The 143,122-nt window shown below is 44.0% G+C and overlaps 3 protein-coding genes across 5 annotated transcripts; 2 read left to right on the plus strand and 1 right to left on the minus strand.

The window, feature by feature from the left end:
* Nucleotides 1-8,056: 8,056 nt before the first annotated feature.
* EPCAM (epithelial cell adhesion molecule) lies at nucleotides 8,057-13,794 on the plus strand. Its single transcript, XM_059835525.1, has 9 exons — nucleotides 8,057-8,123; nucleotides 8,586-8,690; nucleotides 9,319-9,559; nucleotides 9,852-9,917; nucleotides 11,157-11,220; nucleotides 11,616-11,717; nucleotides 11,885-12,079; nucleotides 12,498-12,539; nucleotides 13,201-13,794. The coding sequence occupies exons 1-9, from the start codon at nucleotides 8,057-8,059 to the stop codon at nucleotides 13,240-13,242; spliced, it is 924 nt and encodes a 307-aa protein (XP_059691508.1). The 3' UTR covers nucleotides 13,243-13,794.
* A 6,706-nt stretch (nucleotides 13,795-20,500) lies between these two features.
* On the plus strand, nucleotides 20,501-76,526 carry MSH2 (mutS homolog 2). 3 transcript variants are annotated; one of them, XM_059835803.1, is made up of 16 exons: nucleotides 20,501-20,732; nucleotides 23,426-23,580; nucleotides 23,992-24,270; nucleotides 24,605-24,751; nucleotides 25,867-26,016; nucleotides 28,412-28,545; nucleotides 48,611-48,810; nucleotides 54,034-54,143; nucleotides 60,389-60,512; nucleotides 61,584-61,734; nucleotides 64,680-64,777; nucleotides 66,719-66,964; nucleotides 68,532-68,736; nucleotides 69,130-69,377; nucleotides 73,479-73,651; nucleotides 76,115-76,526. In XM_059835803.1, exons 1-16 carry the CDS (start codon nucleotides 20,513-20,515, stop codon nucleotides 76,283-76,285), a joined length of 2,811 nt encoding a protein of 936 aa, XP_059691786.1. In that variant the 5' UTR covers nucleotides 20,501-20,512; the 3' UTR covers nucleotides 76,286-76,526. The 3 variants fall into 3 exon arrangements, with proteins under 3 accessions (XP_059691786.1, XP_059691785.1, XP_059691787.1); XM_059835802.1 differs by lacking the exon at nucleotides 25,867-26,016 and having other exon boundaries at nucleotides 20,513-20,732; XM_059835804.1 differs by lacking the exons at nucleotides 64,680-64,777; nucleotides 68,532-68,736; nucleotides 69,130-69,377; nucleotides 73,479-73,651; nucleotides 76,115-76,526 and having other exon boundaries at nucleotides 20,513-20,732; nucleotides 66,719-66,792.
* A 32,146-nt stretch (nucleotides 76,527-108,672) lies between these two features.
* On the minus strand, nucleotides 108,673-127,241 carry KCNK12 (potassium two pore domain channel subfamily K member 12). Its single transcript, XM_059835761.1, has 2 exons — nucleotides 126,890-127,241; nucleotides 108,673-109,568 (listed from the first exon to the last, which is right to left on the minus strand). Exons 1-2 carry the CDS (start codon nucleotides 127,239-127,241, stop codon nucleotides 108,673-108,675), a joined length of 1,248 nt encoding a protein of 415 aa, XP_059691744.1.
* Between the last annotated feature and the right edge of the window lie 15,881 nt (nucleotides 127,242-143,122).

Consider the following 143,122-nt stretch of genomic DNA (forward strand, 5'->3'; position numbering starts at 1 on the left):
CTACTTCTTGCAGAGTGTGAAATAGAAAGAAAAAAAAAAAAGTCTCTCTTCCCAGTAGAGATGACTCCTGACCTTGTCGGGGGGAACCTTGCCTCTCAATCAAATATGTTCTGGATGAAATGCACGCAGGCTGAGAGCTCAATTCCTAAAGACCATAATGAAACTGAAGCATTCATCTAAAAAGCAAACTCTGGACATGTGGTTAACTCTTTCAGAATAAAGGGTGTAGCAAGTCACACAAGTTTCAGTAAATTAAAAAGGAACAGATAAACCACCTGAACCCAGAAACCTGAATGCCAGAAATCTGGTTTTTTATGTGGGAAGAGAGAGTAAGGATTCAGATAAGTTGTGTGAAACAAATCGTTACGGCATCATGGTGCCTGGGCTAGGACTAAGCATCGCAGACTGAATATGGCTTACCTGTTTGCTACTTGAGGTAGCAAGGAAGGGTACTGGAAAGGCGCCTTACAGCTAAACCCTTGCTTTTGACAAATTTTACAGTATGAGTAGAACTACAAATGGTGCAGTGCCGCTTAAGTATATGTCACTGACGGATGAATGGACAGCAAAATTGTTTTCAGGTTTGTTTACTTGAAAAGAACATCTAAGCATACAACAGGGTTTTCTAATATTTAAGTCCAAGAACAGCTGTAGTTATTCTCAGGTACTAAGAAATTACGAAACTGGAAGAAAAAAATAATTTGGAAATTACGTAGTGAACAAGTGTACTGACTAAACTAATACAGCAAATGGTAAAAGAATGTGAAGGCTGCCAGCAAACGCAGCACATGTTTCAACATGCTGCTTCTGCATGCTTCAAGACAGCCAAGTACTCTGCAGCAGAAAATCTACATAAAGTACTGGGGACATAAGTTTGAACTTGCTGTTCATTTCTACTGTAAATAGACTGATATATCCTGTATGAACTTAGCTAACTCAAAGCAGACAGTGGAAGCCTTTAAGATTTATTTTTAAGGATTGGCACTTCTGTGCTGCTGGTTGTAAATGAAGTGAAGTAGTCTTATCTGAAGAGTTCCAATTACTTTGTCAAAATAAATAGATGAGATAGACTACATTAGGTCTTCACATTCATGTCACAGAATGGCAAGTGATGAAAGATGTATCTCTCAACCTCAGTAACTCAAAAGTCTGAGTGCGTATTTTACATTAAAGGGAAAGGAGATTAACTGTACAGTACTCCTTTAAGTGTTTTTTTTACCTTCTGATGTCACCCACCATATTCTAACTTTTTAAAGCCACTGGAGATTGTATTTTGCGTTGGCAAATATTTAATAACCATGGTTATTTGTTACCCAGTTATGCCCATGGTGTTTCTTCATACTGTGTTGTGCAAAGAGCACTAATAAGCAGGACTCCTCTATTCCACCATGAGCCCGGAGCCATTTCTTCCAGCTGCCAAAAGCACCAGGCTTCCCGAGACGCAGGTGCAGGAGCAAGGAGCAGGTGTGTGTTGGCCGTGCCCGGGGCGCTGCCGGTGTACTGCGCGTGCGCGGAGTGACTGGGTCGCCTACGTTCGCATCGAAAAATGTGAACTCTTCAGCTTGTATTTTTCTCCTCTTTCATCTCAGAAACAACTAGGAAACCCTAGACTGCAGAAATCTTTGCAATGAAAATGTAGCTGGACCAATAAAGCTTCAAGAATTTTACTTAAGAAAACATTTTTATAAAATCACATTAGCTGAAAATATTCCATTCACAACTAGTGAATAACACACATAGTCTCACTGATGTAAGGTGTATGTACACATCAGTACACAAAACCATAAAAGACTAAGCAACTTACTATGCAGGACATACATCTATCTTTTTATCTAGGGAGATTAAAAGTAGAAAAACTTCAGTGCTTTCAAAATAATGTCCTAATTCTTTTCCTGAAGGCAAATTCAGCGTTTCTTAAACAATACCTGTTTGAGTGGATGAAGAATAGGTGGGAGCCTCCAAACTCTTAGCTAGCTGGCTTACGATTCTATAACTGGGCAAAATGGGTAAATTGCATCAAATCTTTCTCATCTCATTTTCCGACTCCAAAGTTTAGATTTACCTCTCAGTTTACTGGTCACGTAATTCAGATCACAAACTCTTTCAAACACAGGGTATCTATTTATTCTCTGTTCTTACACTGCTGAACACAATTGAATCTTTGTCCATGACCACAGCCCCTAGAATATGAAACAACAGTAGTAATTAAGACAGGACAATTTCTCTATTGTCAAGAGCCTTCTTTTGATGGCATGGCATTCAGAAGACTCACCCCATGAAAGGATTAATCAAGAGTAATGTAGTGGTAATTTCTGAAGTAAGGGAAAATTATTTTTGTATGCAAATAGTTTGGCTCCAGTCCCCTTATACTGTTGAGAAAGGACCGGCATCAAGCTCAATAGTGGGAAGGCAGAACTTCAAGGACAGCCCTTTGGAGACTAAAACCAGACAAGTTAAAATGTGAGCTGGAAAGAGCCTGGAATTCTCTTTTTTTTTTCCACTCTCACCCAATGGTCCAGGCTCCACACAGTTAAATTAGAGTTGCCGCAGTTTGTTAAACATTGAACGCCCCTCCCAAGAAGCAATGGGCTCTATAATTACTCCACAGCAGGTCAAAATGCTTTCTTGTTTCCCTGAGTTCAGTAATCACAAGTTGTAAAGTTCTCTCACTCAGAGGTTGAAGCAATAAAATGACTAGGACAAGGGCTGTAAATTAAAGTGCAAAGAGAAACAGATGAACTTTGGTAACAGTTATTGCTACCTGAAAAAATAAGGGAAACTCATGAACTAGGAAAGTAGTTACTACACTACTAAAAGCAATTTATTTCATCGAGAAAAAAAAAAAAGCATTCTGTGAGCCATAGAACACCTAGCTCTCTTAACCCCACTCTCTGCTGTCCGTTGCGTTATGCTAAATGGTGTTTGTGGGATGTGATTTTTCTGGGTGTATTTATTCACCTTTGCTTGGGGTATGACTACACAGACACATCAGAGTGAGGCAAGAGCGGGTGGAGATTTCCAGCACGTTAGCTGCTCCATGGAAACTGCCTGTGTGCATGCGGTGACCCTGTTTACGCTGAGGAATAAATAACCTTCTGCTTACTGCTGAGTACAGCTGTGCCTATAGGTTGTTACTGTGCGTTACCTGACATACTGTAAATCCACACCCTAGCTTGCCTTGTAGCGACCTGTATATATAGACAACTCCGACACAAGCAGATTTAATGGCAGACACATCCAGGTTGTGAGAAAAGTACTTCATGTGCCTTCTGATAACACCATACTGAGAGATGGGACAACTATCTGTCTCTATAACCATCTGCTTTGGTTCTGCCTACAGCGCAGAGATGTTGTCATGCGATAAAACATGTTAGAAACTATTTAGGACTCTCTCAAACAGTTTTTAACAAGTGTTTTGACAAAGTTCCATCTGTATCTTCTTTCACAGAGAATGGCTGAAAGGGCAAAAACACGTATCTTAGATGCCAGAATTGAAACAATTTTAGTATAAATGGAGCTTCTCTTACTACAGCTTGCGATCTCGTGTTTTCCTCTGAGCCCTTTCCAAACCGTACTAAACCAGTGAGCGTTCTGAGGGTTTGGGCACAGTATGAAATTAATATGCTTGCCTCCCTGCTACGAAGTAGTCTGGATGAAGAGTTACTAAGGTTTTTTTACGTCTAATGCTGTGCATTTTAAGCAGCTTTGTATGCTAACAATAGATATTCTGAAAAATGCTGTAGGTCTAAGAGCCATGGAGATGTATTTTCAGGTCAGTAAAGGATGACAAGCCTGTTGCTGACCCCACCCTCTGGAGTTAAGACTAAGGCCTGGCAGAGAGGTGAGGATGCCACAACGTATCAGCCAGGTTGGTTTCTATAATCCTCAAAGACACAAATAGAACATACATTAATTGCATGAGCATTTCTCTCCTGTGGCTACACCCTGTCTAGTTTTATGAACCTCTGAACCAACAGCCCTTTACCTCTTAGTAGATACTCTTACTTTCAGTCAAAGGTCTCCAGCCTGATAGAGAACCGAGCTGTGGGCTTCTGAAGCTGAGGACAGCTTTACGAGTGTTGCCCCTGCCTCAGAACTAATTTCCATCTCCAGCGTGCAGGGCAATTTCGGCAAAATACACAAACGTTTATAAACTATGTTATTATTCAAGGGGAAAGAAGTCATGATCTAGAAACAGGCCAAAAATAAACAAAATGTGTAAACCAGCTTTTTTACAGTGTTCAGAAGTAGTTAGACAGTCTAGCAGAAAGACACAATTCTCTAGGATCGAGACTTTTTTTATCTTGATAAGGGTACACCCAAAACCGATCAGGTTTGCAGCCTCTGAAGAATCTCAGAGCTAGATTGCCAAATACTCCAAGGGCACTGATCATACTCTCTCTGCTCATCTCATCTCTCTGATCTGCTGACCACACTGCATGTCACAGCCCCACCTTGCATCCCTTCCTGATACTTCAGGAGTGACTCATGCATCCTTGCAACTTTCCCTGAAAGCAGACTGTGTCTTTTTTCTGTGCCTGGGGAGTATCACAAGCCCACTGACCCCATTTCTAGGGAAGACTTGGGAATGACCCCGTGAAGACCTAGGCCAGATCCCAGTATCACACTAATTCTTACTGACTTCAGAAAGAGCTGGATTTATCTCCTCGGATCTGATGCACAGTTCACTGAAGTCAACAGAAAATCTCCCGCTGGCATCAGTGGCTCTTGAGTACTTCAGTGAACTGAACTTCATTCTCCAAACAGATCTGGAGCAGATGTAAATTACAGAGCAAAAGCTGAAAAATACGTAAGTTTTCCAAATGTAAGTTTACATATTCTCTAGGGCCTGGTGATCAAAACTTTTTTTTTTTCTTTTTGATATATGATAGAGCCAGTAAAGTGCTCGTAGCATTTAAATTATAATTCGTCTGAGCTGTAATTATACTTTAATAAGTGTAAACCACAACAACTAGCCTACACTGCACTGCCTAATCAGCATTCAGCTATTTGATAAGAGGAGGTATCTCCAACAGTTGATAAAATTATCCTGTTTATAACCAATAAGCAAGGCCTTACCTTTAGAGCTGTACACTGAGGAAAGTTAATACAGAACAGCCATTGAACAAGGTGACGCATTCCAGCCCAGAGAGTTACGTATTGCCACAAAAGGTACAAAAAAGACACTGCCTTCCAACCCCCTAGACACCAAGGTATCTGTGTAGTGAAGCTACTTTGATATTTGGGCCCTTTTATCTGTTTAACCATATGCCTGCTCCGCTGGCTTTGGTTCTACGGAGAAGCTTCCCTCAAAATAACCTGGAAAGAGGGTAAGATTAATGCTGTTGTGAATGGTCCCTCATTTCCATTGCTTTGCTGGAGAATGACATTGTGTAGAGCCACTCTCTCTGCTTCTAAAATACTGTGCAACTTTTAAACAAGAATTTCTTCAGATTTGAAAACCTGGGGAAATTATAGATAACAAGCTCTTTATTAGCTCCTGCAAATTGGAGCCAAATTAAATGCTATACTACAAAAAGCAACATGATGCACTTATCTTTGCACCGCAGTTATGGTACGGCTTTCAATGAGTGACAATTAACAATTCAGGGAAAGCATAACCTGTCATAGTAAAAAACCCAAACACACTGTAACAGGCTTCTTTCGTCCACACAAATACCCAAAGACCATTCAACCCTTAGACACTAAAGGTTATGGCTATTTTGTTATACTGACAGCAAAGACACGTCTGGTATTTGGAGGTCCTTGAGGAGACAGTGCTACTTCCAGTAGCAGCCACTGTTAAGGTTTCAAGACTGCAGACTAAAGCTTGGATTTTTAAAACGAGGCACAGTGGTTTACCTCCACAGAACAAGGGCCAGGAGAACAAGGAGGATTAGCATGTACCCAGCCTGCTCTGCTCTTCTACGTTTAGATATTTAAAAAAAAAAGGCAAAAGCCTATCATAAAATTTAGTTCCTTATTATCAAGGCTTATGTAGTTCAGCTTGGCGATTTGATAACAACAGGGTAACTCTTCTCATCTTGAACAAACCAGTACATTTACATAGAAAATGAGCTTCACAATAAGGCAGGCATTTCTGAGCCGATTGATCCTGCTCATCTTTCTGAAGAACGCCATCATTTGACAGCAGCAATGTGAGAAGGCCATACCTGAGACTTTAAAGACTTCCCAAGTTTTCATATTGCTAAGATCATGCTCTTGAGTCTTTGACAAATGTATCGGAAGAATATTAAGAAGCCACACAAAACCGCAGGAAGAACCAAGATAAATGCTGCAAAACTCTAATTCGGGCTGTACCAGAAGCAGACCCAAAAACCAGGCATTTAACTCAGACCCATCTGAGACAGCACCTACCTGGTATCAGCAGGGCACTGTAGACAACAGTAAATAGAAACCCAAAGATACAACACAAACGCAGCTGCGCACAGAGACAAAACCACAAAAATAGCTAACCTGCACCTACATTTCAGAACATGCAAGGGTTTCAAGCACTTTTATTAACTGAGGTCTGCGTATACAAAAGCAGCAACAAGTTTTTATGGTACAGTGAATGTGAACACTGGTCAGAGGAAGTTCCAAGTCTTTGGAATCGCTGTTGATTTCTCATAAATGCAGGAACAGACTTAGACGGATGTCATTTTGGTTTTCTCCTCTACTGAAATAACTTGTTTTTCTGGGACATGAATATATCTTTCAGAAAGATCTATGCATATTTTTTAAACTGAATTAATAAACGGAAAAAAAAGCTTCAGAAAGTATTTTCGGCGTACCATACCTATCTTTTGTCTTGCGTTTTGGCATTGCTTTTACACTTCGGAAAGCCATTTTAAAACCTGCAGCAGGCTTTCCTACGTTTCCTCCTCGGCAACCTCGCAGGGCTCTGGCGCTACCCACCATTTTGTAGGTTGACACACAGCTCTGCTGCTCAGGGACAAAGCACCGAAGACTTATGTTTTTCTGAACGAGGAAGTGTGGATACTGCCAACGACTCTCTTCAGAGCAGTCCTAAGGTAGAGCGACCTAGTGTGTATTTTAGAAAAGGAAACAAAAAACCAGCAGAAAGATCCTTAAGGAATAGTTTATTCTATACGGATAGGTGGTGTGCTTTTTCTTAACTGAGGGATTATCAGGGTTTATTTTAAACGCCAAGTCCTCACGGAGTAGTCCAAAGGGCACCACTGGATGCGAACAAAACTATAAAGCGTCAATATTAATTACAGGCTCTCAGCTTGCCGAGAGCGGACTGCAGGAGCGATCCGCGGCCGCTTGCCCGCAGAGCAGGGAGAAACCCCCCCCCCCCGCCTCCCTCCCCAGGGAAAGGAGCCGCAGGACCCGGCGGCCCCAAGGCCAGGGCAGAGACCTGGGGGCCGGCCACCGCCGGGGGAGGCCCTCCCGCGCTCCCGGCCCTCTGAAGGTCACCGGCGGGAGCGGGAAGCCCCGAGCCGGGAGAGAAACCGGCTTTGCTCCCCCCCGGTGCCCGTGTGTCACCGTGCGGGGCGGCCTCCCCGCCCCGCAAAGCAAACACGCCCGGCAGCCTCCCCCGGTGACTAAGAGTTTCTCCTCGGCGGCGGGGGCGGCCGTCCCCCCGCCTCCCCACGACGGCCCCGTCCCGCCGCCCCTCCAGCGCGGGCAGGGCGGTTTCACAGCCCCTGTACCGGGACCCACCGCACCGCCACCCGCCCCAGGCCGCGGCTCCCCCTCCCCGCTCCTGCGGGAGAGGCCGTACTTGGCCCGGGAGGGGAGCGGGGACCCGCCCTGCTCCGTCCAGTTTCGCTCAGGTGCGGGCGGGGCGGCGGCTTAACTGCGCCCCGGCTGGCCCGGGAGGAGGAGGAGGAGCCGCCGCCGCCGGCCTCCCCCCGCGCGTCCCAGGTGTAACCGGAGCCGGGAAGGCGCGGCGCGGCCACCACCACCTGCGGAACCTGTCGGGCGGCTCACATCGCTTCGCCGCCGCGCACGCACCGCTCCGTCTCCTCCGCCCGCGCCTCAGACGACTTTTCTCCGGCCTCTCCGCGCCCCGCCGCCGGCCTGAGCCATGAAGCCGCTCTGGGGGGCTGCGCTCCTGCTGCTGTTCTGCGCCGCCGCCAGCTCTCAGCACGCCCGTGAGTGCCCGCACCCCTCCGCCCGCCCTGCGCCCCGCTCTCCCAGCCGGGCTCCCCTCGCCCTCTGCCCCCCCGCCCGCGGCCCCTCTCGCCCGCCGCGTCGCCCCGAGGGGCGCCCCGCTCCGCGCGGCGCTACAAAATGGCGCCCCCCTCCTCCTCCGCCGGGGGCGCGGAGCCGCGGGCGGGTGGGGAGGTGAGGAGGGGCGCCCGGCCTCCGCCCCCCTTTGTCCCCGGCCGCAGGGGCCCGGCAGCCCGCGGGAAGGGCCCTCGGGGAGCCCGAGGGTCGCGGAGGAAGTCCTCGCCCTTCTGGAGGGAAGGGCGGGTGGCGAGGTGGGGAAGGGCCGTGGTACGGGTACCCCCCACCCGGCCGGTGAGGGGCGGCTTTGTCGCTCCCCCCCTGCCCGGGGTGCCCCGCTGCCTGCCCGGGGGCCCTCCGCGCCTATAGCCGTTCTTCTCTTCCAGCGTGCGTCTGCGAGAAGAACAAGCGTGTCACCAACTGCAGGGTGGCCAACGGCGTCTGCTGGTGCGACTCGGTCGGCTCCGGCCTGTCTGTGAACTGCGACACTCGTGAGTAAAGCACGCGGGTCGGCTGCGGCTTGGCTTGGGCGTGGGGCGGCAAGGAGGAGTGCCGGCTGGCCCCGGGGGGATAAGTCAAAATGACTTGAGCTCCCGGCAAATAATGGTAGCGAGGAAGGAAAGCTTCTTCCAGGTCAACTGGCGATGGAAGATAAGCGTTGAGGATTCCTCCCGCGTAACTTGCGTGGATGTGCGTGCGCTTGCACCGGTGCAGGCTCCCCCGTCCTCCTTGATATTCGGCCTCTAACGGCAAGGATTTCTCAAATACTGATTTTAACTTCCTTGTAAGCACGTATCGTGACTTTTCTACAAATCCAGAGGTGAAAGAGCCTTGTCTGGGGACCTCGCTCTTGGTTTGAGCTCGGCTAGGCTGTCAATGATCCTCTTGCTGGAAGAGATGGAAGGTGGCTGGATTTCTGGTGCCTTTGCCTTGGGAACCTGGCGTACCCCAGTTGCGTTGACTTTACGCGCCAGCTACATGTTAGACACCCGCTCTTCCTTGTAATGGCTTCAAATCTGGTTGCTTCTGATGTAATCTTGTGCTTTTACAGACTTAAGAGCTCTGTCTTGAACATGCATGGTCCGATGCTGCCTAACGTGACTTTCTGGTTATTTTTAGTGACTTCAAAATGCCTGTTGATGAAAGCAGAAATGACAGGCTCAAAATCAGGTCGTCGGGAGAAACCAAAAGATGCGTTTGAAGATACTGATGGCCTTTATGACCCCGAGTGTGAAAACACTGGTGTTTTCAAGGCGAAGCAGTGCAACGGAACCACCTGTTGGTGTGTGAATACAGCTGGTGTGAGAAGAACCGACAAACACGATGCAGACTTGAAGTGCAATCAATTAGTCAGAACGATGTAAGTCTTTCAAGAGGGTGTGCTGTGACATGAAAGGGTTCTCGTATTAGGTGCTGCCTTGTAGAGGATTTATCTGCATGAATGATGTGCTGGGGATGAAGGAAGATGAAGCAATAAATATTTGATTACTGCTTTTTTTCCTGAAGTAACAAGGAGACATTGAAGGGGTTTGGAGGGGGGGTTTCTTTGTTTTTCTCACTGCACTGTTTTTTTCCCTGGGGTTAGATTTTTAGTGTGTGTTGTTATATGCGCATGCTTTAAGCATATTCATTGTACTTGCCTATTACTTCAGCTGGATCATCATTGAAATGAAGCACGCTGAGAGAAACACTCCTCTGAACAGTGAATCTTTAAAGAAGTAAGTGATGATAGTAAGATGTCATGGCAATGTCTGCATGCACTACTAGATATCTAGTGTACTTCTAAACAGTAAAGCGTTTAAAAGCATTGGCAAACCTGTGAACTCTTTTGTAAGGCGTCTTAGAAGTGACCTACAGATCCTTCACAGAATTGCTTTAATTTTTATTGGAAATAAACTGCTGATAGGGTTCACTTCCATTTTAAAATTGATTGCCACTTTTTTTAATCAAGTTAATATACTGAAGGAAGTGGAAGGCAATAAGGTGAAACTGCCCAAAAAGTAAACTGACAAAGATGGCAGAGGGACTGCATAGAAGCATCAGGAGAAAACCAACAGTTTAGATATTTTTTTGGCTAAAATAAAGTCCTGCTTCTCGCTGTCAGAGGTCATATAGCAAGAAAAATGTGTTTGTAGCTATTAGATCCCCCTCCCCTGCAACAGAAGCTGCTACTCTCTAGCTCCTCTTCTGAACTTCCAAAACTGTTCGTACTCTTCTCTCAAATACTGTAGTGATGCATGTGGGTTTTTTTTCAGTAAGTGCATCTTCACTGTTAATTCCTAACAGAGCTCTAGTATAATTTAATGAGAGTGTACTGGGTTTGGTTGGGATGGAGTTAATTTTCTTGGTGGCAATCGGTACAGTGCTGTGTTTTAAACTGGTGACCAAAACACTTAATAAGTCACGGGCATTTTAGCTGTTGCTGAACAGTGCTTACATCGGGGCCGCCTCAGTCTCTCACTCTGCTGCCCCAGTGAGTCGGTTGGCCATGGGCAGGCAGTCGGGAGGGGACACAGCAGAGACAGCTGACCCAAATTGACCACAGAGATACCCCGTATTGTCTAACGTCATGCTCAGCAATAAATTGGGGGGGGGAAGTTTTTCCCAAGAGGCCATTGCTTGGAGATTGGCTGGGCTTCCATCTGCTAGTGGTGAGTGATTGCTTTTGCATCGCTTGGGTTTTTTTATTTCCCCCACCCAACCCTTTCACTTATTAGACTGTCTTTGTCTTGATCCATGAGGGGTTTTTTTCTTGCTTTTGCCGTTCTGATTCTTTTCCCGATCCTGCTAGGAGGAAGTGAGTGAGAGACTAGGTGAGGATTTAGCTGCCAATTGCCATCAACCCATCACAAGAGAGATTGCAGGAAAAAAACAATTATGCTAGTCTTCCCTGCTTCTGAAAATAGATGCATAAAATAGTATGGTTTTCAACAGCTATGGCTTTAATATCCTTACAGGTTCTTCACGGAAACAATTACCAATCGTTACATGCTGGATGGACGCTATATAAGTAGAGTTCTGGTAAGAGGCACATAATTTTTTAGTAAAGTATCAGAATTTTATTTTGCTGTGAATAACTTTGAAAGCTCTTATTTGACTCATGCCGTACCACATGAGTCTTATTAAAAGCTCTCAAAATAGTGTCATTTACTGAGCAGCTAGCAAATAGCTGTATCTGAACTGAAATACTGAGAAATTACATATTGCTGCCCTCAGTCTGCAGATGAATTCTTGCTTTGCTTCACTAAAAAAGTGGAATTCGAATCATAATGTAAACAGTTGCCTTGAGAACAGGTACCAGAAACTTGATTCAGGATGTGAGTTCACAAGTTGGATCGTAATATTTTGGTGTGTATTTGATAGTTGCATCTAAACTAGCCCCTTCTTAATTCAGTACTATATTATTTTTTTCCCAGTATGAAAAACCTTACATTACTATTGATTTGAAGCAAAATTCCTCGGACAAATCTTCTGGAGAAGTGGATATAGCTGATGTGGCCTACTATTTTGAAAAAGATGTAAGTGTGTCATGGGTAAAGTCCGCTGAAGACTAGATGTGTGCCTGGCATTGTATTTAGCAGTCTGGGACTGGCTAAAGCAAGATAAATTACTGCTATTGCAGTGCCTGGATGAATGCCTATTACAACGTGAACTAGCAAGTCTCTTTTTTCCTATCTATTCTTAGGTAAAAGGTGACTCCATCTTTCATGGTAACAAACTAAACATGAGCATTGATAATGAAATGTTGCGTTTTGAGAAGACTGTGGTTTACTACGTTGATGAAATAGCACCGGAGTTTTCCATGAAGTCGCTGACTCCTGGCCTCATTGCTGTCATTGTAGTAGTAATAGTAGCGATAGTTGCTGGCATTGTTGTTCTGGTAAGTGATAATAAAGCTGCCAAGCAGAATGAGAAACGGTGTAATTTAGGAAATAAAAGCATACTGGGGTAATTGGACTCGGATGGAAACAGTCTTCCTCTGTAAACTGGCTTTTTTTTGAGCCTTGGGAGGTGGGCAAGAGGTGATGGACATACTGACACTGTTCCATGTTACAACTGAAGGGTGTTGCTTGGAAAATGAAAGTATTAGGAAAAACTCACTGCGGTGAAGAAAGTACCTGTCTTGCCTCCTGGTTTAAAGTAGTGGAGAGCAACAGCCAGCCTCTCATGTACCCTGCTTGGGAAGGATGGGGAAGGGACAGCTTCAAGTTTGGAGTTTTAAAGTCACAACCAGATAAAGTTATGTGTAAGTCAAGACTTAAGGAAAACTTCACAATTATTCTGTCCTTCTCTTACAGGTCTTCACAAGGAGGAGGAAAGGGAAGTACGTGAAGGCAGAGGTAATTAATTTCTGTTGATGGTGTATGTGCGGGAAGGAGGTTGGCCAGAATCCAGAAACTCCTCAGTTTGCTGTAGGTTAAAAGCTTGCTTTGGGTGCTTCAGATACGTTCAAGGAGACTGAAAGTATTCAAATTCTGTAACTACTTTTCCTCTAGTTTGAAAGGCAACTGGTGATCTGCTGCGTTTCCCAGGGGTGGGGGGCGGTGCTGACAGCAAGTACTGGTTTTACATATCTATAGCAAGGGCTATACAATCCACAGGAAGTACTGATAGTCTTGTTCTGTCAGGAAAGGCCTTTACCTGAGGTATTTGCATGGACCTTGCAGTTTGTATTGAAGACCTACTTTCCAATGGAATACTAACAAATGGTACCTCGTGCACGGTGCTTCACCCCAAGGGTGGAGCCTTCTGTAAAAGAATGCAGAGGGTGTTGTAGCTCAATAGTCGAGTCGGCTCCCTACAGCACTGAAGAGTGCTGTGGGTTTTTTTAAAATAATAAAGCTGAAGCGTTACAGTGGTCTCCGGCATGTCTGATTCTGTTAGTGTTACACCGAATCCCTTTGCTAATTAAAATCTGGGTTGTTAAGTCCTATTGACTTCTTGAGTCTTATGTTGAGAAGTAGCACAAATGTTGATCTCCCTCTACCTCCTCCCCTCCAGGTAAAGGAAATGAATGAAATGCATAGAGGGCTGAACGCGTAATTAAATCGGCTGAGGACAGAGTAAGATTCAAAGAAGATGACAACAGAAACATTGGAGGCATGGATCTTAACTCTGAAGGTTCCTCCTGAAAGGGAGGCAATTACGCTCACTTAATGATTGTTAAAACTCTTAACAGCCAAGGCTGGTAACTGTGCTACTACTTTACTATTTGTTGAGAGTTAAACCTTAAATGCCCCACCTTACTCAAGTCAAACTTAACTATTGCTCCCTGATTTTATTTTTTTATGATGATGAAATGAGTTGACAACTGCTGTTACTAGGGTTTTGGAGCATACATGCTTAAATGGTTATTTTACCCTCATGGGAGGTTTATTAAAAATAATGATTTTTGTAGCCATGTTGTAAGGAGACTGTCTCCTGTATAACTGAACATGACGTTTTTATGGCTGTTTGTACATATTTGAAGTTGCTGTAACTTTTTTATGACTTGAATTAATAAAACTTTGAAACGGGCTTCTAATTCTTCCATGTTGAAATGATGATCTGCTAAGTTATTGTGCTTACAAATTCAGCAGTGTAATATTTCCTTAAAGCAAGCAACGTCAGCATAGGTGAAAATATTCTAGAACTCCAATTAACAAAGTTTGTATTAGCCATCTAATATCTCACTAGCGTGATGGTTTTTTTCTTCAAGCTGTGGAAAGTATGCTTTATCCTATTTTCCTCTCTTAATGTGCAACAGGAGTAAAATGATAAAATATGGATTGTTTGTATAAAAAAATAAACATGCTGTGAAGGTAGCAATTTCAGGAATGCATAGACTGCTCTTTCAAATGCTATGTTAAGTATTTATAATAAAACAAGCCTCCGATCTAGAACAGCGCTAGGGTAGGGTTGGGGGTGGGTAGCCTCGGCCTCTGACGCGGGAGCTGGGGAAGAGCTCTTGCAGCATGACCGTGATTTGCATAGCTCTCTGTTGTGGAGTTGTTGCACAGCTACAATCTATTTTTGCTGTTATTACTGTTCTCTGTCACGGAGGCTGACCACCTCCCAGAGCTTCAGATAAAAGAGCTTGCTGTGGCAGTCAGTAATCTCTGTAATGTATATTGGCTAGCAAGTAAACATGTATAGTCCAGCCAGCATATCTGATTTATAAAGGAAATGCTGTAACTCCTGTTGCCAGAGAAATAATGAGATACAAGATAAGGGACTGAATGACAAATCTTATTACTAATGCGATGTTTGTTTTGATCCCCCCTCCCTAAAACAGGAAAAGTAGGATAAATGACTGAGAGGGTATGTGTTCATAGAATTAAATGTGAAACACCCCATTAGAGAGCTTGTGTGCGTCTGCTAAATGCAACAGGGAAGTTACTGGACTGTGTTGAAGGTGCCTCTGATGTCCCAGGTCAGCAGTATAGCTCTGCCTTTGAACAAGGTGGTGGCCGACACGCATGTGTTACTGTGTTGGATGTTGAAATGTAGGCAGCGACTGTTCCCTTGGGTCTTCCAACATCTGGTGCTATGAACTTAGACGTGTGCGCTGAGCTGCTGCAGCCCCCAGGTTTTGCCAAATTAATCTTGAGACTGCAGTATGTTTTGGGAGGTGGAGATGTGTGCATCGGTTTGCTCTGTCAAGTTGCTGCTCCTGCTAAGCACAAAAATCCTGAAGCAGGGAACTGACCAGAGTGCTTTGCAGCTGTTTCGGGCGCTTTTTCAGTGACAACTTCTGTAGGGCAGTCTCTCCCTCTGCCAGTATGTGCCACTCCCTTTCTCCCCAGGTATGCACACAGTCTGCTGAGGTATGCTGAATTTCATACAATTTTGTAAGCTGTTAAACAAACGAAGCCTACTTTTCGGTAAGCTTGCCTTTTGCCGAGTCCCGCGTATTGCTGTCTTCCCAATTCTTCGCTCTCCAGAGCCTATACTTTCTTAAATGCCTGCAATATGGTATCCTTGCCATTCCTTTCTTCTCCCCAAGACAATAACGCTATTGTTTTCCCTCCTCCTCCTCTGCCTACCCTCCCTATCCCCATTTCATGCTTTGTTTTTGGCCTGTGGTATGGAAAGAGATGTCATGGGCTGTGGCTGGGCTGGAGCTACACATGTGCTGACTCGACTGGCTGGTGTGTACCTGCTGTGTGGCCTGGACCTTGGCCCAGTCGGTTTGTTTGAAAATTGTTTTCTCCCTCCTTTTCCCACAGTATAAGGCGGCATTTAGATACTTTTCAATTTTTCTACCTAATGGAGCTTTTCATGTTAGATACTTGCACAAGCTTAGTGTCTCTAATATGGTCCTCTTGTCAAATTTGACTGAAACCGCAGGGGTCAGGAAAACACCAGTTTACAGAAATCAATTCAAAAATAGAAGACAGTTTAACTAAATCCACAATTGAAGAGATTGTACTAGAGCTGTTTCTAAACTCAGTTACTACGGTACAAACATGCTGCTGCTCAGCTCTCAAAATAGTGGTCAGTAATTGGTTTTTCCCTGGTTTCCTTTTCTAAATAGTTTTATTGACCTTTATATTGGGTTTGGTTTTGTTCTGTTTTGTTTACTAAACACTGCACTTGTGCAACAGTCCAGCCGCAGAAAAGTGTGTATTTATGGGGAAATGGAAAAGGATGAGGAGGACAAGAGTTGAGAAACTAGTGTATCAGCATCCTGCAGCTTTATTGTGTTTTATAGTTTTTTACAGCTAGAGGAGACTAATGTGCTGAAATTAAAACAAAAAAAAGCTCCTATCAGATGGTGTCAACTCTCCACACATGGGTGTGATGTTTCTTCTCATATACAGAGCAGTTTTGAACTGCTGGCAAAAATGATTGCTGTTGAAAAATAAAACGGTATTAAATATCAAAATACTAAGTGTTCTCTATTTTAATACTTTGAAAGCATTCAGCAAAGTTAAAAAGCACGTTTCCTGTGAAAGAAACAAACCAACAGAACTTAGTAAGAGAGTATTGGTCACTGCATGAATTTTTGACAAGGTAAATATTTTAATGCTTCCATTTGCCTAATTCATTAACTTCCTTCTGTGAAGGAGCATGTTTTTTAAATCTGAAGTTCTACACAAAGCTGCGATACCACGTTCCCTCTCTTCTAATGTAATGTCAATTGTGATAAAGGATACGAAGGGCAGACTGAAGATTTATTACATAATTTGAGACTGAATAAAAGATCTTTTTTACAGAGGGGGATGGACACAAACTGTACAAGAAACCCTAGTAACAATATTCATCTTAGTGCCTATGTACAACGTGGGAAAATAGTGTTTGTACAGGCAAGTGCAAATCTATTCCTTCCTTATGAATTATTACACTAGCATATATATTAGTTATTATTACTGCTGAGCTAAATTAAATAAATGTTTATGCAAAGACAATGAGAGACTTTTTAGAAGAGGATATGTAAATAACGAGCATGACCAATAAAGTCTGTAAAACTTTTTTCCAAAGACCTAAGTAATCCCTAAGCATCGTTTCTACAACTACAAAATGAATGGTCGGAGTGTTGCGTACGTAGGGTCTGTTGACACTGGCATGCTCATTACGCTCCTGAACAATCATAGTAAGTTTGGTAAGAGAAATAACATTGTTTGCGAACCATGTTTGTTCATATCCTCACCCGCTGGACTTTGATTGCCAGAATATACAGTGACTTTGGATTACAGACTGCTTGAAATAGCCCAAAAAAATGTTCTAGGAAACTAAAAATACTTGCAGCTCTGCTGCCCCAACTTTACAACTGCTAGTTACTGAATTCTAGCAACTCCCAGGAGAGGCTGCAGTCCTGTATTAATTACAAAGGTCCGTGGCTGGGCATACGGGCAGGCAGGCACGCTGTAGGGATGGCTTGTATGTCGGGGATAGTTGGGCCCATCCCCACAGAGTTACACCAGCTTTGCTAAAAATCTTTGTCCTCCTTGTCTTAGCAGTGACATGCAGTGGCAAACGTATGCAAGGGAGAGGGTGGTAGATAAAAAGGATGTGGTGTGTAACGTTAGAAGCAACGCTTACCAGGTTAGAGCATGTAAAAACTTGATACAGGTAAGAAGTGGTTTTTTTCTCTCCTAACCCCTAAATGCACTGCAGAATCCTTGTGCGCTCAGGTGCCTACAAAGTAGAGCATGGCTGTGCCAAATTGATCTGAGCGAAAAAAGCGCGTACAAGAAAGTTAAAAGGCCCTTTACAAGGCAACAGCCACATTTTCTGTTTTCAAACTTACATTAAGTAAATATCCTTATCTTGTTAATATTATCTTAAGTCTCTGCTGCATTATACATACATACACACACACCAGTCTAACGCAAAATTTTGTGGTGGCATTCCCCAAAAGCATTAGAGCTGCCACTGATCACGCTTGAATACTAATTACACTTTGGTGAAAAAGGATTTTTTCTTTTTTTTCTGTAGAGTGGTTAAAGGACACACATTTTTCTTAACTGAAAAGCCATTGCAACTTTTGTGTGTATGCTAGTTATGCATAAGAAGACAACAGAATTAATTAAAGTCTTGATTAGCATCCATTTCCCGTCTGCCATGTGTGTAGCAATTACAGCCATCTTCTCGTTCCAGAAGGTAGAAAGCAGGAAGCACTCTGTTAGCAGCAGCACGGTGAAGCAACCAAGCCTGGCAAACAGGGAGACGGTCCCCACTCAGAGTTAGTCCTGTGCGGGTCTGCTGGCGCACCGAGCTGGCCCTGGAGGAATAGATGGGGTAAAGAGAACGGCAGAAGCTCAGAGGAAAGGCGATCGATCCGGTGGTATTTTGCACAAAAGATGTCACGACATAAGTGTTTTTCATGGACTGCGGTCACGACGCTGAGAGCGTTAGCGGTCGGTTTGGGTGGTGGCTTTCTGTAAATGGGAGCCTGCAGCTCAGCAGAACTGCCTGGAGCAAAGTGCTGCATGGAGAGGTGTAACCAGCCCAGAGGAGAGAGAAGGAAGCACTGCAACATGCAGCAATTCCAGCTTAGCAGACATTATTTTATCTCTTTTGAAGGTGTTAATGAGGTCCCCCCGGAGCCCACCTCCCCTCCAGCTGTTTGTACAGGACACTTTTTTCCTTCTTGTCCCATCTTCTGCCTTATCTTTAGTCATTGGTGTGTACAAAGACAAGCACTCCCAGCTATTCATAATGTGTATTTTGGGCTGAGCTGGTATTATCACCTCTTGGCAAGGTTGCCTGACATTATGAGTGCCTTCAGAAGGTTATGTATTTGCTAAATGACAATTATTTAGGCTGAGTTTTCCTACGTGAGTACTGCCGCAAGCAAACACTTTTGGCGGCGGGAAGTATCAGACCAGATAGTTTAGCCACTTCCGAAAATAAGGTTAGGAAAAGTGCACTTAGTTATACTGAAAATAAATCCAACTGCCCTGCCAGAGCGATGTCATTTTTACAACCGTTGTGGAGATAAGATTTGGGGCAGCTACAAAGCTGTCAAAGCTCTTTGCTTCTTCCTTCCTAAGTCAAATGAAGGCAGATTGGACTTTCTCTTCTCCACAAGAACCACCCGTGATCCTTCAGCGAGTGTGTTTGGAAAAGGGCTTTGAAGACCTTTTCTGGAAAAGCTGTGTTACCTCAGGGGTGCAGGACTGGGGTTTGGGTGGGGAAGGCTGAGATGGGGACAGGCAGCCCAGGGTGACACTGGGCAGGAACGGGGCAGAGGTGGGGACAACAAAGCCTTCCCTGTGGAGGGACAGCCAGCACATGGCAACACCTTCAAACTGAGGCATCAGGGTGGCCCCAGAGGGAAAAGGATAGTTTAGTGTGAAAACCTGACGTAGTCCTTATGTGGGCCTCTGAAGGCCTTTTGGAAAGCACCTATTGGCACCAAGAAATATTAAAGATCAGCACATTGATTCACCGAGTGGAAAGAAGAGAGAAGTCAGGTGAGAAATCTAGGGAAAGAGGTCCCAAAAGCTTTCCATAGCTGGGACCAGGGGCAGGCCGGGAGGAAGGAAGGGTGGGAGGTGAGGTTGGAGAAGCTGAGGCAACATACGGTAGAACGGAGAGAGAAAGCAATGGGACACAGACAAGGGGACGTTCTGAAGCATCAAGGTACACAAAACAGAAGGGTTAAGCATTTATGCAAGAAATGCTAAGGCGTGTAAAATCTAAGACATGTTTTATCTGTAGGTGATGGGGTGCAGACAGCTGAATTGGGGCACAAGACTCATGATTTAGAACTGACTCAAAAAAAGAAAAGTGACGTGAGACGAGGAGTTTCCATGAAGACTTGATTTAGCTGATGAAACCTGGGATTTCCCATTAAACAATAATCACTAAATGAAAGATTGTCAGCTATGCAGTTTCTATTTGTGTCTTTACAACAGACGGAAAAAGAAAAAAAAAAAAAATGCTTAGGACAGTGCAAGGAAAAGATAATGAAAAATCAAAAAACTGCAGCGCTCTGGGCACGGGGCCCACCCTGTAGCCAGGGCTCAGCATCCCTCCGAGCACCGCAGGCAATCAGCGCCCTTTCTGTCCTTGAGCTGGGTGACCCCAGTGTGTAAGTGGGGGTCAGGTTTTGGGGTTCTTTTTTGCCATGTCTTTCCTTGTGCTGCCTGGGAGGAGTGACCCCTCCCCTAAGGGGGGTGAGAGTCGCCTTCTCTTTGCCCGAGGGGGCATGTGGGGACACCATTCCCCCTGTAAGCAGAGGAAGGCCCATCACCCCCCAGCCTTCTGCCTCCCGGCCTGCATGCAGGCTGCCATTTGCCGTCTGGCAGCCCACGAAGCCCCTCAGCACGCTGAGCCCCACGGGCCTCCGCTCTCCCGGTCCGCAGGCCGCTCTCCTCCTCACGGAGTAAGCGGAGCCACCACCTCAGCACGGCTGCCCGGGGCTCCCCTCCTCTTCTGGGAAGAGCTTCGATGACGGCCTGCCTGCGCGAACGAGGCCCGCGTTCTTCGCCTTTGACGCGGAGTTGTACGCAAACACGCAACTCCTATCACCGCCTGGGCCTCGGCGCTGAGAGGAAGGCAGCACCCAGCCCTGGCGCCGCGCCCCCGGCCCTGCCCGCCTCACCGGCGACCACCGAGAGGGAGCGGCGGGCCCCGGCGGCAGCAGCCTGCGGCCTCTGCCCGCCCCCCGGCGTTGCCATGGCAGCGTACGGCGCGCGGGAAGGCCCAGCCCGCCCCGCCCCTGCAACGCAGGCGGCCGCCCGCCACGGCGCTCCGGGGCGCCCTATAGGGGCGGGGCGGGCGTGACGCGCAGCGCAGGCCCCGCAGCCATTGGGTGGCGCCGCTGGCGCGCGTGCGCGGCGGGTCGGTGCGCGCGCGGCGGCCCTTGGCGGGAGGCGGCAGCATGGCGGTGGAGCCGCCGCGGGAGGCGGTGTGGCCGGAGGGCGCGGGGGCCGAGGCGGGCTTCGTGCGCGCCGTGCTCTCGCTGCCCGAGAAGCCCGACACCACCGTGCGCTTCTTCGAGCGCGGCGACTACTACACGGCGCACGGCGCGGACGCGCGGCTGGCCGCCCGCGAGCTCTTCCGCACCCGCGCCGTCATCCGCCAGCTGGCGGGGGCACCGGGTGGGTCCGGGGGAGGCCGGGCCTGAGGGGCGGCGGGTTGGGCTCGGCCCCCCGGGGGCCTCCCTGCGGCGGGGCAGGCGCCGGCTGGCGGGAGGGGAGCGGGGGGGCCGCCCGCGGCGCGGCGGCGGCCCCCGGTAGGCGCTGAGGCAGCGGCGTGTTGTCAAGGGCAGGGCCTCGCGGCGGGACGCTGCCTCTTTCCGCCTTCAGCCCTGGTGTTTCGTGGCTGCCTTGGGCCTGAGCACCCCCGCGGCGCCGTTTTTCCCAGATGGGGACCTCGTCAGGGTGAGGGAGCGTGAGGTGCGGCTGGTGCCTTCCCGCCCTGGGCCCCGGCGGGGCCGCTGGCAGGCAGCGGGCTGCTGAGGCCTGCGGCACCCGGGCATGGCTGGGCCGTACGTGCTGTGGTTCTCTGCCCGGATAAACGTGGGGAGGGAGGTCTGAAGAGGCCTCCGGCTTTCCACGTCCCGCTCTGAGCCATTGTGGCTTGGAAGCGAGCGTAACTGAAGGCAAATCTTTCTTCTTCAGCCTCTCGCAGCTTTGAAATGGTTATTAGTAGCCCTTCCGAGGAGGACGCGTGTGACAGATGTCGGTGTACAAACGCAGGAGGGTATCCGCAGCAGAAAGCGCAGTTCTGAGTAGATGCTTCTCGTCGCATACGCTCATGCTGCAGGACTCTCGGATGTGGACAGTTAGTTGGACGCGACATGTTGCGTGGGCTCGCAGCAGTTAATAACGTTCTTCCAGCGTGTTGGTAGATGTCCGTTTGTGAAAATGATTGCGTGGTGTTTTCCGTGATAATTGAGGACGGGGCTCATGCGGTTCTGTGGTGCAGGTGATGGGTAAACAGTGGTAACGTCACGCTTGTGTAACGATGGCATGCAGAAGTAAATAACATTTAATTCTGTATCGTGTAAGATTTTCTCTTCCATCCACCCCCTGTTGCTTTTTATTTATCTTTTGGTATAAGATGGTGGAGCTTGCAGATGTCAGATGTCAAAGTGTCAAGATAAGTTATCTTGTCAGAAGAGGCAAACCTTAGTATTATCCTTAATCTCGAGGAACATAATGTTGCACAGTTATTGGCTCATACTTTGCAAAATAAACCCGTTTGTTATGAATAAATTTTTGTGTGTGTGCACGCAATGGCATTAAAAAGAGAGTGACATATGCTTTTCACTTTCTATTGCAAGTGATGAGCTAATATGTAAAAAAAAAAAACAAACAACCAAAAAAACCTCAAACTCTCTGCAAAACCACAAAAAAGCCCCTCACAAAAAAACCAACTTGTGGAGAAGTTGTAGAGCTTGATAGTTTCAAGCATAGAATTTGATATAACTTGCAGACTAGAAACACATGCATCAGTATTATTTTTGTATTCTGTTTAGAAGTGATCACTTCACAGATGTAAGCCTGTGACTGTCAGCTCCGGTTTTAAATCCTTTAAAGCCTTATCTAGCATATCCCACTAAAAGTCAGCATTAAACGACATTTTTTGCTCTCAGGGTGGTTTCAAAGCACACATCAGCTTCAGCTGCCCCCTGCTAGGGTATTACGTCCTCCCAGCCAAAAAAAAAAATTGTGTTTTGTTGGACAGTTCTGCACTGGGAAAGAGAACCTAATTATGTGGAATTAGTTTTTTACCTGCTTCCAAAAAAAAGTCGTACTAGAGATTTGAGGAAAGAAGAGGAGAAAATCATATTTAAAATAAACCCATAAGTTCTTATGGCCGGGGAAATTTGCTGTTTAACATCTTTCACGTAAAGGGAGGAAGAGCCTCAGATGTGATGAAGTCATGCTGCTGAAAAGAGGGATGTGATAATCCCTATCTCTTGCTTCTGCTTACTTTATACGTCCTCTAGCCCTCATGTATCTGACACCAGTCTGAGTTAATTCCGCTTGCCGATCTGGTGGAAAACTTAATATACGCCCCTGAAACCCCAATTTGTTTAGTAGTGGAAGTATCTTATTCTGTGATTAGGCTGGTGCCAGAGGTGGCACAGGAGGTGGGGAGGTAGAAGTGGTATCACTCCTCTTGGCAGCTGTATGGAATTAAATTTGACTGTATCATCTGCCTGTACTCTTATGAAGCAAGAAGTTTGTCAATTAGGCACTTTCTAAGTTAGGTTTTAATGTAAACTTTTAAGCTTTTCTGAGAATATGTTGTTTTTACAGTATATATTGCGATAAAAGGGAAATGTCTTGGCACGTGTGCTTTGCCATCTTCTGAGTGCAAATAGGGTGACAGTCTGTTCTGTCAACAGAAGTGGCTTATCCAGGGAAGAAAAGATGTTATCCAGAAGGAAAACCTGTAGCAGGCTTTTACTGCTCATTAGATTAAAATGTGTGAAACATTAATTAGAAAACCAAATCAAGAATATCGTAAAGAGAGGGGGAAGGGTGAGAGGAACAGATCTCTTTGTGTGTATATATATACACACACATATAGATTTAGTGAAATTTGGAAGTGAACATTGTTTTTATTTGGGTACAGAGTATGCTTTCTTCGTTCTTAATATTAACCGGTTGAATCACAACCAGTTGTGGTTTTGTGTTGTTTCATGGATTTTCCCTGTTTCCTTCTTTGATACTGGAATAGTGTCCTTCCTGAAGGTTGTTCTTGGGGATTTTGATTTCGGAAAATAAACTTTATGAACAAATTCAGGTATCTCATAACTTTCTTTTTTCCTTTTTTGTAGGAACTCAGAAGCTTGAGAGTGTTGTGCTTAGTAAAATGAACTTTGAGTCTTTTGTGAGAGATCTGCTTCTGGTTCGTCATTACAGAGTTGAAGTTTACAAGAACAAAGCAGGGAGTAAATCTATCAAAGAAAATGACTGGTATTTAGCATACAAGGTACAATTTTCAACCTTTCTTTATAATTGTGAGATGAAAGAAAAAAAAAGCCACCACCATAACTCCTTCCTGAGCCCCTCAGCTTGGAGTTCTGGGATTTTCAGGGGCCGACATTGGTGGTATGATAGTAAATCACATGGTCTTTTATATATCCCTGTATTTTCTAATGCTCTAAGGCTGGAAGAACTTGGTCTGTGTCTTTGCGATGGGTTGGGAAATAGAGGAAACATGAAGTAGTTCACTTTGTGTAGGTGATATGTAAATTTTTAACAGTTAAAAAACTAGAACAGCTGTATATTTTATATTAATGGACTGTTCAGCACTTAGTTTATCAGTTGTTGTCCTTTGCAAAGGAAAAAAAGTATGTGTGTATATACATGCTCTTTAAAAGTATATTTCTTTTCTAAATAGGGTTCTCCAGGAAATCTTGCCCAGTTTGAGGAAGTTCTCTTTGCCAACAATGATATGTCAACGGCCATTGGGGTTGTGGGGGTTAAGCTGTCTACTGCTGATGGACAAAGAGTGGTAGGAGTGGGGTATGTCGACACTACGCTGAGAAAATTGAGTGTCTGTGAGTTTCCAGATAACGATCAGTTCTCAAACCTTGAAGCTCTACTGGTTCAGCTAGGACCAAAGGAGTGTGTGCTTCCAGGAGGAGAGACTGCAGGAGAGATGGGAAAACTGCGACAAGTAAGGGAGCCATTGTGGCTTACAGTTAGACAAAACTTTATCTGAAAAGCTGTGTTCTAGCTTGTTAGCTAGGCTCCATGATTTATGGAAAAATGAAGGAGCAATATGTTAACTCGAAGTTTTGATTTACGCATCCAAAACGTATTGTTTGTAGTTTGGCTCGTTTGCATTTTAATCGGCAAAAGCTGTTCTAAGGGTAAAATGTTGTCTGTCATTCTGCTCTCTGCAACCTAGCAGTAAATAAATATCTCTTCAGAGTTTGCTTCTATGTGATGGACAACTGTCCCCTGAATATTGAAAGTGATTGATAGCTGTGTGTGTTTATGGACAACAGGTTGTTCAGAGGGGAGGAATCCTGATTACAGACAGGAAGAAGGCGGATTTCACAACAAAAGATATCGTTCAGGATCTCAATCGCTTGTTAAAATCAAAAAAAGACGAACAAATGAATAGTGCAGCTTTGCCAGAGATGGAAAAGCAGGTGAGCACAGAGCAATGTTTAAAGTGCTTCTGTTTTTTAGAAGCAGAGTGGTATGTGCACTTGTGAGCTGATCTCCTGTGTCCTCACTGGTCCTGTTTTATGCTGGATTCCTATACTTCTGGGAAAGTGTATTGTATAACCCATGGTATATTAAGCTATATTCTTGCTGAAGTGTTCAGCAGTTCTGCTGAGCTTGAGTCTGTGTCAAAGTTGGATGCCAGGGGTCCTGGAAAAAAATGAGAAAACCCTTCACTTACCTTTTTGAACTAGTAAACTCTGGTAAGCAAATAGACTGTGCACAAGAGGTGCTTCCTATTCATAATCTATCTGGCCTAAGGACTGACATGCAATACTTTGACTATTTTGCATGACAGGAAAATCGGTATTTGAAAACAAAGTAATGTTTATGATAGTATTTTTGTATTTTATATCATTTTGTGGCTCAAGCATTCGATCTAGCGCCTGCGTGTGAACTGAACGTGTTTGATCTTAGCTGCAAACAAGAGGTAATTTGCTTGAGATAAACATGTTTTAAAATGCCCTTCGCTGCTGATGCTCACTGCAGGTGTAAGGTACAGAGTTATTCTCCCTTAATGGGTGATTTCGTCACAGGTTAAAATTGCTTGAAGTGTGTTGCAGCTGAACAAGTCAGTCATGCTGGTGCCTCTCTTTTGTGCTGGCACTGGCGTTTGTAACGCCATGCAGTGAGTCAGATCAGATCCTTGTTCTGGTTGAAAACTAACCCTGAAACCATGTCCCAAGATGATCCGTGATATCTCTTTTATCTGCAATAACTTGTTTGTGTTCCTGAGACAGAAACATCCTGGTAACAGCTTTGGAAAGCTGGCAAGGCGTGCACTTCACATTTTGCATATCAGATTATGCAAATGTCTAGTTTGTTGTTCTTGCACCTACCTAGAAAGACGCTGCAGTGCCATAGAATGTCCCTATGAAAATGAAGGCTTGTCAAACAGGATGAGTCTCTCATAGCCCTGCTGGAATTGACATGGCTCAAAGGCTTCCCCGATTGTAATTCGCTAGGGGCATTTATCAAATACTCCCCGATTCAGCAGTGTTTTGTTTGTGGTGTGTTTTGTTTTGTTTTTAAACTTCAGGTTGCCGTTTCGTCTTTGTCGGCCATTATCAAGTTTTTAGAGTTGCTGTCAGATGAGTCTAATTTTGGACAATTTGAACTTACTACTTTTGATCTCAGTCAATATATGGTTCTAGATAATGCAGCTGTTCAAGCCCTCAACCTTTTTCAGGTAAGAAATGCACACTTGAATTGGTAAGTATTTTGCAATATACTTATTTAGTCACTTGATAAGTAGCCTGACTGCCCTGTTGCAACTCCCCAGACCCTGATTAATGGCAACTTCTACATTTTAGCTTTGTTTTCAGCTTTGTTTTCAGCTACTCTTGTAAGAGTGTGTACAGTTTTTTAAACACAGTTAGCCACTGTTACCACCTCTTTTGTTTTTGTTTTTTGTTAGTTTACATTGAATGTGGAAGAGAAGGTCATCAAGGAGGTAGGACGTTGCCACAAACAAGCATCTATGTAGAATGCAGATAAGGGAAGAGCCGTAGAAGTACCTCATGGTTGTAGGTGCTGAGGAGTCTGATTAAGGAGTGGGGGGAATGCTTTGTCTTTCCTTGGTTTTAGTCAGAGAAGTTCACATCTCCAGTGGCAGAGGCAGACTTGGGGTGTGGGAGGGGAGGAGAGTTCTGTAGTTTTGTGGTATGATAGGGAACTCCAATGCACAGTTGCTTTATACAGTAGTGCTGTTTTTGGGAAAGAGAATAGAAGCCTGAATTAGATATTATTAGGGGAACAGGAGGTATACGGCAGGAGCACTGCTGGTGGTGATGGAAAGGGAGGGCTGGCTGCAGCAGGCAGGGCAATGAACAGGACAGCGCTTAAGAACATTCTGCAAGCACCTTGGCATGCTAACTGGCAGTGTCAATTTTATTTTTACACACATCTTCTACAAATCCAAGCAGGTTACCAGTCTCCTCCATACTTCCCATCACGTCTGTTTTTCTGCTTTGCCTCTTTATTTTATAGTTGTAGGAAAATGTGGACTCAAAGCAGTATGTTGTATCAGCTTTTCTCTTTTGTTTTCATGTTAGTAAACCCTCCTTAGTGATCTTTCCTTGGAGCTAACCTGCTTGAGTTTCAGATTTCTAGGAAGAAATCATGTATATGGTCCCCTGATTACCTTAGAGGGGTTTCTGGATGAAAAAAGAGTGTATGTTCAGCACCTGAGCTGGCTGGCCCTGGAGAGATATGTTCTGAATTTTTTTTTTTTTGCTTTATTTCCTGATTCTGTGCCACTGTCTAGGGAATGAAGCAAAAATTATATCTCTTCTCAAGCTTTATGGAGGCGTTCTAAGAAGTTCAACACTGTCTTAGCCATATCCCTTTATAAGACCTTGTAGGTGTTATGTGTTTTATGATAGGAAATACACTACCATGTCGGTCTTTAGGGGCTGGTGTGAGCTTTGGAACAAGGGATTTGCCGTGTAACAGGAAGCTGCATTGTTGCCTGTGAGGCAGGATCTCTGTGGGGAGGTTTTTGGGCAGGCAAAACAAAGGCAAAATATTTTGTCATTTGAGTTGCTCTGTGAGGTATGTAAGTAAAGTTCTTGATTATGTGAAACTGTAGCCTTCCAACTTGGATGTGCTGAGGTAGGTTATTCTTGTATAATATACGTACTCTGGGACACTTTCTTGGATTCAGAAGTTTTTCATATGTAACGCTGTCCAGAACACTGAAAATAGGCGCATCCACTTCAGAGGTGAGATCTTCCAGGGGTTAAATGTGTCAGTCTGCCTTCTCACTGTTGTGGTGATGCTAGTTCTACATCCCAGCTGTTTATAGGCCTCCAGACCTGCTCCTGGTTGAATGCTTGCCTGCTGTTTTAATTGCAGGTGCTCTTGGGTAGAAAGGGTTGAGAGTTTAATTTCCAAGTTAGGAGTTGAAACAAGCTTGTTTACTGTTTTTCAATGTTAAACAAAATTTTTACTTCCTAGTTGTTTGTGCAAAAACCAAACTAAACCCCAAGAAAAATGCCCAAAAGGCTGTCTTGAGTCCAGTTTAATATTAAACTTAAATTATAGATATTAAACTATAATCTGAACAGAGTAAGTTTAGAGGTGTTTATAGTACTCCAAAGATGATCTGGGGAAGCTTGAGAGAATTTGAATAACTGTTCTGTCCCATTGCCTCATTCTGTGTCCCCGCCCCGGCACCCTCCAAAGATCTCCAAACAAAATCCTTGAACCCAAGTCCTGTTTCTTGCTGCTTTTTTTTTGATGGACAGGACCCCTATTTTTTGACCTTACAAAGGGCAAACTAGCAAATATCTAGGTATATTTCCACTTTTCCTATTCAAAGGGCAAACTGCCCAGAGACTAGATATGTTTCTAACTTTCCTGTTCAGTCAGGATTAGTTTCAAAATTGACAAATCTATTCCTTGCTTGCCATGTTCCAGGGACCAGAGTGTAAGTGCTTTAATGCCGTGCTGTTTTGTTTGCCTTTTTTGATGGGTGCCAACTTGAATACAAAAAAACCCACTGCTCTATTCCTAGGTAGCAAAGTTGAGTGCCATTCAGTGGGTGTCAATAAGCTTCACTAACACTTTTTTTTCCTTTCCAGAGTTCTGTGGAAAATGCTAATACTGCACAGTCTCTAGCTGGTTTACTAAATAAATGCAGAACCCCTCAAGGACAAAGACTAGTTAATCAGTGGATCAAACAACCCCTTATGGACAAGAATAGAATTGAAGAAAGGTAACTGTGCTATGTGTTTGATAGACTTACGCAAGTTAGTAACTATTTTACAGAAGGCTCTTTTTAAGCACAAAATACTACAACCAAGAAATAATGGTGGTGGAGGTTTTTGTGTGCTGTCCAGTAACACATTGTAGTTAGAGCAGAAAGCGTTTTTCCCTGAGATGAAAATTGACAGGTTACTGTTAGATTAAATGCTTTTTATGATTACGACATTTTAAAGAGGAGGTATGATATGATTAGAGGGTCAAATGATTCATGCTACAGGCTAAGGCAGTGTAGCAGCTACTAACTAACTATTATTCGTACTGCAAATGCTCAGTCTGTATAATAATATTTTGATGTTGCTTCTAGTTTACCAATTAAAAAAAATATAAACAAAACCCCAAACAATTAAGCAGTAGTGAGCTCTTCCTGTTTCCAGAAAAAACTACCTTTGGTTGCAGTGGGGCAGTCTTACCATGTCTTGCCTAGATATTGTGGCCCAAATACGGGTGGTCTTTTTCTTCCTTGCTCTTTCACACTGCTGCCTGTCACCATGCGTCTGCCCTACCAGTAGACAGCAGTATCAGTCAGTACGAGAGAATCTGGGAAATCTCTGCTGAGAATGTACAGATAATTCTCAGTCCTTCAGAAAGGAAGACGGCAAAGGCCATATTCCTACGCTGTGTGTGTGTTTCTCTTATGTTCACCATGCAAACAAAAGTTACACTTTTTTTAAACTCATGCTAAATACAGCTATATTCTTATCATCTTAAACCAAACTTCATGCAACTCAAGTGATCAGCAAGTTAATGCATTGCAAAATGTATGTTAATGTGTACCTTCACAAAGCAGGAGAGGCCAGAAGACTGAATTTAACTTTGATACCTTCTCTAAGGCTCGTATTTCAGATAAGGCATTACAGGTATGTCTGTATATGGTGTTGGGCTTTAGCACAGATCACTACTACCAAAAAAAGAAATTTAGGCTTGGTCACATTGATGTTTAAAGAAGTTATGCAAAGAGTAGTTTTCTCTATATATTTCTAGAGATGGAGTTATTCTGCTTCTCTTCAACAAATTTTTCTACTTTTTCTAATAATTTGCAGAGTGGTGCCTAGTAACTTCATCAGAGCACACCTAGAAATGTTGTCAATGTGACACTGAAATATTTGTCCCTGGATCTATTGACTGCTGTGTCTTACTCTGGCATGTGTTACAAGAGCTTTCATCATTAGTTCTTGATTGCGTACCCAGGATCTTCTGTCAGTTTTGGATTCTAACATCTGAGCCAACTTCAATTTTACAGTTATGTTGGTTTTAAGATTTTGAAAGATATTACTCCCATTTGTAGTTTTCTTAAACATTGGAAATTTTGACTTTTGTCTCAGACTTGTTTGCTCATTACTGTGCATCAGAAGTCCTGCAAGTTTGGAAGAGAGACGGTGTTTTCTTTATAAAAATGGGGGTAAATTATAGGCACAAAATGTAACTTGACCCGTTTTGTAGAGTTAGGATCATCTCTGCGTTTTGTGTTGCGATTCTGTATGGCTAATATTGACTGCATTTAGGAAAAGCTATAGTTAAAGGAGGAAGAGAGTAATTAAATGGAGTTAAGCTCCTCGTGAAGCTTGTAAAGGGTGGTGTATCCAAGTGTTACAAGGTTGAAAGAGGTCTATTGATAACCTCCTGTATCTTGCCCAGCCACAGAATCATCGGGGTTGTAATTTGTTGCAAGTAGTTTGTTTTAATCTGTGCTTATGGACACTGGGATACTATAGTCATACTTTTTCAGTTTATTGTGCAGCATAGCTAAGCCTGTCTGAATGAGTCTTGCTTTCACTTATTACTTTGAATTTAATTCTTTGGCTTTGGGATAAATGCAGTGTATTTTACTCACAAGCTGCTGGCGTGCCGTCCTCCCAATCTTAATGCTTTTCAAAGTGAGTAGGACTGTTCTTTTTTTAATCCAAAGGAACAAGCATAACAAAAGAAGCTGTTAGTGGGACCGATGAGATGTATTGACAGATTCAAATATCTTTTCAAAGACACGTAGTCGTCAGGTTGTTTTCTATATGCTTTACAGTATATTGTGGCTGTTTTAAGAATTACAAACTATAATTTAGAACATATAGGTGGTTTGAGAAGGAAATATCTGGACTGCTGTTCCTTTATGTTTCTTTGTAGTCAAGGGGAGTTACTGATTATTTCTTAGCTTGAAGTGTGCTGTGTTTAAGGACCCCATTTAACACTAACCAGTGCAAAACTCTTATTGAACTAGGCTGAACAAAAACTCTTATCAAACTAGGCTGAAGAAGAAGTTGGACTGATGTTAGATGACAATGTTTTGAAGTCAGCCTGTTGTTTTGCTTATACAGCAGGTATTTTGACTTAACTTTTATTCCAGTAGTGTAGAATTGCATGTCTGACTGTTTATTTAAAAAAACCTGTAAAAGTTAGACTCTTGTAACCTTCTGCTAAGACCTGTAGGTGGTGCAAGTCATCTTTTGGAGCTAAATAGATCAACTTCTTTCAGTAGTTTGTAACCTGCAACGTGTTGTTAACATTTATGGATAAATAGAGCACAATGTTATGTCCTAGTGTGTATTAACCATCGATACAGTAACAACACAAATTAATGTACATAGTGCACATGCTTCAGATAAAATAATGTTAATCTACTGGAAGAGCTCCTAATGAGAACTAAGAAAACAGGGGTTCCCGATACCTGCCAGTCTTGAAAGACTTGGGGTTCTGCCCGTGTCTGGCTGGTTTTCCATGATTAAAAAAATAATTATTAGTCGTAAGTATACAAGATACAGCCCCACTTCTCCCATGTGGTGTGTTCAGAAGGCAGGTACATGAGGTTCTTGCTCCTTGCTTTATAGTCAGCATATTTCTGAAATTAAAATGTAGTTGCAGAGACAGGAAGTGCAAATACATATATTAATTGTGTTACATGATTGACTGTAATACAGCGAGCAACTTCAGTATGTAATGTTTATTCTTCAGATACTGGAAAGTCTGAGAAATGTGGCACAATGTAAAATAATGCTTGTTCTGTTATGCCCCGAGAAGAGAGCTCGTGCTGATTATATTTAATTTTTTTCTATTTTTGGAGGGAAACACTATCTGATATTTATATACAGCTCAAATATATCATTCCAGCTCACCTTTTTAGTCCTCTGTACATACTGTGGCTGAACCTCTTATACGTCTGTGTCCTGATAGAAGAGATGCAGGGGTCTCAGTGGAGTTAAAGGCTGTACTCAAACATCACTTGTTCTGATTCAAGCCTGTTTTGAGCTTTTCTCCTGTGTTCCTAAATACCGTGCTGCATGGGGGCCACATTGTAGAAATGCATCCTATCTCTAGCAGAGCCAGAAAGTAATAGATTTGGGAAGATTGAGGTGAATAAATGGCTAGCAGGGTAAAATTTCCAAGTTTGTAGAACGTTCTCATGAATCAGTCTTGAATGACAATTAAAGTAGCAGCTTGTTTAAAAACAAAAAAACACCCCAACTTGTTGCTAGCTAGTGTAGGAAGGCTTGAATGCCTTTACAGTGCTTTATTTAGCAACAAGTTAACTAACATATGCTTTCTCTAGCAGATAACTGGAGGGACAGAGTGGGGTAGTGCATATGGGATAGCTCATGTGACTGGGGGCTCATCTCAGGTGCGCACGAACACACCGCACGGATGAGAAACGGCCAGCCGCAATGAGAAGTCTGCAAGCGTCGCAGGCCTGCGATCTCCCTCGGATCGCAGGAACGTGATCGTGCAACTGGAGCGCTGTAGTGCGTGTTCTTTACAAAGGCCGGGCAGGGTTGTGTTTCTGCGAAGGTATGGCTTGAATGTGCGGAGCTCTGCTGCAGAGGGGGCAGCGGGCTTGTCACGAGCTTATGGGTCAGGATTAGAGAGGGGACAGCAAGGTGGGGGACATTACAGGGAGCATCTGCAGCACATCTGCCCCATCAAAATGAGAAAGCGGACAAAGCCGCCTTGAGAGAACAAGAAGAAAGATGATCATAGGTCTTGGCTCCCTTGGAGGATCTGAGCCACCCAGGCACTGGATGGAGTGAAGCACGATCCTTGCATCTTTGCACGTGCTGGCAGCCAAGTCAGCTGAATGGGATTCGGCAGTGTGCCCTTGCAGCAGCGAAGGGTGACCACGCACTGGGCTCTGCTAGTGAGAGCAGGTTGAGGAACGTGGTTGTTCACGTCTGCCTGTGAGGCTGTATCTAGAGTACTGTACGCAGTGTCGGGCTTTTCAGTACAGGTAGATGGACAAAGAGGAACCGGTCCAGCGGAAAGCCACTGAGCAGGATCGTGGGTTGTGGCACGTGGTGTATGAGGAGAGGCTGGGGGAGCTGGGTTTGTAGCCTGGAGAAGAGACAGATGACTTAAGGGGCAGACCTAACTGCTGGTTTCAGCTGCCTGGTGGGTGGGAGTCGTAGGGAAGGTGAAGCCAGGTGCTTCTTGCAAGGGCACAGCAAAAGCACGAAGCGAAACAGACACCAACTTCACCAAAGGACCCTCCAGCTGCATATAAAGAAAAAAAAATCTTCCCCACGAGGATGGTCAGACTCTGGAATGTGTGCTCAGAGAGATGGAGGGATCTCTATTCTTGTTCAGTGTTCAACTGAAATTAGCCTTGTTTTGAGCAAGGGCTGGAACTAGAGGCCTTGAGTTCCCTTCCAACGTAAATTGTTCTGTGTTAGGTTTTCACTACTTTTGTGTTCTTTTCTAACCTGCAGTTGTCCCTGCAAAGCATTGCAGGTAGGCTTTGTTGCCTCTGTCATTGTGGTTAGCCTCTCTGTAAAGACCTTCAGTACTTTTCTGACTACAGGACAGTATTTCTCCACAGCAGCAGACTGATTTCAGGCAGGTAAATTAGTAGGTGGTGGCCTGTGTCCTCAGTAAGGGAGGGGACAATGTGACCAACTTGGAGGTTTGTCTAAATGGCTTAATTAAAATGCACTTTAAATGCTGGGAGTGCCCTTAATGCCTGTAAAGAAGCTTCTGAAATACAGGTTGAATCTGAACTTGTCGGAAGACAGAAATGTGATTTGTTATTGTCGTGCAGATCATGATGCAATAAATATTTTGCATGAAAGAAGTTGTCATTCCAGTGGCAGGAAAATGGTGTTGGCTTCCTAGTGTGCCTCTAGAAATGTTAGAAAAATGTCACCTTTGTCACTCCAGAAATTACCATCTGTAAGTCCCCTAGAGAAATGTTTGGAGCTTGAAGCGCTCAATGCTGCTTCTTTAACCCTCTCCCCTCCCTTCACCTATGTTTACTGTTTTCAAAACTACTAGATCACCTGTATTTTCATTTGGGTTTGCTTGTAAAACTGAGGTTGACAGTGAGTGCTGTCTAGAAGCATTAAACAAAAGCTCTACTAGTCAAGCACATGTCAGACAGGCCAAGTCTCTAGCAAGGAATTTCCATCAAAATCCCAGGCGCTTGAAACCTATTGAAAAGCTTAGATTCTTGTGTTGCCAGAGATTTATTTTTAGTTTTCTTGTTTGAGGAGGGAACAGGGGGATGTAAATAAGAGCTGAAAAAGGACTCCTTTCATGACACCTTTAGGTGTGGTAAAGATAATGTTGCTGTTTGAGCTGGAGAAGTGCCTAAAAGCTGTTTGTATTCGGGATGTTATCCAAATCATTTGTCTTCTAGGTCAAGGATCAGCAATCAGCGTTGCAAATCTGTAAATTATAGGTGGCATTCAGTGGTGCAGCACTGGAGCAGGTAGTCATAGATCTCCTTGTTGATACTTCCATCTTGCCCACTTCATCTTGACAAGTCCTCTCTTGGTGCAAAATAAATAGAAGGATTGAGCTTTTAGCCAGTTTTTTCTTTTGCATGTGAATTTTGAGGCTCAAGGGAAATGAAAATTAAACTCAAATATGGCTGAAATGTCAAATTGGTTTTCAGATTTTCAGGAAATAATCAAATTACTATTTATTTAGGGAAATGTGGATTTGTAGCTGCCATACTGTTCTTTTGCTCTCAGCCTGCCAAAAGGAGGTGGATGGTAATTACTGCAGTCGTTAAATTTTATTTAGAATCTGTGTTTAATTACTCAGGATTCTTTTTTTTTTTTTAAATCACAGCCATAAGTTAGTGAAGTTTCCGGTTAAAGAGTGTGACCATATGAAAACCTCTACTATGTACGGGTGCAAAGCTCTCTGGTTTGTCACAGTATCCTTGGTGGTCACTGTTTTGAAGATTGCGTACAGGAATATGGTATATTCTCCATGAAAGAACAGTGAACATATTATTGTTTCTGCTCTGTTTAATTTATATCCACAAACATTAGCAAGGTGGCATGTTAGGAAACTGCAGTGGAAGCTCTTGGCAAGATAATTTTGCCTTGACTTGTAATTTAATTTCATTTATCATGTATAAGGGCTGTAAAAGTCTTTAATGTTTTGTTTACATACACTTTTGAGTTTCTCCTCTGTACAGAATGAATGCAAATGAAGAAATATTTGTTTTTTAGGCAAAGAACTAGAACTTGTTCAGTATGCTTTTAGTGTGCACAAATTTAAGGAAATGCAGAGGTTAGCAATTTTAAAGAGTATTAGTGTTGATGGAGTAGCGTAATAAACTTAACCTCTCAATTTTAATAATGTATGGAACCTTGTAAGGAATAAAACACTTACAAAAAAATAATAATGGAGATACTTTTCCTCAGCTGTCTGTAGTCGTTGAAGACCGTGCAGTAATGTTGTTTTATCATTGAATCCCAGAATGCCGTATTTAATTAAAAAGGAAGAGTGGCACAAAAGCTCCGCAGTGTAAGGCATTATGGTGGGGAGCAGCCTTAGCTGCTTTCCATCTTCGGTTTCTCCGGAAGGTTTTGGGTGGGGCAGTTTCACTATATGGAGTTGATGAACTTGCCCGTGACTGTACGTACTTGATGAGTTCTTGCTCTGTCGTCTTCATTGTTCTTTGTTATCATATAAGAAATGGAGGTTTATTAGTAATTCTTAAAAGATGGGCATTTGTTTTCCAGAAGCCTAAATACTATGTTGATGGAATGGCAATGCTTAAAAAAAAAAATAATTGTGAAACTGGTTGTTCTTGTCTTTATTTAAATTCAGATATTTCTGCCTTCATGTCCTTGACACTTGTCACGCTAGCTGTTCTGTAGGTAGGATTCCTTGGTCTTCAGTGCTCAGAATTCAGTGTGAAGGTGTTTTGTTTGTTTTTGACTCTTACGCATCATCCAGCAACCTGTGACACGGAGCTGTTTAGTAGTTGGCTGACACTGTAACCACTTTAAATGGAAAGGTGTAGTCATGCTTCCCTGACTGTGGATTGTCACTAGTTCCCTTGTTATTGGCACTGGCGCTAGGATTCATGTAGCTGCTTGGTTCATCTTTTGATGGGGAATTTAGCACGCTAAAATAATCAAGGGTGTAATGTCATACAGCACCTAATCCGGTAAAACCAGGCAGTTGCCAAAAAGGGCAATCCCAGTTCCCCTTCCTGGCCTTCAGCTCCTGCTGCTCCCTTTTTTTGGTCTCATAGCTACAGAATAATTTGGTTTGGCTTGTTCACCTGATGAAAACTAATCCATGAAAAAGTGAGGAAAATTGTCATCTAAAATTAATCCTTTTGCTCCTCTGCATCTGGTCCATGACCTGCTGTCATCATAAACATGAGAAGATTAACAACTTCTGAAATGCAGATGAAGCAATACCAAAAGCCTGTTCTTCAGATTTAATAATCTGACTTGTAAGCATTTGCTTTCTCTTGGTATCTTGACTTTTTTAGAGCTTATGCTAATTAATTTATATTGTGAGTTGGATTACCAAACTTGCTACAGGAAGATAAATTGGATATCTGCCTATCCTTGAATTGGAAGAGTGTCTGAAGCTGTGGAATGGAGCTGTTCACTACTGTTCCTCAATAAACCTGCTGCCTGTCCGACAAATTCGCTATGGAGATGCTGCTTGAATATTTTTAGCTCCCACAGAAGACAGACTATGGAAATTTTATGAAAAATAATGTAGGCATGGAAATAAATTAATAAATCAAGTCTTTTACAACATTGGGAAGACAGAAGACATGTCTCTGAAGTGTGCGGGAGATACATAGAGAATCTTGTTTTATGAAATATCCTCTTATCACTTTTGTCTGTACGGTTCCTTGAGGGCTGTTCAGTCCAGCTAGATTGTGCTGGATTTTTCAGGTGGGAGAGGATTTGCTGTGTAAAACATCTTATATTCAAAATTCAACTTTGCTGATGGATCTTCTGTAGGTTTCTTTCCTTAATAAGCATGCATGTTTAAAAGTTGGGAACAGTGTTTATCATTGTGTGAAGTAGCAGGTCATCAGGTGAGAATTTTCCTTATTTATCTCAGCTCCTCTTCTGTGGAGCTGTTTAATTCGTTAAGGGTAATAATATTATTTCTTAGCTGAGAACGAGGAGGGGTGGTGAATCAAATCTAAATAGTGCTGTTACATAAAACTCTAGTCTGAATGGCTGTTCTTGATAATAATTAAAAAATATAAACTTTACTTTTATTTGGGAAACATAACTTTTGAGAAACATAAGTGAAACTTTATTTTCCTTTTCTACAACTTGGATAACTGACTGTTACTGTAAGTAATACAGCCAGGCTGTGGAATGGGAAATAAAAGACACTTGGTTTTGGTTTTAACTGTGACTGGGGTGATCATGTAGGTGTAGGTTGGATGCGCAGCTGTATGAAAGTTTCTTTAGAACATAGACAGGCATAATACTTTTTGCCTTAAGTGTTTTAATATTTTCAGGACCCAAGTCTTGTACAGCAGGTCTGCCTTGGGAGCGTGGAGTAGTCCCGACCGCAGAGTGAACCATCAGCGGGAGCTGGTGAGAGGGAGATGGTGGTGGGCCTCTTTGGGTCCCTGCTGCAGGGCTTAGGTGGCCTTCTGTCCTATTCGGAGAGAACCAGTGGGACCCTTGAGAAGGTCTGGTCGTCGCTGGCCTGTAGAAATGCTCTGAAGATCCCTCCTCTCCTTCTTGCTCTGAAACACAGCTTGCAGCCTGTGGCTCTGGGCCATGTGAAGAGATAGGTGTGTGATGGTACCATCAAGAGCCCTGCCAGCCTTGCCTTATAACTAAAGAAAAAATATTTCCTTTCTGCTTGTCTTAACTTTTCGGCATAGGGAATTTGTGGGCATGCTTCAGAACTGCTTCCTGCAGTTCTTTGCTTTGGCATGCTTTCTGGCTAGAAGAGGCAAAGTGAGCTCTGCCTATGTGCTGCTGCTTTATTTACGTATGCTTCAGAATGATGCCAGGCACTCCCTTCCCTCAAGGTCTAAAAATATTGTTGTTGCAGCAGTCTGCTTCAGTAGCAAGATCTTGCATCAAGTGCTACCTTGCTGGCAAGGATAAGACGCAAGATCTTTCTGTTTTGCTGAATTGTTTTCTCCTTTACCTTGCCGAATCTGCTGGAGCTGGAAAATGTTTTAACGCTTGTGCAAAAATAGCGAATTATTGGTAACCTATTACAGAATAAATAAGACTGCAGTAAGGATCTTTGGGGAGGAAAACATTGTATTGGAGTTAACGATGCTTTTTCCGAGAATCTTGTTTTGTTTTTTTTTATTCTGAGCTTATTAGGTTGCAGCCTCACAGTCAGTACATAACAGTTCCCAAAGCTTTGCTTGATTATTATATAAAATAGTTATTTTGTGCCCGGTACCCCTGATGTAATCTCAGGGCTTTAATTTACTATCCCTAGTCTTTGACATAATACTCAAATGGCATATGCAGGAATTCATGTAGGGTGGGAAAGAGTCTTTTGCTTTCCTGATACATACTAATTTTATGTTATATAAATGTAACTGATGTAGAGGAGTGAACTCTGATTATTGGGAAGAATGAATGCCTTTATTGAATTAAAATATTTATCTGTAAGTGGACTGTTCTGAGGTTGCAAATATCTAGTATTGTTTCCATGGTAGGATGGTTTGGAGACTAATTAGGAAAACTAGAAAAGGCAGGAGACTGATGTTTGGATGTGGCTTTCTCTTCCATTGCTTAACCTTTCAGGTTAAACAGCAGGGAGCCTGGTGTGGAGCACTTTGTCCGGCTTCTTAGTAGCACACTTTGTGTACCCAGTGCTCTGGAAGCGTGTGCAGTGTGATTTCCGTGGCTCTCCTAGGGTCTAACGCTGCCTTTCAAACCCTGGACTCTGCGTTACAAGGGACCAGGGAGGTGATCGTGCCCCTGTACTCAGCGCTGGTGAGGCCGCATCTGGAATGCTGTGTTCAGTTTTGGGCCCCTCACTCCAAGAAGGACATTGAGGTGCTGGAGCGTGTCCAGAGAAGGGCGACGAAGCTGGTGAGGGGTCTGGAGCACAAGTCTGATGAGGAGCGGCTGAGGGAGCTGGGGTTGTTCAGTCTGGAGAAGAGGAGGCTGAGGGGAGACCTCATCGCTCTCTCCAACTACCTGAAAGGGGGTTGTGGTGAGGTGGGTGTTGGTCTCTTCTCCCAAGTGACGAGTGACAGGACAAGAGGAAATGGCCTCAAGTTGCACCAGGGGAGGTTCAGGCTGGATGTTAGGAGAAATGTCTTTCCTGAGAGAGTGGTGAGACACTGGAATAAGCTGCCCAGGGAGGTGGTGGAGTCACCATCCCTGGAGGTGTTAAGGAACGTGTGGATGTGGCACTGTGGGACATGGTTTAATGGGTATGGTGGGGTTGGGGTGATGGTTGGGCTTGATGATCTTACAGGTCTTTTCCAACCGTAGTGATTCTGTGATTCTGTGTGACCGCTTCAATAGAGCGGTAAGAAATACGTATTCATGATTGCTTCAAGTTACACATTTGAGATTCAAAGGCAGTACGAGCGAGTCCAATCCAAAGACCTGCCCTGTAATAGTGGAATGAAGGCCAATTTCTAGTACTAAATATATCCTGAGGGCATCAGGTACTTGCCTGGAGATTACTTGATTGAGTTCACTTCTGACTTGAGGGACAGAGTATGGCAGGGTGGAGAAGAGCAATACTACCTCACACTTTTTGTGGTGGCAGTGCTGGTTTCTGCCAGCTTAGAAGTGTTTGTGGGACTTGTGGCTTGAGGCCATCATTTCCTGGCCAGCTTAAGCCAACGTCAAGGTACAACTGGGCTTGTCCACAGCTGGCAGAGCCACCCCAGAGCGAGGTGGTTCAGGGGAGCCTTGCCGGTGAAAGGCTACCGCAGCCACAGCAGACAAAGATGTGTGTTTAAGGAGGGGACTGCTGCTGGGAGCGTTGCCTTCAGTGTTAACCTGGGGTGCCTGCAGCTTCCTTTGCCAGACTACCAGTTTTATTTCCTCCATGCTATGTGTTTTGCCTGTGTTAAAGAGCAGGACAGCTTTCAAGCCATGCCACTGAGCTGGGTCATGCTTGGTCTCTATGACTTTTTTGTTCTCGCAGAGGAAAAGTTTTGAAACTCTCTGTTTGGGTCTAGAACTGGGAGTCATTGCAAAACCTTCTAAGAAGCTAGGAAGGTCATCAGAGTACAAGGATCGCTATAATTTTACTAGGATGACAGCATTGTCTTTAAGAATGCAGACATTACAGGTAAGATGCATCACTGTGAGGCTGTTTGTTCCTGGTGTGCTGTTTCTGTTAATCTACCCTAATATACAATATCTCCTCATAGCTGGAAGCCTGTAATTTCACATCCTGCACATAAAACAGTAATGTACTTTAAATTCTGAATTAAGGATGAATATGCAGTGTTGTACTCCTTCGCTGTCGTCTTGAAAGTTTTGCTATTTAGGCAAGCTGTACCTTTTAGTTTAGCTCTTTTTTTTTTTTAGGTTGTAACAGTGGTTTTTTTGGGGGGAAGCTGTGAAGTCATTCGATATTGCAGAAGCATTTATAGCACGTTCTTAACTGAGGAAACAAAACCAACTTTGTGCTAGCATGCTAAGAAGAAACGATGACGGTTTGGGCAAGAGCAGGTGGGAAACAGAAAAAGAACTTGAGCTAAAGCATGGAGGGGAATACACGTGAAGGTGCAGGCTGCTTTTTTGGCAGACTGAGTAGGAAGAAGCCTTGCTTACCTGGGCGCCAGCCTCGCACAGGCCTGTTGGAATTGGCTGAGTTGTCTGTTTTCTGAACTGCAGGCCCTTGGGCATGCACGCGTGTTTGGGAGAGCTGAAAGAGGGCTGACACAGATGAACAACTTGTGGCACTCGCTCAAACATAAGATTCTGGACCCTAACGATATTGTAGGGCCAAATTGTACCATGAAATATTAAAATAACAGAAGGATTTTGACCCCTTGCTTGGGATATTCTCTCTCACGTGTAAGATGTGCTAGAGAGCAATGTTCGGAGTTGTTGATAAAACAAAAACTTGGATTCAAATCTCGTGTCTTCAAAGTCTTGTAGGAACTGGTGGTTATGGCAAGTCCTCTGCAAGGCTGCTCCTGCTCCTTGGGTAAATATTGCCACCAGCTGGAAGCTCGCTGCCAGAAAGCAGAGCAACTTCTCTCTGCGCAGTGTCCGCTGTGAGCTCAGTGGGCATTGAGAAGATCAGTGATATCAAGCCTATGGTGTACGAGTAAAAGAAAATGGCTTTTGTTGGTATTAGTCTCTCTAAAGCTGCTGGTTGCTTATTCCTCAGGTTTTGTGTTATTTTTATTTCAAATTGTTTACAAAGATTGCGCCAGTTTCATAACAAAGTCTTTTGTGCATAACTAAGCACTTCCAAAAGCATGCGTGGGTTGTCTAGATCTTTTGCATTGTTATTTCTTTGTGCTTGTCTGAGAAATTTTGAATGTTATTTTTATAATTGCATGTAACAACTCTGATTGTATTGGGCAAAATGACCTGGGATGGTCAGGGTGATTTTTACGCTGCTAAGATGTGTGCTGGAGTAAAGTCATTCTCAATATCAGGCTTCACATATCTGATTTAGGCTCCCGTGTGCCAATCTTAAGTGTCTGTCGTAATACTTCAGAGGCTGTAAAGCATTCTGGGGTTCTTTGTCATGGAACGAGCTTTGCATATTTAAGGTGATACTTATGGCGTACCTGAGGTGGTGACAACTGGACTTCGGCTGATTTTTGTGGGAGAGAAGATGTTTGTCTAGGGAACGATCGAGTCACCGAGGAGAAGTTTATAAAGGGGGCTTAGGACAGTGCCTGGCTTATTTCTGTCTGGAAAACACAATGCTGGTACTAATCAACTACAGCCACTTGCTCTAGCGTGGAATTCCTCCAGGGCGTTAAAATCCCAAGTGCTTTGTGTGGAAAAGAAAACCCAGTTAGAATAGGTGAGATGGTGGCTTGGCTTTGCCCTGCCCTCCTATTTATTGAAGAGGCAGTACCTGAGGCTGTAGTTTATTACGTTATTCTGGTAATTTCTATAGGATTAGAAAAGAAGAATTTATCAGTTTTATATGTCTGGGTTAAGCATGTCCAGGGCGGTTTACCTCTGCTGCATTGGATTAAGAAGAGATCTGAGTTTGAAAGAAACCCGAGGGAAAGCAGAATAATGGTACATGAAGTGTTTTCCACTTCCCTTTGTGTAAAGGAAATGTGAAATTAAACTGGTATGACTGCTCATACTCCAACTTTTGCGGTGAGATGAAAGTCTTAGCGTATCTTAAAGCAGTCCTTAATATGCAGCTTTTGTAAGTGGCATTTGTCTGATAAAATTCTCTATAATCTAGCTGAACAAGTTGGACAGAAAAGTTGATCTTATTCTGCAGTCATAGAAAACCTTTAGCAGGCAGAGAACACAAATGTATGCTCTTCAGAAGTCTCGGCTGTTGAATAGCCAGGGGAGTTACAACCTTTAAGATCTTCCTAAAAATAAGTCAGCTTCTCCTGTAAAAGAGTGCATTCTTAATTTGATTTCAGTGTTAACGCTTTTTTCCTTGTGTCATATGGAGTTTTTAATTAGTACAGTTTTTCCCCGTGAAAATGTCTACCAGAATTTGGGATTTCAAGTCACTACTCTGCAGTAGTAATTAAGTACATATATTACTCATTATTAAATACATAAATTACTGATTACGTATGTATCCAAGTTTCTTAATACGATAAAAAACCGGAGTCCTTTTTCAGAGCAGAGGTGCTTGGAGGAGGCGTTCTCCTTTGTGCATGCATGGAGAAGCGCAGAACTGCTCAGGGTTTTGCAGGATGTCGGTGCAGGAGAGATTAAAACCTGGCTGCTTTATAACTCAGCTTGTTGTACAGCTCACTGGTTTGTTAGGGTTTTTTTTTTTGTGCTGGCCCATCCTGCTCAGGCATTAAAAATATTGTATTCATTCTAACTCTTTTTTTTTAATCTGTTAGTTATTATTTCTACAGACAGAATTCTTTTCATCCTTCTATGAAATCTGTATACAAATCAGGCTTGATTAATGTTTTCCCATTAATTTAAACTTCTATATCTAGCTCTCTAAAAGCCTAGAAATAGAATTAAACCCTCCTGACAACCTCTGTGTTGTGGCCGTATTGAGTGCAATAACCTTAAAATCGCGATGAAAAATGCTACGCAGATGTAGCAAAGGAAGAAGCAATCTTTTCTGATGTCAAACGAGATGTAAACCTCCGTGGAATGGAAGCATTGTGATGAGACTTGGGAAAGTGTGTGCTATTTATTAGATCAAACCCACATTTTTTTGTTGGTTTTTTGGGGTGGAGTGTTAGTCTTTTGTCTCTTAATAGTAGATCTGAGAGATACCTCGTACAGTAAAACACGGGAAAGGATGAAATGCTTTCAGTTGATTCCAGAATATCCAACAGAAACTTGGATATAGGTGGATTTTTTTTTTCCTCTCTTTCGAAGAGCACACGAGGCCTAATGTTACTTGTTATTGCACTTCAAGGCTGATAAATAGCCATGGTTTTGAATAGCAGGGGGAAAAAAAAAAGGGGTTATCATTTCTGAGTCCAAGAAAAGTGCTTGTGTTGGTTTTCAGTTATATTAGCTGAAATTTTGTTTGCTGTTTCTGTGGTTTAATTTGCAAATTTAAATAACCGCCTTGAAGCATTATGTTCTAGTGTGGTTTCACTAGTTATAATTCTTTCTGTTATCTTGTCTGTGCTGCCTTAGATCTGTGATAGAAAGTTTTACCTTATTTTCCTTTCCCTTTCGGCTGTGTGGCAGAAACAAGTTATCCGATGTTGTCAGCTGTTGTTTGATTACACTTTCTTGGACTTTTTTTATTTGTTTGTATTTTCTTTTTTTAGATCCTCAGCCAAGCTTTGTATTAAAAACAACCTGTCATTTGATTTCATTATTACTTGTGAGCATTAGGCATGGCTTATAGTTGCATTGTCTTAATGTAGCTCTTTCCATTCAGCAACCTTGTACGTATTCTTACTGTACAGGAGAATGTTATGCAAAATGTGGCATGAACACAAACCTGTCAGCCTTATATATGGGGGGAAGATAGAACAGTACTAGGAAGGTCATGAGATCTTAGTTTAATTAGCATGGTTTTGGCAGAGGAAAATTGTATCATGCTGATCTGAGAACTCTTTGAACTTGTCATTGTTGTGGACAAAGGAGGAAAAAAGAATAAATTAGAGCTTTCAAGACGCCTTTGACAAGTTCTTATCCAAGAGGCAGTTGAACAAGCTGAGGGAGTCGTGGGATGAAAGTGAAGGGTTTGTTTGTGTAAAAGGAGCAAGCAGGAAAAAAAAAGATGTTTTCATCTTGGCAAAGGTAAGCTCAAGAGTCTAGAAGGTGCACTTGAGATATTCTCTAATGATCAGGATAGCAGCTGGCTAGTACGGTACTGACACTTTTATAGGTGACTCAAGTAAGGACCAAACTTCCAATGAAAACCAAAACAGCCCGACTGATTGGACAGAACAGGGATGGTTTGGATTTTAATGAGAATAAGTATAAAGCAATGTGTATAGAAAGAAAGACTGTAATCTGCCCGTGCCTTACAGACCTTTACACGGATTCAGAAAGGGTGCTGGGTGTCTGTGTGCCAGGTTGAAGGCAAGTCTCTGTGCCCTCGGGTTTTGGAGATAAAGTACTGTGGCATTATAGAAACTTTGCTGCTGGTCTTTTCCAAGTGCAAAATTTAGTGAGTTGCAAGAAGTGCCTCCACGTGTCTATGGCTGCCAGGATTATTGATTGTGTAAGGACCTCTTGGAAGAGAAACTAAATGCTCTGGCCTGAAACATAAGCTATCAGAGGGCAAGATGGGATCTAATATAGAGGACAAGCTTCAATTTTGTACATTCTTCCATGTCTAGATTAGTCATCAAAATCAGAGAAAATAATTTTTATACTGGAAATTTTAATGTGGAAATCATGGAATAGTCTGTAGCTTAAGCAGGTTGGATAGAACCACCAAACCCTGGTTTCCTGCCCCAGGAAAGAGTAGTATTTTTCTAGATTAAAATACACATTTATAATTGGATAAACACTCCAAATGTCTGTGTTGCTTTCTTCCTAGTACTTCTATTAAGTGAAAAAAGGGTCTTTTAAACTAGAACTTCATGCAGCTTTGCAGGTAAGAAACTATGAAGGTATTCATGACTACTGCCTCTTTATGGATTGATGTGTGGTGATATTTTGATAATTGAGAAGTAATAAATAGGTTTACAAATCCTGCATATCACCTGGGAAGTAAGAGGACGTAACATCAGAATAGTGCAACCTCGTGTGCGTTTGCCATGACCATAACTGCGAAAGACCAAGCACGGTAACAGTAAGAACATAGGGCTGTGCTTTACTGTAAGTTTTCGGAGAATGCTGTCTTGTTTTTGCCAAAGGAATTGTTTCCAGATTACGGGACTAAAAATGACTAAGTTACTTGGTTCCTATGAAGAGGAACAAGTTGGCAGATACTGCCCCTACTTTCAGTAAGCCCTGACAGGCCTGAAGATACTTTAAGGGGAAGATCTGCAGATGGGATTTATTCCTTCTGTAATCCCCTTGGGAAAGTAGGCAGACATGTGGTTAGTAGGCTTATGTTTAGGCTGTTAAGCAGTCGTATCAGGTGTCTTTGGGTTGTTTTGTTTTTCGAATGTTTTTTTAAATGTTAAAAAAAATCTGGTCTTTACAAAGTGCGTTTGGTCACCAGTTGCTGCTGGTGCTTTTGAGAAAAGTTTGTGATGTGAGTCTCAAGTCAGATCTGCTAGGTAAATTGTGGGGATTTTTAATAAAGATGGCAATGTATCTGCTGTGACAGAATCATCCAATTCTTGTTATTCCTCCAAAGCATTTGACAGAAGCCTGAAAGCTAGAAATTGTGCTCAGAAACACCAAGAGCGGTCAGAACTGGAAATTATTTGGCTATTATGATGTTACTTACACAAATCTTCTTCTGTGTTTTTGCAGTAGGTATCTTAAGTATATTCCTGTCTACTTCTCACAAGCTCTGTATACATGCTGAAACTCTAATGTATCTTGCAGAGATTCTGCATGTTTCCTATCCTTTTTGGAAATAAAGCACCATTATGGGTCAGCAATGTCAATCTTTAAACTTACTTATTAAGGCAATAGTTGAATGGATAAATGCAGAGGTAGGCTTTTTCTCTGATCTTTCTCATTTATTTTGTTTGGTATAATACAGAAGGTTCACTGGAGTGTTGTGGGTAGAACACTTTCTGCAACAGAAGGACATTCCTTTTGAATTTTTTATATACAGAAATGTACTTCCACCTGTCCAGGGGTCTCGATCTCTTGTGTTACCTTAGACAAAGCCTTTGTTTCTTGAGTGACTGTCTTTACTAATTAGCTGAGGCAGTGTACCATGTTAACCTCTGTGTACCGTTTCAAGTGTCTAGCTCTCTCTGCAGAACACTGCGTGGTGTTATGTACAGATTACTGCTTTCAAAATGACCGAAAAAAAAATTGTCATTCCCAATGCAGTTTGCAAACGCAAATGTTCCTGTTATTGAAACTGATGCATTTTTCTGCCTGTAAGCAAAAGAGTAGAAATAATGTGGTGAAAGCTGTCCTTTCTCTCCTTGCATGTCTCTAAATAAATTAACTTCCCTGCTGAAGCCAAGATATTGATAGGTAGCATGTTAATGTGATCAACCAGAAATCAACACAGTATATCATGCGTGGAGGTCTCTGAAGGGGGCAGAGTTCTTCCTTAGTTTCCTAAAGTGTGACGAAAGAACACTGAACTCTCTGGCATTCCACAGTGAACAATATCTGACTTTCTTTGTTTAACTGTGAATGCAAAGTAATGCAAAGTATGTAAAGATAACAATGTTAACTGGTACGAAAAAGAAAGCAAGAAATGTATGGAAGTTCACTTACATTCTAGTGGAGAAAATATAATTTAATGCTCTGTCACTTCTCATTGACATTTATGCTGCTTTCAGCACTTAAAGAATATTTATTTCACTATTAAAAAAAAAACCAAACAAAAAACCAACCCCAAAATGCAAGGACAGGCTGAAGGGAAGGCAAGCTGGGAGTCAATGGTGACAGCAAGGCAGGTAGAAACAGTACCCTCATCGATAAGGACGCAATCCTCCAATACCTGCATGAGGCAAACAGGGTTTATCTGGTGACAGTAACCAGGTTCGGCCAACGGTCTGGGTCTCTAGGCAAGTCTATAGTGATGATCTAAGGTGAAGCAAGGAAGTCGAGCCTGTGGGTCACGGTCTGGATCAGTGGGGTGCATGGCCAGGCACAGGCATGGCTGCAGCATAGCTCAGGTGAGAACCAAGGACGAGTGCCTTAGTTTGAATGCGGCTCTTGAGTGAAGATGAGGAGGCCCCAGACAAGGCTTCTTACACCTCTTTCTTACACAACTCTTCACAATGGTCTTTGCTGGTAAGATTTGCCTGCAGGAATCCCAAGTGCCTGAAACCAGTGGCAAAGTCTGGAGCAAAGAAGGCACAACCTCGTTAGAGGAGGATCAGGTTAGCAAACGTTTAAACAAATTGGACACACACAAGTCTGTGGGACCCAGGAAATACACCCACAAGTGCTGAGGTGGTTGGCCAGAGTCATTGTGGGACAATCTTGATTGTCTCAGAAGGGTCATTCATGATGGTTGGAGGAGGCTTCTGAAGATAGGAGTGACATTTGCACTCTTCCAGTTCTCAGGAAGGGCAAAGAGGACTATGCAGGGAACTACAGATTGGTCAGCCTGATCTTCATCCTTGGGAAGGTGATTGAGCAAATAATCCTTCAAAGCATTGCTAAACGTACTAAGGGCAGGGTGGTGATTGGAAGTAGTTGACATGGATTTACGAAGGGCAAATCATGCTGGACCAACCTGATAGATGCCTACAACAAAATAACTAGGTTATTGGATAAGGGGAGAGCAGTGAATATTGTTTATGTTGACGTCAGCTTTTGTCACTGTCTCCCGTTACATCTGATGAAGTATGGACTAGATAAGTAGAGAGTGTGGTGGACTGAAAACTAACTGAACTGTCAGGTTCAAAGGATTGTGACTGGGGGCATGAAGTCTAGCTGGAGGCCAGTCAGTAGTGGTGTATCCCAGGAGTTGATACTGGGGCCATCCTTGGAGATACCCAAAACGTGACTGGACGCAATCCTGGGCAGCTGGCTCCAGCTGATCCTACTTTTGAGCAAAGGGGTTGGAGTAGTCAGTGTCCAGAGGTGCCTTCCAACCTCAAGGATTCTGATTCTGTGATCCAGGGTTGCACAGCTGCACAGTGTGAATGTTGGCCTTGACCACAGGCAGCTAAACTCTGCCAAGAGTGGTTTTTTCCTACAGTGTGGGTTTTTCCTACTTAATATCTGTTCTTTCATAGACTACTGGATGACTTTTTTTATGGCGCAGTGAAAGGATTAATCTCAAAGTAGATTCTAAGCTTTGACATACCTACAGACAGTGTTGGCATTTGCGCTTGAAACAGTTTCACTCCAATATTGTTCTTTAGATACCCCAACTGTTAAAAACCACAGAAGCATGACACAGGCTAAATATCCTTGCTTTCTCAGCTCATGCATTGTCCTAGTTTCATTTGTTCTTTTATCAGGAAAGTTGGCTGATGGATACAGCCGTAGAGAAAGGATAGACAGAAAATGCCAGATAAATGTTTTCATTCTAATTAGTGACATGAAGGTATTACATACAGACCATGCTGTGCTAATCATTGTTATGAACTTATTTAGGTTGAATTTGGTTGAAGCTTTTGTGGTGGATCCAGAACTACGTCAGTGCCTTCAAGAAGATCTCTTACGTCGCTTCCCAGATCTTAACCGGCTGGCAAAGAAGTTTCAGAGACAAGCAGCAAACTTACAGGACTGTTACCGAATGTATCAGGCTATTAATCAACTGCCTAATGTTGTACAAGCACTAGAAAAACATGAAGGTAATGCTACCCCTGTCTATTTTCAATGTTTTATAATACACTGATGATGCAAAGAAATAGTGCGTACATTTCCAAAGATTTTTCCTGTGTACTTTTGTTGCAGGAATAGAGCTTAAAGATGTTTGAATTTGAAATGAGCTGAAATTCTGAAATGCCGATCAGATTCCTAAAAACAAACACAGCCAAATCTTTAAATGAAAAAGTATTCCAATTAGTGTGTAGCTGAAATACTTGAACTGTTGGGTGGTGGTCTGGTAATCTTTGACATCGACTTCTCTCTTAAGAATTCTTGACCGATTGTGTGTGTATTACGATCTTAGCATCGATCTGTACGGAGATACCATTCGTACAATATTGTTGTGTTCCTTTTGAAGACACCTTGCACTTTGGATTGTAATTAAACACAAAAAAACCAGTTTAAGCATTATTGGTATAATTTGAATAGCGATTTTTTTTTAATTGTAATGTTCCTGTATTTGATAAGAGTAATGTGGCAGGGTTTCTTCTGATCTTCATTAGTAGGAAGCTCAAAGCTATGACAAGCAAGTCTAGAAAATACAAAGGTTGCTATTTCTTTTCTTTTTCTATGTGTGAGCAAGAAAATGCAGAATAAGATTAGTGTCAGCATAACGGGGGTGTGTGTGTGTGTGATTCAATACAGCACTAGCAGTCCTAGCCTGTCAGAAAGCATATTTTTGTAGAAGCCCATTAATTTGTTTGAAAATTTCTTTGCATGAAGCAAGCACCAAAGCCTTAAATAATTTTTGATATGGTACGATTACAAAAATTTCTTTCCTGTATTTGAGTAGACAGTAATATTACCCAGTATCTTATAGTTTTTCTGTACTATAGTTTTATGGCTTCAAGTAATGAAACTTACCTTCTAAAACATTATTCTTAAAATAAATTAATTTTTGGTTGCTGGCTGTGTTATTTCCAAAAGCAGTTAAGATCTAAAACTGGGAAGGAACTGGCAGATACTACTTATTTTTTAAAGAGCTATGCCACGCTTTAGCTGCCTCAGTCGTGTCCCTTTGGCTTTTCCAAACAGACTCCGCTTGTTTTTGCCCTGGCTTGGACCTCTTGGATTTCCATCTTAAACGGAGGTATTAGTTCAAAATGCTTGCTTCCTATCTTTACTTCTTTTTCTGTTAGTTGTCATTTCCATCAACAGAGTTTCTCTGTCATAGCATTGGGATAGGAAAACAATTCCATTTTTAGAAGTTTTGAGGCGCAAGCTGTGTGAGGCGAACTGCTAAGCTCACCATATGGAAAAATTAATAGGCTGCAAAAGGTTCTTGCTGTTTTACACGTGAATCAGTCGGCCTTAGTAGGGCATTCATCAGCAGTATATCTAAGATAATTTAAAATAGATGAAATGTGTTATTTTTATCTTTCTTTGTACTTGTAGGTCCTTGTTTAAAGTACAAGAACGGTCTGGTAACTTTGAACATATGTGACGGATTCAGACTGGATCTGTTAATTTTCCTTTTTAAGACTGTACAAAATCTTTTAACTCATCAAGAGATGGAAAGTCAGAAAGATTCTTGACAATTCTGAGTATCTGCCGGTTTCAGAACTTTCTTTTCTTGTGAATGGCTATGGGGAGATAGAGCAACTACACCATGAAGTGATCAGCAGCGATGCCTTTCCCTCAGTATGAAGCATTGCTTTCTTGACATGCTTGTTTTTATGGATGATGAAAGCTGAGGAGGGGCGTAATGAGAGAAGATGCCTTTTTATTAATATTTTAGATGTAAGAAGCCTGCTTAAGATGGGAAAGAACTCAGTCATCAAATCATTTTGCTATTGCTAGCAAAAGGGAGCAGTTGTTCATGACTGAAATTGCTGGGGTACTTAAAACATCTCTGTCTTCAAGAAGCTGCTGAAGCATCTTCATTCCCATCTCAAGACTGCCACTCTTTATTTTTAGCGTGTAAATATGCAGGATATAGGAATTGTATGCTGAGTTCCAGGTGTATTTTTACCATATTTTATACAGTGGCTTGAATACCCCCTTACTGCTTTTGGAAATGCCTCTTACTGCGTGTTCCGGTACCGTTTTTCCCATGACTGTTGCACTGGTGTGTTATACCCACGTTGTGATCGAACTTGGCTGTTTCCCGTCCTTTGTCATTTCCAGCTCATTATTCCCCTACTCATAGTGGAAATTTGTTTATCTATCAATGCATCATCTTTCTTACTGTTAAATTTTACTTCATTTCTATTAGCCCAGTTTTCAAGGTCAGTTAGTTATGTTCCTGATTTACTTTGTTCCAATTTCCTCTACTGTTATCTTCCACATTGTATATATTAGTGAATTTTATAAGCAGCCTTCTTTTGTGCAGTAATACCATTAATTCACACATCTTAAGAAGAGAAATGCTTGTATGAGCCCTGGAGGAACTGTATTGCTTATGTCCTTCCAGCTCATTCATCTTTTGCAAGTTGGTGATGTCCTCTCTCTCTGCCTTCTCATCATTGTATTAATCATGAATCTTGCATCTTAGCATCCTATGTGACACAGTATTGAATGCTTTAGAAGAGCCCAGATTAGGTCTACAGGTTTCCCTTTGTCTTAGGCAGTCAGTTATCTCAGACAGACATTGCGCTATACAGGTATGATCCGCTTCTAGTAAACCCGTACTATGTTTTATCCCAGTTTCCATTTTGCGCTTTGTTTCTTCCTCATCATTTTTTCCAAGACCTTTTGTCCCATCGAAATGGCTGGTTTAAGCGCATTAGTCGTCAAGATTTGTCTGTTTTCCCGTGATAGAATAGTGTCAGTTTTCATACTTGGGTTTGCTGCCCAACTAACTACATAAATGTTTCAAGTTTCAAACTTAGTGCTTGATTTTAATTTCTATACAACATTTTAAACCGTATTAATAGTAAAGTCTTTAATGCATGTAATAATTTACTTACTGAAACACAGATAAGTGTTTATGGTTTAAATTAAACACTGTACCTGGGAGCAGATAGGCTTTGTGATCAATATGCATCTCTGCTTTTGACTGTACATAGGTCTATTACTCTTTCTCTCAATGGCTAGATTACGTGCTAATAATGTTGAGTAGGTGCAAAAGTGTTTCGTTTTTTTTTTTTTTTACCGTGCATCTTTTATATGACTTTGTGAATGCAGGTGCAAGAGAGGTTGGAGTTTAATTTAGAATTTTTCAATGGTGTTTCTTGCTCGTATTCTCTTAATGCCAAGTGTTATGCTTTTAAGAAAAGCACACACATACAACTTCTTATAAATCCTCAGTATTCACTGACTCCACTATTTTACTTCCTTCAAGTGTTGGATACTGAATATGAAGTTGGATTGAAAGTGTAAATCAATTTTGCAATGTATCAGTTTGAACCTATCATAAATATATATAAATACATTAGTATTTCATTTAATAAATTAATATTTTCTAAATTTTGAATGTGACATCTTCCTACAGTGTCTGAAGATGTACTCTTCAAACTTAGATAATTAAATGGTATCATGAAACTTTCCTACTTACTCCTTTCAAGAAAAGACATAATCGCTACCTTATGTTCAAGCAGAATCATTTTTCATTAATTCAAGAATAGTGAAGATCACTTCATTGTGTGTGCCATGCACTCTGTCAGCTGGTGCACAGGGAACTGCCAAGTCCACTCTGAAGAATGGCCATGAAACTTCTTTTCTGCTCTTCAGTCTCTGCCTTCTTTACTGCCTCCTTTTATTTTCTAGGTTGGTTTAGATGTGTCTTCTTACGGGGGGGGGAGAAAAAGAATGTGACAGCGAGCCAGAGATTTGGAATAAAAAGCAAACTGTACTTTCTTTCAGATCTCTCTTAGTTTTGAAGATTTTTAGTCCGCAGAAGACTCCGTTTTTACAAGTTTAAAAATCTCTCAATAACATGTAATTTTTTTTCCTCTATTAATAGATACTAATCAATTAAGAGCTTTAACTGTAAAAGCCTGGGGGAGTGGGGAAGCAAAAAGGCACAGAAGAAAAAGGAAACAAACCAACCTTTTTCTTTCTGCTTGAGTTACACTGCTGAGAGAGAAGAGAGATTCCCTTGGGTAATCATGTCCTCACTGTGTGACTTCTATAAATTTGTATGGAATTTTTTCTTAGGAAAGTTTAGGACTTTTTCTCTAGTCTGGTAAGAAATTGGGAGGCGCTGGAGTAGCCAGAGCTTAATTCTGTGTTTCTCTGTTAATGTGCAAAGCCTTGCCTGGAAACATTGGATGCAAATGTCTTAATTCTGCACATAATCCAACGACTATAAGCTCATGGTATTGGATTCTTTTTGAGGCATTTTGTGTAAATCATATAGTCAATAACGCCAATCTTTATGTGATTAAATGATACCTTGCAGTGGCTGCAAAGATGTAAACATTCATTTACTGACAGAGCGTTTTCACAGCTGGCTGCTGGATAGGTGCTTATTTGTAGGCCTGAAGAAAATACATCTTTCACAAAATTGCCAATATCTGTGCATGCTACGTTAACTGTGAATTGCTTTTTGCATTCGATGCGTGCAGTGTTCTATGGACTTCCAACCAATATGTGTGCTATGCAGTTATACTTGGTGCTGCAGAGTATCTGTACTAACAAAATACATTGGAAAAGACTCATTTAATTTTGATGACTTTCTATTTAGTGGAAATGTCAGTGACTATAAAGATCTGGTTAGAGTAGATGGTCTTTTTTTTTAAGGAAAACAGAACGGAAAACCATACACCTCTATTTCTATTCATGTCCAAATTGTAACTTACCAAGTATTCCCAATTTTCGGTAATTTTGAATTAAGAAAAATTAAAACCTCTGAGTCTGGATGATGAGACTTCCACTTTCTGTCTTTAAAATTGATTGCAGTAGAATACAGCAATGAAATGGCTTTTTACTAAAGCCATTTCAACTTTCTATGTGCAAAAGTAGGTAAAGTTCAGACAGCAGGTTTGCTTTCAAACTGTTGTTTGTCGGTAGTTTTACTCATAGTGGAAGGGAATTAATACCACCAGATATGAACAAAGATGACAGAATAGGTCCAAGCTTAATCAGAACATAAATTGGGTAATGCCAATTTTAGAAAAAGGTATGTATGTGTCAGTGAAATAATTATAAGAAATCTTAATAAAAATTAACCGGCTATATAGTTGTGCTGTTTATCTCAGGTAAGTGATTTCTGGTAAAGTTGTGGGGTTTTGTGAATGATAATTTTTCTTGTTTGTTCTTAACAGGAGCTCACCAGATGTTGTTGCTGGCAGTGTTTATAACACCTCTTAATGATATCTACTCTGACTTCTCAAAGTTTCTGGAGATGATAGAAACAACATTAGACATGGATAAGGTATGGGCTGGTGTGTGGGAGGGGGTTTATTTAGCAATTAAAGTTTCTTATTGAACTTTGCAATCTGCTCTACAGTCACTGAATTTAATTGATCATCTATATTAAGTAGTTAGTGATAGTTTATCTGTGGAATATATGAAGACTGTTATTAGTATAGCAGTTGAATATCAAGAAATTATCTAGCTAATGAAAAAATGCTTTGGGTACATGGATGCTGTGGACCTGAAACTATTTTCAAAAAACCTCATCAGTATTAAAAGTGGGGAAGTTCTTTTGTCACTTTTTTGCTTCTTCGTATTTTCAAAGTTACTGTGATACGTCTCAAATCTAGAATGTAGCCAGAATATGTTTATTACATATATCTCTGCTGCTGTAAAGTTCATTAGGCTTGGTTCTGTTTTGTGGGATTAAGTCTTTCATAACTAACCGTTTGCCTCTCTGAAAAGTGATTCACCTAGGTATGAAGACTGACTTCACTTTCCAGTGTAAAGACATTTCTCACTAGAGAGAAAGCTATTACAATTATCTTAGCCTTCCATCTACGCTTGCTTATAAAATATTACTGATGATAGGACTATGCCTGCAGGGAAAAACTGGCATTTTTTTTTTACAGAGGCAAATCTGGCCAAAGAAAGCTGGAAGGAACATTCCTGTTCCTTAAATCTGTAACGGAAAGGAGAAGGGATGAGTATAGAAAGGGATTTATCATTGTTTAAGGCAAAAACGTGAACTGTTGCTTAACTGGGTGAAACAATGCCGGGGTTTTTAGTGAGTTTTGTACATCATTTTTTCCCATTGTATTTGTTAGAGAATTGGTGAGACACATTTTGAAATGTACGTGCTTGGTTAGAAACGTATCTCATGTTCCTTTCTCGATAAGATGTTTCAGTCATTTTGGAAGACTTGGGAGGCTTTTAGGATTGTCGTGAGTGTCGATCTCAGCTGACTGTAAAAGTATGAGATCTCCCTAACCATGTGCCAGGCATGGTAGTAAGGGCAAGGCGCTGAACTCGTGAAAACAGCAGTGGCTTTAAAATTTTGAACACGCACATTTTTCTCCAAAGGCAGAAGCACCGCTTTTTATCTCTTTGTATTGTGTATGCATTTGTCAACTGCATTTTACTGTTTAAGGAAAGACTGATTGATTGATGTGTTGCTGTAATTTGTGGTATATGCTAATGAAGAAATTTATAGCTTTATACTAGTTACAGACCATCTGTTGATGCAGTTTGTATGCCCTGGGACTCTGGTTTCTTTAAAACTAACAGCTGTTCTAAGCCTTCACCCTTCATAGTCCAGCTCTTCAAATTTCTTTTCAGCTTCTACTTGAAAAATGTTTTGTTGTCCTTCTAAACAGAATAACAAGTCAGTTATTTTTAAACAAGTCCCATAGAATCCGGTGTCTCAGATTTGGTTTTTTTCCCCTTCAGGATACTGGAAAATGGCCATAGATAAGCCAACACTGGTTTTACCAGAAGAACAAACCTTGTCCGTATGAATGTTAAAGCTTGAACTTTGACTTGAAATTCCTCTTGGATTTTTAGGGAGTTCAAACAAAATACTCGGCTCTAATCTGAGTGTGACTGAAGGACAGGTTGTCATAGCAACTAAATTATGTCAATAATCCATTCTCATATAAAAAGAAACATCTAAGTTCAAAAAGTGTGGGACGTGGTTATTCATTTACCTAGCTGTAATAAAAGTTGAGAAGCTGTCACTTCCATTCCTGTCTTTCACAGATTCATAAGGGGCCTTCGAAAAACTATCTACTCCAACCTCCTCCTCCAGTCAGGGCAACTTCAAAGTTCGTTAGCGCTTTCGGTAGGTAGGATTTTGGGTTGAGGATTAAGAGCGCAGCCCTTTACAGAAGGACTTGTTTTTCAGATGAGCTAGCCAGCTCACCACCGTCCCAGAGCCTGCAAATTATTTGCTGTCACCTCATTCATTTGAGCACCCCTTGGAAATGTGACTCACTTGGGTCTTGTTTTGTGCAAGTAAACATATGCAGGTATGAAAGTGTTGTCAATGCTGTGATGTTAGTCTGCTACTTACCACATCAAGTATTTTTTACTTTGAACATTCATTTCAGAGTAGCTCTGAGCAAAAACTTACACTGAAAAAAGTGCAGTGTGTTTAGTAGAAGAACAGGGAATGTCTAGCTGCTTGTTATCCATATTCTGTTAAGGGACTTGTTTTCCATATAATCCTTTGCATGACTCTTGCCATTAAAAGGTTATATATAAGAGTGTTCAGACCAATCTGTTGCACATCTGTTGCATTCCTTAAACATTTGTATTTAATGTAATTTAGACTTAAGTGTATTTCAGCAATCAGTATATCGGTGAAATATCACAATGATGAGGAGTATTTTTATTCTGCTTTGTTGGACAGACGAGAGGGGAGGGAGTTGGGTTTGCTGGTATTTCATTCCATTTTTCTGGTGAGGTGTAGCCTTTCTGGACCATAACTGATGGTAGATTCATTAGGTACAAAGCACCAAGAACTCAAATACCACATTCCTGTTAATGCTTGTCCTGCCAGGTTGTTGGCCATGTTCACACTGAGGGCTGTGGAAGAGAAAAGCAAAAGTTTGCTTTAAGTGACTTACCTAATTACATCTGAGGTAACTGCTTGAGAAGAATATTAGAGTGTGATATCACAGAATCACTAAGGTTGGAAAAGACCTGTAAGACCATCAAGTCCAACCATCAACCAGCCAACCCCACCATGCCCATTAAACCATGTCCCACAATGCCACATCCGCACGTTCCTTGAACACCTCCAGGGATGGTGACTCCACCACCTCCCTGGGCAGTTTATTCCAGTGTCTCACCACTCTCTCAGTAAAGAAATTTTTCCTAATATCCAGCCTGAACCTCCCCTGGTGCAACTTGAGGCCATTTCCTCTTGTCCTGTCACTCGTCACTTGGGAGAAGAGACCAACACCCACCTCACCACAACCCCCTTTCAGGTAGTTGTAGAGAGCGATGAGGTCTCCCCTCAGCCCCCTCTTCTCCAGACTGAACAACCCCAGCTCCCTCAGCCGCTCCTCATCAGACTTGTGCTCCAGACCCCTCACCAGCTTCGTCGCCCTTCTCTGGACACGCTCCAGCACCTCAGTGTCCTTCTTGGAGTGAGGGGCCCAAAACTGAACACAGGATTCGAGGTGCGGCCTCACCAGCGCTGAGTACAGGGGCACGATCACCTCCCTGCTCCTGATGGCCACACTGTTTCTGATAGAGGCCAGGATGGCGTTGGCCTTCTTGGCCACCTGGGCACACTGCTGGCTCATCTTCAGCCGGCTGTCAATATATACATATATAATATCTAGAATAAATATATGTATATAAAAATATATATAGTTGTGGGTGCCTGATGCTTTTATATATTAATTAGTAGCGCAAGTTTTTAGTATTTTTTTAGTAAACCACAATCGTTTTACTTCCTTAGCAGTTTAGCTGTACTTTTAATTTTAAAATATTTTCGATTCACTTGATCACACTTGGCTTTCACTTGGAGAGCGTGGTCAGATGGAGCAGCTCTGTTTGTCGCCTGCTAAGGGTTACTTCATGAGCCCTGAATGAGGAAGGAGCTGCCTTGTAATATTTGGGGTGGGCAATGCAATATATTAGAAGCTGTCTTCAAACCTGCATCTTACACATTTTTAAATTCAGCTTTTCAGGCTGAGGTGATGGGATATAGGCTGCTAGATGTCCTAAAGACTTGGTATCTACACATGGAGAAGCCACCGGGCACTTACCTGGGGCTGGAGTGCGTGGTCTTCTGCGAACCAGTTCTTCAACTGCTGCAGTCCCTAACTCAGACTATTAACGTAAACGGAAGCTGGAGTAATTTTACTTTAATGCTGCTGTCCCGAAGCCTCACAGCAGTTTAGGATTTATTTCTTGCACACTACCAGCCTCTGGGTTCATTTGTCATCACAGGTCCGTTGGAGCTGTAATGGAATTGGCAAGAAGCACATGAAAACTAACTCCATCCCCATGACCGCTGGACTGAGCGGTGGGTGAGGCAGTAACATAGCTTTTTCGCACATTATAAGCTCTAGCCCCACGTGGATCTTTGCTTGCAGTGAAATGAAGGCTTGCCTGCAGCCAGGAGGCCCTGAAGGGTGGAAGTGCAGGGCACGGCTTCGGTTCTGGTCAGCCTCTCTGACATGGCAGCCTGGGCGAAGGCTGGAACCGACAGCCAGACTGGGTGCTCTGCTGGGGCTGTCGGACTGTTACGGATCCTTGGGAATGTCACCTTCCTTCTCCTGAGGTTTTGGGATATCTGCAGTTTATTCCAGGCTCCAAATCATTCTTTGAAGCTGTGAAATAAAATTTTCACTTGACTGTCAACCTTGGTTGTCTCATGAAGCCGGCTGTGACAAGGGCTGGCGTGTGTGGCGTTTGCATCCCGGTCTTTCCAGGTTCTGTTTCAGATCCAGGATCTGCCCTGCAAAACCAGGAATGGTCTTTTTTTGCTGTATGCTCTGTCATAAGTGTTCATTGCTGTTCTTTTGGCAGAATTATTAAGGGAATGGGAGGAACAGGCTTATCAACAGGGACATAACAGGGAATGAATTTGTTCATACCCCTTTCTTAACGCCTCCAAGTTTCAAGATGGTCCTCTAAAATCTCATGATCCTTTATTTTGTGGAGTCTGCATCTCTGGTTAAGCAACTGGAGAACTTTGCCGCTGCAGTGTGTTTGCACACAACACAACTGGAACCAAAACAGCAGGCTGAGTGTCATGCCTTGCAGTGCTGGTAATTGCACAGAGAAAATAAGCACCAATGGTTCTGGTTTTCCATGATGCAACTTCTGTGGAAGATCAAATTATCTGTTGGGAGAAGATCAGAATAAAGTAGCAATCCTTTGAATATACAGTATGCTATGCAGATTCTTCATATGATAACTTACTTGTCCCCCCCCTTCCAAATTCAAAATGTATAAGCCCCGTGGCTTTCATCTCCAGATTGCATTCCCAGGTCTTTCATCCAAGTTGCTGCAAAACCTGGGTGTCTTCAGTCTGATGCTTTTTATTTTTTTGTTTTGATGAACTGCAGATTCGAAGTGCTTCTTGCGCTTAGTAGAACAAGATGTGTGTGGTGGTTCTTGCAGTTATAGTTCCTCTTACTCAGTGCTTTCTAGAGTGATACTTTTATTGTCTGGGAAGGAGTAAAGGAACTGTGAACCTCCCTTTCCTCTTCTCCTTCCTTCTCTTGCTAACATACCTTTGGTTAAAAGTGAAATTGTATGTAAACCACCGTCTTGTTTCAGTGTGTTTTGCGAAGTATTTGCAGCTGCTTTGTGTACAACTTTGCAGGTAATTCCCAGCAAGGGGAAGCTTCATGAAAGTGTTGTTTTGGTTGGGGATTTTTAACTTAATTAGATTTAATATATTACTAGAATGAAAGCCAGTGCTTAGTTTCCATATATTATTTTCCATATATTATATTTCCATATAATATTTTGTTGTTTATAAAAGTTTCCATCTTACAAATTGAGTTTCTTTTATTTAGCAGTTACAAGTTGTGCTTATGAATTAAACTTGAGGCTTCTAAGGTCATCGGGAGCACCCACCTGGCAGTGGAAGCATGGGGAAGACAGAGGAAAAAGATGAGATACAACTTACTTCGTCTGTGCCTCTGAAAATGTTTAGCTTGGAAGGAAATGTGTATGCTTTTCAACTCAAAATAATTGGGTTGAAATTGGGTAGGATTTTTGGTGATATTATGTAGGTTCCTTCTGTAACCTCTTGAATGAGTTTTGGGCAGGAATTACTGTTCCAGAAGCTTCTATTTCCAAAGACGCCTTGTTTTGAAAAGCCCCATCCTTTTATACCCTGTCTTGATTAGCTGCCTAAGTCCAGGCTAGCACACAGATTATGTACATAACAGTTTCATTTCCTCTGACTTCCCTTTTCTTCCTGCCTACTGCTAAGTTATTTGTATGCAAATAAATGTGCATATGACTCCATTTCAAAGTCAAGGAGTTTGTTAAATTGGTATATTTTGCTTGTCTAAAGTACAGTATTTAAGAAAACAAGTGTTTGAGATGTATTTGACTTGTAATTGAATCAGACACCAATTATCACAAACAGTATTGCATTACAAAATTGTGGATAAAATAAATGGAATAAATGATTAAGTAAATTCATTTCACCGTGTATGTTCAGGGAGGTGATTTTTTTCTTTTTACTGCCTACGTTCATATGAATTTTTTCTTGTTATTTTTCCCTAGGTGGAGAATCATGAATTTCTTGTCAAGGCTTCTTTTGATCCTAATTTGACAGAATTAAGAGAGAAGATGAATGAACTGGAAGAAAAAATGCAATCCTTTTTAAAGAGCGCAGCCAAAGAACTAGGTAGGGTATGAAACTGCCTTTGATTCTTACTTCCTTTGTAAAATGTTTTGAGATTAACTGATGAAAATTGGTATAGAGGAGTTAAGGGATGTTTGTATTATTTTATTACTAGTATGGGGTGACTTCAGTTTTCACAGTACAATCTGTTGAAAACTGAGTGATTTTTGGTTTATAACTTGGCCTTTTTTTTTTTAAGGATGGCATTCCAGAATATTTCAGAAATTATCATGTAGTTGCAAGATACTGCAGAATTAATTTTGTAGAACTGTAACTCATCTAACTCTTGGCTAAGCCTAGTCCTATTTTTACATCCTTTGAGAACGTGCATTGAAACTTCCCCCCCGCCCCATGCATTCTCCTGAGCGTTCATTCAGGACATGATAGTTTTCTTTTGAAGTTTTTTGCAAAATGTAATGTGTAAGCAAATGAGGCATTTAAAGAATTGATTATCCTATGCAAAAAATTCCATGTGCAACTGATGAATCAGACATTCAAAGAGCAACTTAAAAAAAAAAAAAGTAATCAATTTTTAATGCAAATATGGCAAGGAAAACTGGCAACACCATAGTTATTTTAGGTTACACCTTTAAGGGCTTGCATATTTTTTAGTCTTGATTTTTTTAGTATAAACAAGATACCTGGATGAAAAGAAGGCAAGACAAGATTCTGTAGGGAGGGAATGAGAAATCTTACCAGCAGAAGTATGCGTTAGTAAAAGGATCACAAGACTACAGGTGCTGTGCTTACAGCAGCAATATAGAATGTCTTTGCAGCGTGCTATGAACGTTTTTCACATTTCTGGAGAATATGTAGCAATACAATAATCGTGAACCTGATTTGAGTATGCAGTTTGAGAACGTATCAAAGTAAGAGCAGAGAATGAATCAGTAAACCTCTGTTAGGTCTGGGTATTTCTCATACCTGTACAGAACCAAAGCAAGTATATTGAATAGCGTATCTAAGAGAGGCTACATCATATAAACTGGGGATTAGCAAGCAGGGATAGCACAGCCGCAGGATTTTTGATAATACAGTTGTTTTCTTTTTTTCTTTCTTTTTTTAATCTAAAAGGTTTGGAAGCTGGCAAGAGTATCAAACTGGAGACAAATTCACAGTTCGGACATCACTTTCGAATAACTTGCAAGGAGGAAAAAGTTCTCCGTAACAATTCAAAATATGGAATAGTTGATACACAGAAGAATGGTGTGAAATTTACTAACAGGTATGAGAGCATCTTGGTAGTTTTTCAAGCCTGTTGTGGAAGAAACAAAACTGTTCCTTTCTTTATAATCATGCCGATAAACTGGTTTCCCTACATCTTGAACGGCTGAGTTTTCACCTTTTTAATTGGCTCACAGATTGAGATATTGAGCAAGTCTGGCACGAGGCAGGAGTGGACATACAGTTTCTGTTAAAAGCTGCATTCCCCGTTAACTTTGCCAACTGTTAGCTATTTTTGGTCCTTTGACTTGGGCTAATTTCTCTGTTTTAGCTGCAGCTAGTAGCATAATTGCATTCACCATGTTTATACAGACACTTTCATAAGCTGCAATAGGAAAAGAGCTGTTTATGTTTATCACTAAATATCCCATGCAGCAGTTTTGTTGGTGATGACCTTTTTTTTTTTTTGTTCCAAATCACACTGTAATTTCTGTTGGTCCTATATATTAGACTTTGATTCTGTGGCTCTATAGATTAAGCTGTTTAAAAATTTCAGTCTTCAGGCTAATTTGGATAGATGCTGTTTCAGTGTCTCCTTGTCTGGACAGCAGTTCTGTCACGGGTCAGCCAAGCAAAAAGTCTATACTTTTTGTTGAATTTTTAGTTCTTCTAGAGCGTTTTAGAAAGAGCAAGAGCTACCCCGGTCATCAGATGTCTCTCTCCTGTACTTCATTATTTTTACACAGAGCAAGCAAAGTAGAAAGTTGCATATGCAGAATCAGGTAATAACTTAGGTTGAAGGTGATCTCTTGAGGTTAACTGGTCTAACCCCTCACTCAAAGCAGAGACACCTCGGTAATTAGATCCTATCTCAAAGTCAGATGAGGTAGCTCAAGGCTTTGCCCAGGTGCCCATCTGCCAAGCATCCTTCACAACCAGGTGGGACACAAATTACAGTGCTGAACCACTCTTTGTGAAAATTTTCCTAATCAGATCTAATGAGAATTTTCCTTGCAGAAGCTTGGGTTTTTAGTATCTCGTTCTTTTGCTGTGCACCTCCAAGAAGAGTCTGATGCCTCTCCCTTCCAGGCTGACTTCAGATTCTCTCAGCCTGTCCTTGTATGCCATGTGCTCCAGCTCCAAATCTTTGTAGTGGCCATCTGCTCCAGGTTCGATATTTCCAGTTTTGTCTTCCCAGTGTAAGAGAGACAGCATTGCAGATGTGGTCTCACGAGTGCTGAATAGAGAAGAATTGCTTCCTTCGGCATGCTGGCTACGCTCTTGCTAGCGCGGCCAGTATGGGCTTGGCCTTCTCCGCCTCAGGCGCACACTGCTGGCCCGTGTTCAGCTTCTTGTCCACCGGGTCCCCCAACTCTTCTATGAATAGCTGTTTTATAGCCGTTTGGATGCCAGTCTGTACTGTTGCATGGATTTATTTCATCCCAGGTGCAGGACTTTTTATTTGCCTGTGTTGAAATTCTTGTCCACTTATTTCTGTAGTCTGTAGATATCCCAGTGCACGGCAGCCCTGTCCTCCAGCGGACTGACAGCTCCCCTTGATGTGGTATTGTTTACACCATTGCTGAGAGTGCATTTGAGAGTGCATTCAGGTCGTTAATCAAGGTGTAAATAGTATCAGCCCCAGTTATCAACCCTAAGAAATGCCGCTAATAATCAGCCGCTAATTGGACTTCAACCTCCTGACACGTTCCTCTTTGTCTGGCAGTGGCAGGTCCAGGAGAAAACTAGTCTTTAAGTCTCCTGCATGTGTTTTATGTGGAAGGGTAAAAATAGCAGAGATTAATACATCATACAGTCTGTTCAGACAAACCATGCTGCGATGTATAACGGTTCCTGCTGGAGTTAGCATCAGAGAAGTGAGTTTATTGAGATCTTTATTGACAGACATGTACGAGGAGCACTGTCTACAGGGCAAGGTTGGTTTCAAGCCAGTGCTGTTACTAATAGTGACTATTTCTTTTAATCACTCGCTTTCATAGTAATAAATCCTCTGCTTTGAAACAGAGGGCAAACGTATTGGTTCACGCCAACCAATATGTTGGTGTATTTCACACCAATTTGCTTAAATGAACAAAGTGGAAACCTTAATTGCATTTTGTTTTAACATTTCCTCGGGAGATTTCTTCCAAAACGTCCCTGAAACTTAAAACAGCTTTTTTTTTTTTTTTCTTTTTGTTCTAAACATGTTATGAATCTAAATGTAATGATGAAGTTGGGCTTTTCTGTAACTGAGAAGATGGTACTTAGAACCTCTACTGTGTCATCTGTTACCTTCCTTTAGGGAAGGAGCCCATGGATCACTAATAAAACAGACTTCTCTGTGCTTAGTTAAGTGATAGTTGCTTCTGTAGATGTACTAGAAGCACAAGGCTGACTTTTGCTTATAGTGTGGGTGCAATACTTGGGTGTGTTTCATATTCAGCCCTGCAGACTCTGCTCTGTGTTCGGAAGCGAGCTTGAGAAGAATAAACACTTGTTTAAAGTCTCTCTTGATTTCAGCTTACGTTATTTTGAAGACTAGAACCTGTTCTTAGTGACAGTAGTTCACCGAGGTTTTTGCTAAATGAAAGAAGTCAATGCCTTCAGCTCTGATAAGCCTGTTGTAGGACTCTGGGCTAATTACACAGTTGCTTAGCAGCAATTCTCCTCTGCCAGTTCTATAACGTGCCACATCTTGTTGCAAAATGGCCAGAAATTCAGCTTTAAGAGCAAGTCCTTATCACATAGCATGTCTATAACAAAAAACTACTGTAAGATTTTTAAGAATGATGTGTTCAGAGGTGCTAGAATTGCTGGTTTGGCCTTTGTGGGTGATCTTCAGCTTGGAATTAATCTTGGTTGAATTGTAGATCAGTTGCTTTGTGGTCCTTGTGCTGAACCTGGGGACAACTGGTATTGACTCAGAGATGAGGAGGCCAGAAGTTGGGCATTGTAGCAGTGAAGACAGAACATCACAGCTTCTAAACATTGTGGTTTTGTTCACAGCAAACTGAGCTCCGTCAATGATGAATATATAAAGAACAGAGAAGAGTATGAAGAGGCTCAGGATGCAATTGTTAAGGAAATCATTAACATTGCTTCAGGTGAATATATCAATGTTGATGTGTATCACAGTCTGGAGTGCTGGGAGGACTTGCAGTTACTTTGTAGGTCCTTCCCCAAAGAAGTGGTGTAACCTTCCCCAAAGAAGTGGTGTAACCTTCCCCAAAGAAGAACTGTAACCTTCCCCAAAAAATAACTGTAACATTCCCCAAAGAATTAGTGTGAAAAATGAGGTTTGGCTTTTAGACAGTTGTTGAAAGTTGGAAATAGATGGTCTTCTATGGTCAGACCCTTTCCCAGCATTGCTACACATGTGCAGTGATGGGGTGCGTGCAAATGCTAATCTCATAAAAGGAAGAAAAATATGCGCATAAAGGCCGCATCTATCCTCCACCTACCTTCCTGACTCTGGGCATCTCCACCCAAACTAAGTAGAAGGCAGAAGAGGTAAAGGACAACAGAGAACCAAGGGAGTGAGACTTGAGGTCTGTGAAGGATGATGAAGAAAGAACGTTGGTATGCACTGTAAGATCAAGTTAGTCATCGCTTATATGGTAGAATAAAAAAATTACTGTTTTCCTAATTAATTTCCATACATTTTGCTCCAACATTGCCGACTTACAGGGCATTCTTTACTATCCTTCACCATAAGGAGAAGAGACATTGGGGAATTTGGGCTGGAGGATTCAGTAAATATTGCCTCTCCCAAAGGCACGAGTTCCAGCAGAACAAATCTTAGTTCTCTGAAAGAGAGAAGTAGAAAGTGAAAGCGCAAATGAATAGTAAGCGATGGGTAAATGTATTAAAGATAAAAAAACACTTTTTAAGCTGATGTATTAATATATTTGAGTGTGTATTAAGTTACGGTGGAGATGTTAATACCTTTGACCTGTTGTCATGATAAGGAATTTGCCAGTATACTGTAAAATCAGTAGCTTGTTAGATTTTTTTTTTTTTTGTATCTTGGAAATTTTCAAGTGGTGTTTTTTGTGTGTAGCATACTAAGGTTTATATATTTATGTGGAAAGCTAATTGGGTATTATATAGTGGGATTAGCTTCAATATGTCATCTATAAATACCTAGTATGTTTAATAAAGACACTTGCTGCTGCTTAAAGCTTCTGTGGTGTGCAGTCATAGGCTTACAAGTGTATATGTGTATTTAAAAAGCAGTTTTCTTCCCCAAGTGGAGGCAATTTAATGAAAAAGACTGGATTATGTGTGTAATTCTTGAAAGAAAGTGACTTAATGTCCTCTTAATGATCTATACCTAGCCAGCTGAAGAGATGATGTTAGAGCAGGGAATGTACAGGTAGGACTCTTTCTGCAGGTCACTGCTCATCTCTTCTGACACATGCATCCCATTTGCAGGCGTTAGATGGTTTATCTCTGTAGACTCCTGTCCCTCATCCCTTTCACTGAAAAAACCCCAAACAAGCAAATACCAAAACTTAAAAACTGGTACTGGGGATGCTGGGCTATCTAGTCTAGTTGTCTGGTATCACAGGCGCTGTATCCTACAGACCTTTCCGTACCATCATTCACATAAACATACATGTTTGCTGTGTCTCTGTTGTCAGTGCTGTGTCTCTACTGTCTTTGCTTGCACAAGCATCCAAATGCGGTGTATTATTGAGGAAGGAAACTTACTGGATTTCCAGCCATCTTGCCATCGTGAGCATTTGCGTTCCCATACGAAGATAAGCTGTTTCTCGTTGCCTGGTGTTAAAGCAAAACAGTCAATGTGGCCTCACCTCTTCCTTTTCTTAGTCTGAAGAAGTCCCCTTTGTAGTCAAAGCATGGAGACTTTAGGATTACGTCTTAGGCTCTCACAGAAGGTGACTGCTATCTCGAACAAAATTGACTTTTAATGCAGATGAATTTATTTTATGGGTTCAATATAGGCTTTAAGATACCTTTTCAGCAAGAACAAAAATATTTCTAACTGTGTTGAATTTGTCTCTCTCTCTAATCAAAAACAGGTTATGCAGAACCAATACAGACGATGAATGACGTGATAGCTCAGCTGGATGCAATTGTCAGTTTTGCTCATGTGTCAAACGGAGCGCCAGTGCCATACGTCCGTCCGGTCATTCTGGAAAAGGGACAGGGAAGGATTGTGCTGAAAGGCGCCAGGCATCCTTGCATCGAAGTGCAAGATGAGGTGGCCTTCATCCCCAATGACATTACGTTTGAGAAGGGCAAGCAGATGTTCCACATTATTACTGGTAAATGTTTCTGTTCTCTTTTTTTCATTTGTTATTTATGTGTTAAACTTCTACAGTATTTCCAATAACGATGTTTTTAAAAAACCCAAACCAACAATAAGCAAACAAGCCAACAACCCAATAAAACCCTGTCAAAACAATTTCTTCAATCAGCAAGGGGTGAGCAGCTAGCAAGTTATTCATCTTTCTGTATGGGGGATAAGATTTAGCTCTGGAAAAGAAGGGAGGGTATTTGTAAGCTGTTGTTGTTTATTATACTAAAAAAAGAAAGTGTCCACAATGTTCCTGTGAAATGTTTCCTTTGATAGTGGATATTCCACGTGTTTATGCACATACAGACACATTTCTCATCTTCCAAACCAATCCTCATGGAATTAGTTATGATTGTAGTTATAGTGCACTGTTTGGAGAAGGTGATCACTAATTTAGAAATAGTCATTTGGGAAGAAGAGAGAGAGGCTGCTAGGACAGTAGGAAGTAAGAAATGTATGTATTCTTTGCCTTAGTGAATGTAACTCCACAAGCTGCATGACCTCGGGAGCTGGAGAACCTGAACCTGCTTAAGTGATTTGGAAAGTTCCACTAGGCATCAGTTGTGCTGTAGCCACGTAGGCACCTTCTGTAGGCAAGATTTTTAAGCAGTCCCTTTGTTAATGTTTTCTTTGTTTAGTATTTTAGTATTAAAGTCAGTTTTAAATGCAAAACATGTTTCAGTGACTGTACCCTTTTTTCCCCCCTATTCTCTGGTGTAATTAAGATAATTTTACTACACAGGAAAACATTTTTAGTGTTTATACGTTTAATTGAATTTTAATTTCCATCCAGATGTCCTTGACATACATTCTGAGTAGCAACGACCTGAAATTAGAGAATGATTAATGAACACTTCTAACATAATCAAAAAGAAAAACTAAAAATCTGAATAAATGCATGGTAACACGCTTGTTTTTCTGGTTAGCAAAAGCGTAAAATTGGTTTTAATGATCAGTTTTCTGGAAAATACTTTTTATTTCATTTGTACTTCAGTTAAAATTAACTTAGTATCTGGTTTTGCTGATTCAGAATCCCTTTAGACTTTAAATTTAATCTTTAAATTTAGACTTTAAATCACCTGTTAGCTTGTACCCGGTCTGTAACTAAGCTATTTCATTTTTACCAACAAATTGTAATAGTTGTTTGAGGCGAAAGCAAATTATTTTCATTCTTAAGCAGCAGTACTGATGACTTCTAAATTAAAGCTTATTGGTTTTAGGTATGGACATGTGTTTTAGATGACTGCTTGTACTTCTGAAAAGTCCCAAAACGTAGGAAGGCCCCTAACGCTCTCCAATCACCTTTCTTTTGAAAAAGCAGCGTTCAGCAAGGCTTACAAGCAAGCCTTATTAGTAGTGGAGCTAATAGTAGTAGTTGCACCTGTTAGACAAGTTCGCTACTCTTTCCTGGCAAGAGAGAAATAAGTTTAGATGTTCTTTGTTTTACTTTAGCGCCTGTTCTCCTTTAAAAGAACTGTTGAATTGTAAAAGATGATTTTTTTTTTTTTAATTCGTTTGCAAAATTTCTTCTTTAGGTCCTAACATGGGGGGAAAATCAACCTACATCCGACAGACAGGGGTGATTGTTCTTATGGCCCAAATTGGGTGTTTTGTACCATGCGACTCTGCAGAAATAACCGTTGTGGATTGTATCCTGGCTCGGGTGGGAGCTGGAGACAGTCAGCTGAAAGGCGTGTCAACTTTCATGGCTGAAATGTTAGAAACTGCTTCAATCCTTAGGTAAGTCCTCTGCTTATGTGGTTTTGTTGGTTGGGGTTGATGGGAAAGGAGGTGCTCTAAGAAGGTCACATTTAAGATTTCCTTTTATGTAGGATCTTGGTGGAAGATCTCGGGTCCTTTTTAGCAGGCTCTTAAGTTCTTGAAGTAGCCTTCTGGTTATTTCAGTGGTCATACAGAGCTGCTACCAGGAGGCCAAAGTCTAAATGGGACAGAGAAACTAATTTGGAATTATCTGTGTGATGCTGTGTGTGCACTTTATTCGTATCTTGTTACGTAAATAGGAAAGGTCTTTTGCCTCTTCTGTGCTATGCCTCTACAACATAACTCGTGGTACTCCAATATCCAGAGTTCATACTGTTCTCAAACCTTTTAAAATGCCTCTTGTGTTTTTAGGACAGCATCTGAAAACTCCCTGATAATCATTGATGAGCTGGGAAGAGGAACTTCTACCTACGATGGTTTTGGCTTAGCATGGGCGATTTCGGAATACATTGCTAGCAAAATCTGTGCTTTCTGTATGTTTGCTACACATTTTCATGAACTGACAGCTCTTGCTGACCAAGTGCCAACAGTAAATAACCTACATGTTACTGCTCTGACCAGTGATGACACACTGACGATGCTTTATCGTGTCAAGGAAGGTAAGACTGTGTAAATGGTGAACAGGGTAAACTTTTATTTTGCCCTGAGAGAGGAAGAAATCTTAATGGAAAAAACATTTAAAGAATTTCATGTCGTACTCTAGGCTTAGGGTTTATAATAGACATGTTCTTCTTTGTCCATAGACAGTGTGTACGGCAGGAGCTCTGTCCATGTGTGAACACAGTTGGTGATGTTGCTGATGATTATTTGTTAAGACTTGTAGGTTATTTCTGCCGCTTAAGTCGATGCTTTGAGGTCCATCCCTTTTTGTTTTTTAAAGAGCAGAGAGAAGCGTTCCAGAAGGTTATTTTCCATTTTCCTAAATCAGCCATTTTAACCTGCTGATAGAAAAGACTTACGTTCCTTAAACTGTTCTTTTAAAAGAAATGAGTGCAACTTTTATGTGCTGACAGTTTTTAATAATGTCTATTTCATTGTAATAAGGCTTAGTCATTGAAGAAAGATGTTGCCCAATTTATGCAGTAGTTTGATACAGGAGAAATCATATGTTTAGTTTTTAGCAAGTGGCATCGTGGTAAACCAGGAAGGAGCCTGTTTTGTTAGTATAAGATAAGTCAGATGTATTTAATTAAAATCCTTTAGTGGATCCAGTTATTCCTTTTTGGTACTAAATTAGAGAATTTTTAATTGGGCGTAAATTTCATCTGTTAACCGCAATAAGCGGTTCCTCCTGCTTCTCTGTATCCCCAATCATTTGTTCTTGGTTCCTTCAGCAGGAGCCTATATTTATGCTAAATAAAGCAGGGCTGTGTAACTGTGGCTTGCAAGATGTGGTCGCTTATGGCATTCTAATTTCGTTGTAAACTCTACGGTGATTTTGTTGCTCCCGTAAGAGCATTTCAGTCAGGTTGCCAACCTCTGGACTGAGATTTTGATTTAAAATGTGGGCAGAGTGCTGTTACGCTATGTTTCCGCTTAAAAAAACTTCTTAATTTTTCTTTTCGGAGTTCCACAATGAAGGAATGTGTTAGATGACACTCAGATGGGTAGAACATGGTTACCATAGAACACTGGGGCTATACTGGATCGGATCAAAAACTTAGCTTGTGGAGTGGTTTTGTCTCAAATAAGGAATAACTATTTGAGGAGTTAGGCTAGTACCTTTACTAAAACAATTACTAAATATCATCCATCTTGTTAAGGCTAAGGAGTAGTCCTTCTCTCGTATCTCAAGTCGTGGAGGCTGGTGTTTACTTGTATCTTTTTAGTTTAGGATTTAATTTTACAGGTACCGTTGCTGAACTTCATTCCTCATTTTTGAAAGCTGTTTTGTCCAGTTGACACAATACCAAATACTTGCTTTCGCTTGCCTGGTTCATCCTAATAACTCTGCTTTTCATGATCAGTGCATATTCAGTATGTGTTATGCTGGAACTCTCTCCAATATTGCCTGATTTCTTTAGCCAATTTAGGACTTTTCAGTTGATTCCTTCTGGCATATATTGTTCTGAAATGAATCGAATATGCTGTCCAATTATTAAATTTTTACTGTTATGCTTTTAAAGATAATTTTTATAATCTTTACGGGCTATCACCATACTACTAAGTGTCTTCAGATAATTGGTAACAGTGTTTTTATTATATCCTGATCTAACCCTCACTTGAATGGTACCACATTAGTTTTACTCCTATGTCGTTACTAATTGACTATTTCTTACTCATTTTTTTGGGTTTTAAATCCATGAAATTACTTCATTTCTTGCCCTTCACTTGTGTAACCACTACTAATTTTGTATTCCTTTATGGCTATAGGCTTGCAATTAGGTTTCAGATACTTTCCTGTAGAGCTAGGAGACTGCTCTGAACAAGGGGAATCAAAGCATGACCAGAAGTACTGCTCTCCTCTGGCTTTACTGAGAGTCTACTTAAAGCTGGTTAGAATATCTCCGGCTGCCACAGTCTTGTTTCTTTTAACTCTGTGTCCTTGTCTTTTGAGATCTTTATTCCTTAGAAATGGCCTCTGTTCTCCTCTCTGTTCAGGCACTTTTCCGAGGCAATGCCCAGGCTTTGCTGCTGAGCGTTAGTCCAAAGCGCTGGGGCCCTGGTACCCAGCCTGTTGCAGTGGAGAGGCAACGTCTACGGTTCTTTCACAGTTTGCTGTTCCCCACCTTCTCCAGCGCGTGTTGAGCTCCTTCCGCCAAGTGAAGGCAGAGAGCCTTCAGAATTCAGAGCCCTCTGAATGCCTTGCTCAAATCAATGCTTAAATCTTAAAAGCTTAAATCAACAGCTAAATGACTTAGTGTGGCATGGGAACTGAAGGCAAGTGTAGTCATGAATTGCTGCAAGCGTACATTGACACTATGAGCATTTTCAATGCAGCAAGAGCTGGCGATGTACAGTATCTTCAAACAAGCAGTCTTTATTTAGGTGCCTTATTTTGAGTACTTAGGTTGGAGAGGGATGTAGTATACACTAAATCTAAACCTTCTACCTTCTAAATCCTTTGGAATAGGAACTCTTAGAACAAAAGCCCCTTATATTCCCTAGATAGTTGGGTGAATTCTCTTTCTTCAACCCCCTTTGTTTTTTTAATCTGTATTAACTCACCCATTCTGGTCCTGGTGTAAACTCTAGAAGCCCAGTTTCATATTTTTCTTCAATCAATTTTGCCATTTTTAGCCATACACATATTTTCTTTGTACCTGCGGTGTCTTTTAGTTCAGTCCGTTTTCTTGGAAGTGCTATTGAGCATAGAGGCACAATAGTTTGTTATCTATCTACTTAAACCTCTGTCAGATGAGATACAACATTATGAAATCTTCATCTTAAAATACCTACTCTCAAATTGGATGTCTTTCATGTAAGTTTTGCATTTACTGTTGTGCGCTTTCCCTTTTGGAAGAGTTACGTTGTTCAGGCAAGGTTGTGAGTATAGGCAGCTTGGATACAGCTGTGTTTCGAAACAAATAAGAGGTTTCATGTTATTTGAAATGTACAACTTAAATCTGAAATGCATAACAGGAAACTTTTATATCCTATTTTCATCCCTGTCTTCACGCTTCAAGAGTGTGACAGAATCGCTGGAAGAGGAGACGCAGAAAGTACTGTTCTCCAGGCCTCTGCTCAGGATTCTCTGAGCAGAGACCTGAGTTTGCTTTGTGCCTAGGGAGGTGTGTGCATTTAATACAAAATCAAGACGACTAATTTCTGCTTAAAAATGTTAATTTCCTTTAAGAAACCTCAGCGCTTACAAGGTTAATAAAACAGAAAAAAATCTAAGTGCTAAGTTTTCCTTTACCTATTCTTCAGTTACCCAGTATTTAATAGATGATTAAGTAAGTATCATTTTACATGTGTAATTCATTTATTCATAACACTTGCTGGAGACCAGAATTACAAGAACGTAGTAATATTTGTGGGTGGCCGATCGGAAGTATGGTAATGTAAACGAATGGAGTTGACAGATTGTGTCAGAGGGCTTTTGATATTGAAGTGAAAATTATTTTATGTAACTGTATCTATTTGACATATTTTGAGCAATTACGAGAACTTTTCTTTCTCAACCAAATGTTATAAAGTGTATTAATTGAAGTAAGTGTGAAGTTAAAGTTGAAAGGTTTTGATATAATTAAAGACGACTCCTGGAGACTGAGGAGGTATGTGGTACTGAGGCAAAGGAGGAGGAGGATTGAGAATGCAACATTTTTAATATTTTTATATATATACACACGTACATACATATATACATATTCATATAAATATAGAAAAAATGTGACAGATACCTATTAAAAAAAAAATGATGCGTGTTACTATATTCTACAGACTCTGCTGAAGTACTTTAATAAAAAACGTTATTCAATTTCCTTCACGTACCAGAGGGAAAATCTTTCTGCCTGAAGAGTTTTCCCTTTCTTCCTGAAACACTTTTGGAGCTCTGTAATTACTGCTCTAAGAGAGCTTAATTAAATAAGAGCATATTCTTTACAAAAGATAAATCAGAAAATGTTGGGAGAACCAAATGATGTCACGCACTTAATTCTTCAGAACAGAGAACTATTACAAGTTTGTTCATATAATTTCTGTGTAGCCATATTATCTCTTGAGAATTCTTTACTGGGTTTTTTTTTCTCTGCATCTAGGTGTTTGTGACCAGAGTTTTGGAATACATGTAGCAGAGTTGGCGGCTTTCCCAAAACATGTGATAGAAAGTGCAAGAGAGAAAGCATTGGAGCTGGAGGAGTTTCAAAACATTGGCAAGTCCAAGGAATCTGATGGAGAACCACCAGCCAAGAAATTCTGCAGAGAAAGAGAGGTTTGCTATCAGGAGTGCTTTATTTTTTAATTTGTTTAGCAGAATAGCCCAAGCAAAATAGTTTAAGGATTCAGATTTCCCCAAAGCTTGAGGATAATTAACTATAATCTCATTTTTCCCTAACAAAATGTTTTAGCTATGAAGTTCCTTAGGAGTTGGAGAGATGTTTAAGGATAGTGGGTTTTGGTTTAGATTCATTTCAAGTTAACATAGGCAAGAACTTTAACAACGTAATCATGAGAATGAAACTATTTTTTTTCTTAAAGAATCATGATTGGTAGTTAGTATGATTGGCATACAGCTGGAGTCAGACAAGGGACCGTGTCTCTCGCTGTCCTGCGGCATTTTCTTTGTGCCGTGAACCAAGCCAGAATTTTTTGTTCATCATTTTTGTTGGCCACTTAGTTTGTATGCAGTGTTTCTTGGGACTTAAGTCACAGCTTTTGTTCTAATTGTTTAGACTATTCTTGGCTCTGCAGGTGGATTGCACCTGGTTTTGCTCCCCCTTATTTCAGGGCTCATTAGCGCTGATTTCTTGAAGCTCAACATGAACATGTTCAGATCTGTTCACATCAGAGGAAAGCTGAGTATACAGCTTTCTCCTTTGTGCCCTTCTGCGTCGCCTCGGTATGAACACGTCTCACGAGCTGATCATATTGAAGGGCACAGCAATTTGGACCTGGAATGTCTGATTTACAGATGTCATAAAGCTCTTCCCATTTCGCACGTGAGAATTTTAGCTTGGTTTTCTCTACTCTACCGAGAAGTAAAATCCTCTTGGCTTTGCACAGGCTTCAAGCACAAGTTGAGGAAACCCACAGCTCAGCATAGATCTGATCATGTCTACATTGCATAATACGGTTGTGTAAAGCCATTTGAGCGAACTGTTTTTTCTCTTCTCCCTTCACTTTCTCTTAAAAGAAGCTTCATTAGCAGGTAGTGTAAAAGAAAACAATAGCGTGTAGGAAGTTTTTTCAGAATAGCCTGTGTCATCTTGTTGCTGGATTGAGAATCCTTACAGTGACATCTGTTGCAGCCTCCTAGGAAATCCACGTCCTGCCTTATGACTTGCATTATTCTTTGCCAATAGTCAGGTCCTCCTTGCTGCATGCATATAAATCTGCTTACAGATCTTAGTTCCGTGTCCCAGCAGTTGGCCTGAAACTTCGCCGCCTTGTAACTCATTTATCTCCTCCTATACGTCAGCGGCAATCTTGGTAATACTCCAGTATATGGAAGCCTTGAAGTGTTAATCCATATCCAAAGCACTTTCTGTGTTTAAAAAGCCCTTGTTTTAGGCAGAGGCTGGTACCTGTTAATGTTATTTTCAGTTTCAGAGGGCTGCTGCATTTGTTCCTGGCTCAGTAAGTGGATCTGATGTTGTGGATGAACGATCTCTGGTTTGTCTTACCTTTTAGTGTCAGGAGGTTCCCCCTCCAACTACCTCAGTTGCTTCGCTATTATTTTTCCTTTGCCAGCTTGCCTAGGTGTCATGGTGAAGTATTTTTCAGATTAGCTGGATTTGGTTCTGTGGTCTTAAGTTGGTGTAAATTAAATTGATGTGGCAAACACTTCTGACAAATACAGCGTCATGTTTTATTCTTGACTATTTCAGTAATATATAACATTTCATAAGCTCTCTAGGCGATAGAAAGGCATAGCTTTAGATGTCTCCCCCAGGCAATTTGTCTGCCTTCATTAACATTGTGTTCAGAGGGAAAAGCGTGCTATTACATTTCCCTTTTGGAGACTTCTGCACTGAGAGCATACTGCATTGGTCTTAAATGACAAAACAAAACTAAGAAAACTTTGTAGCAGAGTTCTAAAATGCAAAATGCAGAGGACTAGAGAAAATTCTGTATTCTGGGCAAATTGTTTCTAATACAGGCATCCTGAATACTGTTGATTGAAATGTTTGTTCTTGCTCTTCAATTCAGATTGTTTAGAAGTTCCACTTTGCCTGTTTGTGTAAAAGCATATGCATAAAGCTTAATTATCATCTGTTCCCCTTGGTGACAGCCACTCTCCAGTTGCTTGGTTACAATTTGTCCTTTCCTTTTGCATATTGAAACATTGGGTTTGATTTACAATTCCTCCAAAAAGTAACTAGTTTGGATACAGCCACTCTGATGCTGTTCCTGCTAGCAATCCTCGCCTAATGTGCTTGCACACTAGAATTAAACGTGGACCACGTATAGGAGCTCTCAATGTTAATTATTATATTTCTGCTGATCAAGCTTTTTGCTCATGGGTTGAAAGGGGAAAGAACTCCTGATACCGGTATGACTGGATTCTTCTGGTGTTGAGAACATGACAGCAAGTGCAAAAGTAACGGTGGGTTTTGCCTGCAAAAAGTTTCTGGTGCTGAGTAATACTTTGTCTCTTTGGCAGAATTCGGAAAGATCCTGCTGGCAATTTAAACATCCTTTCTGTTTTCTTTTCCTTCTCCTCCCTCCATTTCAGGAAGGTGAAAAGATAATTCAGGATTTTCTTTCTCAAGTGAAAGCATTGCCCCTGACAGATATGTCAGAAGACGACATCAAAAGCAAGCTGAAAGAGCTGAGAAATGATGTGTTGGCAAAGAACAACAGTTTTGTGAATGAAATAATTTCCCGGACAAAAGTTACATCATGAAAGGAGTGAGAACAGGATCCAGCACTTGAAGTGTGTTTTACATTGCAAGAACTATAATTTTCTTGTCTTGTAGCTTTTATACTTTGATACTTGTACTGATTTACGTAGGCTTTTTTTTCCTTGGATTGTAATTATTTTGTAAAAAATTCTGAGCACATTCTGTGCCAGATTCCCGCTTTAGTTGTGAACTTTGTGTCCTTTTAGAAGTTTTCAATAAAACGCTTTTTCAGTAGTGAAGGAATTATTGATGGTACAAACAAAATGCATAATATTTTACCAGAAGTGTGCTAGAAAGTGTAACAACTCACATGGCATAGCTACCACAGCCTTGAAAAGCAACAGCACATACACAAAATCTTTGTCCTATACCGTGATTCTTTTTTAGATGATGCAATTACATTAATAATTCAGTTTTAGTAACGCTATATTAGTGCCCCATCAGAAAAAAAATCATCTAATCTAAATGATTTGTCGTAAAATTTTTGCATGTGTACCTGCATGGAGCTTGGAGATGGGGGCAGGATTTTTCTTTTTCTGTGTGGATGGTGGATGCTCGAGTCAGACATACTACAGGCCTGTTCTTCATGCCCGAGTGGTGGTAACCCTTGCATTTTTTGGTGGTTTTGCAATGTAAGCAGAGGCTGGGGTGAAGTTACAGTTTATCTGGGACTTCTGGGTTGGTCGGTCTGCGAAGAAAGAACGCATTTATTTTTATCTAACGTACTTCTCGCACTGAGACATTTTGAAAGCGTGCAGATACAAGTTTATATTCGCCTTGAAATTTAACATTTTAAATTGTAGCTCTGAACACTTTACCTATATTTAAAACTGTCAGTGTTGAAAGATTAATGGGAAAAGGTGTTTATCGCATGAGATTATAGGAATAAAACCATGCTGAAGACGCCATGCAAACTCTTGCTGTGTTCCGAGACTGCATCAGTGGGTGTGTGCTGGGGACAGCAGTGCTGCTGTTAAAGCTGTGCTATAGCTCTGCGTCAGGGATTAATGCGTTGCAGTGGTCTGCATTTAAACGTTCCAACAATAGTCGTAAAAGAAGTGTGGTGTCCAACTTGCTGTTGGGTAATGTTTGTAATTAGACTAGAACTTGGGCATACTAGATATGCTTTTCAACAGAAGAAAATCAAGGCTTGTTTAAGAGGTTTGTGTTCTGCATCACACCTTTTTGGTCTTTAAATTAGAATGCATTCTACTTATAAAGACAAAAATAGACTCGCATTTGCAAACAGCACAGTCGATATATGTATTCAGTAGCTGTGTCTGGAAAAGTGTGTGAATGGAAAAATCCGTTACATAAAGTAATGAAAAATATAGCTGGTTTGGCAGATTCAATTGGTTCAAGCACAAGCTATCCAAAAATACAGAATTATACATAAAATAGACAATGAGAAGCAATTTAGAGGATCAAATACTGCAGTGACACACAATTTGTATTGGATCAAACTGCTTTAACTGTTGCTAGGAACAGGCAGTTCTTGTAAGGGACTGGAATGGCCGGTACTTACAGCCTCTTCCTACATACGCTGGTATCTGTGCTCTCATCAAAGATGAACTTTTGCTTGGTCTCCTGTCCCTAACCGTCGGGATAGGCATAAAACCATCGGTGGTTTTCTCTTCCAGGAATGTCGCTGTTTTCCCCTTGACCCTCTGGGAACTTTCGGTGTCTACAGCACTCTTAGCCAAGGCGTTCCTCGCTGAGCTGCCGCCTGCAAGTAGGACCACTTCTTTTCTTTGAACCTGATTCCTAGTTTCATTCAGTGCCTCTTGGGTTTTATTCTTCAAGTGTCCGCTCTTTCTGCTCTGGATGTGGCGCATCAGTACAGCATGTCTGCAGTATGCTGAGGAAAGGCTTCTTTTGGTTTTGTATTGCAGTTGCAGGCTGATAGAGCTGCTCCTGTGCAACCAGATTTGCCTCTCCCCGAGGGTGAAAGCAGTACTCGTCTGTATTCCTCAGGAGTGATGGGGTACCCTGACTGGACCAGCTCCGGGCAGCAGCTTCTCTATGCCTCAAAAAGGGTATTGTGCATCTGCAACAAAAAGGATTCAGTTTTTCGCATGCCCTTCAACACTCACAAGGAAGAAAGGTGCAAGTTAGTGGGATTTTAAGACTCGTCTTTTCAACTATTTTCTCTTCTACACTGCACTTCCCGTCCCTCTGAGTGTACTGCTGCTAGATATAGGCAAGAGAGGATCAGGCAGAGTTTAGTCTCCATATGTTGGCACCGCTTGCAAACTGGGTTACAGGTAGCGTGATTTCATCTGAGCAGGAGGGTGGCTATTTTTGCTAGTTCCAATTTAGCTTTTCGTTCAGAAATGCACCTATGGGACAGGAGCCATTCCAGAACTTGTCTGGTTATTACAGACCTGTGCCAAAGACGCAGAGATTATCAAAGCTTGAGAACAAAATAATGTAGCTGTTGAGGAGCGGTGAGGCCACTTACTGTCAGCCTGGAATAAAGATGCAAGTTTCTCGTTCGGTTGAGAAAGCCTGGCACTGAATGCTTACTGCAGGTGTGGTCTTTTGAGTCTGTGCTGTTACTGTTCGTCTAGAAGGCTCTTTAAGAGGAAAACTGGGGTAGAAGAAAAGAGCAGACATGATCAAATGCCGAAGGAATTATTTTCCTTTGATCCCTTTACCTCCCACCTCTTAGTGATGCAGGAGTTCAAGCAACCTCTTTGGGTGCAGGAGCACCTGGTAGCCAACCTGGTGAGATGGTGCTGGGTTTACCTCCCGGCTCGTGGTCAAAAGCAGGATCACAGAATCACTAAGGTTGGAAAAGACCTGTAAGATCATCAAGTCCAACCTAAAAAAAAAAAAAAAAAACCAACAAAAAAACCCAAAACCACACACCAAAAACCAACCCACCCAACACCACACAGCACCGTGCCCATCAAGCCACATCCCACAATGCCACATCCACACGTTCCTTGAATACCTCCAGGGAGGGTGACTACCACCTCCCTGGGCAGCCTATTCCAATGTTTCACTACTCTCTCAGTAAAGAACTTTTTCCTAATATCCAGCCTGAACCTCCCCTGGCGCAACTTGAGGTCATTTCCTCTTGTCCTGTCACTCGTCACTTGGGAGAAGAGACCAACACCCACCTCACCACAACCCCCTTTCAGGTAGTTGTAGAGAGCGATGAGGTCTCCCCTCAGCCTCCTCTTCTCCAGACTGAACAACCCCAGCTCCCTCAGCCGCTCCTCATCAGACTTGTGCTCCAGACCCCTCACCAGCTCCGTCGCCCTTCTCTGGACACGCTCCAGCACCTCAATGTCCTTCTTGTAGTGAGGGGCCCAAAACTGAACACGGTATTCGAGGTGCGGCCTCACCAGCGCCGAGTACAGGGGCACGATCCCCTCCCTACTCCTGCTGCCACACCATTTCTGATACAGGCCAGGATGGCGTTGGCCTTCTTGGCCACCTGGGCACACTGCTGGCTCATCTTCAGCCGGCTGTCAACCAACACCCCCAGGTCCTTTTCTGCCGGGGAGCTTTCCAGCCAGGAGCTTTCCAGGATGAGGTGCTCAGAGGTCAGCAGGCTCCACTTAGGGTTGGAGGTCTCACAAATCCAGGGAAAGCAGCCTGCCAGCTCTGGGAACTTGGCTCTGCCTGTTCCTTCTTGCAGCTGTGCAAGTTCATCTCAAATAATAATGCAGTCGCTAAGCGGCTCTGTACCTCTTTATTCCACTGGAACTGCGGTAGTTTTGGAATCGGAAACGGCAGGACCGCCACCGAGATGCACTGAAGGTGGCTTGAGGAGAGTTTCAAGCCTCTGAGAGATCTTTGGATACCTGCTCATGAGGAGCAGGGGCGTTACTGGCCTGGGCTTTGTCGAACATAATGGCTTTGCGCTAGCTCTTAGTGGAGATAGCTGTGCTGGGTGGATAACGGCTCTGGGAGTGCTGGTCGCCTAATTTTTCCAGATTTAGGGAAGCCTGTGCCAGAGCTCATTGCTCTGCTGGAGGAGATGCTGCTTCTGCAGCTCAGCTGAGGTCTGGGATTGCGTGAGCAGTTCGGTCTGATTTGCTGCAAGATTAGGATATGATGGTTTAAACTGGTTCTCATGTAATGAGTTTCAAGTGTACGCCCAGCACATAGGCTGGGAGATATCGATGGCTACAAAACCGCCTGACAATTGGCTACAAAACCGCCTGAAAATTGGCCTTACTATTCTGCAGTGTGACAGATTTATCTGAAAAACCAAGGGAGAGCAGTTGCCGCTTTGCATCCGAAGTAGCGTGAGGTCATGCATTGAACGATTGGACTTGACGATCTTACAGGTCTTTGCCAACCTCAGTGATTGAGTCTGTGAATGCTTTGCACCTTGCTGACCTGGGAACAAGGAAAGCAAGTGGCCGCAGGAGCCTGAAGCTTTAAAAGACAGTGGGAGAGGTGCCGTCGTCTCTGTGAGACAGCCATGACCCTTGCGAGGCAGAACTTGTCTCTTGATGCTGCCTGTTTGCTAAAAGGCCGTGTTTGCAGTTGTATCTCACAGACGTTCCTCTCCCAGCCTTGCAGCCACCTTTCCCAGCCTGTCGCCTTTCCTTTCCCTACTCCTGCCGGGTGTCTGGACTGTTCCTATACACCGGGGAGCACCTTGCATTGCTACGTTTTATGTCTGCGTCTCTCTCTTTTAGCTATCGGCAACGCTTTTTGTCCTTTGCATGGGCTGGGACAGGGGTAGATACATTCCTGCTTGCGTATTCTCTCCTAAATCCAGTTCTGGTGATGACCAAGGCTTAGAGCAAAAAGGAGACTCCTCCTTAAAAGCCAGTCTAGCTCAATTCCGCGGAGCCGGTGGAGACATCAACGGCATGCGTGGATGTGGCATTGTGGGATGTAGCTTGATGGGCATGGTGCTGTGTGGTGTTGGGTGGGTTGGTTTTTGGTGTGTTGTGGTTTGTTGTTGTTGTGTGGGGTTTTTTTGGTTTTTTTTAGGTTGGACTTGATGATCTTACAGGTCTTTTCCAACCTTAGTGATTCTGTGATTCTGTGGCATGTGCTGCTTTGCCAGTCAAGTCGAGAGGGAGCAACCTCTGCTCTTGAAGAGAGAAGTGACAATTTTGAACCGTTCCCAGTGGCAGCCGGGACTTACCCTCCTGACACGGCGGGCACCAGCAGCAGTGGCTGTAGCTAAAGGAAACGAGACCGTAAAGCAGATGGTGTTTGCTCCAGCAGCTGGAGCGAGTAGCGCTTTTCTAGAGGCGAGAAGATGTATTTGCTTTTTTTGCTGTTGTGGGCACCTGGGTTGAGCTGCGGGATGCTCGTGGCAGTTTCCGTAAGGATGTAATTGTTCTGTCCTTGTAGGGATGGTTGGAAACCTGAAAACAGCTGTGCTAAACAACGTGAGCCAAGGGGAAAGCTGAGAGGAAACAGTCCTGCTGCATACTGCCATTGCTTGCCAGGGCAGCGCGCTCGCACGGGGGGCGGCTTCAATGTACTCCTTTTTTTTTAATTTTTTTTTTTTACAATAAGGAGACAACGGTTGCCATGTGGGTCACTGTGGGCTCCGGCAGCGAGCCCCACTGTGCCAAGGCGAACAGCAGACCTGTAGCCTGAGCTGGGAGGGCTGCAGCGGATCACGCCGGCAGTCTGGTCCCATCTCCAACCCGCCGCTGGACCGTCCGGTGGGGTGGCGGGAGCCTGGGCAGCGCTCCCGGAGAGTGCCTGTGCCCGCCTGAAGTTGCTGGTTTACACCCTGAGGGACCTGGATTTTTTTCATATTGAGATTTTGAAATAATATCTTGTCTTCTCCTGTCCTGCATCTCTTTATTTGTGCATAAAAATGGTATAAAACCTCAGGAATATACTCACTGCTGTAGGCTTTAGACCAGAGATTGTTGGTCTTTTCAGCACGCTCGCTGCTTCCCCTTGCGTGGCTCTTCCCCCACCACAGCGATGCTTCTGACAGCAGAAAGTCCAAGCTGGTAAATCCCTCTGCACCCACCCGACCCCATCCAGAGCTGCCTGGGGACCTGCTCTTCCGACTTAGGCGCACCCAGGCTGGCGCTGCCGGGAGCTAGAGCGAGCCCAGCAAACCCGGCCGCGTGCTCTGCCTCCTCCCCAGGGCCTGGGGTTTCAACAACAAACACTCCTCAAGGCATCAAAAACGCGGTCCCAAGCCTCGCAAAGTATGACAAGGTGTGTTACCCTAATGCAAGCTTTGCAGATTTTAGGCGATCGCTGGAAATGCCCTTTAGAAGCGATTCTCTTCTCCCTGGATGTTTTCAGTAACTCTTCCTCATGTTTTTCTGCTGTAGGTTGTCGCTGACCTAAACGTTCCTTCCTTGGTTTTCAGGGTCCTAACGTAATGGCGAGTAGTTTCCTTAATGCTTTTGATGACAGGACAAGAGGAGATGGCCTCAAGTTGCGCCAGGGGAGGTTGAGGCTGGATATTAGGAAGAATTTCTTTCCTGAGAGAGTGGTGAGACACTGGAAGAGGCTGCCCAGGGAGGTGGTGGAGTCACCATCCCTGGAGGTGTTCAGGGAACGTGTGGATGAGGCACTGCGGGACATGGTTTAGTGGGCATGGTGGGGTTTGTTGGTTGATGGTTGGACTTGATGATCTTACAGGTCTTTTCCAGCCGTAGTGACTCTGTGATTCTGTGATGTGCTAATGAAGAAGGTAAAAATAAAAATCAAGCTTCACCTCAATGTTCAACCCCCAAATTACCAGCAAGATGATTCTGATGCTGATTTTACTGCAGATGCTCTGGCTGTACAAAGTCTTTTTTTTCGCCGTGACCTGAGCAGGCAGGGTAGGAGTTTGGGTTTCTATACCCACTTTTCACCTTGGGCACTAATAGATTTTTTTCCAAGCTCTCTTTCTGCTTGCGGTAGGTCATCACTCATATCTTCATTCTTCTGTGGCATTTATTGTTCAATTCAGGGACGCTGGGCTGCGGTGTAACAATTCACTCGCGCGTTAATAACGATCAATGACATTAAAAGAAAAAAAAAAGCCTGCCTACTTTGTGCCTGTGTGCTCTATAAAAGGATGTGTATTCAAGTGCCAAAGGCTAGTGATCTAGAGCTGGGAACGCGAGGAGGTGCGCGTGAGCCCTGCGAGACGCTCCCACTTTCTGTGGATGTCCGTCCACACTGAAACTCGAGCAGCCCCCGGGGTTTCAAACCCAAACAGACTTCCTGACCCCCCAGCTGTGCGGGAACCTGCTGAAGGTACCGTTTTCACCCAAGTCCCCACCTTGGTGGCTTTGCAGCTTTGCTGTCAGAGATGCCGGTCTCCCAGGCTGCCAGATGTTGCACACATCAGGGAGGTTAAGAGAGGATTCGGAGGGGGGTTGCAATAGTTATCCCGTTCCTCTACCTAAAACCGAGAACCAAAGCGCCTAATTCTACCTCCCTCCATGCAGTAAGCATGGGCGATGCCAGCGCCCTTCCTTTGATTTTTATGTCGGTTGCTGCGCCGGTACCCTGAGCCCTGCAAAACCAAACAACCGGAATAAATGGCACAGCAGGGCTCAGCCGGTCTGGCTTGGAAGCCCCAGCCCACAAGCATGGCTGCGGCAGCTGGGAGCGGCTACCTGGGTTAATTCCGGTAGCGCGGACTCAATGGTGTTGCCTCTTTCTGTCCGATTCAGAGGCACCCCCATCGCCGCAGCGTGGGTTCTCCATTCTCTGCAACGGCTCTTGCCGATGCTATTTCAGGGGTCCTTTGGCCACCGACACTTTGTTCTAGTTATTACATCTAATTTAAATGAAGTCATCATCTGAGACCAAAACCGCCTGTTTGAGGTTTCCCCGGAAAATGAGCAGCACTTACTACGCAGGCGGTGGGCCGCTGCGTTATAAAACATGTGCATGGCTGGGTAGCTTGCCTAAAATATTCGGTCTCCTGAGGGGGAAGCGTGGCCTCCCCAAAACTCTGCCGATGCTGAAGGCGCGGGGCGGAGGGTGCTCTGCAGCTCCCGCGGGACCCCGGCTCGGACCCGCCTGCCCCGGTACAGCGACGCCGACTCGCAGTTCAGCAAAGCAGCAGAGCAGAGCTAACCCGGCTCTAGCAGACCCGAGTCTCGTTCCTAGTCATCCAACGTACATTTTCACCTATAGTAGCATTTTAAAGGCGCTTTTTTTCCCCCCCCCAGGAAGGAAATCAATTTGCGGAAGGGAAATCTCGCAGAAGCCCCTTTCCGTGCGGCAGGGGCTGGATTTCAAGCGCAATGTATTATAGTGCGACATTGGTTATGAGAAAAATGCAGTGCTGTTTATCTTCGTGCTGTAGAGAGACGCGGGATTAGCTCTCTATAATCTCTCTCATGAGAGATGTGCTCATCCGACGTGGATCAGAGGAGCTACATGAAATAAACATTTTTTTCCTGAGATTAGACTGGCTGTTGATTTGGCTCACGGATCCGTGCTAACGCTATTGTCCTCTTAGTAGTTCTCAGTGGTTTCATCTCTCAGGTGTAGTTTGTCTGTAGATAAAAGTGTAATTTTCTTACCGGAAAACTTCGGAAGCTGATGAATGTCTTGCCCATGAGTATTGCAAAGTTCAGTTTTACTAATATTTTTTTTTTAAGGGATTCCAGCCACTGAGTGAGAACTGGCTTCGCTCCGTGACTAGGTCCCTGTTTCTTTTGTGCACCTCTAGGAAAATAAAACCATCCAAGACTTCGCTGCACCTCCCGCGCATCCTGAGGAATGCACTTCTTAGGATCTTTCTTGTCCTGTTTCCCCAGTCAAAGGAAACCACGTAAGGTGTCAGACTGCTTGAAGATGCTTTATGTGAACAGGAGGGGTTTGGGGGGAGTACAGTAACCAGCGCAGTAATCCGACGTTTGCAGATAATACCTAAAACCTTGCTCTTTGGCCCTTCCAGGAGGACAAGGTGGCATATGAGGGGTGCCTGGTACGAACCCCGGAGCTGCTGCGCCCGCCCCGGGAGCTACGGGCATGGCACCCGGCCAGTCTCCCTCCGGGGAGGGTATTGGCCACCAATACATGGCGTAGTGGCCACTGGGCTGCCTGCAGCTAGCCTCCGGGCAGGGAGGGAGAGCTGCGGTAGCGACATCGGACACGCAGTGCCTCGCAGGGATGGAGCAAACCCACCCACCCATCCAACCGAAGGGAACCAGGAGTAACTGGTGCAGCTGCTGCTTTAGGGAACAGGAGCGTCTCTTCCTTTTATTCTTTTAAATTCAGAGCTCGAAGGCAGCGTGCGGTACTGTCCTTGGAGTCAGCGTGCCATCGGCTTGGCACAGAGCTGATCTTCAACCCAACAGAGATTTGGGGATGTCTTTTGGTTCAGGTGTGATGGGGGGGCTGTAGGTATGGGAGAACACAACACGTCCCCGTCAGGGTGGCTCTGAACCTTCAGCCTGTGCCACGTGTGCAAACAAAGTGGGGTGCTTGGGGGGGGTGTGTGTGTGGAAGTAGCTTAATTTCAGTCTTCAAAGCCATCATCCCACAATGTCGAACTGCTGTGAGCGCACAGGAGTTACTCCCGGCTGCGGTTTGGAGTACCCTTAATGGGAACTGCTATTTGCTCTTGCCTTCTTCTTGCTCAGTCCATTAGACAAGACCTTCTTGGTTAATTGAGAAGAAAAAAGAAGGAAAGCAGTAATTAAATGAACATATGAAGCACGCACAGCCATGGGCCTCTTGACTTCTGAAAATAATCCTCATTGTAACACCCTGTAAGTGTGGCAATACGACCGCACGGCGCAGAGAGCAGGAGGGAGGTCCCAGTACGGCACTCGCAAGCAGATGTGCATAGAGAGCAGGTCTCTCAGCAGCTCCTGACGGAGGCAATGCCAGCACAGAGAACCTGAAACCATCTATCTTAATTAAATTACGTATTGATCTCCTATTGGAATATAACAAATTCCACTGCTTCAGAGCCGTAAGCCAGAAACGAACGCCACAGCAGTGGCTCTAACAAACGTACGGATGATCGATGATCCGTTGCCCGTCCCTTGCTGCCCTTCCCAGAGTCAGAGGAGGTGGTGTGTTGAAGCAGTCACATAACTGAATGCCCGGTTACGTGGAAATGAATAACCCCTTGCGTTCTAGGGCTGTGGTGCTTCATCTAGACGTGTCGTGCAAGTGGAACAGACCAGCTTCGCACGCCGCACGATGCAAAGAAACCCCCTCCTTTTGCATTTGTAGGAGCCGATTTCCACCCATCTACCACCTGCGATGGGCTGCGTTGCTGGTGGGAGACGATGGGCACGGTGTTCTTCTGCCCGGGCTCTGCTCCTCCCTCCGCACCCAGGAGTCCCCGCTGCAGCAGAGCTCACCGGCCAAGGGGTTCGCCAACACTGCCCGTGTTTTCTGCTGACCGCTTGCACTGCTTTCCAGCTTGGCTTCATCCGCTGGCACAGGGTGGCTGTGCTGGGGCTGAGCTGCCCAGAGGAAAGTGGGGTTTTAGCTGCTAGTCCAGCTCCGGTCCCTAGGCTCGGTGCCGCCGGGGCGCCAGCCTGGGAAGACACCTCCTTACCCCCCTTCAAACCAGCCCTGGATGCTCTCAGAAAGGTGGATTTTCTCACCTCTGAACATCCACCTCCCTACCACCAAAACAAGGACAACAGCAATCACTGTTTCCGATTGCTCGGCTGCTGCTCAGGGCCTCGAGCACCGCAAAAATAGAGAAATAATGCTAAAAATAGCTTTTGTCCTCCGCAAAGGGGAGCTCAGCTCTAGCACAGCTGTGCACCTGTGTGACTTTGGGATGGCCAACAGCATGAGCTGGGGCTCGCTCCGCTCAGACGGTATAAATAGAAACCAGCTGCTCGCGGCTTTGGCTGCAGAGCAGGACATGCTGCTTAGTGTAGGAGATCGCTGCTAATCTTTTTAAAAAGGTTTGTGAAAATCATTTGCTGGTCTTCAGGGCTTGTGTGCTTCTGCTTTGTCTGTTGTCAGTTGGGTTGGCTCTATCTGTGGTTCATTATCCCCCCCCCAAAAGACAGCGCTCTCCCGTTATGAGGTCTGCCTGAGTATGGACTTTATCAAATGGGGAAATCTAGTCTGGACAATGGATTGCAACACATCTGGTCTATAGGGAACAGGCAACCACTAATGCATTTGACAGGGAGCTAAAAGAAACTTCCGTAACCATCAGTCAGGGCCGTTTTGGGAAACCTTCCCATGGCTGTAGGGGTCAAGTGCCTTGTCTGCCTTTGAGATGGTGCTGGACACCTCTGGTTGTTGAATCAAGGGATGCTCTTCTCTGCTTCTCCTGCAGTTAAGTGCATCCACAAATGCAGTGTGCTGCTTTGCACTGTATCAGGTACACGTACAAATGGACAACCGAAATTCCTCTGGTTTTAGCACCATGGAATTGGGTAGAGAAACAGGGAGGAGAGGATGAGCTTAAAACTGCGATGGTACAAGTGGAGAACCGCAGGGTTTTCACTTCATATTACCACAGTCTGCTTGATTTGCTGTTAGGGGAGTTAGTGACAAAGCTGGCATCGATTTGACCAGAGCAGGACGAGGTCACCACGCACCCCTGTGACGTTTTAATTCTCACCTCCTCGCGTGCTGAAAACACAAGCCCTGAAGCCTTTGAGGCTGAGCGGGGTCCTAAACCCAAAGGCTGAGGTGTGGGGCTGCAGCACCCCTGCCCAGGCTCTTGCTGTGGGGGACCGGCGGGTGGTCAGTGCAGAGACCACCATTGCAAGTATCTCAATTAGACGTCAGTCTTTAATTAGGCACCAGGAGAGCTGCTGTATACCAGACCCCCTTTATATCCACTGCGCTCTCGTTTCCCTGTTCCTCCCTGACTTCGTGGCTATCGCCTGTCTTCTCCATCTCGTTGTTACCTGTCTCTCGTTGTCTTCCCTTCCCCTGTGCGGCGATAGTGTAGATGCTGGTTGGGAACGGAGGCTGGTGGCGAGGGCAAGGGGAAGAACATGCCACAGCTGAGAGAGGGGCGAATCCTCCGTGGGGAGGTGGGAGAGGGACAGGATGCGATTTTTTGGATGCCCTTCACGTGCTGCTCTAAAAAGGCCAAAAAAAAAAAGAAAGGCTGTTTGCACTCAGAAATAATCCAATTTCTGCTTTTAAAAAAATCTCTGCGCTAGCAAAGCCTTTCAATTCCAGCTAACGAGGAAAGTGGCTGCAAATGCTCCTGAATGTGTGCAGGCAGAACAGCTTCGGCACTTGGATGACAGAAGCTTGGTACAATCACGTTGCGTTGTGCCTGCTAAAAAATTCACCTTTCTAGAAATGCAATCGGGGAAAATTCGGGCTCGATTTAATGTTTGGAATAGGCGGCCTGGAGGCTGTGTTAATACACAGAGGTTAGCCCCTTCCTCAGATGCCATCGTGTTCCCACAGTAGGTAGGTTAGAAAGGAAAGCCGGCAGGAAACCTTTGGTGTTTTAGGAGACATGTGTTGCCTGTTAAAATCACTTATAATCGCCTGTTAAGATGTAATAGTAATATAACCATGGCAGTCTGTTGGGTGCTTGTGTAAGCTTAGTATAAATGCCTCCTCATATTTAGCTTATGTTGACACTCTTGACCAGGAGTTAGGAAACAACTGGAAAAATCAGTATCTATATAAATTCATATATATATTAAAATGTATTAAATTCACATTTCTAGGGGCAGCTTTCTGAAAATAACCTTTTTTCCCATCATTCTGTGCCCTCCTGTCAGGCCATGTTAAAAACGTACACGGGAGCGGACAAGCAGTGATGAATAAGGATGAGCCCCTATGGCAGAGCGTGAGCTCGGCTGGGGTAAACCCGGCTCTGCTTGTAGCACTTGCTGAGAGATCAGCCAGAAACCAACCTAAGAGAAATAACAATTCTCAGCTTTGGTGTACCCCGAAAGTCAGCAGTTCCCATTGGAAAATGGACTGAGTGGGCAAAAATTGTTGCTGGAAAAACTGTTTAGGAAGACGTTGGTTTTTATCCGGTTCTCAGCGGAAGAGTATATGAATCGGAAGAGGCATCTTTGTTGATGTCCTGAAAGGAGACAGGCTCTTCGCTTCCCCCAGTCGCTGCTGTGGGTGACAGCACCTTTAAATAAAACCACCTGGGTGTCACGCTCGCCCCCATACTCAGCCCCTCTCTGGGGAGAGCAGCAGTTATTCTAACCTGTATTTTTAGTAGCTTGCCGCTCTAGGCGCTCTCCCGGTAGAAGTGCCCATCAATAATGTATTAGGATGCGAATGACAGAATTTGTTGAGCAGCAGGGGAAGAAAATCCACGTGGGGACCTGTTACTTTGCTCTCCCCGGGGCAGCTCCGCGGGCTGTGCCGTTTAAGTGCAGCGGAGGAAGCCTTTCTGGTTTGAATTAAACACTGCACTGCTCAAAAGGTGAATATTGCGTACTCAGAGCCTCTCCTCACGTCCTCAGCATCCGCCTCGCAGCCTCTTTAATAACGTTCACAACAAATTTTACTGCCCACAAGAGAACGCACTGAACCAGGTGAGGACAAGCTCTCTGAAGGGGGATGCTGACTGGTAGCTCCCAGACTCCCAGAGCTGCAGACGTGGCGTATTAAACATTAACGAGGTACTAGAAAGGTACTGGGAGGTGTAGGGCTGATGCTAATAACACCCAGCTGCAGTTTCTGGAATTTTTAAAAGTTTCTGGAGTTTTAAAAGACTTTAGAGCAAAGATGACTGACAACGCTGAATGATGCGGTGGATGCATCCTCTCCTGACTACCTGGGGTGCTACTGGTGCTACCTCAGGCGTACCAAAATCAGCTCCGGCACTGGGGAACCTTCCCCCCCGGCCTTGGGCATCTGTGGGTATCAGCAGCGGCTTGGAACGATTTGCTTTGTGGAGGTTGTTTCCCTCCCGGCAGGTCGTGGAGACCCTCCGTGTCGTGGCACCAGATCTTCTTCAGATCTGGAGGTGTGGGGACGGTGCCTGCTGCTGAGCCGAAGGGCTGACGGGCGAAGAGCTGCTCCAAGCAGCAGTGTCACCCTGAACACCAGGGTCCTGCCAACGCGCCAGCCCTCCTCGCCTCTTGTCGGGCAAAGACAATTTCTTTAAAACCCTTTAATCAAATTATGCTCTTAAAAAAGTGGCTCCCGAGTCTCCTCTGCTGGAGTTGTTACGTATTTATTCACTTGAAGGGCATCCAGGAGCACTTCTTTGGGCACCGGTGCCAAACCGCCTTCTGCCTGCGGATGGGATGGATGCCGGTGGTGCTCTGGATGCTGCCCCAGGGCTGGCGATGGAGCTGAGCAGTGCTGCAAAGCGCTTGGGCTCCTCAGCCCCGAGAGCTGTGCTCAGGGCCCTGCGGTGATGCAGGTGCTCGGGAGCCAGCTTGCGAGGGAGAGCTGGGCGTCGCGGTGGCACCTGCTCCCCTGCTCGGGGTTTGGGTCCCGAGGTGGCCCGTGGGTCTGATCAAAATGAGGGGTGGAACGGGGAGGGATGCGCTCAGACCCCTGCGGCACTCCTGTCCCTCCCTACCGGATCTGCGCGGGAGCAGCGGGAGAAGGGGCTGCTAAGAGGGACCCTGGAGAGCCCCCAAATCCAGTCCAAATCCCCCCAGAGGCACCCAGGTCTCCCCACGTTTGGCTTAAGGGTGCCTAAATATCAGGAGCTGCACTGGCGTGTGTATGATGCCCGGGGACGCTTTGGGCGTTGCAGTGCCCAGAGGTTCAACAAGGGCAAGTTCCAGGTCCTGCACTTGGGTCACAACAACCCCATGCAACGCTACAGGCTTGGGGACGAGTGGCTGGAAAGCTGCCCGGCGGAAAAGGACCTGGGGGTGTTGATCGACAGCCGGCTGAATATGAGCCAGCAGTGTGCCCAGGTGGCCAAGAAGGCCAACAGCATCCTGGCCTGTATCAGAAACAGTGTGGGCAGCGGGAGTAGGGAGGGGATCGTGCCCCTGTACTCGGCGCTGGTGAGGCCGCACCTCGAATCCCGTGTTCAGTTTTGGGCCCCTCACTCCAAGAAGGACATTGAGGTGCTGGAGCGTGTCCAGAGAAGGGCGACGAAGCTGGTGAGGGGTCTGGAGCACAAGTCTGATGAGGAGCGGCTGAGGGAGCTGGGGTTGTTCAGTCTGGAGAAGAGGAGGCTGAGAGGAGACCTCATCACTCTCTACAACTACCTGAAAGGGGGTTGTGGGGAGGTGGGTGTTGGTCTCTTCTCCCAAGTGACAAGTGACAGTACAAGAGGAAATGGCCTCAAGTTGCGCCAGGGGAGGTTCGAAAAAGAGTGAACAATCCCTCACAGTTGTTTTCACATGCACTTTTGAAGTAATATTTTTACAGCGAAGCAGTGTAGATCAAAATGCATTCAGGCTGGGAGGTGATAGGCTAAAAAAACCTTCTAAAAAGTATAGCTCATCGACTTTTCAATGCTTAGGTACAAAGCAAAAATAAAGTAATTCTTAGGATAGCTTTTAGAATTGCTGGGAGATGCAGCTGTCTTTTCACGGGCAGTTTCAAAACCTAGAGCTATGCTTTTTTTAGACTACTTTGATAAACGGATGTTTTGTTAAAATCCCACTGAGCTGAGCTGCCTTCTGACTCCTGCTTCCTAATTCTGACACCTGCGTGATGGGAGGATTCGTCCCCGTTGGCTTAATACCTGGCAACATCTGCTTTCAGCTCTTTAATTTGCTTTTAATAACACTCTGAAGTTTTCAGTGCTGTGGCCTGATGTCGGCTTTTACCAGCTTTGCGTGCGCAAGGGAGCCGGTTTGGCAAAAAATTTGGAAAATGCCGAATACTCTCTGTTTCTTTTGGAGCCAAGGTGCTCAAGATTTGTAGGGTTGGGACTCTCATCCTCATCATCTTCCGGAGAAACCACATAGAAAAATGCGCTGCCTACGACGTTGGGCTGGGGCTCAAGGATCTGCTGTTAATTCCTGCGCAGATCTCCCATGTCGTGATGGACAAGTCCTTGACTCTCTGGTGTCTGAGTTTCTGCTTATAGAATCGTGGGATTATTTAGGTTGGAAAAGATCCTTAAGATCATCAAGTAACGTATATGAAATGAGGATGCCAAAAGTTTTTCTCGTTCAGAGGCTTGGGGATAAGCTTACGGTTGGTCATGAGATGCTTGGAAATCACGGGCAGTAGAACTACCAGCAACGAAGGGAGCAAAGACGGAGTATCCAATTCATCCATGGGCTCCTTGTTATTGATAATGCTCTGAGGAGTTAGAAAAAAGGTGACTGCAATTCAGAGGGGAACAGTCACTAAAAAATTATTCTTGATGGTTCATTTTTTGTCTCCAAAGGGCTGTGGATACAGCCTGTAACTGCCTATAATCCATTTTTAATGTAAGGTAATTTCTGCTTAAGGGATCTCGCAGATCTCAAGGATATGCTAGCATTTACCATCATCTATTAGATCTACACAGGAATATTTCATTTCTTCCGCAATAGCACAGTTGATGCTTATGAGAGGTTGCTTAATTATACCCGCATTTTGGAAGATGAAAGATAAAAATAAATATTGATACAGATCAAGATTTTACTTGCAGTCAGGAAGAGCCGACAGCAAAGATTCAGCATCGTTATATGGGCATGAACAGTCTCATCCAATATTGGCTTGTTCCTTTCTAATTGCTGATGGGTTTTACCTGATTTGCAGAGATTTCAAGAGTGAGTGTTTCTCTCTCTGTATAGTTCAGATGAATTGGTTTGGTTTTGCATTGCCAATCCTGTTCACATATTGAGACACGGACTGTTGCAGCTCCTGGCACGGACACGTCTCTGGCTGGGAGTGCAGGAGAAGACTTCAGACCCTGCCTGACCAGGCTGGGAGCGAGCTGGGGAGAGCCTAAAGCATGTGGATCGAGCAAAGTGACCCCTTCATGTTATCCCAGAGGGCTGCCCCTGGGTTTGGTCCCTCCATTAATTTCATCACTTATTTTGTCATGTCAAAATTAAGCTGCTGTAGTGTGTTAGGCTAAACAGTTTTCTTTTCCTGGACACCACAGGTTAGTGGAAATCCCTCATTTGAGAGACACTTACTATCAAATTCCCACATATTTCCTACTGAGAGAGCCTTTCTGAGTGACTTGGAGTCACTTGTCCCATACGGTTTCCCCAGGGCGGGGCAGGGGTGACCAGCAACTCGTGGCTCAGCGAGGATGGAGGGTTTATCTCCAGTAGCCAGAGAAGATCTGAGGAACAGCACAGAACTTGTGTGCCAGAGGGACTCACACACTTTTCCTGGTCTATCAGTATTCAAATGCCTCTAGTGCACAAGCCTGCCCTCGGTGTAATACGTGATAGGAGATCAAACCATAATGAAAGCAAAGAGATGTAACTAGATGGCTACTCCTATCGAAGCAAATCCAAGCACATCAGTTACAGATGCATTAGATCCACCCCACCAGGTATTTTATTACTCTTTTCACTAGTTTACCGGGAGCGTAAGAAGGTCAGAATAATTTCCCTGGCCAAGACAGCCGTACATGCGGTATTTGGCCCCTCACTATAAGAAGGACATTGAGGTGCTGGAGCGTGTCCAGAGAAGGGCGACGAAGCTGGTGAGGGGTCTGGAGCACAAGTCTGATGAGGAGCGGCTGAGGGAGCTGGGGTTGTTCAGTCTGGAGAAGAGGAGGCTGAGGGGAAACCTCATCACTCTCTACAATTGCCTGAAAGGGGGTTGTGGTGAGGTGGGTGTTGGTCTCTTCTCCCAAGTGACGAGCGACGGGACAAGAGGCAATGGCCTCAAGTTGCGCCAGGGGAGGTTCAGGCTGGATATTAGGAAAAATGTCTTTCCTGAGAGAGTGGTGAGACACTGCAATAAGCTGCCCAGGGAAGTGGTGGAGTCACCATCCCTGGAGGTGTTCAAGGAACGTGTGGACATGGCATTGTGGGACATGGTTTAATGGGCATGGTGGGGTTGGGGTGATGGTTGGACTTGATGGTCTTACAGGTCTTTTCCAACCTTAATGAGTCTGTGATTTTGCCAACTGATGGACATTTAGGTGGTGATGGACATATGGATGTAAAACTTTGCACAACACGCATCCACCTGCAGTACCTGCAGCTATCGGGGTGAGGGAAGGGAGCTGCCTCTACTTTTTCTGCAAACATGCCCAAAGAGAAAGTATCCCAAATCAGTTGCCATTGCTCCAGGCCTGAATCACTCATGAAACCATCTCTCTTGGTGTCAGCATGATGTGTTGTATTAGAGGCAATCAGAAGCTTTCAGGCAGAAGATTGCATAGGAAATAAGATTTCCCTGCAAGCACATCTCTCCTGGAGCACGCAAGTGTGTTGCCTCAGGTTCTGCTTGCTCAGTTTACCATTAAAACAGAGTAACGCTATGAAGGAAAGCAGTTTGTAACTCTGGGGAGTTGAGACTTGTGGCCAACTCTTCTTGATTTTGATGGCACCTAACATCTTTTTTACAGGGTCTCTCTCAGACGTTCACTGACGGCTCTCCTGCAAAGGGATCTAAGCGCCAGGGACCTTACGTCTGCATGAGATCTCATGGGTTGCAGGAGGACTGGCAGCCTCCAAGTCAATGCAGTGGTATAGCTGTGATTATAGACACTCAAATGTCAATAAATTCCAAAAGAAAGGATTTCATCACAGAATTAAAAACTTCCCACGTGAACCATTTTGAATGACTGGAGGGTGACAATCTAAACACAAATCTAACTTTTTTTAAAAAACTGATTTCAGGCACATATGTACAGCTTCGGCTGACTTTCAAGAGGAGTCTGCGGGAACATCTGACAGCAAAATTAAGTTACATGTTTCTTGGGGGAGTTCATTTCCTGTGAAAACTGTAAGTGCCTTGTTTCCCTGGCACTCAGATTTTTAAACCCGTAATCCTAACAGGATATGAACTGCTTTTAATTACCCCCAGTGATGGTATTTTGTCCTTTGAAGGAATCGCTTGGGGAGCGGAGGGGAATGAGGAGGTTTAGTTCAAACTCGAGGGCGTGATTTATTTTTAGAGCCAGTGTGGTGATCAGCTCAGCCGCGGAGGTTTTGTCACCGATTTCAGCAGGTCACAAGTTCACACACTGCTTTTGAATTAGTTTGGGAGAATAAAAGGAGTGGGAAGAAAACAGGAGACCTGGAAGCAGGCAGAGGAATAAATGGGATGAACGACCAATTAAACCAGATAAAAGCAAAGAGACAAACAGGGAGCGTGGTGAGGGCTTTAATGACTTCTACAGCACATTTCAAGGGTATTTCAGGTGAAACCTTTTTTGGCTCACTCATTTAAATAGCCTCATTTCTACCAAAATAACTGGTTACATGGCTAGGGTGAGCCAGATTTTAACCTTTATATAATCTTCCTATATAAATGTAATAGTTGCACAAAATGCACTTTCTGGATAGGGTATAGACTTGCGAGAGAAGTGACAGCATGTTTCTTGGTGTGTGATCAGATGCCTACCGGAGGTGGATGGAGAAGGAAATTCAGACCTAGGAAAACGCAACAGCACTCATCGCAACCCAAGGAAGTTTGTAGTTTGGTGGCTGGAACCATTGAAATACATAATACGTCATTAAAACCTAAATCACGCTGCACAAGGTCTAATGAATCATCTGTAATTGCCTCATCATGTACGTACCGGCCCTTGTGCAGGGTTTTATCACAGAATCACAGATCACTAAGGTTGGGAAAGACCTGTAAGACCATCAAGTCCAACCATCAACCCAACCCCACCATGCCCACTAAACCATGTCCCACAGTGCTCGTTTCTCTCGAAATTAAGGCTGCGTCTCCTGCCGTGCCTCAGTGAGCTGAGAGCAGGATTAGGCTGTCGAAAATGCACGTGTGCCTGTTGTGGGGGATGCCGGAAAGGAGGGAAGCCAGGGCGTGCAGTGGTGACACACTGGTGGACAGCCTGAACGTCGAGCTGGTACCCGTACAGGTGTGTGGTAGGATCCCAGTGAGACATTGGGACGCTTAAGGCAGCCCCATCATCCCTGTAATGTAAACGCCGTGTCGTGTAGCATAATGGAAATGTAAATATAAATGCCACCCTTACGTGAGGGCTGGATCCTGCTGCAATAAATTGGATTAAGGGCTGTTTTTCCACTCCCACCTCTGGAAAGGGTTTTGGGGAGCTGGGGGCGAATGCATGCCCCAGCAGCCCCATGTCTGCTCCCAGAGGGGTCACCGAGGGTCTGAGTGACCAGACCAGTGGGCAGCGTGGATGAGCTTTCCACCAGCAGCAGAAACAAGGGGAGTTTGGCTCCCAACAAGCCGGTCGTCTTCTCCCACCTCGTGATACGCATCAAGGATGGATGCTTTCGCAGTGGCCTTTCGCTTACGCCAGGAAGAGCCGCTTGAGAGATCTCAGGAGCAGTTGTGGGAGCTGCCAGTGCTGCCCGGCCAGGTGGGTTTTCTGTTCCTCTCATTTGCTTTGCTGCCTTTTTGGAGAGCAGAGCTCAGTACCAATTTTTTTCCCATTAGGAAACGAGCTGAGGTAGCTGGCGGTTCCTCCAGGAAGGGATATATTTGCAAACCAGGCAGGTACCAGAACAAGAACATCAAAATGGAGTGGTGTAGAAAGTGTAATTGTTATTAAAAAAAAAAAAGGGCATTTTCTGTAAATGTGAATATCCATCAGATTAGTAGGGTTTCCCCCCTATGCTCTGTGATTGAGAAATTTATGGTTGAAATTCTAAAGAAACTGAAATACTCTGAAAATCTTAACTTCGCTGAAATGTGGGAGACCCCCGAATAAATCCCAGGGGAATTGGTACTTCCGTCGTCAGCATCTTTGAGGACACCTAGCATCAGTGGAGTCAGTGCTAAACAGCCAACAGCTTCCCTCTCCCCTTCGCTGCCTGACCCAGCATAACTTTGGTGGCTGCAACTCTTCAGCCCTTACCCTTTTGGCTGGGAAAATAATTTGGGTGTCTTTTGGCAAGCAGGGGCTGTCAAACCAGCGCTGGCAGGTTGTGTGTCTGGCTGGGATACTGCAGCAGCGGGTGCCATCCAGAGCAGGCACCCAGCACCAGCCCTCGCTGGGGCTTGTTTTAATTAGCGAAGGAGATGGGGGCAGCAACATGGGTTTTGGCTGGGTTTATAAACCAGAAAGGTTTGCACTTTGAGTCCACGTTATCTAGCAAGATTAGCAAGCCTTCACGTTCAGCGCAGTGACATTTCTCTGTTTGCAGTGTGATTGATTTTTTAAGCCCCTTTCTAGTCAGTACCGAAATCTCCAGCATTTATCTTCATACCTTGGACAGATGGATCCTATTGATTTGAATGAAAAGTGGGGAGAGGGGATATAGAGAGAGTTCCTTCTAACTGTTTACAGAGCAAACAGTTTCCATCTGCTCTCTGTTTTACTGTAAAGCAAAGGATCGGTCAGCTGTAGCCTTTAACGGATAACCATCATGTACGTTAGAAGCATGTCACACTAGTTACTATCGTCCCCAGCTCTGCCCGACCATACATGGTTTAGTCAGCACCCGGGGGGGTTTTGGGGTCTCCCTTTATGGCTCTGTGGTCCCCAAGCCACACGTTTTGGAGAAGATCTCCTGGCCGGGAGGTGCTTCTGCCTCGCCTCCTGCTCCCCGTGCTCAGAAAAGAAGAGTACTTGCATGCACATCCCAGGCAACATTTTTTCTCCTCTTTATTTCAAAAGTCTTTGTAATAGCTTAATTGCAACAGTCCAAACGTCACCTGGAATTTGACATCCTCCCAGATGTACAGAATTCATACTCAGTTGTGTATCACAGCATTAAAACCACACAGGAATGTTCCCCCAACACCGTCAACGGGTTCTTCCATGATCGCATTAACTACCAGCTCTACACATCCTCCGCCAGCGCCTCTGCACCGCTTCGCAACGCGGCTGCGCATCAGCCGTCTCTGCCTCCTAGGTCCACACCCATGCTTCTGTGAATGAAGGGCTGCCAAGCCCAAAATATCCATTTTTGTTTGCAAACTGTATATAACATACCAGTAGAAATGTGACCTGTATTTAGTTGGCCTAGCATATAGCTTTTAGTCCTCTTCGTTCAAAGATCTTAGAGTGGAAAAATCCTGAGCTGACATCAAAAATAGGACCGTTTCGTTAAATTATGGTACGTGTTGGAGGCAAAGTTCCTGTCAACCCAGAATTAAAGCATTTTAAAAAATGCCACTTGTTTAAATAGATTTCAATCTTGAAATTTATTCCAGTTTAGAATTTTGCTAGGAAGCGACATCTGAAAGAGAGTAAAAATCTATGCTTTCTAATCAATGATTTACAGGAATTTATGCTGCTTCAATCACCTCTTGACTCGGTAAACACAACTGAAATGGTGCTGGAAAAATACATGCAGCTCCTTTTGACTTCTAGCAGGCATTTAAAAGTCATTACCTCTACTTAATTAGGCTATTTACTACCTGCAATTCAACTAAGTTACTCTAGATTCAGGCAAGAGCAGCATTTGCGTCCTAGAACCTACTGGCTCTTTCGGCTTATTTAGGTAATTTCTGTATCATTCAACTCTTTGAGTGATGCCAGGCACTGGGACCTGCCACAACTGTTTCTGGCCAGAGAAATGTCATTTTCTCTGCCCAACACTCAGCTGAAATTCCCCTTGGGTGTTAGAATAGCCCCTGGCTAACACCCATATTCACCGGTGATAATAAAAAGCTTGTGTAAGACTTGCTGCCACCCTCTGATTTCAGTACTGGGGGTGAGAAATGTCCCTAACAGGGGAGAAACAGCGGCAGAAACCTGTTCAGAAAGTGCCATTTTTGGTGCCGCAGCTGTTCGCAGGGCGATGTCCAGCACCCCTAACATCCAGCTGATGCTCTGCTGAACCCAGACTTCTCCCGCTGCTGGGGAAGCAGCTGGCTGCTATGGACAGAGGCAGCTCTGCTCACAGCAAAGCATGTGAGATCATTATTGTCTCATTTAGGATTATTTTCCTTTTCTGATATGCCAATATTGGGCAGTTTTTTGGGGTTTTTTTTGCATTTTTCTCTTTTTTTAAAAAAAAACATGACCACTTGAAAGTCAGCTGTCAAATGGATTGAACGATCAGCACAGGAAAACTGAAAATCATGACATCTTGTGTGTGGGCTGTGAATAATGGGCAACACCCTTTTGATCATTAAAATAGAAAATGCTGTCTATATTTTCTGGTGGTTTTAGCCCATTAAGAAGGCAGAGATATGACCGCATTGCTGATGATTTGCACCGCTTTCCTGGCAGTACGTTCGCTGGCTGCAGACCAGGGGCTGGCGGTGGGATAGATCCGGCGCCGGGGGAGGCTTGGCCGGAGGAGGCAGCTGCAGGTTGCCATGACATTCAGCTCCTCTCCAAAAACCACACACCCCCCCAGGCAGGTCCATTTTCTGCTGGGGACTGGCCCAGTAGTCATGGTCTCTGGACCATGGGCGTGCTTAAATTCGGGGATGGAGGCAACTCCATCCCTGCGTGCTATTCAGACCAAGGCATGTCCTCAAATACATTTTGCTTTCATACAGATGAAGAAAATACAAGCCTTGACTACCTTGCTGCCAGAAACCAAGGCTTTCTCTCGAGATGCAGGTGCGTCGAGCATTAGAAACGAACGCTACAGTAATTTTGTGTCGCATGGCTGAGCTTTGGACCCCAATTGTGTATTTTAGCACCTTACTTTCTATTCAGAGAACCACTTTTGTTGCTTCACTGTACTTGTAGGAGGGTAAGACAATTTTTCCCTTTTTTACTGCTAAAGACTTCTTAGCAAATATAACCAGACTTGGTAATTGATTCATCTTGTAATATTTATATATGCTGTCATCATAGAGAAAGCCTAAACAAATCTCTCTTACGAGGAAAGTAGGATCACGGCGTTACTGCTTTGCCGGTGCAGAGGCTGAATGTAAAATGAGTCGATAACTGCACCCGAGTCCCAAACATTCCTATTTTGGGAACAAACCGGGGTTCAAAGGTGGCCAGAAACAGCCTAGCGCAGGCTACAGCACTTTGCTGTGCTTCTCAAGAGTGGCTCAATATAATGTCAGTCTTTCTTTTTTTTTTCCCCCCTTTTTCTTTTGCCTTTCTCTCTATTTTTTATATCCTGTCAATTCAAACGGCACAGTTGCTAGCCCCCGTTCAAGGGCGGGGGCAGGCGTGTAGGACACCCAAAGACAAGGACGGTCCTTAGGAGCCGCGGCGGGCTGGGACGATGGCAAACCGTGTCCCAAGGCACAGCGAAGGGAATTGCCCGTTATCACCCAGCCAGGCTGCTCTAACAACCCCGCTGTAAGCTCCCAGCCACCCAACCCACCTACAAAATAACATCTTCGTGCAACAAGAGTCTGTAAATTATCCCCGGCGCTGCAGCTGTGTTCCGGTGGTCTTTTTGATAAAAGTGGTCAGTAGTGAGGACAGGTCGTATTATTTATATTTCTTTGCCTGAATTAGAATCATATTAGCACGCCCTTAGTTTGCAGTTGCCAAACAGGTAAAAATATTCAAGTTTTGAAGGTTTGTACACATAGTTGTGTTTGCACACAATCTAGTAGTCTGTTTTAATCCCTTTAGAAGCTCTGTTCATAGGAGTGAATGTACAGGGTAGGGCGTTTTCCAAAAGGGATTTACATCCTTCCGACTTTCTTTTAAAAAGTTTAAACAAATTAGATGAAAGGGGGAAATAAAATAGGAAGGTCTTTTTACATAAAACTGGATCTTCAGCATCTTTCACTGAGTTCGTGTCACGGATTTCTGTTGGTAGGAAAAATATTCAGTCTGCTAATTCCAACCATGACAAGTAATTTATTCTCATAATTTAGATTTTACAAAACAATTTTAAAAAGAAAAATATTCAGAAAAGTGCCTAACTTTGGCGTGTCTGGGAACATTTGCTAGCTAATTTGCTGGTGTTAATATTTCAGCTGCTTGCAATCAGGGCAAATGGGAAAGTGATACCAACCAGAAACCAGCACAGAACTGGTCATTCCTTTCGTAATTCACACTTAGTGAAATACAGAAGTAAGCAAATAACAAAGCCAGTGGAATTAACTGCAGGAGTAAAATTCTTGTTGTTTGTAATAGGAGATGATAATGCCAAGCCCATTAAAGATATCTGCCCTAAAGCTGTGCCCCTTTAAAAAGAAATAAAAATTAAACAGGAATACCGCCGAGCAGATATATTATCACTGAATTCTTTTGAAGTTGGCTTGAAATTTGGAACTAGTATTTTTGCAGAATGTATACAAGAAGATAGTATTCTAGTGAGCTAAAAATGCGTGTGTCTGTATATGTGAAGGGATGGCATTTTTTTTATTTTTGTAAATAAACAATGTCTCCACACACACAAAGAAACCCCAAAACATTTTTCAGTTGTTATGCTTTCGGATAGTGAGGTTTTACAATAAAATTGGAACTGAATTCTTGCACTGCCTGTAGAGCCCACAGATATTATTATAAGCAAAAATTTTCTGGACACATTTTACTTGCAGGGAATAAAACTGATTCACTGATACAAAAATTAGGAAATGACAGCCACTGAGAAAACACTTGGTGTTGGAACTGCACATTGTTAGAAATATCAGTAATTTTTTCCAAGTTGTTTATTGTATATTGTTGTAAAAGCATTAATTTTGCATTGACTCACTGGCTTTAAAAAGTAATCTTTCAGTCCGCGAAGTACAAAGGGATCAGGGGAACGTCTTTGTATTTCTTAGATGGTCTGATAAAGCATCAGCTGTCGGGGGGGTCCTAATCCTGAAAACATCGGGGACGATGATGTCACACAATTCCAAATCCACCTACGTGCTGAGCCCAGGCGTGGGAGCTGGCTGGGACGCACCTGGGCATGACGTGGTTCGGGGATGGGGGGGACCGGAGGCGCGGGCATCTGCACCTACGATATACCCAAAATACTGCTCGTCGCTGTAAGGGATGAGCGTGGCTGCTTTCGCAGTAGTAGGCTGGTTGAGCGTCTTCCCAAAATCAGCCCTTGACAGCGTTCACCTCCTGAATGAAGTGCGGATGGTGAGCGCAAGCATGCGGTCCCTCTCTCTTCCCCCTGTGTCTTGCAAAACACTCCTCTCCATGTTCTGGACGCAGTAGCTGAGCCTGTGACGCAATGGGAGCTACCTGGGGCTGTTACGGTGTCGCGCCATTTTGTGACGGGGCATAATGCGTGCGCGTACGGAGAGCAAAGCAAGTCTTCGGTTTGCCGCTGGATTTGTTGGAAAATACTTCTGAGCCTCTCCCTTTCCCCACACTTTTCATTCCTTGATAACAGTACACTTGCTGTACCTTGAGAAAAGTTTGTATTTTTTTTCTCACGCTAAATTGCCGGACTAGTGGGTACTCTGCTATAAACTGCACCCGTATTTACTGTCTCTTTCCTTTCCCAAGGAAGGACTAAACACAATAGATAGGAAGGCTGAAGGTTTGCAGCCCCACTTCGAAGCAAAACCACACCATTTCAGTTCCCGAGAGCTGAAAGTTTGGATTTGATCCTAGACCCCTTTTTGGCTACGCAATATTTTGGGCAATTGCATCGTTCTTTTTTTCCTGGTTTAACGGTATATTCTAATGAAAGGGTGGATGTTATCCATTTAATAAACAAAAAGAGTAAGAAAAAAGGCATGCATCTTTATTGGTAGCTGCAGTCGGACTGTGGCCATGTAAACTGAAGTAGTCCTTCCTCTATGCCATTGCTGCACAACATATTTATAATGCATAATGAACCGCTTACTGTGCATATGTTAATATGCATATCCTATGAGTCAAATATCAGTGGAATTGACCATAGCTTCATGCGTTTTCCACAGACAATGTACTTAGATGACCTTTAAAGGCCCCTTCCAACCCAAACTGTTCTATGATTCTATGATAACACTTCTGTTTCCCTAGCATGAGTGTTCACGAAAGCAGAATATGAGCTCAAATATGGAAGTCTTCACAAAAAAGAAATTGCATATTGGTTGTACGATGTTCAATGCACACTTCATTAGCTACTTTGTGTGAGTCAAGTATTAATATGCCCTAACGGAGTTTATTATGTAACATAACATTTATTGTATCATTTAGATATAACATTGAAAATGTGTGTTGGTTTGGAAAGGCACATTAGTAATCCAAGTAGAGCAGAAGCCATATCCATAGAAGTGCTAGCAATCAGCACAGTGTGATTTTGTTTAGCTTAGCTCTGAACATTCATTGTAATAATTAGTCACCGAATATTTTTCAAGTTAAAGGTTAGAAAAACACAAAAAAGTGGGAACGGTCTCATTGCTACAGCTAATTTCCGTATAATTATAAATTCATCCCACACAGGCAATCAGGTTTACACCGAGCCCGCATGCCAGGCTATATGGCCTCCACTGCTGCTCAAGTCCTCCCTTCAGTAGCAAGTCAAGACATGACTGAAATCCAGGTAAATGGTCATAGTATACCCAAATTTTCACCCACAGAAAGCTGGGGAGGAGAGGTCAAGGGCCGGGGCTGAAGCCATATTGGGACACCAGCACTACACCGACAGGCAGCATCGCAGTGCACCTCTGGGTAACCCGAGCATGGCATGGGCCCGTCACGGAGAGCTTTAACGGGATTCTTACACCTCTCTTGCCTTCCACTGGCTATTTTTGCTGCAATTAGAGCTGGCAATTGGCTTATCAAACAGCAAGTACATGTCAAAGAGGCACAAATATCCCTCATAACAGACCTTCTTTCCATTTTCAGGTGTGCCTACTGCTGCAAAGCCCCAACTACTGCCTAAAGTACCGTTGTATGTCTTGCTAGCGGTAATGGGAGTTACTTGTGCAACGCTTCTTCCGCAGGGATACAGGCAAACTACAGCCTCGTCCTTCAGAAACTCCCATCGGCAACTGAGGTCAATGAGATTACCTCTCTGGACATTTGTATCCTCTGAAGGACATCCTTTGCATTGCAAGGAAATAAAAGGCAATCTGAATTTTTTGCACAAAGTGCGAAGCGTGTTTGCAGATGGGAAGGAACCAAAGAGAATTCGCACGACATCTCAGTGTGACTCCAAACTTTGTCAGAGACACACAGAGGAAAGACAAACCCCAAGAAGTAAATGGAGCGACTTGTCGAAGACTACAGGTTTCACAGGAAACTGTTCCTTGGAACTGTTCCGCTCCAGGGGAAAGAGAAGATGTTGCTTGAATTTGTCCATTGTCCCTTGTTAATTTTCACTTAAATTTTAATTCTCATCTGCAAGGTATTAGCACATGGGCCAGGTGAACACGGTATCCCCTCCCTTCGTGCTGGAGGTCTGAGCAGCTCATGCCTGTGCAATCCTTGCTCTCACTAGGGACTGTCTCACAGAGAAGTCCTAAGTCCTGCAGCTTTCTGCTGCTCCTGAGTGCTCTCCTCAGGCTCACACAGCAAAAGAGCAATTTGGGGCACGGAGTCTGAGCTCCCACCCTGTGTTGCCTGTGTAGCGACTCAGCAGGCAGATGGGATGCCCGGGTCTGTGCCAGCTAGGAGTCACTGCTGCTGTTTTGCAGGGTGGTGCAGAGGGGATTGTATCAGGGAAGATGAACTTTTAAACCCTAAGTTAACTGCATTCTTTCAAGGCTGTCCAAAAATAAAACCCAGAAAAAAATAATAATTCAAGAATGTAATACAACTCCCAAGTTACCTGAAAAGAAAGTGCAATCTAGTGCAGTGTGCTTTCACTGTCCCACTCTGTTCCTTCAGTTTCCTTCTGATTTCTTGTGCTTCAGCCTGTGTCCGGGTATTGCAGGTATCTGCTTTGTCCGTGAAAATGAAATACCAGGAGGAATTGCACTTGGTGCAACTGGTTCATGTTTGAGGTTTAATTCACAAAAGGAGCAGGCTGCCCTGGGGAATCCTGAGTTGGACCACGCACAACAGAAGAGAGGAGTTAGGTGCCCAAGTCTGTCAAGTTTAAAGAGAAGTTGTCATAAAAAAAGCTAAAGAAAGAGCAGGAAGGACTAGGAAAGACTGATCTCAGATCTCCTGTGTCCTCTTGGAAAGACTGATCTCAAATCCCCTATGTCCTCTTGGCTCATGTACTCATGCACACGGGTGATGGGTGCCCAGGTAGTGCTAGCAGGTAGAAGAGTAGTGATTTGGAGCTTGGTTTTCAAGTGTCCTTGAAAAATACTTTAGCTGCTGAGTATGAGGGAACTATAAGGCCACTCCTTGCGAGACCCAGTTCAGTAATTGTGCTCTGAACCCTCTCATAAACTGGTCTTGCTGAGGCAGGCAGGGTTGGGGATTTCTATGGGGCTTAGATAGGAGCTGGGGGTCCCTGTGGTTGAGCTGTGTCAGCTTCTGGGGATACGTGCGCCGCAAGAAATAGGGACACTGGTAGAAAACTAGGCATGCACTTTATATGCCTCTGAGGCTAAGGAGAAGCAGAATAGAGTCCATCAAGGATCTTGGGAGTAAAGAAAAATTAGACCTAAGTGCATAGAGTAGTAATCAGATGCCCAAATCCCTTGGGGAACCCAGCCCAACTCCCCCCTGAAGTCAATAGCAACTGCAAAGGGTCCTGCAATGGCACCGCTGTGACCCATGGTACCAAAAAGATTCAGAAACATTTAAATCCTATTACAAACAGACTGCATGTCTGTCTTTGACTGGACTCAGAAAAAGTACAGAAATAGCAGAGGAGGTATGTACAATTTCATGTTACTTCACTGTATTTCCCAGGCAGGAATAGGTAGTTTGAAAACAATTTACAAACATTTAAACAGGTCCCTAATTATAGTTACAGTATTTACCCTTTAAAACCAACCTACTGAAAAAATAGAACCCCTTCATTTGCAAATTTATTATACTATAGTTCTTGAGCTCACAGAATGTTAATGCATTTGAACATGTTTTTATGAGTAAAATGATAAACCTAAGTCATTCTGCTGTGCCTTGGGATCCTATCTATTCAGACTCCTAGGACCTTTGGGACAGAGCCTGTCTGCCTCGATTTATGCAGCTCTTCACACAGCGGGGTCCGTTCTAATGAGTAATAGTCCCCATGATGGCAAATGTACCAAGACACAACACTAAGAGAGGTCTAGCTGCAACAAGAGAGCAGCCCCTCATACACACTCTTAATAAACACATAAATCATGATAGTTAAAGAGATTTACCCCTGGGGGTAATCCCAAGGGAAAAGAACAAATTTTTATTCTTCTGGCTCCCTGCCTCTGCTGTTTCCAGAAACGGTCCCTGCAGCTCTGGAAGTCACCTTCCCGATCTGGGTCTTTGCAGTCAGTCTTTGAGTCTTTCCCAGACCACAACCTGCCCCTCCTTCAGTGGGCTCCAAATTAGGATCACCGAATACTTTGACCTCTGCCTGCTTCTTCAAAGACCCACTCAAACGTAGCTTCTGAGATGGAGTGCACAGTCAGGCACACCGACACATGGACCGTAGGAGGTCTCTCTGTCACCAGGGCAGCTCCTGCCAGATGAATGCCTCTTGAATGCGGTCTCTGCCATACCACGTACTCTTAAGTACGAGTCCGTATCAGGTAGATACAGAACACAAACATAGAATCATAGAATCATTTAGGTTGGAAAAGACCTTTAAGATCATCAAGTCCAACCGTTAACCTAACCCTGCCAAGTCCACCACTAAACCATGTCCCTAAGCGCCTCAGCCACACGTCTTTTAAAAACCTCCAGGGATGGTGACTCAACCATCTCCCTGGGCAGCCTGTTCCAGTGTCCGACATCATCGAGTGTTTCTGGCCAAACGCATCTTGATAAAAGCTGTGACTACGTTTATAGTATGATACAGATCCACGTGTGATGGTTTATCTGCTGCTCTGGTTCCTTCTCCTTCAAGCAAAAGATATAACCACTGCCATACTGCAGCTGGCAGGCTCAAGTGTGCAAAACCTCAAACTAAAAGTTAGTTTTCTGAGGTTAAATTTCAAAACGTTTTGCACTACTCCAAATTTAAAGGAAAGCCAACCGATGGATATCCCAAACCCATGCAAAACAAAGTGAAGTAAATAAAGAGCAGAGTAAAATATCTGTATGAAATGTCACGGAAATATTTTCAAACATTTCTAGTATTCCTGGTTTGTTTTCATCAGCTTTTTCAATTTATTCAGCAATCAACATAGTACTCGCGATCTTGCCTGTAATCACCCAAGTTGTTTTCAAGAGCTGACCATTGTGGCTTCTCAGACTTTGAGCTTCCTAAGTTATATTTCTTGCTAAATCAGCAGAAGCCTTTTTATTACCTTCATAGCATTAAAGGAGTGGCACAGTATAGAAAATTTAGAGAAACGATCCAGAGCTTTGCACATATTTCTGAAAGAGATTTGCAGTAATTCCTATGGACCCATTTGTCATGCTAAACTAGACACTTAGACCAGGTTTGCTTGAAGATGCTTCTGGTTCTTCAGTGGTTTGGGCTAGCACAGGTTAAATATGACTTAAGACAGTAGCAACAGCCTTAGGCCAATTTATGACTTAGTACCAACTTTTTAGAGGAAGCCAGCTTCTGGGGCGCTCCAAAGCAATGCTCTTCTGTATAACCTTTACAATCAGATTTGTGGGAAACAAGTACAGGATTGGGGCCCCCAAAGAACTGCAAAGAAATCATTTGCCTGAATCTCTGCAACGATATTGCAGAAGTAAAAGATGCAAATTTAGGACAATAGAGAGCCTACATTAATTTTAGCTACTTATTTTCATGTAGAAGTAATGAAGTAAGCATTTCAGTGGTCATGCAAACATTTGACACCAGAGGTGCGTATGGGCTTCTCTTGCACTAAATGAAGTCAGTACAGAAGTTGACAATCGCCTGGTTTCAGTAACTCAGCAGGTAGGAATAGTTTGGCACATTTTAACATGGTTCTTGATAATCCCTTCACTTTTAAGAGTTAGGTAGCAGGTAGTGTTTCAGACAAGACTGGCTAAAACCCAACATTTATAGTCAGGGGAATTCAGCCCATTTGATCCTCTACCACTGAAGTCAGTAGGATTACTCAAGTGAAGCACAGTCACCCTAAAGCTGGTGTAACCGCAGTCACCTACGTGTATGTTATATACAGGCCTGCTATGAGGAACTGCTGAAGAGCATCGAGTACAAAGTTCAGGGCCAGATCCAGACTTCAACAAACGGTGAGATACTGGTTTAGCCAAATCTTATCAACCCCAAGTTTGAATCTGGAGCCGAACTTGCCCATTTTATGCATTTTAACCCAGAGTTTGGGTTCAGGCTATGTTCTGAAGAAGAACATGTTGGTTTTGACACCATCGTAACCATGCACACCATTCTTCTATAATTGCATCAGATTCTGCAACAAAGACATCCAAGTCTCTTCCAAAGAACCCCTTTGGGGAAAATGATAATGTTACGGTAAAGATGTTACTGCAAATTAGAGAAGACTTATAAAACCCCCACAAACTCAAATGCTGAACGCCCAACGAATACCAAGGCTGTCTCTGAATTTAAATCTTTCCAGTAGTTTACAGTGATAATTCCACCCTAACCACCATTTTATTTTTATTAAAGAAACAAAAGGAATTTCAAAAACTCTACCTAGAATCACTTGTTTCTGCCAAGCGGTTGTTCATGATGGCTAGAGCACCCACCCCTGCAGAGAATCCGTTTTGTCTCGTATTGATACAAACGTTCCTCGGGTAGCCGTTGGCTGTCTCAGACAACTGCTTTTGCAAAATGGCCAGGGAGACTTTATTCGATGCTGTGAGCTCCCTCATGGAGATCATCTCTCCAGAGAGCCTCCTCCCCTCGGTGTCACTGTCGTACTGTCCATCAGCGTCCACTGAGATGTTATGTCGACGTAGGCGGGCTCCTGGGGTGATGGCGTTGCGACGTCCAAGGCGGGCACTTGATTTATGGCACTTTGGGCAACATCTGCATTCGAATTTTTTCAACACCCAGTTCAAAACTTGCTTGATTACGATTGAGATGACATTAAAAAGAGAGTATATGCAACATACCCCCATTAATATAAATATGAAGTTTCCGAATCTGTATAATCCCTGATTTTGGTACGCAGCGTTTTGGCTGCTTACCAAATCTCCAAAGCCGATGGTGCTGAAGGTGACGAAGCAATAGTACAAGGAGTCAACGTAGTTCCATCCTTCCACCGCTGTGTACATTGCAGAGGCGCAGCAGGAAAGGGTAACAGCAAAAATTCCCAAAATCAGCATCACGTGGTAAACGGACGGCTTCCACCCCACAAGGCTGCCCACCCCCGCCATAGCTGGTCCCCTTCGGAAGTTGGGAGGTAGGAGACCACTTCTTCGCAGCTGCCTCTCATGGCACGCCTTCATGATAAAGGCCAGGAGAGAGATAATGCGCTCCAAGAAGAGGTTGAAGAAAAGGATAGTGCCGGCACACCCAAAAAGGCCGTAAATGATGAGGAATACTTTTCCAGCCACGGTTGCTGGTGTGGTCATTCCAAAACCTAAGGTGTGGAGATAAATGAGTAACGTTAATGACATGGTTTTTCATGCGTAAGCTCAGGATATATGTAACTTAACAACGGCCCCATCTCACTGAAGAAAAGAAGGAGTGCTCCCTCTAAGTCAGCTTAGGCCAACACGAAATGGAGTTTTAAAGAATGAGGAAGACACCAGAAAGCTCAACGAGATGACCAAAACTCAAGAGAGAGAGCAAAACATCCTCGCAGAGATGAAAGATGATATTAACAGAGAAACACCATTCTGTAAATGCAGGTGAAAGCATTCCTGAGCCCAAACCACCTTGAGATGAGACACGGTGAAGAGGCCATTTCCCTGCTCCCATGCCAGCGTGGCCTGATGGAAAGTTTAAGCTCTCTATTGACAAGCTGTAACCCAGAGTAACGCTGTCGTTATCACTCCCGCTGAGAAGACGGAAGGTTTCAGGTTGTATAACAGATAAAAAACCAAACCCAACACCTCCCAAAGATTGAATATCGTTTTAAAAATAACAGCACTTTAAAGTCTTAACCAAACCCCAACTGCGACTAGCCCACCTGATATAATCACAGAAGGAAGGAAAAGCCATGGCTCTCTTTTAAGTCGTCAGCGAGATGCCCCCGCCGCAGAGCCGCCTGGCAGACTGGGAGCACTAGGATCTTGCAGACTGGTAATTACAGCAGGGAAAATAACTGACGCACAGGTAAATAGAAAAATCTGAGTATACAAACTCTGGAAAGATCCAGCAGCAGTATCAATTCACCTCTTCTTGACAAGAATTCTCTTTTGACATTACTCATACATGTAGTTTTATATATAAGCAGTAATGCCCTGTAGCTACAGATGCTCAAACAACAGCAAAAGTGATCTTAAATTTGCATGCAAATAAATACAGTAAGTTTGCTCCATGTTATTTGCTGATACCAGTTATTTTATGAAAAATAATTACATATATTTCACATACTATCTCAGGAGGATTCTTCTGAAACTCAGTTCTGTAGGTATTGCCCTTGTTCTGCTATTCTTCCCTGTAAAAATGCTCGGTGGTTCAGTCAAAAAGCATACTGACGGGATTGAGGTGACTGCTCACGTCCCATGAATAAATAACCACATCTAATCTAAAGTAATGGTTTGTGAAAAATCCACATGCTGAAATTCCTTTACCTTATTGTTCAATGAAAATGCTGAGCAATTAACATATTCAGGGAGGTAAACATCAACATCAGACCACATCAATGAAAGTTTGCGAAGAAAACGGAGCCACTTTTAGGATAGAACATAATGAAATCATTAAATCCAGTTTGTTAGTTTGTTATCATGACGCACCTTTAAACAGCAATGGGAACATACTCCCTATGTATAATGAGTTGAGATTGCTGCTTGAAAGCTCCTGATTTATTTTTGTAATGGCTGTATTTTTCTGGGTAATTTATTTGTACTACCTCTGTAGTTCATTGATACAGAATTTCACATTTGTTGATAAAAGAATGTAAACGCTCGTGACAAGTAAATTTGGAAATATCTTTTAAATGACATGAAGGTGCATGAGGAAAGAGGTGGTCCTACTTTCACAACAGATTTGGCACGCTTGGGAACAGCTGTGTGACAGCAATTCGGACTGTACTGTGTCATCGGTATCTCACAATAGAAACAGACTTTTCTGTAAAAGACAGTGAAAAACTTCCACAGTATTGCTAGAAGATAAAAAATTACCAAAGGGGTCATTAGAGTCTGTTTTCTGGACCCACGGTCCCTCCATTTTCTCGTGCTAAAAGGCCACCTTCGAGCAGATCTCACAAAGCTTGCCTTGGGGTCCCAGGCTTAACACGGGGGAACGGGAAGCTCCTCTCAGTTCCTCCTCCTCCGTGGGGTGAAGCTGTTATCTGGGGCGGGCTGGCTGCTCACGGGAGCCTTCTCATTTGATGCCAAATATCCACTAGTGCCTGGTCCCCAGAAGAAGCTGGGGAGATGAAGTTGCGGTTGCCAGCTAGGGATACCCGGCCAGCTAGTTATGGAGAAGGCATCTGTTCGCCCATGCCTTGTCAGCAAAGCATTTAAACATGTGCTTCACAGCAAGCATGTGAACATCACCATCAAAATAAATGGGTTTATTGTCACACATATGGCTAGACACATTTATTAATTAAAAAAAAAAAAAAAAGGAGAGATAGTGACAGTTTGGATCACACTGTAAATGCACTGAAGCTTTTTAGTATCTTCTGGCGATCATTCATGAGAGGTGGTGAAGTCTTGTATTTTCAACGCAGTTTGTTTAAGCGAGATTTCTGAAGCACAATGTTACCAAAATTCAGTATGTAGCTATGCACGGCAAAAGGACCCCTCACGGCAAGGAGAGTGCTAAGACTGACAAAAACCAGGCAAAAAAGTAAGACCAGGCATACGCAGTAACTTCAGGTCAAGAGCTAGCAGATAGAAGTGCGCTCATGTACTCTTCGTACGGGGTCTTCCTTCGCTAGCTGTGTTTGTCCCTTCGGCACCGCCTGGGCCACGATGGGGTTAGTCCCAACGTGTTCCGTACAACACGTCTGCGCTCAGCCCCTCTAAGTACATCACGACTCCTGGGTGAAAGGAATTCATCCAGAACTGCTTGTGCTTCTCAGACAGTATGAGGGAAGAAGCACAACGGTGCTTTGCATTTTTCATGGCCCTGACATACACTGTACAGGTACCTTGGGGTTGATTTTGTGTGGCTCACACACAATATTTCAACCTCCCTCATGGTAATTCTGCCCCACCCTGCCCCACAGCTTCAGATACAAGCTCTATAGCAGCATTAATTTCAGCTGTTTGATATTTCCCCCCCCAAACAAACAGAATTAGTAGAGCTGAGTTGATAAAAACACTCACTTAACACTTATCCTTTCGCAGCCTCTCATGGGTAAGTGCTGGCAATTAAGGAATCCCTCATCCTGGCTTGCATAATGGGTTTTGTGGTTACTATTCTGTTCATCTGGAGTTTTAGTTTACCTAAGCTGCTGATGGGTTCAAGAGGTAGTGTCTTACGTGCCTTGTGATACGCTTCCCGTTGCTCTTCCTTTCTCTTCTTTTCCCCATTTTCTTATGGGTAAAAGAGATGGTTGGTGCCAGAAAACAGAAGGAATAGCGGTCTTAGTACCTGTTAGCTCTTCTCTCTGGCCAACCAGTTTGGCCATTACATTGTCTTACTAGATTTTGAGATTAAACGGGTTGACAGTTCTCCCGTAAAGATATATTTAACCAGATATAGAGGAAAGTTTTGGTCACCTTGAAAACTGAACACAAGAAAGTCTTCCAGCCTTTACCACAGCATTGTGTGTCTTTGCTTCCTTCAGCCAGGCCCTCAGCTCTTCTTATAGAGGCATCCTGCCACGGGCCTTGGCTCATACAGTAAGTCAGCACAAATGAGCAATTGTTTTAAATCCCAGAGTGTAGACCATGAGAGTAGCATCACCTCTATCACCTCTTGATAATGCAGTTATATTTAAAGGAATCAAAAGAAACTAAAATTGTTGAATATAACTTTTTAAACAAATGGTTTCTCAGAAATAAAGAAAAAACCCTGTAACCAGAATGTTGCTTCCAGAGGGAAAGAAGTTCTTGCAACACAAAGACTAAGCTTTTACAGGGCTGGTCCCCAAGAGATGTGGGTTACAGAACACAGGCAGATAAACTAAGAGCAACCCATTTTGTTTCACGGCTGTTCCACACGTGCTATAGTTCATGGCTTTCCATAGTCTTGGTTGGTCTTTATTGACTAACATGTATACTGCATCAAGGAAGACATTATCATATTCTGAATTTTGAGGCTAAAATTCCATATTTGGATTCTGGTGCTCCCTTCGACCCCTTTTCCACCTGTTAGCATTTCATCATTATTCCCCTGATAGAGTCATACCTGTATTTTTCACAACTACCTCTCATTTATTTTATAGCTCCTTACCACCTAACATCCAGAAACAGTTGCCTTGGATACAGGGTCACAGCTCAGAGCCGACAAAACCGCCGCAGATGGAAACCTGCTGCTGCATCCAGCGCTTTTACGCAAGGAGTGAGAATACTACAAGGCAGTTCTTCCACCCGGCTTTGCATTTTCAGATGACAAATGAAAAACTTACTTCCCCTTTAACATCTTTGTCAGCCCACTTTATTAAAATACCCGCCTTTGAGCTCAAATAGTAAATTTTCGTAGAGATTTTGCATTGCCAGAGCCTTTAATATCAAGGTTGCTGTACAATCACATTCGATCTTATTTAGATTACTATGTGGAAACCAAGCTCCTGAACAGTAGTGGTCTGTCCAGCACTGTGTGCATTAAGACACTTTAAGTTAGACCCATGCTAAGTCTGAAGACATGAGATACCACTGCAGTTTTTAGGGCTGGTCTAACCCGTGTCGTACACAAGCTTGCAGTCTTTGGTGACCCATGTACTGGAGCAGATATCCCATGGAGAAAATAATGAGTGACCATGCAACAAAGGACCAACTCCCATAATCTATCTATCTACCTACCTACCTATGCACCTACCCACCTACCTATCTATCTATACCTGGTAATATATATACCACGTCAAGTGGAATAAGCATGCTGTTTCTGGCATTTCCTAACTTTTTTGTAATTTTAGTAACATTCTTTAACATGGACTTGTTCTCCCCAAAGCCGACAGTAAATAGATGGTCAGAGGTCCTGTAAATTGGCTTTGTGAACCAGGGTAGGCTAAACAAGGGTTGTTTTTTTTCCCCTAACTCCTATGACTGTTCACAGTACATAAAAATGTGAGTACATGCACCCAATCCACCAGAGACTGAGGGAAGAGATGCCCAGTCTATTCTGTGACCTGAAAGAGCACCGTGATAAACTCGATGAACGTAGTTAAAAACCATGCAGGTCACTAATGTTGCTCCTCGTCACATCTCCACCAGTGAAGTATTAGTCAGGTGTTCGAGACAACTGCTACTCAAAAGGAGCCACGCTGGCAAAAAAGAGGCAGGAGATGATTAATTGAATAGTACGGAGTTTCAAGGAGCTGCAGGCAATTATTAACGGCTTTCCACAGTACCAATTTTATTCTGTTTATACACAACTGTGATCAGGTTATCCGTTATCCGAAATGCTGCTGCACGTAACGTCAGTGAACACCAGAATCAATCACCCTCAGTGTTTCTCTGCTGGCTGTGATTTAAACCGCAGCCTGAAAGGTCACGGCCACATTTTCATTCCTCTTTAAAGTACATTGGTTTTTAAAAGAGTTCATAGCATTGTCAGCCTAAAATAACCTAAGCTTCCTTGACAAAAAAAAGTGATTAAGTTGGCAACCATGACAATAAAGAACTAAAAGGTAAAGCTAATAAATAGTCATTAGCTACCCGGTGCATGTGGAGGGTATAAATAGAGACCGAGCGGTACCAGTATTTTTCTGTAGAGGTGAATGACAAAGACAAACCTAAAATTATGACAAAAAGTGACTTGGGTGAGGATGAGACCGGCCGGAGAGCCACGGGATGCCGTGAGGGGCTGCCCCACGGGGACAGGGCAGGAGGCACCTGCAGCAGGGAGCGGGGTGATGGAGATGGCTGTGGAGGTAACCAGAGGCGCAGGTGGCTGTGATCCTCGGGCTGAAGAGGGGACTTGGGTGCTCCGGAGAGGAAATTTTGGAGGGGAGAAGGTGGTGAAGGATCTCCCCTGGTAGGAAGGGGACAGGGCAGCTAGTTGGGGGCTGAGAAGCTGCAAGGAAACCTCCGTCTGGTGAAATCCCCTGAAGATGGGAATACGAAGCTTGACCCCGCATGCAGGGTACTTGCACGTGGAGGTGCTGCCGTGTGCGGCCAATACCTGGCCAGGTCAGCAGGCAGGTGAGGAGGGGACCCCATCTCCTACGGAGAAGGTGTCCTCTGTGACCGAGCTGGAACAATGCATTTAGGGTGAAGGATATGCCAGATCTGAGAGGAGTAAGTGTGAGGTTTCTTCTCAGAAAACTCAAGTGTTACCACCTTGACAGGGGTCTAAGGCATTAGGGGTGCCCTGCTAAGATCCCCCAGGAAAGGGGAGAGGACTAACCTCTTCAAAACCTGACTGCTCACGTATGTTTACCATCTCCTCCTCGCAGCAGGTTTCCCAAGTGTGTTTTTCTACGCTGACACCTTCTAGTTGAGCTTTCCAAGAAAGATCTTCAATTTCTAGTGAGTACTCAGCAGGCACATTTATCAGCTCAAGTAGCCTAACTTTTGTAAATCTGAGTGATAAATGACCCATAAAAAAAGAAACGCCGGGGCTCCAGCTTCACCAGCAGCAGCAGTACTCTTGCTCTATTCATTTGCCAGAAGTAGGCAAGCTTTTTCCCCAAGTTGTACTGCATGTTGCCCTTTCTGCGTACAGCCTAAGAACAAAGTGCGTACCAAAGACTAACCAAAAAAACCACACCCTCGCTCACTACTAAATGCCATTATTGTAAACACGTAGCCCAGTAAATATAGAAGGAGGCTGATATCTGGTCTGGCCAAGCTGCTTTGGCGCAGAACCAAGACAAGGAAGAAGCAGAAGTGTCTCTAAATCAGTTTTACAGTTCCCTGGCTGGGGCCGGCTCCTCCATGCACCTTGTACAAGCAAACGGGGACTGACTTCTGCCAAGCCACCAGCGTCGCCAGCCAAACAGCAGCTCTGGCCCGAGGTCTTGCTAAGCAGCCCCCCTGAAGAGGGAACACATGGGGAGGGTCACGGGCTTGAGGCTGGAAATCTTTGGCAAGCTTACGTATGGGTTTTCCGGTTAATCCTACTGCATCAGGACACAGTTTCTAATGAGGGATAGGGGCCTTCTCCTAAAAGGAGATGATGGAGAATGAAGTTCAGAGAAATATGAAAATCAGAGGAGTATGAATTAAACTGCATGCAGAAAAAGATAGTCAGGACCTACAAGCTGGCATTATTCTTGCTGACTCTCAACTGTAAAGGGATGGAGGTGTCCTGCGGCGTGACAGTCTTCCTTAACCTCTCCATTAACATATTGTTCATAAATAAACTTTCTTCCAGAGGTTTTATTGCTCTTATAAATAATATAATCTTCTCTGCTAAACTCTTGGGGCCAGACTCTGGTTTACAGTCATAAAAATCAAGACTGAAACTATTTTCTTCATTTTATGCTACTTTTCTTGGGCAAATCTTAAGCAACATGATACTAAACCCCCTCTTGTTTTGTCAGTTACTCTGCCCCTTGCCACAGCTGGGGTGCTCTCATAGCTTGTTAAAACAGAAAGAATATGAGTTAGTGTTGGCTAAATTAGCACTAAACCACCTCACAAAGGAAAACTTCCAGAAAAAGGGGATGAAAGCAGGATATGCTCTTTCTTCTGGTTGCAGTCTGTCTCCTTGTGAATTGACCTAAGCTAGTCCAGAGCTGCTTCTCGTGGCTGCCTCCACACCTGATGACCAGAGTCCTATCTTTGGTTTGTTTTCTTTCCTTATACTAACAGCTGGGTGAAAACCATTTTGCTATAATCTCTTCTGAAATGGTGGCGGCGTTAATAATGGAAAAATATAGCCCATAAGCTCCTCAGTTGTTTAAGCTATATTACTGTGGAAAAACACTTCCTCGCGCTAGAGGCTAACGGTCTTTAATCCTGCCTTAACAGCCGTCGGGGCCGTATCGAACCCTTGCTCACGTCTGAGGTTGTGTGCAGGAGCATCTGCCTTGGCTGACCGCACTGTCGAACCTCAGCTAAACCACTGAGGTTTCTGAGACACTATCAGACAGAGGAAACTTCTCTGAATTTAGAGTAACTATTTTCAAAAATCTGTGGAAAACAAAAGCATGATAACCAAGAAATAGACAAAGTCTGCCTCAGTAACCAGGGATATACACGAAGGCATAGCTCATGGATCCCAAGAGTGGCCGATTCCTTCTCTCTCTTGAGATGCGTCCAATATCTGAAGCCACGCACTGCCACCTTCTCTGACCTTCCTACAGTCTTCATGTAGCTGATGATATGAGTCCAGGTGAACAATGTTTCAAAAGTTCATTTCCCTTGCAATCTTAATTTTTCATCCTTTAAAGCTGCTTCCACTCTTATTTTCCTGTGTTTCTGAGAATTTTTTTGTGTGGATAATTGTGTACCGAAGCAACACCCTAACAAGAAAAAGCTTATGCCCTGTCATTTCAAACGGAGTGCTTCAAACATTAGCGTTCATGCATGCTTTGCCTGTTTATTGAAACTTGCAGTCGCACTTCAGATGCCCGAGTAGACCCAAAGTTGTGCAAAAGTTTTTTGCGGAACTGCAAGGAAAAAAAAATGACAGCACCATTTTTCTTGAGACATTATGGGCTTCGAAAGAACACTTGCACGTGTACTGCTACTCCGGCGTCAGTACATCTCATGATACTTCGCCTTTCAGGCTAAGAAATAGCATTATCTGAATTTTGCAAATGATCTTGAGTGTACGTCGTATTTCCCCACATGGGAAGTCTGATAAAACAAGACATTGCTCCTGGGCTTTCTAAGCCTTACAGATGGGAAAGGCTGTCAAATGGTTAAATCACCGGCTTATCTTTTGACTGGATTAAACTTGCAGCATATTTTTCTTCTGTCACCGCTGTTTGTGTAGGTAGGTATTCACAGAGCATCTATTTCTCAATAGCTGCCTCGGCTCTTCTGCTTTACAAAGAGTTAACTTATAAAGATGGACCTGTAGGATAAAAAGACCCTAAACATACAAACATCTTTTCCACTGTTTGGCCAGTTCTTTTCCAAATCTGTGTATAAACTTCTACAGTTACAATTTAATGAAAAAACTCTGATAAAGCTACCTCAACTTCTTAATGGTTTAAATATGCCTTCATGAGTCCTTTATTTCAAAAAGTTCCAACTGAAAGCAAAGAAGCAAATTCTCAAGTATCTTTTTTCTCGGGCAGCTCTTCTAATTCCTTCACGAAGGCACGAAGACCTAATTTTAAGTAACTGTAATAGAAATACAGGGTGACAGGACTGCTGACTAACCAGTTACTTCTCATTTTCTATTTCTGCATTTAACTGTTCCTTCCTTAGTATGCATTTCCCTTGACTACTTTTGAAATTTAATGATACTGAAGAACTTTGCCACTTTATCAAGATAATTTTGAGGTTTTGATTTTATCCAAGATTTTCCTGGTCCACACAGTTCTGCCAGCAGCAGTTTTTGTAAGTGGATAACCCATTTTATCAAACAGCTTCTTTCTGCCCCTCTCATTAAAATCACAATTTGGATTTAAGATCTTCACACCACAGTCATTTCCAGCCCCAAAGGGCTTAAAGTAGACTTGACTCCATACACATTGAGCATGAATGACACAGTATTCTTTGTTTATCCTCATGAGATAAATATACTGCTTGCACAATACTCGGTCTGAGCAAAGACAGAATGAGAGAATATTCAATAACGAATAATCAAAAGGATTCTATCCAGTTTTCTTTTAATTGAAATGTACTGAATTAGTTTCTCATCCAGTTCTCACGTGAGCAAATTTCTCCTAATTGCTGTTTCTGCCTTGGTTAAATTTGCCTGCCAAAGACTTGAGAATGAATGTGAACATTTGGCCCAACATTTCTAAAGGGGAAGAAGCTGCAGTGGTACAAGCTCAGAAAGATTAAAGTTCATTGAGGAATCACTGTGGGGCTATATTTGTTACCAAGGTATTATCACTTTTTTCATCAACGAGTAAGGAGCACTTACTATGGATTTTTAAACACGAGCAATAGCAGTGTCTCAGCCATATATGCAATCCCATTCGTTAACATCAAACCGTTCAATTTCCTATCTCGTTCCACTCCAAAGCTTTAATTACTTGAAAAGGCTGCTAATGCTTTGCCTCGTCTCATGCAATTAGATTTAATTTTCATTCTGCTTCTCTTGGTTTGATTCAAGAGAGATTGCATTGAAACCTTCTGATGCCTATAGCTAGGTGTGCCACCCACTGCCATCAACACACCCACTGAGCTCAGAGATGAATTACTTACAGTAATGTCAAGCACCAGTAAGCGCGGGCAACATCAGACCTACATCTGTTTGATAAACCTAGCGTGCCAATACAATGAGTAAGGTGGGATTTCCTAAAGCTCTGTAGACTGGTCTGCTATTGACTTCAGCAGAAGCAGGCTATTGAGGAGATATAAAATTAAACATATTTGATTTGTCTGGATTGCTATGCAATCACCCCTTAGGTTATAACTCTGTTTGTTACTTAAGTGCTTCTAGTCACAAAAGGTTTTATTATCACTTCTAAGATTTATTGTGCTCAGGAGGACTTTCACGTTTCAAATGTTCACCAGCATGAACCCTACTCTTTGTCCTTACCTACCTTCTCCCAAAATGCACTCAGATATGCACTCGGTGCTGACACACTATGAAAACTGTCTCTTTTGATGAAGGTAAGCAAGGCTCACATGGATCATGGGTACAGGCTATGTTTCCAATAATATCAGGCTGTCTTCACACTAAAAATTGCAGATGAAATGTTCCATGTTGGTCTTCTGTTGCTCTAAGCCTGATGCTACTACGGCAAGAGGTAAAATTCATTAAATTAAAGAAATGACATTATATTTTCCAGCACAACACCAGATGTGGATATTGTTACGTGAAGTTAATTGCCAACAGATCTATCCTATAATTGTTTTCCTCTTCTCTCCACAATGAAGAGCAATTAAAGTTTGCATAAAAACAAGACACACTGTCTTGCAAAGATGGACCCATCAGTAAAAGTGAGGAAAAACAGTGAAGTGTGTATGATCTGAGTTAAACTGAAGACAACCGGAGAAGGGAGAAACAGTTAGACTGAAAAGAGAAATGAGGGTCAATAACAGGATTAACACTAGGGAAGAGGGGCACGTGTGATGGGGAACAGAAAGAAACTGTAAAGCTTTACTTTTGACTTCTTTGGTAGTTTTTTACTTGAAAGACTGTAAATACGTGAAACCAATATTCAAAATTTAATCAAGCAAACACATTATCAGAGGAGGAGGGCGTGCTAATTGGGAGGGAGGCAGCAGAAATCAAGAGCGCCTGGGAAAGGCACGTGACCAGGGAGCATGAGATAAGCTGTAAAAGAAGGAAAGGGGGAATATCCCCAGGAGAGCAAAGGGGGAGGGCAGGGACTAGGGGCTGGCTGGGCTCCGTGGGAACACAGCCCGTAGGGTTTCAGGCAGGATTTGGAATTACGAGCCCACAACAAACAGGGCAGCTGATAAGCCCAGTAATTGTGATGCCTCACTCCTATCAGAGGCGCAATGACTGGTTGACGAGGAGGTTGGTTAGTAATACAGACCGACTGGCTGGAGCCACGCGTGTCACCTCCGCGGATGGAGAGCTGTCAAAGCGGTATTTTGCAAACCACCAACGGGCTTTGCAATCACATCTCCGAGCTCTTGTAAATGCATAGGGAACCGAAATACAGGTATTCGCTGCCCAGCAGGAACATCACTGAGGACCAAACTGGACGTAGCGCTAAGCGGGAGGTATGTACCCACTAGATAGACATTGCTCCTTCAATTACCCGAGCCAGAGGGACCCTGAAGGCTGCAAAAATGGAGAAGCCTTGGTTACAAACTCCAGTTTGTCTTTGTTTTGAAGCTGAACCAGCACACAATATAAATATAAAACTTCCCCTGACTTCTGAGATGTGGGACAGTATCCCCTGTGATGCCAGGAAAATTCTTTATTCCCTGATGTTATAGAGGGGCTTTGATTTTTGGGTGACTGCTCTGAGATGCTGTGGTGCTCGACATTCAGTTCGGAGACCCCAGGTTTCAGTGCTCCGGCTGAGCACCCCAAACTCCACAGCCACAGCGAAAAGCAGTGCAATTTGGTCGTCCCCTGGCTTAACGTCTCCAGCCGTAAAACAACAATTAGATCTCCATTGTACTGATGTTAGTGTTTTGAAACACAGGGCTTTATAGATAGGGTTTAATATTTAAGAAACCACTGAAACTGTTAAATTAAGTAATCTGAGCTGATGTGCTCTGTAGAAATCACTCAGTTTAGGTGACCGAAGCGCAGTAATAGCTTCACTTTCTGGGTCTGGCAAAACCCTACATGGGCAGGTAAACCCTAAGCACTACTGAGACTTATTAATATTTTCAGAAAACTTTTTTCTTTTAAAACGGGCTTTATTTAAAGTACTGGGGTCCTCCCCTTCTGCCTTCTAGAATCAAAACCCAACAGACTTAGGGTCAAAATTATTTCATTGCAACCCTTCAGTGGGGAAACCTCAAGTCACCCACATAATTACGTGGATGTACTCCAAGTACAGCTTCCTGTTGTTGCTCTCAACTACAGGAAGACAAGCTGTGATTTAGATTACTTTTCTGCTCAGAGCACCCAACCTATGCCCACAGCTTTAGGAAAGTCCCATCAGTGGTACCCAAAGAAGTTAATGCTCCCACGAAGCTACAGCAAGGAGAAAACATTGCTATGGCGCCAGGTCTTCATCTGAGGAAAATCACCGTAGGATCACTTCTCTCCACAGAAGTATGCTGACCATTGACTCGCTGACCTCTGAGCCTCTTGCTCTCCGTTCTTTATCAAGATTACCAGGGCGAGAAAATAACTTTCAGATATCCACTGGCACATTGATCAAAACATCACACGCACCTAAGGAATCAGATCTGGCCGCAGCAGACCAAGCTGAAACACACTCTCATGCTGGCTGCAGACTGTATATAGGCTGGCAAAGACAAATAACCTGACGCTGCAGCTTAATAACACTGCTTGATCTCCCAACTGCTTTCTCGTTTGGCTTTTGTTTGGTTTTTTTTGACTTGAAGGTCAACTCTGGAGGCAACTGGCCCCTAATTTGAAGCCTCTGCAAAAGCTGCCTGCAGAAGCCTCAGAGAATTGCAGAGCCCTGAGAAAGCGTAACACTGATGCCGATCAGGTGCACACTCTGGTTTGACTGTCGCCTTTTGGTTTGCATTGGCCGTATAGACAGGGAAATGGCATTCACGGAGAGCAGAGAGCCAGAACCTTCCCCAGCTGCAGCTCAAATTCATATCCTGAAATATATCAATGAAGAAGACAGGGCAAATATATTTTCCCCTTAAAGCCTTCAGAGCAATTCGATTATTTGTGGAATTTCTTGCCAAATTACCATGTGAATCACCTGCTCTTGGGTAGGCTCGCTCCCTGGCTCCTAGCAGTGCAGCCCAACATCTGACCATGCACGCGCTCAGCTGTCTGCCTGCCTTTTGCACATCACTTCCACTGAATTATCGCCTTCAGCACACCTGGACCTCCAGATTTTCTCAAAAGACTATGATACAGAGCCAGAGGAGATTGTAGAAGTGAGTGTTTATGGTGCCTAGGTTGTGGAGCGCAAGGAGCAACGATGTGCTGGATATGCTGGGTTCCTACAGAGGACCCAGAGAGAAGGGGCTCTAACCCAGCCGACATCCTAAGCAAGGAGAGCGCAGCTGCCGGGAGCTAGGTAGCTGGTAGAAACCACCGAACGTTACGTCTCTCATTATGTGGCCTCTCTTCGTGTGGGTTCAAAGCCCACCTCACCGCAGGGCTGTGCCTTATCTCCCTGCGGTGACAGTAGAGAAGAGCATGCCCCAGCCCTTTGGGTGGAGCTGTCAGTCCACACGAATAGTGAGTCATTTAACAGGTCAGGGATAAGGAGAGGAAGAACAATCCCGCTCACACCTCTACACCGTGCCCTAAACTCCTGTAACCCTCGCACAGCTGTACAGAGGGACGATCTTTGCACTTTTTCTTCCCAGAAGCCCTTCTCAAGTACCTGTAACCCAGACATGTTCCATCCCAAAACAATCCACCCGCAGCAAGGGCGCTTTTTAAAAATACTATATTGAAAAAACACTTTTACATGCTGGAGTACTTCTTTTGACCTAATTTTTAATGCCTGGTATAGATTTCTATAAAGCAATTGTATCACTTGATTTTTGAAACACATGCACTTACATGTAAGAAGCTTAAAATCCAAATGTAGTAAGTCGATGTCTCAATATGTTTTAGTAGGTAGGCACCTAATGTTTAGTCTAACATTTAAGAGAGGAAGAAAGTCTGGGTACAGAGTCTAGACTCATGGACTGAGTCAGAAATCCAGAGCTTCAGGCATCCCGGAGTTGCCTTATGCGCTAGGCAGAATGAACCTGTGCTACTAGAATACGGGAAAGCTGTGATTGATGATGCTGTACTCTGCAACACTGCACCAGGAAGAAAACTGGTCTGAGTTATGCTTTAATTTCAGTCTTTAATCAAGTGCTGGGAATTATTTGTGATTTGCATTTGGGGAAGGAAAAAAACTCAACTGAAAAACAAAGCCTACTGCCAGTTAGACCAATGAATCAAGGATAAATTCCACCTTGCTGCTCCTTCAAGGTATCAGTACAAAAATAATAATAAATGCCTACGAGAAAACACCTTTTGGAGTGCAAAATGATGACTGAAGAATCGGAGGCTCCCTCCCTCTGTTCCACTTACACAAACCGCAGGAAAACTTGCAGCCCTGTCCCTGGGTGACCGTATTTCGATGCCTACGTATGAAGGATTTAGTAGTTTTCTTAAAACCAGCGAGAGCAGAGTGAGAACTTGAAAAGACCCAGTGAGTTTTCTGTAAGTTGGAATCCTCTACAGATAAAGGGCTGAGTAACCTGGGGGTGATTTACCCTTGATAGGTGTGGTGTCTACTCGCTGTTTGTTAAGCAGTGAGTAAGAAAGCTTGCCGGTGCATCGCTAGGATAGGAGCGTGTTTAGCTGGAGTAATAAAGTTGCTTTGACACATGTAACTGATGAAGTTATTGGGGAAGGCAAGCTGTTTTGACTCTAGATGTCTGGTAGTTCTTGGCGAGCTCGAGCAAAGACAGCATTCTCCTCGTCAATTAAGCGTGACACAAAGGCAAGTGAAATTGCTCTGAACCAGGATAATACGGTGTGTGAGCCGATAGCGGAATCAAAGGTACTCCAGGTAGGTAGGTACAGAAATGAGCTGGCTGGGAGGGAACAAAGGGACCATGACAGAACGGCTCTGGAACTGCTCCCCCAGGTGACATTTTGATGCCTACCATTTGGTTTCTCCCACGCTGGGCCCGTGAGCGAGACAGCTTTGTGCACGTTTCATTAAGAGTACAGCTTTTGGGTTTTAGCGGGACAACTAGTTAATTCGCTGGGTGTTTTTGCTTTTGCTGGGCAAACACGGCCAGCAAGAATAACCGAATACGACGGTGCGGTGGAAGAAACCTTGCCCGTGGAGAAGCAGCTGAGCTCACAGTGGGCTTTGCCCCTCTACAAGCTGCAGCACCTTGAAGAGGCGAGCGAGGAGAAGAGCTGGGGTGGGGCAGCAGTTCCTCTTCATCCGCAGGAGCTGTACACGTAGCCGGTAAAAGCTGGGATGGGGTGCAACAGCCTCGGGACACCGGTACTCCAGGAGACACTACTCCTGCTGGGGCCATCCAGCTCAGCCCCCCCCAGCACAGCGGCTCTGCCACAGCCTTCGCTGTGCCCGAAGGCACAACTCAGCTTCGCTTCGAGCCACCTTCTGCTGCATCGCCTCACCCAGAGCAAAACCGTGCTCCACAGCAGGCTTGCTGAACTCACGCAAAGTACTGTAAGTAATCCAGGAGTAAGTACTAGCAGGTAGTATGCCAAGAGAAGGTACTACTCAGGGGAAGGCTTGGCAGAATCCAGCCTTTGTTGTAGCTCGGGAAAAACAATCTTCAGCCTCCACCTTGCAGGTGCGAGACGCGGGCGTTATTGGCTATGAAGAGAGAGCGGTGCTCTACGTTGCAGTACAGGAATATGAGAGACACCATTTTCGTTCAGCCGTTTACACCTGCCAGGACTGCCAAAAAACCCTGCCGAATTCCTCATTCCCTCCACGCTGCCGGCAGGCGACGAGGCGGGGATGCAAACAACGGCTTGTGAATGAAGGGGAAACATTTTACATTTCAAGAACCACAGAGAGGAGAAGCCAGGGCTGGCGGAGAAGCGAAGGGATCAGCGTTTACACATCTCCTGAAGGCTTCTCTGTTTGCCACAGCAGGTGTAAGGGAAGAGTGGGTTTGTTAATATACTGACTTTTTTCCCCCATCCATTCAGGTCGGTCATAATGATCTCTTAAAAATATATGCTCTGGTGATGAAGAAGGCCTAACACTTAATTAAAATGGTGTTTTAATGACTGGACTATTGAATGTACTTGAAAAGGAAAAGTTAACTGGATTATTCAATGCAAAAAGTAACAATACTTGACAACATCGCTGCAGTCACCATCACGACTCTATTATACAGATTAGTCACTATTGATAAAACATTTCCCGAACCTAATGAAAGTAAGCGCAGTAACGAGCTGTGCGTTTCGTCCTCTCTAATAAAGGGGGAGCGTGGCGTTTATGCTCAGGAGCGCCAAGACAATTGGCTTGTTACAGAACTTCAAAACTGGCAGAGGGAGAAAATTGGCAAGATCCTGCGTCCGCAGGGACGGGATCTCTCAAGCGATGCTCCGAGAGCCGCAGATAGCCACGGCTTTACTTCACCTCCCACACGATGTTTCTTAATGGTGCTTTTAGAGTCAAAAATGGTTAATTTTGAGTAAAAAAATATTCCTCCCCCCAAACCTCACCATTTGCTGCTGAAGTGCTGCTCTTGCCCAACACCCATCGGATACGAGAAACCGCAGTGGGCTGTAGTCGGATGTACCGAGAACGCACAGCTGGAAGACACACAGCTTCGTGTTGCTTACGGCTTCGTTCACGTACGCACCTTAACTTTGCCACCAGTTAAAACCAGTACCAAGTCCAGCGGTCGGGCACGGCGAAAGCCTGGCTACCGCTCAGCACCTTCACTAGCCCCGCTGCCTCCCAGCCCCGGCAAGGAGCCGTTCGAGCGCCAGGCGCAGCCCGCGGCAGGCGGGGGAGCGGGCCGGGGCTCAGCCCCGCTCGCCTCTTCGGGCCGGCTGAAGCCCGACCGTGCAACCGCACCGCCGGCAGCCAAAGTTTGCCGGGGGCGGGGGGCGGACCGGGGGCTCCCGCCGCGGCCGGGCCCGGGGCACCGGCTGCCGCCCCCGTCAGCGCTCCTGCGGCCCCAGCGGGAGCCGGAGCGCGGCGGAGCGGAGCGCGGCGGAGCGGAGCGCAGCACCGGGTCCGCGGCCCCGTGCACCGGGGCGGGAGGTGGGACCGCGACCCCCGGGGGGGGGAACACAGGGACCCGGACCCCCCCCCCCCGCCTGCAAGGCCCCCGGTCGCCATAGCAACGCGGCGGCGGCGCCTCTCCCCAAACTTTGGTCGCTATAACGACCGCCCCGGGGCCGCGGCGTCCCCCGGGCCCGGCGCCCCGCCGTCGGGCCGGCGCTCACCTATGGTGGAGACGACGGTGCCCACGAAGTAGAAGGCGCCGGGGAAGTCCCAGCGGGGCCGCAGGGCGTCGACGCGGATGCCCGCGGCCATGGCCGCCTCGTAGCTCCGCAGGAAGGCGCGCAGCTCCGGCAGGCTGATGTTGAAGATGCGGCTGAAGTTGTGGAGGGTCCGGTTCCAGCGCAGCTGCGCCGCCGCCTCCGACGGGCTCTCGAGGGCCGAGAAGACGGTGGCGCCGGCGCTCAGGTACGCCGCGATGAGGGCGGCCAGCAGCAGGAACCGCCCGTTGTCCTCGTTGAGGGGCGCCAGGCGCCGCCGGCGGCAGGAGCCCGCCGCCCCCCGCGGGGGCATCATCCGGTGCGCGGCGCGGCGGGCGCGGCGGGGGCCGCGCGCATGGGGCGGCGCGGCGCGGAGCCCGGCGCAGCGGCGGCGGCGGCTTCGCTGCAGGGGCCGCGGCTCTGAGTCATCCCCCGGCGGGGCTGCCCGCCCGGCTGGCGGCGGCGCCCCGGGGCCGCCGGCCTCGCCCGCCCGCCCTCAGCCCGACGCCCCGCGCCCCGGGGGCCGTGGGCAGCTGCGGCGCGGCCTCGCCGGCGCGCCCCGGCCGGCTCGCTCTGGCCATGCGGGGCGGCGGCGGCGGCGGCCCCGCCGCGGGGGAGACCGCCGCGGGGAGGCGGAGGCGGAGGCTCCGCGCGGCGCCCGGTCGACGGCGGGCGGAGGGCGGGAGCGTACGGCGCGGCCCCCGGGGAGCGGCATCCCCGGCGGGAAGGCTCCCCCGGCCCCGCTGCCGCCGTCCGCCCGCCCGCCCCTCCGGGCCGGGGCGCCGCGCCGCCGCCGGTGCCGGTGCCGCGCCCCCGGGGTGCGGCCGCGCCCGGCCCGGGGGAGGGACGGGGCGGCCCTGCCCTGCCCTGCCCCGCCCCGCCCCGCCCGCCGCTCCCCACCGCGGCACCGGACGGCTGCCGACCCCCGGGCAGGGCCGGCGCGGCTGCCCCCTCGTCAGCCGTGCGATGCGGTTTGCCCTTGCGGAGGTGGTTTTGGCTTTAAAACCTTTCCTCTGTGCCCGCGGCCGAGGGAGGTGGTTTGGAGGGAGCTGGCGGGGGTCGGTGGGGCGCTGACTGAATTCGTTTCAGCCGTTTCTTGGCGCAGGAATTGGTGTTTCTGATCTGACTCCGGTTTCTGGGCTGCGCAAAGTTAGACCCAAGAAAATGATAAATTTCGGGTACGGTGCCAAACGCCCATTCAATCTTAGCTAGCGTCTGAAAGGGGATTTTTTTTGCTAAGCTGGGGGATTCGTTCTTCGCCGCTTGGCTTGGAACAAACACTATAGCCGTTCTTATCCGTTAGGCTGCAGCAAGAACTGCAGTCCTTTCCTGAGAGACTTGTAGTAAATAATAACATCCGTATTTTTTTTCAAAAAAAGGAGAATTCACACCGATAAAGTATTGCACAGAGGATGGGAGTGACACCAGTCTGGCAAACGTGTGTGCAGGGGACAAGCCGGGCTTGGAAGAGCAAACACTCCCCACAATTCGCAACTGCCAATGTCAATCTCACCTGGATGGCAGTTTGTTCCCCAGTTTATGTTGGTTTTTTTTAAACCTGGGTTTTATATTTTTTATACAGGAAAATCCTCGCTGCCTCTAGGTAGCTACTTGATGCCTTTTAGCGAATGGATATTTACTGTACTTAGGAATTCGCCGTAGCTGTTCTTCACACGTTTATTCCTGACTTTGGATCTGGGAGGTTTTGCTCTGCCCTGAGATTTCATGTTGCTGGCAGTTATCTTCTGGCCACATTCGTAACGGGAGGATTTCCTCCCTTCCTAACTGACTGTTCGTACCCGCCAGGTGAAGAAAATGGCTTGGGTTTGCACCTTTGCTGCCAAGTAAGAGTGTTTTCTCGGGAAAAGACCACAGATAACATGCAACAACTTAGTTTGCCAAATACTTGAATATCATGTTACCACTAAGACGTTTAAACTTCGCTTTTTGCCATTATTGCTTTTGTGCTAAAGAGTTTTGTTCAGTAGAGGTGGAAGGAAAAGTGTCCAGAAGTATCACAGATTTCCAATCTCCTCTTCTGCTCGAGGCAACCAATATCACATGCAACCCCTAAGAAGAAAGTGGCTCCTATTTCAAAGTGTCAGTTGTGTCCCATTATGAGTGCTAAACCCAAATAAAAATAAAATAATTAAACCAATAAATCACAAACTCGATAGCTGTGGGAAGTAATAGCAGATCTCAAGGACAAAAGAAGTGGAAAAAAACCCCAGGAAAGTATATCAGACCTAATCAAAAGCCCATCGAAATGAGTGGGAAGTCTCCCATGGATAGTCAAGGGCTTAATGTAATAGGTCAGATATGGACCATTTAGTGCCCATGGCTATAGTTAGAAATAATTTCCGCTCCGGTAAGCCAGGAGTGATTACTTGCAATGTCAGATGCTGTAAATCTAAGCTAATTTACCTGAATACACAGGAATTACGTTGCTGCAGCTGGACATTGGGGTTTGGATTCCTGGTATTTTTGTGTTTGCAGGGGAAATAAGACTGTTCCTTTTTTTTTCTTTTTTTGGTTGAAAACATTAAAAAATGAGGGTGCAGTTCTCCGGGGTGCTCAGCAATTTCGCCTACTGTGAAAGGCCAGTGATGTTTTTAGTGGGAAGACGGTTAGAAAAGTTTGTGTAACTCCTATTTTTTACCATGCCATGCCTTGACCCCTCTTGGGTGATGGTTGGACCATAGACGGAGACTGAAAAATTGGCTGTTTCCTTGGGTGACAGGACTGAATCTTTTCCGAGCAGTAGAAGCTGACTGACTCTGGAGCCTGCAGTGACCTTTCTGGCGATGTCCTGCCTATGAAAGGATGACGCTGGTGGGATGCCTATTAGCTTGAAGAGTCACATAATAGATATATGAAAGCATACCAGTAACTTTCCGCGAAGGAAAAAAGCTAAGCTGAAGCGGTAAGGAACGTGGTTTAGCTGCTTCAGCATGGACAAGACAATATTTCGAGCCTCACCGAATCACGGTTTCTAAGAATTAGAGCTGTTGACAGATTTTCAAAATGTTTTGACAACTCATTTCACTAGGATTTTTCTACTTAGAGTCTTGAAAATTTGTCATCATTTTGCAAAAATACTCAATTTTTTCGGTTATAAAGCTGGGGGGGGGGGAAAGAAATGTCCATCTATTTTTTTCATTAAACTCTTGCTAAAATGGATGGTCCTTTCCAAAGTAACTAACTCCTGGAAAAACTCCATTAGCTGGGTACGAATCCTCCACAGCTACAGGACTTTGGCTTAAAGGAAGGTCACGGGTTTGGTTAATCTGATCCAGATACCAGAGTTTGTTTGAGGAAACGTCCTGAAGCTGCTGCTGCGGTTCTGCTTGGGGAAAACTCCGTTTGGTTAAATGAATGATGTTTTTATAAATTTGCTTGATTAATTGAATCAAATCTCCAGGCATTTGGCCAAAATACCACTGTCTTTAAAACCGTTTGCCTAGGATTATTTTAAAAAGCTGACGGTCAACTAAAAATCAGGTTTTATACTAAAATTGGACCGCTGCACTGTGGGCGCATTGGGGCCCAACCTCCCCCGTTCGTATGCACGGTGCCAGCCACTTTGTCTGCCAGGAGGCCGGTGTTCGTGAAAGCAATTATTTTAATAACCAAACAGTGATGTTTACATTATTAGCTTGCTTGTTTAGAGTGAAGCTCGTGCAAAGAAATGAGATGCATTCATTAAATGTTTAATTAAACCATTGTCTGAAAATAAGTGGTAATGCTGAACATCACGTTTCATTATTAAAGAATAAAGTTTAATACGGTATTTTAAAACTTAAACAGCCCGGTTACTGTTATGCCTTTCAAGGGAACAGTTCTTTTTTTTCTTTTGTGACTAAAATCCTTAAATTCTCCACCGTGGTTTGACGGTGTGACTTACAAGCAAGTTAGCAAGACCACTTCTTTTGACTTCAGGGACACCAGAATTCAGCTGGATTCTCGGGTTCAATACAAGCTTCACTCATGCACGTTCCCACTGACTTTGCAGCGAATATCTGCTGAGAAAAAAAAATCAAGTACGTGATTCAGGAGCTTTTTACCACTATGTTGGCATGGAGATATCTCAAGTAATTACTTGGAAGCGTCTCATGCAATTTGAGTGTAAACATGCCATACGGTCCCTGACCTGAAACGTACAGCTGGTTTGGTTAGCTGGCCATATTTTCTCCCCTGACAGTGACCGAAGACAAATAGATTTGTAACTGTTACTGCAGCTGGGATTATCGTGCAGATGTTTTTGTGCTGCTCGTTATACAGCCCAATATGGTTTCGTATTTGATCTCTAATGTGTGCCAAGGAAATTACTTTTCAATGAGTGGCCTTATGGTTAGTCTGGATGCTCAACAGACTGCACGAGCAAGGAGATGGTCCTCTTCTTCACTTGTTCCTCCTACAAGAGAGGTCAGCCTCTGCTTTGGTATTAAGGGGACAGTCTCTGCTTTGGTATCACTTTGTAATTAAAAGGAATGGATGAGCTAATTGGTAGTCTATGCAATCAGAGCGTTGGTAGCGTTGTAAGCAAGGGCTTCAGTCGTAGTGCATAGCATAAGTGAATATGTTAGTTTTCTAAGTTACAAGTCTGGATACTTTGGGATGGAGGGCGAGTTCCTCCCGGTACCCTACTTAGCGCGATGGTAGATTGAGACAGTGAAAAGTACAGTAACTACAAAGTATTAGGGGAAAAGTACGCGTTTCCATGGAGCCTTAGATGTTACTAATGTCGCCTCATCCTCTCAGAGTACTTTTGTGGGTTTTGAAGCGAAAGACCAGCCCGGTGACCCAAATGGCCATTTATACTCTCTTGTCTCCTGTCTGTGTCAGGATGACCTTTCGGGGAGGGGAGAGAGGAAAAAGGCAGGCTTGTAGCTGGTCTTGAAGCCACGAGTTGCCTACTGCAGCCAGCTGGCTTGAAAACCAAGTTTTATGGGTTGGCTAGTAGGTGATCCCTCTTGAGTCTTGGGCTGAAACTGTTATCAAGTAGGTGGGCTGTGTAAGCCCTAGTTACTCTGTCGGTAGCGCTCTGGCTTTCATGAGAGCAGAGCCGAAGAAGCTGATGGGATAAACCTGGGAATCCTTTGGGAACCCTTGCGTGTACTCCCAAACTCAAAATCAAGACAGGGTGAGAGGTAGGAGTCACCCATGTGCACGTTTTGACTTGCTAGGTCCAACTGCTAGGGGATGCTAAGCTGTATTGAAACAGGAGTACTGTTACCTAAAGAGGTGGTTGTACTAGGAGAATATTTCCACGGCTTTAAGAGAAACAGAAAACAACTGCAGTTCAAGTCAAGAAATTCCTGCATTCTTCCTGCTAATTTATGAATAGTTATGCAACGGCCTTTCTTTTTATTTTTCCTGAGGCCCGGTGATAATCTAACTACGCTTTCTCACTTTCACTGTTCTCACTGAGAGAGGGAATAATCTAATTAGCTATTCAGCCCCGACAATTACATTCAATTTAAATGTGATGAATAGCCAATTTCAAGAGGCCTGATCCTGTCTAGTGCTCTGAGCATCCTGAGCACATTAATGTGCTCTTGCTTGCCAGTAATGTCAATGGAAGCTGTAGGCACCCAGCATCCTGTGCAGTTTGTTCTGTATTCAGATGACTTATTTTCACCTCAGTCTTTGGCGGTATGAAACTTCACATTTTATGGGCAAACCTTCCACTCTGGTGGGCTATGTTCTTCCTGCGTTAGTTTTGCTAATTTGTTTTCTATTACTGCTTTGTGCGGGGAAATCTCAGTCAGTGTCTCGGCACGCACAGGATTTTTAATGCATTTTAATAATGGAAAGATAGTATGCTACAACTCAAGGAGAAGCAGCTCTGTAATATTTCTGAGACCCTACAAAGGATAATTTGTGAATACACAACCCACTGTCGAGTTCGTGTAGACTATTAGGCAACAAACCAGTCATCTTCTTGGGTTTTTTTTGGATCTCACCTTGTTCAGCGCAACCAGGGCCAAGCCTTTCAGAAGAGATCAGCATCCTTCAGCTCTCCAAGCGAACGGCTGAATTTTTGAAAGGACCGAGCGGCCAATTAGGCAGAAAAAGTGTTCTGCAGCCTGCCATTTCTCTTGACAATAATTTGGAGGAAAGAGGAAAAGCTCTTTGTAAATCTCTCTATTAAGGTGAGAGGGGTGGCCCCTGTACTCAAAGAGGGGTCGAGGTTCGCAGTGCTGCTGAGGGGAGGGAGGGACGGACAGATGCACGGATGGATGGATGCAGGAACCTGCAGAATGGGATTGGTGCAGCTCCTGAGAAACCTGCATCCTCCAAATCCACGCTTGCCTGCCTACCGAAGAGCTGCAGGGAGCTTGCCAGGAAGGGAAGTAATTTTAGAGTGTGATTTGGAAAATGATTCAGTTTAAAAATTGCTATTTTTGAAGGGCTACTTTCAGCTGGGATCCAGTCCCCAGCACGTTCCCAGAAGCGCTCGCCTTGCTGCAGCAGAATGTGGTGCAGGGGGGGAGGAGAAATGTCCATCTGGGAGCCGGGAGCCCTGAACCTTGTGCTGCCGCCCGGAAAATTATTGGGAATGGGTCCTTTCTCCCATCTCACGTCCCATCCTGCATTTGGCAGGTGAGTGCTTTAACCCAGCTAGCTTGATGGACACGGCAAAGGCGACTCTGCCCACCCTCCCTAGGGGTTCACCGTCCTCAAGGGAAGGAGCAGGCACATCTGTTTGGAAACGGGGCTGCTGGGCAGACAAAGTTTCGAGACAGGAAAGCCTACTTTATCCTGTTGACATAAAGGCCAAGGACAGCTTGAGGAATTTATCAAGCAAAGTTATGAAATGGCAAACGCACGCCTTTTTCATGCCATCTGAAGATGTACTGTGTGTATTTTACAGACCCTGCGGCTGCATCCCTCACAAATCTCTCCAGCTGATGGCATTGAAATGAAACCTGCTAAGCTGACGCTCGCTCCATCAGGCTGAGGCTTTGCAGAAGTGCAGGACAGGCGGCATTTGATCACAGCACTGAAGAAAATGTTGGCAACCCCTTTGGCCTGCCAGATTTCTAGGGTGAGAAGCTGCCGGTAGCGATCCTGTGCTTATTACACCTGTCAGTTATCAACAAACAGGTTAAAATGTCCCTTCTGCTCTGGATTCGTCCCTCTTGTTTCATTCAGGTAGGTGCTGGGTGATGGTCCTCCGAGGCCATTTACCCTGATAAGCTTTTCATAAACAGGTTCTGCTTGTGACTAAGCAACACCATACAATTCATTTTGTTCTCGAGGACATGTGGAGGCAAAGTGTATGGCTGCAGACTGTGCTCTGGTTCCCACGCAGGTATCAGGACCGCTCGCTGGTGATGGTTTTTGGAAGCATTAGCCTTTATCACAACGGTGCCTGACCCAAGGCTCCTGGGAGTGACTGGCGGGTGGGTTTCCCAGGCAGTGGACCAAGCCCAGCTGAGACGTGTGTGTGCGTGTGCATGTGCGTGCACATAGATACAAAACAAAGCAGTAATTTCCCTTGAATGAAAGAAAAAAGCTGAGACTCCTGTTGGTTGATCGTCAATGTATCCGTCCAATGTATGGCAGTGTTGTGTTAAGTGACCATCTTGACACGAGGTCTCATTTTCATCCCCGCCTCTTGCTGTTGTCAAACATTGCTAGGAAGTGGAAGCGTAGATCATTTTCCAGCTTGCTTCCCTGCTCCTGTTCACCTTCTGACATGCAGCAGATGAGTAGCCCAGCACCAAGGTGTGTGGGAAGGCTCTGAGATCTAGCAAGCAGGTCCCCAAGGGAGCAAACAGAGGCCAGCCCTTCACTGGCTCACCTTGCATCTAGCAGAGAGAGTGCTGCCGCTTCCACTGTGCTAGCCAAGCCTCACGCAGACGCTGCCCGTGGAGACGGTGATTGGCTGTGAAAGAGGGGAAGAAATGATGGGAAAAGGGGGCATATTGTTGTGCTGCTTGCTTACTATTTCTTTTCTTTTTGGGTATTTGTGTGTGAAGAGGCATTATGGTAGATTCTGTATCTGGGAGGATGAGGAATGTGTAATGAAAGCCATATATCGTCTTTTGAACGAATGCTAATGGTGAGCAAATGGAGAAATGTGTCAAGCTTTAAAAAACCCAAAAATCCAGTTTGCTATGTCGGGGGGTTTAAAGGACTTTTCTTGCCAAATTAAGATATTCCATTATTTATAGCCACATAGAAGATGTTTTATGTGTAATACCAATACATTCTTTGTACATGTAATGAAAGAAAGGCAACTGCTATGGTCTTCCTTAGCCTGGAAATGAACTTCAGCCTCTCTCTAGTTTTCCTGTTCTTAGAGTTGTCCACTGCCCATATTCACCTGGGCACTAGTGGTAAATTGAACGAAGCTGTTTGGCAGCATATTGCACTCATTTTACAAATAAGCAGTCGAAGCGGTGGAAAGGGAAAGCGATTAAACTTCTTACACTGGATTTAATCAATTGTAGGTGTAGTGTGACCAATGCTGTCACTTTGGTTTGAGAGCGCTGGGGTATGATTGAGCCTATAACAAGCACTTATCTGGGGAAAAGCATCAGTGGAAACATAAAAAATAAAAACACACAATGAAGAACATACAATATTGAAACCTAGCTACATGGTGTGCTTCAGGTAAGAAAGACCTTAGATAAGTAATGAGGTGAACGCAGAAGAACAGCGGGATGAAAGATGCCTAAAGCTGGACACTGCAGAAGTGGAGTAAATAATGGTAGCTCTGCATCTCTGAGAAGCGCAGGAGAGAGGGATGGAGAATAGAAAGGAGCACAGGCTTTCTTAAAAAGGTTTCTGAAAGCTCCATCAGCCTTACTGTCTTCTCGAAAGATTTCCTCCTAGCTGTACAGTCTCCATGCTAGCCCTTCGGGTTGGTTAACTTCCAGTTAAATCAGAGTCAGCATGGTCTAGTGCAGAGGCTGGAAAGTTTTCAAGCACTGCTTGCCAGACTGTATTTTTCTTTTCTATGTCAGAGGTTCAGTGGGCTAATAGGGCTAATATTTTGGAGATAGGAGATCAGTCCCTCATGAAATCAAGCTGCCGCTGAGGAGCTGAGTGTTGTGCCTCCCCGACAGGCAGTCCCTTGGACGCTCAGCTGCATCTCAAGACGCGACCGTTGCCGTTTTGCTGTGCCTCTGCGTCAGGCTCAGCCCGTGTGCCGTCCGCTGCCGCCGTGCTGTCAGCTACTGACTCCTGGTCTAACAGCCAGCTCGTCTGATTCAGGCTTAGAAAATGTGGGTTTTCTCACCAGCTCTGTGCTGATATATTGCATCACCTTGATCGAAGAATTTGTCTTCCGTTTGCCTTACTTACCCTTCTGACCTTGGTCCTGTTTCTCTCCTTCGGTTGCACAATATTCCAGAATAGAGTTTCTTTTATTTTAATGCATTATCATAGCTCCACTGGAGATGCAATGAAATCATGGCTGGGATTATGGCAAGCTTCCCACCATCCACGAAGGAAATAAAGAGCATCCTGCTGGTGTGAGAACCATTGTGCTGGGGAGACCTTGTCGTGGTGATAATGATATAAGGATATAAATCTCTGCTATGAAAGAGATGTATGCTCTAGCAAGCAGGCTTCATTTCTGCCCAAATGCCAGTATGGCTTATTATTTTCTAATGAAATGAAATATATTCGTGCTCTCTGAAGTAGACTGTGTTGATTTAATTTGTGTTTTATGATGAAGATTCTAAAATTCATATCTTTTATGTTTTATAAGTAGTGAGCAGGGATTTAGCTGCATGAGACCCATTAATATCAATACAGCTAACTCCCCATGCCCTTCTTTAAAGACTATTTTATACATAACAACATGGAATTTCACCTCTCTATATTTCTTTTGGTCTCTGCAGGAAAAAACAGCAATAGCTAATCTGAAGGCAAGCACACATTTTATTATTGCTCTCAAAGCAATAAGCATTTTTAGTACTCCGAATTTTTCCTGCTGACAAACAATAGACAGTGTATAACATAGAAATCAAATAGCTGCTTTTCTGTGGGCTGCGTTGGGAAAAGTAACAGAACAATCTCAGGCAAGAAATCACAGATTATTATTTATTTTATGTAATTTCAGTGTGCTGCCTTGTGAGTTTTTTGCTTTTTTGCTTAGACAATTGGCATGCACTAAGTCAGGGAGATACTTCTACAGTGTGAAATATTATTAGAAAAGGAACGTTCACTTTTCTAGATGGAATTTTCTGGGTTTGCTTCCTTCCACACATATAAATAAAATTGATCCAACTACTGTTGAGAATGAGAATAGGGGAAAAAAGACACGTTTTCCAAGCAAAAGGTGTGAACTTTATTTTTTCATTGTCCTTACAAAACATGTATTCTGGCTTTCATCTCAACCATTACATTTGTCTCTCTGTGCTTTCCACTACTAAAAGACAAAATTCACATCTTAAACACTCATCGTTCATCTTGTCACTATCCGGGAGAATGGAACAACCTGAGAATGATTCTGGATGATTTTGAGTATTTTCCAGCAGAAGGAATCACAGAATCACAGACTCATTAAGGTTGGAAAAGACCTGTAAGATCATCAAGTCCAACCATCAACCCAACACCACCATGCCCATGATGCCCTGTAACACCATTAAACCATGTCCCACAGTGCCTCGTCCACACGTTCCTTGAACACCTCCAGGGATGGTGACTCCACCACCTCCCTGGGCAGCCTGTTCTAGTGCTTCACCACTCTCTCAGGAAAGAAATTTTTCCTAATATCCAGTCTGAACCTCCCCTGGCACAACTTGAGGCCATTTCCTCTTGTCCTATCACTCGTCACTTGGGAGGAGAGACCAGCACCCACCTCTCTGCAACCCCCTTTCAGGTAACTGTAGGGAGCGATAAAGTCTCCCCTCAGCCTCCTCTTCTCCAAAATGGAGCTTATTCTGATGGCACTTCACAAGGGTTGGACTCATGGTGGCCCAGTCACAATTTTCCCTGGTTTGGGGTTACAAAACATTCTTTTTGCACTGAATTGAAATGAGTGAATACTTCTCATTTGACAAGCGTAGAGCATCTATGCATTTCTGGTCATAAAGAAGACGGAGCACTACACCAGTCATTGATACTGTCTGTATTAATCCCATGGAGCAAATTCTCCCACCTGTGATCAAGTGCTGAAGTTTAAGAGGGCCAATGCAGTACAACGGAACAGGAATCGTCACCTTAACTGCAGTTTGTGGAAAAATGCATCATGGCCTTCAGCCTAACAACAAAACAAATCTACAAACAGAAAGGTAATCAGCTGGAAACGACCAAGGAGACTATCAGTTGAGTATTGAAGAATTACGAGCTGCTGGTGTGGATGCCCAGGTCTCACACACACACTGGAATGTGTAGCTGATAGAGATGTAGCTCAGGAGTTCATTATTTGACAGCTATGGAAGTTAGGAATCCCAGGGACTGCCTGACCTTAGGATACTACTTCTAGGCTGCGTCGTATTTAAGTAGGTGAGACTGGATTCCTTAGGACTGGTGTCTCTATGTGGATCAGAGGGTTGAAGATCAGGGAAAGGAAAGCTAAATTTAAGCTAAAGGGTAGTGTTGGCCCAAGAGCAAATGAGTGTATATTGCCTATGAATACACTGAAAATGAATATTTGAAAAGGTTCCTAGCTACTAAAGTAATTAACTATTTGAACAGTCTTCCAGTAGGAAGAATGAGAGCAAAAAACTGGACTGTCTGTAAGGTGGAGTCCAAAATGTTTTATAGAAAGTGATGTCTGCAATAGCAGAAACCTGAATTTAATGCCTAAAGTGCTCCTAAACATCGTCAGATATTTCAAGGTGAATAACATACAGACCTCAGTCATATATGGTATTTCTTCTTGATCACTGTTAAAATGGGTGTCCCATTTCTACGCTGTTTTCACTGCAATAAATGTTGACTTTTGGAAGTCAAATAACTAGCGTAGGCTGGCTGGGAAATGCATTTAGGAAGATAGGCTTAGCACGATTTTGCTAGAAGATCCTTATTAAAAAAACCCCAAAAAACATCTGTTATATTTTACAAACACGAAGGCTTCTCAAGGTCTCCGCCATTCAGAACCCAGCGGGAATTTTCAAACTGAGGAGGAGAAAGAGAAATGTTTACTAAAAGACAGATTGCAAACATCAAGCTGCCTGTTCTTTAATTGATCTTTTACACTGGGAACATTCAAGAGATCTATACTCATGGTTAGGCTGTTATTTGGAAAGCCAGTAAAACACGTTCTGCTGAGAACTGCTTCATATTAAGCCTGCAACCTGGTGATCTTTTAAAACACAGCAATTGTCTTGCATGTTCATTTCAAGGCAGTCACTGCTCTGTACATTTAAAGCAATGGTTTGTCTTTCAGACCCACTGTTGGTTTTTTTTTTTTTTCTTTCTGCTTAATTAAGAAGCATAAGAAATAACACAAAGAAGAAAAAATGGATATTAGGTAGGTTGTGGTTAAATGCAACACTAGCTCCTTCCTGAACAAGAAAGGCAAAAAACCAGGGGAGACCCCTGTCAAAACCCTAATTCTAAACGTCAGATGGTCCTAAATTTTTTCAGGCTTGATTCTGCTCCTCCTTGCATCAGCGGTATGCTACACGGCTGCACTGTCATCCAGATTTCACCAGAATACATATGTGGTTAGAGTCATGACCCAGCTTTCTACAATAGGCCAGGTCTGGCACCTCTACACTTGGAAGTCTGGAAGGTAAGTGCAAACGTTCTCGGGTAGGGAAGCTGCCAAATTCAGTCCATGGGGCTGCACCTAGTTCATTGAAGCACGATGGGAAAGTCCAGAAATGGGGGAATGATGGTCACATGCAATAGTTGTTCACTGAACAACCATATTGTCATTTTTAGGAGAGACACTTAGTCATATTGACCTTTAGTTTCTTATCGCTGCAGATTAATCTCTTTTGTGCTCTTTTCCCAGCCTCTTCAATCAGTATCTTGATGAGAAGATGACTAGTCATTAGAAGATTAAGTTCTGCTAGGAAGAAGTTTGAGTCTTCATCAGTTACCCTTTGGATTGCTGCTGCTAGGAGACACAGACACCGAAAACAGATTTAATGTTTACTGCTACTCTTCCTATCTGGTAACATGAAAGTACGTCCATATCTCCTAGGTTCCTATCTAGTACTTGTGTACAAACCTGTCTTCTTCTATGTAGCAGCCAAGCTTTGCTAGAAAAGCAGAGAGGATGAACAACCCTGTGGTGTCCCAGTCCTTCCTCCAGCACTTGCAGTACCATGCTGCGTTCAGCCTGTTGCACCACTTCTGTGAGTCTCGAATCTTCTGCAATAAAGCACCTTTCACAATCATTTCCCAGCAGAGGTGTGATAGCTATAACCTATCTCCTTGTCTCAGATATTAAATTCCCTGGCACTAATGGATTATGGCCTTCAGCATCGTCAATATTATTAAGAACAATACTGTTACACTGGAAACTCAATCAACCCTCACCTTTTACATTAATTGTTAAAGGGTTTTTCCCTTGGCAGCCCAAAAGGAAGCAAATATCCTAGATCCATGAAAACATCTCAGAGACAAAAGACACCAAGTCATGATTGGCAGTCTTTGCTTTCCCTTCACCCACAAAGCAAAGCAGATAGTCAGAAAATAATATAACTAAAGACAGTGGTGGAAGAAAAGGGGATATATATGGTGTCATAGGTCCTTCGTAAGAAATTTCACTTGCTTCCACCTGCATAGCGCACTGGCAGCTCAGCTATTTCTCAAAGGCAAGTGGGTTGCTTTCACAGCAGGTTTTGACGCATCTTCTGGGGCTAAAGGTTGTCCAGCTGTGAGTTGTATTTCTGCTTCCCAATGCATTCCTGCCTGTTTCCACACATGCAATGAAAACTCCTGTACCCTCTTCTCCTTTTGAGCACAGTTGGCTAAAGGCAAGGATCCCCAGGGAATTCTAAAGCAAAATCTTGTTTTACGATGACAGTTAACTTTGAATTAAGAAGAAAAAAAAAAATTCTAACTTTACCCAAAATGGTACTGGCTTTTTGGACTAAAATTTCGGGGTTGAATAATTAGAACTCTGATATCGTCCTATATGTGTTTATGAAGCAATATTGCCCCAAATGGCTAATGATGCAGTGCTTTCTCAGTCCTGCTGAATATAGGAAGAGTTCGAAAAGCTACTCTTGCTATTGGCATTGTTTATTTGCAACAGTAGAAGTCTGCCAAATTGCAGGCTTCATCCTGAAAATCCCAAGAACTCAGTCCCTTATCCAGCAAAGCCCTTCATCACAGGGCTTAATTTTGGAACACATGAAGAGTTCCTATTGACATCTGCAAAGTAAGTCATCTTCAACAGCTTCGGTTAAGCACACACGTCCTCCTGGACCAGAGGTATTTGTCTGTATGTTGTTCAGAGCACAACGCGTTAAAAAAATGTCCGTCAATAGAGAGTGGCTGCGGAGCTGTTGACTGTGGTGCTCCATGGAGGTGAGCGGGGCAGGGGAGCGGGGACCACCTCTAGCAAGCAATGCCGTTTGGGAGGGACAGGAGGCTCGTCTTCACGCCTTAAAATTTCTCTTCTGCTTCATCCCAAGGATTTGGTTTCCTTAGCTGGAAGGTCACCTTGCTCTGGCGGGTGGGTTCAGGCCAAACACAGCATCAGGCTCCCACAGGCTTTGGGGGTTTCTGCTTGGTTTCAGGGGAGAGGTGGGTCCACTGCAGACCTCTGAGAAATGCTGCGGAGGTGGAGGATGAAATGGCACACAGATGTAAATGGGTGCCGGCGAAGGAGGGTCCTGTGCCACAGACTAAAACCAGACATCACTCCGCTGCACTGGGTGCTTTTAATCTGGTGGAGCCTTCTTTATTCAAATGGCATCGCTCTCGACTGACATCAGGAGTGAAAAGTGATCCTCTTGAATAGAAATTTTTCTGTCCTTAATTATAACCAGATTTTAGTAACTTCCCCTCTCTACTGTTTTGGCCATGCAATGTTCGCTTTCATTTCTATGCCTGTTTGGGAAGAAAGTCTGGTAAAGCATCGCCTGTAGGCATCAATTCTTCTGTAGAAAGGGAGAGTTTATAAGGGCAGGTGCACAGGAGATAAATGGATAGTATGTCCTTGTGTTGACAGGAACTGTTACTGGCATGGAAAAGATTTCATTTCAAAATCACTATAAAACATGAAGCCAATAGCTTTGTGGATAGTGAAACGCATGCTGAACGCACTCATCCGATCCTGACTAACATGAAGAGGACTCTGACTCAGATGGGTTGAAGGCAGGTCAAGCTGAAACCATCTTGCTCACAGCAAATGAAGTGGTGACTGACAGTGCACGGGTAGGTGCATAGCTCAGTTCGGGCTAGTGAACACGGTGGTGTGCACGGGATGTCCTCTGGCTGTAGGAATACGATAAGGGACTGTAGCGTGGAAACCCACTTGAGCAGCTGAAAGCCTTAATGTTCAGGAGCTCAGAGTCTGGCTCACCAGGAATAAATGGGACATCCACAAGTCCATGGGTCCTGATGGGATGCACTCGCGAGTGCTGAGGGAGCTGGCAGAAGTCATTGGTGGGCCACTCTCCATCACCTTTGAAAGGTCCTGGAGAACAGGCGAGGTGCCTGAGGACTGGAGGAAAGCCAATGTCACTCCAGTCTTCAAAAAGGGCAAGAAGGAAGACCCAGGAAACTACAGGCCAGTCAGCTTCACCTCCATCCCTGGAAAGATGATGGAACAGCTTGTTCTGGGTGTCATCTCAAAGCACCTGGAGGAAAAGAAGGTTATCAGAAATAGTCAACATGGATTCACTAAGGCGAAATCATGTCTGACCAATTTGATAGCCTTCTACGATGGCATGGCCAGATGGATAGATGAGGGGAGGCCAGTGGATGTTGTCTACCTTGACTTCAGCAAGGCTTTTGACACCGTCTCCCACATCATCCTCATAGGCAAGCTTAGGAAGTGTGGGTTAGATGAACAGACAGTGGGGTGGATTGAAAACTGGCTGACAGACGGAGCTCAGAGGGTTGTGATTAGTGGCACAGAGTCTAGTTGTAGGTCTGTGACAAGTGGTGTTCCCCAGGGGTCAGGACTGGGTCCCGTCCTGTTCAATATATGCATCAATGACCTGGATGAAGGGACAGAGTGTGCCCTCAGCAAGTTTGCTGCTGACACAAAACTGGGAGGAGTGGTGGACACAGTGGGAGGCTGTGCTGCCGTTCAGCGTGACC

The sequence above is a fragment of the Gavia stellata genome, chromosome 2, assembly GCF_030936135.1.
Source record: "Gavia stellata isolate bGavSte3 chromosome 2, bGavSte3.hap2, whole genome shotgun sequence".
Classification (NCBI taxonomy): domain Eukaryota; kingdom Metazoa; phylum Chordata; class Aves; order Gaviiformes; family Gaviidae; genus Gavia; species Gavia stellata.

Coding starts and splice junctions, on each gene's coding strand:
- EPCAM (XM_059835525.1), top strand. CDS start 8,057: ATGAAGCCGCTCTGGGGGGCTGCGCTCCTGCTGCTGTTCTGCGCCGCC. Junction 11,221..11,615: donor GCTATATAAGTAGAGTTCTG/GTAAGAGGCACA, acceptor TTTTTTTCCCAG/TATGAAAAACCTTACATTAC. Junction 12,080..12,497: donor TTGCTGGCATTGTTGTTCTG/GTAAGTGATAAT, acceptor CTTCTCTTACAG/GTCTTCACAAGGAGGAGGAA.
- MSH2 (XM_059835803.1), top strand. CDS start 20,513: ATGGCGGTGGAGCCGCCGCGGGAGGCGGTGTGGCCGGAGGGCGCGGGG. Junction 26,017..28,411: donor AAGCCCTCAACCTTTTTCAG/GTAAGAAATGCA, acceptor TTTCCTTTCCAG/AGTTCTGTGGAAAATGCTAA. Junction 48,811..54,033: donor AGCACTAGAAAAACATGAAG/GTAATGCTACCC, acceptor TGTTCTTAACAG/GAGCTCACCAGATGTTGTTG.
- KCNK12 (XM_059835761.1), bottom strand. CDS start 127,241: ATGATGCCCCCGCGGGGGGCGGCGGGCTCCTGCCGCCGGCGGCGCCTG. Junction 109,569..126,889: donor CACCGTCGTCTCCACCATAG/GTGAGCGCCGGC, acceptor TCCACACCTTAG/GTTTTGGAATGACCACACCA.